The sequence below is a fragment of the Drosophila serrata genome, unplaced genomic scaffold, assembly GCF_035046125.1.
Source record: "Drosophila serrata isolate PLE 108 unplaced genomic scaffold, ASM3504612v1 contig_285, whole genome shotgun sequence".
NCBI lineage: Eukaryota > Metazoa > Arthropoda > Insecta > Diptera > Drosophilidae > Drosophila > Drosophila serrata.
Window position 1 is genome coordinate 120,238 of NW_028257183.1, and position 139,420 is coordinate 259,657.

At 35.1% G+C, this 139,420-nt stretch overlaps 5 protein-coding genes and 1 pseudogene across 13 annotated transcripts; 3 read left to right on the top strand and 3 right to left on the bottom strand.

Moving 5' to 3' along the window:
* Nucleotides 1-263: 263 nt before the first annotated feature.
* Nucleotides 264-40,586, bottom strand: Mnt (transcription factor mnt). 8 transcript variants are annotated; one of them, XM_020952918.2, is made up of 9 exons: nt 19,529-19,856; nt 18,609-18,665; nt 13,614-14,697; nt 6,783-7,686; nt 6,555-6,714; nt 6,332-6,482; nt 6,137-6,252; nt 5,404-6,013; nt 264-5,254 (listed from the first exon to the last, which is right to left on the bottom strand). In XM_020952918.2, exons 3-9 carry the CDS (start codon nt 14,083-14,085, stop codon nt 5,181-5,183), a joined length of 2,487 nt encoding a protein of 828 aa, XP_020808577.2. In that variant the 5' UTR covers nt 14,086-14,697; nt 18,609-18,665; nt 19,529-19,856; the 3' UTR covers nt 264-5,180. The 8 variants fall into 8 exon arrangements, with proteins under 8 accessions (XP_020808577.2, XP_086692722.1, XP_020808576.2 ...); XM_086836596.1 differs by lacking the exons at nt 18,609-18,665; nt 19,529-19,856 and adding an exon at nt 40,208-40,586 and having other exon boundaries at nt 6,783-7,116; XM_020952917.2 differs by lacking the exons at nt 18,609-18,665; nt 19,529-19,856 and adding an exon at nt 40,208-40,586.
* Nucleotides 40,587-41,223: 637 nt separating this feature from the next.
* Nucleotides 41,224-45,830, top strand: Parg (Poly(ADP-ribose) glycohydrolase). Its single transcript, XM_020952883.2, has 2 exons — nt 41,224-42,285; nt 43,163-45,830. The coding sequence occupies exons 1-2, from the start codon at nt 41,471-41,473 to the stop codon at nt 44,649-44,651; spliced, it is 2,304 nt and encodes a 767-aa protein (XP_020808542.2). The 5' UTR covers nt 41,224-41,470; the 3' UTR covers nt 44,652-45,830.
* Nucleotides 45,831-45,880: 50 nt separating this feature from the next.
* Nucleotides 45,881-47,029, bottom strand: Ilp7 (Insulin-like peptide 7). Its single transcript, XM_020952978.2, has 3 exons — nt 46,690-47,029; nt 46,425-46,597; nt 45,881-46,215 (listed from the first exon to the last, which is right to left on the bottom strand). Exons 1-3 carry the CDS (start codon nt 47,004-47,006, stop codon nt 46,052-46,054), a joined length of 654 nt encoding a protein of 217 aa, XP_020808637.2. The 5' UTR covers nt 47,007-47,029; the 3' UTR covers nt 45,881-46,051.
* Nucleotides 47,030-47,104: 75 nt separating this feature from the next.
* On the top strand, nt 47,105-52,535 carry LOC147643157 (uncharacterized). 2 transcript variants are annotated; one of them, XM_086836608.1, is made up of 3 exons: nt 47,105-47,407; nt 52,291-52,369; nt 52,426-52,535. In XM_086836608.1, exons 1-3 carry the CDS (start codon nt 47,105-47,107, stop codon nt 52,494-52,496), a joined length of 453 nt encoding a protein of 150 aa, XP_086692734.1. In that variant the 3' UTR covers nt 52,497-52,535. The 2 variants fall into 2 exon arrangements, 1 of the variants encoding a protein (XP_086692734.1); XR_015272512.1 differs by lacking the exons at nt 47,105-47,407; nt 52,426-52,535 and adding an exon at nt 49,116-49,211 and having other exon boundaries at nt 52,291-52,370.
* Nucleotides 52,536-53,287: 752 nt separating this feature from the next.
* AstA-R1 (allatostatin A receptor 1) lies at nt 53,288-78,820 on the bottom strand. Its single transcript, XM_086836609.1, has 9 exons — nt 78,348-78,820; nt 64,198-64,387; nt 64,032-64,127; nt 63,255-63,405; nt 59,248-59,366; nt 57,868-57,943; nt 56,448-56,603; nt 56,262-56,370; nt 53,288-55,211 (listed from the first exon to the last, which is right to left on the bottom strand). The coding sequence occupies exons 1-8, from the start codon at nt 78,640-78,642 to the stop codon at nt 56,266-56,268; spliced, it is 1,188 nt and encodes a 395-aa protein (XP_086692735.1). The 5' UTR covers nt 78,643-78,820; the 3' UTR covers nt 53,288-55,211; nt 56,262-56,265.
* On the top strand, nt 62,077-63,177 carry LOC110184351 (dihydroorotate dehydrogenase (quinone), mitochondrial pseudogene; annotated as a pseudogene).
* Nucleotides 78,821-139,420: the final 60,600 nt, after the last annotated feature.

Below are 139,420 nucleotides of genomic sequence, written 5' to 3' on the forward strand. Positions count from 1 at the left end.
AGCATGGCGAATCGGTGGACTATATATATACATATATATACATATATATGTATATATATATATATATATATATGAAAAAATTAAAATAAACAGATCGAAGGGCAGAAGAAATTGTTGACAATTGCTAGGAATATGTTGAGCAACACCAAAACAAAGACAAATGGTGCTAGATAGATATTAATATTATTCCCTTAAAAATTTACTAGGATTAAAATATATCCTTTGAACAATTTTTGGGAATATTAAAAATGCTTTTTAAAATATTTTCTTTGAAATCATTTTTTTTATTATTTTGTTTGTTTTTTTTTTGTTTGCATTTTCTGTTTTCTTTACACATTTACATTTATATAATATATATATATATATCATTCCTCATATATAATTTGTATTATTTCTTGCCATACTTTTTAGATTTTGTTGTTGTTTATTTCTTTTTTTGTTCTTTTTTGTATGCATTTCATTTAAAATTAATTTTACATGTTACATTTACAGCTAAAAAGGTTTTCTCTCGTTTTTTTTTTTGTTGTTTTCGTGTTTGAAAATGTTTATTGTTTTTTGTTAAATCTTTTCTTGTTGTGTTTGTTGTCTGCTTCTCCTATAAATATACTTTTTTTGTTGAGTTTTCGCCTTTGTTTTGTTTACTTGATATTATATATATATATTTTAATGATAATTATAATTTGCAATACTCCCGATTTGTTTTCAACTTAAAGAAACAAGTTATTTAAGAACTAATAATTAGTTAAGTTAAGCTTACAAATAATGAAATGAAACGTTTTCTTGTTTCTACTTTGCTGGCTTTAATTACAAATTACACACAAAAAAGTATTATGTTCAATGTTTGCATTACTTGCCTACTTACAAGAGTAATTTAAAAAAAAAAGCGCAAGGAAACACATTTTTCAGTGTTTCGAAATTATTCAAGAGAGAAAAAAAAGACATAAATTACGAAACATAAAACTAATTAAGAGTTAATTTTTAATTCTTCAAAAGTGTGTTTGCTGCTCCTCTCGATTCTCTATTATTATTTTTTTACATTTGCTTTTATAGGTTAGTAGCAGAAGTCAAGAAATCAAGTTAAATATATATATTATATTATATTAAATATTATATCAAAGTTCAATCTTCTCTTTCGGCTTATGTGACTAAAGCATTTAGACATTCAAACACATTTACACGCACAATTCACACAAATATTAACTATATTCTCTAGGTTTTCATTAGATTTTGGACTTTGAAATGATTACATGTTTTGCATTGCATATATTTCCTTTGTTTTTCTTTTCTTTTTGTAAACTTTTCTTGTGTGAAAATAACTTTTGATTTGATGTTCATTTAAAAAAAAACAACTCAAATTTCTTTGCAGCAAAAAATTAAAAAAAAATCGTCTCTTTAAAGTATTTACAAAATATATTAAACATTTTACACTCGCTCTATCTATCTCTCTCTCTCGCTTTCTGTCTCGTTCTTTCTTTAGTTGGTGTATACAAATATATATATATAGATAGATGATATATAGTTTTATATTCATTGTCTCCCCTCCGATGGTAAAAAACTTTGCAAATTTAAGTGGAGAGTGTAAAAGAAAGAAGTCACAAAAATCTCTTTTTTATATCGCCTTCTCTCTCTTTTTCTGATTTGCTGTCTCTGTCTCTGTCCTTCTTTATTGTTCAAGAGATATCGTTTTTCCTAATACTTTTATCAATTCTCCTCCTTCTTTGTTTCCAGATACATATATATATATATATATCTATTCTAACACATACATATTGAAAAAAATGCTCCAAAATATAACATTTAGTTTTGTTTTACTGCTTTTCTAGTTGTTTTTCTTTTTCTTTCTTTCTCTAAATTTTCTTTTCTCTTAAATCGACAATTGTTTGTTGTTTATTTTTTCATGTTCTGTAATTCTAAATCGGTTTTATTTTTATATTGTTTCTAGTATATTAATATTTTTTATTTTTTTGTTTGTTTTGTTTTTATAAGCTGTTTTAAACACTGTTCGTTAATGTGTGTGATTGCTGATTTTTTACTACCGTAAAATGATTCTATTTTCGACTTTGATTCCATTATTCATCGTTAATCGTACAGTACAGTACAGTACAGTACGTTCAATGGCGTTAAGGCAAGAAATAGTTTTACCCACACACACAGAAGTTTATGTTTTGTTTGCCTTATGGCTATGAAACGCACTACTACATATTAATTAAGTGTATGTTTATATGTCTTATACGCATGCATGTCTTTCCCACGGAAAATGGAAACGAATTAAGAACCTAACTTGGAGATCTAAATTTTTAAACAAAAACGAAATTCTGTAACAGATTGGGGTTAATAATAGTTTATGGGGGGTGGGGTGTTGAGAGGCGGTAGGTGGTTATAAGTATTGTTTAGCTTATTGCACTATTACACACACATTGTTTCCTACACAACGTCTACGACGATGTTTTGGTTTATATCTTTTTTTATGTATATATATCGCTAATTGAATTGGGTATTATTAGCCCAATTCCTTATGGGTACACTTTTAATTCACATTTTCAATTCAAATAATTGAATGGCCCAAGTAGCGTGTCGGTAAAAATATAAATATAAATCAAGAAAGAAGGAAAGGGATTTATATATCGAGAGGAAAAGTCTGATATCATATTGATTCATCATTGATATCAGGCGAACATAAAATAAATTTAAAAAAATCAGCGAAACAAGAAAGAAAGCGAGGCTTTGGTGTATATTAAGAAGAATAGTCCAATAATCGAGGGAAAAATAAAATAAACTTAATAAAAATGGTTAAAACAAGAAAAAGTGGAGAGAAAATGTCCAATTTCATATCATATTTGAGGATTTGTTTTCAATTTATATATAAAAAAGAGATAAAACAAAAAAAAAAACATAAATGAAAGGATTAAAAAAAAAATTAAAATAAAAACCGGTATCGAGAAAAAGGTCCGATATCATATCGGTTCGGTATCAATATATCAAGATTTTCTACCTTTTCTATCCTGTAACTAAAACCTGAACTTAAATTTCCTTTCCACATCAAATCTGTGAGTTTATAATTAGATTGTATATAATTTTTAAATAATTTTTTTTCCGTTGATTTAATTTTTGATTTTTTTTAAAGAAATTTGGCATCAGTGTGAAAGCAAAAATGCTTCAACTCGACGGTCTAGAGTTTATAACAACAAATCACATGCGTTTTGCAACGCACATAAAGATTGTTACCTTTGGCTAAAGACTGCATAAATGTTAGCTAAATTTTTTTTGTCTGGCTGCCCTGTTGCTCTTTCCGTTATATCTTATTACTTATGCCTGATTAAAAGTAATTTGTGGTACATTAATTAAATTTAGAACATCGATAAGCTTGGTATTTTATCGATATTCTATAACAAATTGTTTTTAAAGTTGTGTTTACATTTTTTTTCCTTTTCTCTCTCTTAATTCTATTTAATTCGCTTTTTAATGTAAATTTTGTATGTGAATGTAAAAAAAGTGCCCCTGGAATTGGGTTATAATTTAAATTGGTTTCACACACAGATACAACATTCTCCAATCTCTCTCTTGCTCTTAATTTTTTCTAATGGTTAATGTTGTTGTTTTGTTTTTCTTTTTTTGTTGTTGTTGGGCACAGACACATAAATACATACATTAAAACACTGTAATCTGTTATTTAGTGTTATTGATTTGATTTTAGCTATTTGTATAACTTTACAAGTTTGTTTGAGAAGATGTTTGTCCATCATGTAAGCAGGAAGCAACTTTGGTAAATTAAAATTTTAATTATTTCAACATTTGTTAAAGAAAACTTATTGTTGTATTTTCCACAGTTGTCGCAGCTAGCATGATGGACATGAGAATGGAGAAGAACTTGTTGTTTTTTTTTTGCCATTTTGCGGTAGTAAAAAGATATATATTTTGTTTTTGGCTGGTTCTGCTAGCGTTTCTGCTGTTGGTCAAGAAAATATGGCCATATGCAATATTTATATATATATATATTCTCACTAAGAGTTATATATATATATATATATATATATATGTATATATGATGCCACATGTTGTAGATGATAGTAGATAAATCTTTTCATTTTTTTGTTACACATTAATTTTGGAAAATCATTGTTCTTTTACATTTAAAAAATTTAGAATTATATTTTTCTCTTTTTAGAGTTTAGATTTAGGTATACATTTATATATATATATATTTAGATATATATATATATAGTTGTGTATATTTATAAAGCGTTACCCATTGGTGGTTTCTGTTACAACAGCGCATTTTGGTTTTTTTTCTTTCTTCTTTTTATGCTCTTTGTTTTTGCTTACTTTACTGTTTTACAATTAAGTGTGTGCTAATTCCTATATATGATTTACTGTTGATTTTTTGTTGTTTTTGTTGTATTTGTTGCATCTGATAGATCTAGGCTTTTCACTTTAAAGTAATACAATTACAATTACAATACATTCTATATGTACGTTGTGGAGGCGCCTGTGTGTTGTTGTTGAGTTGTAAATTTGCTTTGTTGAAAATGTTGTTGGTTTTTATAACTTGTTGTTGTTGTTGTTATTGAAAGCTGTCTTCTGTTGTTGATATCCGCTGCTTTGATATTACTTCATCATTTGAATGGTTTTCTGTTTTGGTTTATTGTTCTTACATCTTTGCTGCTGTTGTTGAATTTTCTATCGGTGTTGGTTGTTTCTATATAAAATCATTTATTCAAAAAAATAATTTTTCCTTTCCATTTGTGGTTGTTTTTTTTTTATTCATTACTTTTGTTGATTTTCAAAATCGATGCTACGTGTTGGGCGGAACTGTTTTGCTGTTTTTGTTGCTGTTGTTAATTTATGTAAAAAACTACAGCGCTCAATTGTGTTGTTGTTATTTGCTGTTGTTGTTGTTGCAAGTTTTTGTGTTTCATTTTTTCTTTTATTTCTCATTTTTTATTTATTTGTTTTATGTGTGCCAAGTATGAAAAATAGTTGTTTTTGTTGTTGTTGTTAATGTTTTCATTTTAAGAAAAAAAAAAAAACAAATTTAAAGAGTTCGAGAACAGCGAATGTTCTAGGTTCTTCTCGAGGTGGGAGCCGTTGCACACAATTCAGTTTTTTCTTGTTGCTGTTTTTGTTATTGTTTTAGAGGCGCGTTTGTTGCAGTTTGTAATGTTGCTGTTGTTGTTGTTGGTTCACTGCGCCGTTGCGCCAGCACTAATCATGAGGAAATTGTAATTCCGATTGTCCTTGTCCGCCTGATGGAAACCTATTTGAAAAACAAACATATATTGTAATAAAATCGAAAAGATTCTAGAAATATAATATCATAAAATATATCTGCATCATCATATATCTTTGCATCATATATTTTATATTTTAAAATAATTTCTTAAGAATACATAGATTTAAGCTCACCATTCGCCGATCCACCAGTGGGCACAGCAGCGGCCACAATGGAAGCGCCACCATTCAAGCCATTTGCTGATGATCCAACCACACTTGTACCATGGAACTTAAGACCAACGCTTCGAGCTCCAACTAAATGAGCATTGGCCGTGCTTGCCGGTGTATTCTGTTGCGTGGGTGACGACGAATTGGATGACGAGCTGGACGACGACGACGACGATGATGATGAGGATGAGGAGGATGAAGACGATGAGGAGCCCATAAATGAGGCCGATGATGAGACACCGCTGGATGAGGAGCTAGGCGACGGTGATGGTGTCGAAGGTGTGGGTGAGCCACGAATGATTGTGGTTGCACCCACACCAGCTCCAGATGCAACCACTGCAGAGGATGCATTGCTGCTGGGACTGCCCGCGGGGCTGTTGTTGCTATGGTGTTGTGGCTGCTGTTGCTGTTGGATTGCCACAGCAGTGGGTGAGATTGCCAGTATGCTGCTGTTACCATTCTTAATTGTCATGATACCCATGGCCGGAGTAAGTGTGGTTGTGGCTCCTCCTGTATTATGTTTGCTGCTGTTGGCTGCTGGTGGGGCATTGGTTTTGCTTATCACAGTTGTTAGCTAACAGGAAATAAAAGAAAATTATTAATATTTTATTGTTTATCAATTATTATTAATTTAAGGGAATATCAATCATTTCCATAGCTGCTGATATTCCCCCATTGTGTGACCCCATCTTCTTACCCCAGTGACGCCACAGGCGGTGGTGGCATCAAACAGAATTGTGGTTCCATTGCGGCCACTGGCTGATGCTGATGCTGATGCTGCTGGTGTTGCTGTTGCGGATGATGTGCTTGTGGCTGTGCGGGGGAAGAGACAGAAAACCCGAGATTAGCCATCAGATGTATGCACAACTCCAGGTGCCACCTGTTTAGATACCTTTTTCGGCCTGTGGAATGCTATGGTGCTTCTGCTGATCACCGGCCGTCGTGTCCCTCCTCAAATTATTCAATTGCTTTTGCAGCTCAATTTTCTGCTTAGCCAGCTTCTCCACTTCGGCTTCCTGTTCGCTTTCCCGCTGCAACAGTTGCTATTTAAATAAATAATCATATAAATAATTAGCATTTGCTTAAAGGAGAAGTAAAAGAAAGTAAGCACTAACCCTGACATATTCGTTGGCCGAATCGAGTATTGTCAAGTTGGAGGTCTTCTTTTTATCCTCTTCCCTCATGGGCAGCTCCTTCTTGAGTTGGTCGTAGCACTCCTTAAGCTGAGCGCGTCGCTCCTTCTCCAGCTTGTTGTGCACCTCCCGAGTGCCCGCTCTGCAAAAGGAACAATCCAAGTAGATTAAATATATATTTTATAGAGAGAGGGAATTTTCAATACTCACCCGTTGCTGTTGGAACTGGTGGTGCGTCTGCGTCCGCCGTGGCCGGTATGAGTGTGATTATGTGCCTGTATCAGCTGAGATCCTTGCGTCGGTGCAGATGATGCCACATTTAAGGCCATCGCTCCAGCACCTCCTCCCGATGACGCTCCTGGGCCGCCAGCCACGCGTATCGCTGAGGCAGAAGTTAATTCGGTGGCCACCAACATGCTGTTAAGCTGCTGGCGATAGGTGGGATTCAAGGATGCACCACCACCACCACCGCCTCCTGACGCACCCCTCACGATATGGGACTGAATGTTGTGATGGTATTGCTGATGCTCCTGGCTGGGGGGCGCTGTAATTTTATGGGATAGTGAGTACGAGCGGATCCGTTGATTCGTGTCCGTCACTTTGCGCGTGGACATGGGCGGCGGTGTCAGGGGTATCCCAGTTTTGCCACCAAGTGCATCTAAGCAAATTCTTTTGTGATTCAGCAGCAGGACATCCTCGACATCCGATAATAATAGATCATTGCTACGAATCCCCTCGATGGGACCCAATTTGTGCTTGGCAGGTTTGCAGGATGCAGATGTTGTTGCTGCCGCTGCCGCTGCCGCTGCTGCTGCTGTTGCTGTTGCAACTGCTGTTGTTGCAGTTGCAGTTGCAGTTGCTGCTGTTGCCAGCAGCAGAAAGGCAGAGCCAGCTGCGGTTTGGGGTGTGAGGGTAAAGGTGTTGGGTGAATTATTTGAGGGCGCAGAGGATGAGGACGTAGAGGAGGGCGTTGTTGAAATTCCCATCAATTTTGTTGCTGCTGCTGCTGCTGCTGCTACTGATGTTGTTCTGCCATTGGCAATTAACTGCTGTTGCTGTTTTTGTGGGGTGTTGTTGTGGTTGCTGTTGTTGATTGTTGAGGAATTAGTATCCTCTAAAATTAAGCCATAAAGTAAAGAGAATTGGAGAAAAACGAAACATCAAATTAAGAACAAAAATCATAATCGTAGAGAGCAATTTGAACAAAATTATTAAAAAACAATTTTGTATTATTATTACTTGTATTAATTTAGGAAGTGTGAAATGTTATTGATGATTTATATGATGAACCAAGTGTTAATGACAGCTTTTAATATTATTTTACACACAAAATATAAAATGTTTTACAAAATAACAAGTCTAAATATGTTTCAAAAATCTATCTCTTCTACGATTTCAGTGTTTAATTGATTTAAATTTAAAAGAATTGAGTAAAATGTTCCAAAATGAATATTACTTTATTAAAAAATCCCAAAATAATTAAACCAAATGGGAAAATCTTTTATTGTGTCACCTATTGTAATAGGGACTTTATTTCATTTATCAAAATGTAAACCTAATCATTTTCTTCGAGTAATTAATTGGTTTTAACTGGAACAATTACAAATACCAGAAAACACTCATTTACATACAAATGTTAACTAAATAAAGACCCAAACTTAAGGTCAGAAATCAACACAAAGAACACAGAGAAACTAAAAGCAATAGAAATTTAATGAATGCAAATGAATTTGGGTTAAATACAACAGACAACAACAGTAACAACAATCAGTGCGCGATGAAGGTCCTTTAGTGGGTCAATTATATATATATATATATATATATATATATATATTTAATTAATGCGTGAGCGATCGCCGTATGCGTGTGTGTGTGTGTTAGTGGTGAATTAATTACGCGTTCGTGGAAAATCCAATGTGAATTTTCCAAAACCTTTCAAGCAAACGGCACTCGCAACATTAGCAAATAAAGCCAATTGGTTGTTGTTGTTTGTTTCGCCTCCATTTTGCGGTGGATTTGTGTTTCTCAGGTGAAATGGGGGTAGTTTTTCACCGCGGGTGTTGCTGGATGGGTGGCGGTTTTGTGCTGGGTATTGGGTGTTGTGGGTGTATTTTCTTTTGGTATTGGTAAACTGAGACACGTGGCATAGCATTTTGACAGACCAGAAAACCCACAAAGATTGATTGAAATTGTAGCACATACATATAAATTATGTAAATAATAACTAATAACTAGCTTGAGAGACAATTTCCAAGATTTTACAAAACTATTTTTACATCTTAACAATAAATAATAAAACTATTTGCCTTGCAACTATACTGAGCTAGATAACAAAAGCAGTATTGTCGATGATGTTTAAAAGAAAAATAAATAAAATAAAATACAACGGAAAGAGCATGCCCACTTAAGTTATAAATTATAAACATATACCAACTAAAAACTAAGAACATAAATTATCAAAATAAATACTTGAACCTATATCTATTACAGTGTAGTTTTGTAGGGAGAAAATTCATTAGGCACCAACTTAATCAATGTATATATATTGTTTGTCAAAGCCTAGTAATATTATATCTTCATATACACATCGATTTGTATCGTATTGAAGTAGGTCATTTGGCGAAAGAGAATATCGAATGGCAGACTTATCAAAACAGTAAACTTTGTGCATCAAGAATTTCTTGATGTAAGCAAATATTTTATATAGAGAACTAAAGCATTGTATTACATTCGAAATAGGTGTGATTTCAAGGTAACTTTGAGGGTGTTTCAGACTCTTAGGGTTTTAAAACAAATAAATACTAGAAATAATAAAAAATAATAGAGAAATAAATCCAAAAAGAAATACTATAAATAAATAATAATCAAGAAATAAATCCAAAAAGAAAGAAATACTACAAATAATAAATAATAATCGAGAAATAAAACCAGATTCTGATTATACAGGGTTGTCTATTAATTAATTATTAGAAAATAATACAAGCTCTAGTTTTAGATATTTTCAGTTCTCAAAAAGTAGCATAGTTGGTGAAAGTTTTTACATATTATAAAAGGAATAGGATATATAGAATAAAGCAGTCATAGGCATGACATATAAGGGTTAGGGCAACAGGGCAGTCAGAGATAAAAATAATAATACAAATAAAAATAAAAATAAATAAATAGTCAACAAATTAGCAATCATGAGCCAGACAGAGCGAATAATCTTTATGATTTGTTGTGGAAAGCTCAAGATTAAAGCATTGAATCATTTTTGACCTCTATCTAATGCCAAATTTCTGTGGTTTTGTATTTATATGGTTTACCGAATGGCCTACAAAATACTGAAACATGTAAATTTCTTAATAAATAAAAAATAAAGGAGAGGAGCTCAAAGAGCCTCTTATTTATCCATCTAGTATAAAGGTAAAAGATTTTTTTTTGCGAAATGTACTTGTCCTTTCTCACTCGCATTTATATAGCATACTTTTTAGGGGGGATTCTACCTAACACTCCCAGACTTCACTCTTCCCTCTTTTGGTTTCCAGCCACATGTATTTCTCCTCTCTCTCCTCTTTTCTCACCTCATTCTTTCCCTGTTAACGCCCACATTGCTTTCGCCATCGCATCGGTTTGCCACGTGACGAAAGCGCACGTGGCTGCAACAGCAACACAAGACACACGCCCCACCATCTATTCCACGTTATCAGACTCGCACACACATAAACCACATGGTATACAGTTAAAAAAATGAGAATACTTTATAAATATTTATAGCTGTTTATATATATAGGAATATATATAAAAGAAATATATATAAAAGCCCTATATACATTACATATATTTCAAGCCATTTATTTAGCGTTTTCTTATCTGTTGTTTATAAAACAGGTGTATATTTAATTGAAATTGTTCAAAAATGAATACCAATACAGTAGAAAAACTTCTCTTTGATTTTATTTGATTTGAAAGTGTCCTTATTCTTTAGCATGCCTTTCATGTTAATAAACCCACTACATAATTTAATGAATATTTCCCAAGGATATATTAATAATAAAAAAAATAAGAAAATAATAAGACTGGGTTACCACAGTAATGGAGAGGTCCTTCTTTTTTTTTAAAGAAGACAAGAGGTTAAGCAGGACCACAAAATGTTCAAGTATGCTGCAGTAAACTTTGCAATGCACTTAAATGTTTAAGCAAGTCAGCAGCAATGACTTGATGGTAATGATGATGAAGATGGTGAATGTTGATGTTAATATTGCTGCCGTGTGGTTGCGACATCGCCATCGAATAAAAAAAAAAAATGGCGGCAAATTGAAGTTTTCCCCGGGAAATGAGTGCGAGTAGTATGTTGAGGAAGTAGAACAAGATGAAGAGAGATCCGTCCCAGGGAAATGGGGAAAAATCAAAAGAGGAAATTTGCATTTTTGTGATAATGCAAATCTGATGGAAAACAGCGACAGAAAATTGAGTTTTGCATATTACAGTGAAGGGGATGAAGGCAAAAATGAAAGAGATTTAATATATATCTTCAGAGAGTTGCTTTAGGTTTAAATTTTCTTTATAAACTATCTTTATACTCCTAAATTTTTAATGTTATTAAATATATTTGCAATTTTAAAACCTCGTTGCTTTATATATTGAAAACATTTCCAGTAAAACCTTTAAAGTATTCTTGGAGTAATATCTACTTAAATTTTTTAATTGAAACATTCATTCATTCAGCTTTTTATCAGGAAAAAAAATAAACAATATAAATTTCCCGGGACTTTTGGGCCACAAAAATAGAAACCTATCATTTTTTATTTTATTTATTAAGCTCAAAAAAAAAAAATTATCAAGAAATATAGGGAAACCAGGAAAATAAAAGCAACTAGAGGAAACAAAAACAAAGTATATTTTTATACATGTATATGTGCAGCTGTCCAAATAATACACATGCAACATACAATACAACAAAATAAATTACAATTTTTAAGTGCGAAGAAGACAAACATAAAACATAAAAGAAAGGCCAAGTAATATGAAATGGGCACGAAAAATAACAACAACAACAACAACAATAGCAACAAATACAAGAAGGGAAAAAAACAGGCCAACAAAAATGCGTACAAAGTTCATTGACTTTGCTTTACACCAGCGCCGAGTTAAGAGAGCCGCAAGCGGCCGCAAGAGAATTCAGGGAAGAGCGCAACAAGGGAGCGTAACTAAAGAGTGCAAGAAAAGCCCAGTTTTGCTTGGCAAAAAATATGTTAAGAGAGGAAGAGAGAGATTTCTCACTCTCTCTCTCACGTGGGTTGCTACTCTCTCTCACCCTCTCTCTCCCTAGCCAAGTTATGACTAATTTGTGCGAAACAGTAAGAGGGAAAGAGAGGGAGCTCAACATGACGTGACCCCAAACAACAACAACAGCAACAAGTACAAGCGTACGTGCGAAAAAATACGAATGATGCGATGACAAAAGTGAAAAAGAAGCACTCAAAAAAAATAAAATAAAATAAAATAAAAATAAAACAAAATTTAAAGCCACGGTGGAGAAAAAAAAGGTCGTAGTATGTTGACAAAAAAAATAAACGAAAAACCAAACAACCGAAATGAGCACAGCAAAAAGCAAACGAAAACAAAATACAAAATACAGTGGAACCTCTCTAATTACAATTTGGAAAATAAAATATTTAGATTTCTTCAATTCAATTTTAAAAGTATATCAAGCAATTATTTATATTTAATTATTATTGATATAATCCAAATATTTTTTAAAGAATATTTCTTTGAAAATTCCCACAAATGTATTATTTAAATTTAAATTTATATTTATAATTTTCCTAGTGGTTTTTTTGCGTTGCATTTTCTTTATCCAATAGTCAAGGCAACAAAACCAACAACAGAAACAACAACAACAAAAGCCGCATGACAATTTAGCACATGCCAATTGGGCAGCGACGTCAACAGCGCAGCTGACGTCGACGGCAAAGCAAACAGCGCGCTAAAAATATAACAGTACCTGCTGCTTGCCACGCTTGCAACCTGTGCCAAAGAAAGAGATAGCGAGAGACACAGAGACAGGGACAGAGGGAGAGAGGAGACGAGAGAGATTGCTGTTCGTGTTGTTGCTCTTTGAGTCTTTATTTTATTTAATTTTTTCTTGCTATATTTTTTCTTGTTCTTTTTTTTTTTGTACAGTGCGCGCCCACGCAAAGTGCAGTCGACGTCGACGACGGCGTCGCAAACAAGGTCAAAACAAGTTTAAATGCAGCAAAGCAAATGGAAAAGCAAAAGCCAAAGGAGAGCAGCAACAGTTTCGTTTTAGACAAGGCGACAAAAGTGTCAGTTGCAAACTTGAGAAAACAATTGTATAAACTTTAAAATGCAATAACTTTTGTTTATATACTGGATATTAGCAAAAGAATTCAGTGCATCACATTCTGAATATTTATTGATATCCTAAACAAATTGAGAAGCCTAAGCCTTGAGCATTTTTTAAATATTTTCTGTATCTAGTTATCGTAAACAATAAATTTTTAAGCAGCAAGACTTTATCTGCAATATTTGTTTATCAATCAAACTGAAGGAACTTCAGTCAGACTTTATCAGAGTTAAGCAATAATAATAGAGGAATTTAACCCATTCTGGGAAAATGGTTTGGAAAGATAGATCACCTGCACAATCAGCAACTAATGTTTTGCATTACAGCAGCGGGGAGTTGGTTAGCAACAACTTGCCCTGGGTCTTGTATTTCAATGTGATATGGTTGTATGAGTGATGGCAATGTTTAATGGTCTTGTTAGGGGTTTTATGCCAAAGAAGAATATCGATAGAATTGATTTTCCAGGTTTTTCGTAAGATATATAAATATAACTTTTGAAAATATGCAGTTTAAAAGCATTAAACATGGTATAAATATTATTTACGTTAATAAATTATATCAAATCTCTAAAGATCCTGTAGATCATCACTATTTATTTTAAACAAATGAGTTCATACAATGTCCTGGAATATCAACTCTTTGGAGAATGGTTGAAAGTGCGTAGAGGGTTAAAGGATGAAATTTTAACTTACCCGAGATGGGGGCGCGACCTTCGCTGTGTCCGTTGGCGGCAGCGCTGCCGACGTAATCGTAATCGTGGGTTAATTGACTGCGCGGGCTGTTGTTGGTGTTATTGTGCCCATGCCCGTGCCCGTTACCGTTACTCAGGCCGTTGACGTTAACGTTTACGTTGGAGTTCACGTTATGGATTCCGATACCGTTACCATTTCCGTTCGTAAATGGCGGCGATGCAATAATTCCGTTACTGCTATTGTTCCTATTTTGCTGATTGCTATTGTTGTTGTTGGTATTGGTGTTGTTGTTGTTGTTATTGAGGGAGTTGCTCTTATAGTGCTGTTGCAGCTGGTGATGATGGTGCTGGTGGGAGGTGGGAATGGCCACGCCCAGTCCGATGGGACCGCCTCCCGCCTGCGGGAGCTTCTCATTCTGCGCTAGAAATTCAGCCGCCTCGAGGAGCGCATTAATGCCTATACCCCGTGACATAGCATACACAGACAAAAAAACAATGTGCGCTCACTCTTTCTCACACACACGACGCACACACGGATACACACGCGGGACACGGCGGTAACGAACACGTAAACGAAATATTAAAAAAAAAAACAATTAATTTACACCAACGAACAAATCCCGACACACGCAGGATAACGCCTAACCTCACGAATTGTAGAGAGAGAAGAGAGAGTAGCGGTGAGATAATTTAGTTCGCGGCACTTTATTGTTGAAATTGTTGTTGTTGTATTGTTGAAACTGGTCCTTAATATTGAATTCAGTTTTTGTAAAATAGTTTATTTTCTCAAAATTGTTTAATGTTGTTGAAATTTTTGTTGTTGAAAATGGTGGCTGCTTTTACGAGTGTTTTATTGACTGAATTTTGTTGTTGAATATTAAGATGATTTTGTTTTTGAAACAGATGTAGGTTGTGTTGGTTGTTTGATTTATGTTTGACGTTTTGGAGTTTTGTTCTTTTTAATATTATATTTTTCACTATTAATTTCGGTGGTTTCTGCTTTATTATTATTGTTGCATATGTTTTGTGGTGTTTTTTTTTTATATTAGAATGTTTAAATTGTTGCGATTACTTGTGGCTTAAAGCTGAAAGTATAGAAAACAAGACAATGTTAGTTATATTACTTTTTCGATAACTAAGAAAAATTCTATAAAATCGGTATAAACTACATTATTATAATAAAGTTGAATTGTTCCGAAATGCATTTCCAAATAAAATAGTAAACTATATTCGAAACGAACCCAAATAAATCGTTTTGTGCTCATAAATTGTAATCTTTCTAAGAAACAATTTTTTTTGTTATATTTACACGTACATAAATAATATAGTTTGACATCTATAATCGGTAATAAGTTGGAAACTATTTAATTATATTGTTGGCAGAGCAGAGGAAGCATCAGTGGCATAGCAGTTTGCGTCGACGTCGGCAACCAGCAGCTGTTGCGTTTGCGCTAATTGTGCACAGCTGCGTGGCAACAAAAAATAAAGAGCGAAATAAAAAAACAACAACAAAAAAACAAAAACAAAAGGCTAAGGCAAAGAAAAAACAAACAGAAAGAGAGAGAGGAAAAGACTGACTGAGGGCAGGAGCTCCCCAACCAACAAGTTGCACACAAAAGAGAGCGGAAGAAAGAGCAGGGCCAGCAGAGAAATATATATATATAATAAACATAAACTCAAGTGAAAAAGGAAATAATGAAAGATTGGCGCGTGCGCGCAGCCTTGTTCTCCATCCCTCATCTCTGCCTTTCTTCGCCACAGACACCCCCCTCTCTCTCTCTCTCTCTCTCTCTCACAACCTTTCCCCAAGCGGACCACTTGATCGCCTACTCCTGTTTTCCCTCATTTCTTCTTTGCTTTGCCATCAGCTGCTCGTTCCTTATGTGTGTGCGAGTGAGTGTGTGTGTGGGGCATTCAACTGAGCGGCAAGCGGTATTAAGAGAAAAGTAATGTTACATTGTGCCATTGTTGTTGTCATAATTCATATGAAAAGGTCAAGGGTCGCGCTCTCAAAAGAGAGACAAAAAAGTTGCAGCCGGCGTTATTTACCCAACAGCTGCTCTCCTCTCCCACTTCCTCTTTTGCGCTCAACAAAAGTTGTGAGCGAAAAAAAACATAAAAGAGAGTGAGGGAGAGAGTGAAGAGCTTTGGATACGCAAAAGTCCTTCGAATGACGCTGCCTTGACATTAAACACGCTTCTGACGGCCACACTCTCTCCCCTACGCCACCCACACTTCCTTTACACCCTAACAAATAACCAGGACTATACATGTTCGTAAAATTGTTGGGTTATTTAATACCCTTTCATTTTAGTCAGAAGCTTGTAATTATATGAAGGAGTCATTTCCGACCCTATAAATCATATATATTCTTGATCAGCATTAACAGCCGAATCGATCTAGGCATGTTTTGTAGAAAATAAAAATGTCGAAATTTTTTCAAAATTTTATAAGGGGGTTCATCGTTAAAATTGTCAAAAAATGTATCAAAATTTTAAATTTTATTAAATCCTAAATGGAGTATGCAGATTTATTAAACTTATAAAAACTAGCATAGGACAGCTTTCCGAATTAAAATTAATGCTGTTTTGGCCAAGTTATGAGTTTTTAAAATTTTGTTTTTTCGACAAAATTGTCTTATACAAATATTGATAAATATTGATTCACAGAATGCAAATATTTTAAGTTTAGTTATAATGCAAAAAGCAGGGGTTATAAACTTCAGCTTCATTTTAGTTTCATTTTATTTTCATTTCCACAACTAATAGAAAAGTTTTCATAACAAAACATTCCTTGAATTTCGAATTTTTTTAAAAGGGTATTTAAAGTTCTGCTGTCTCTTGTTTCTTGTTATTTGTTTTCCTTTTTTTCACGGGGTGACATGTTCATCGTCAACTAAGATGAGAGCTAAACACGATAAAAGAGAATTTGTGAGAAAAGCAGGATGAGAACTTGGAGAGATGGGTAAGATGGGCAGAGAAAACCTGCGGCGCGTGGCAAATTCTATTAAATATTCAAATCGAAATCGCTTTAAATGGCACGACAAAGCATAAAAAAAATCGCAGTAATTGACTGTGAGACACCCACGAAATCTCACACCAGCTTTATGGAATTTTGGAATCAAGAGAACACACGACTGAAATTTTATATTGTTGTACCTGAAACCTAAAGCAGAAATCGACCCGAAAAAGAATAACAACAAAAGGACCAAGGAGCTGACGAGTGAGAGAGAGAGAGGGGTGGGCTGGGGCAGAGGAAAATCCACCCCACAAGGGTCGAGGGCCGAAAAGTCGACGGCCAAGGGTCGTCATCAAATTTCCCAAAATACCCTATACATCCCATTGTCAATCTTTCCTGGGCAGCGTGTGAATGAAATCACAAACACAAGAATATATTAATATATTTAATGTTTTTGATATTATTTTAATTTTAATCCAGTTTAGAAATGGTTTAAAATAACCATAAAATAGTTACTTCTATGCCTAAAGTCAAATCTTTATGAACACTTATATATGGTATCGAATATCCTTTACTTTTAAGGCATAGTTCCCCTTCTCGAAAGGGACATAAACCGGTACATTATTCCTCAAGGAGGGGTTGCTGTAAGGGATTCCCCGTAAATAATAATTACATAAAACTCTCAGTTCCTCAAACCTAAACTAAAAAGTCAAAATCCAAAAGTTGCGAAGGGTAAAAAGGTAAATGAAAAAGAGAATAAGGATAAGTATGAATGGTCACAAATTAATGGAACATTTTGCGGTTGATTTAATCCATAAGAGAGATGAGAGCATAAGATGGATAACGGGAGAAGCTGGTAAAGAAAAAGAGATTGGTAATCTGAGAAACACTTTGTGCAACTCGATCCCTTATCCTTTCTATACCCTTGCAAATAGGGTATATTGAATTTTGCAATGCAATTTATTTTCTTAATTATCACAATCCAGGCACAAATGTAAATAATCCACACAAAAAGTAAATAAAAAACACTCGAATAATATCTTTAAAAATTTCTAATAATATTTTAAGAAAGTAGAAAGTGAATTTGAGTATTTAAATCAAATCAAAATACACCCTTGCAGGTTAGAATTAGACTATTTGCACAGTAATTTAATAAAAACAAAATTAAAAACGGATTATTTTCAATTTGAAAGAAGGAAATGACTTCTTCACTACGTTGGAAGCTCCTGACATAAATTATAATACCCTTCCAAGGGTATAATAAGCACAAAACAAAAAACAAAAAAAGTTCTGATTCTCTGAAGCTCTTCTGCCTTTTACTCTTTCTCTCTCTCTCACCCTCTCGTTGTCTGAGCATTTCTCTTTGAGTGTTTTATCACGCACTTTCTTTGCATTTCTTTTCCTTTCTGCCCGTTTTCGTCATGTGTTATTGTTGCTAATTTTGAAATGAAGAGTGATGAAGCGTGCAAAATAAAGCAAAAACTCTTTGATTTTTTTATTTTTTGCTGTATAAAAATAGCTAAAAATATGAAACAGGAAAATTTGCTGCGGTGAAAATGAGTGTGAGTGCGTTTTTTCTTAATTTGTTGCAGAGGTTTATTAATTTGTATATTTATGGCACAGTAAAAACAAACTTCATAAACATTTTGCAATTTAAACATAAAAACAAATCAATAAGGAAGACAAATACCTATACTTTTAATTTGCTTGTTATACAAAATCATATTTAAATACATTTAAAAATATATTTAAATACACCTAGAAAAAAGCTCAAACACGCACACATCCATTCAATTCGAATACAAATAAAGCGCTGTCGCGAGAGCACTAATACAAATGCAACATTTTTTGGTTTATTTGGGCTTTTGCTGTTTTTGTTTTTTCGTTTTTTTCTTCACCTACTTTGCTTTAAAACTTTTACCACACACTTTTCGATGCAAAACTTAAACAAAAAACAAACTTGGTTTCGAGTTCCTTTTGACTTTTTCAATTTAATAATGTATATATATATATTTATATTTTTCTTAACTGACGCAACTTTTAGAGTGTGACGTCTACGTCTGCGGCGACGGCGACTGCGACGCGCACGCTACGGCTAAACAAAATGAAATGAGAAAACAATTGGGCAAGCGGAGCGTACAAAGTGGCTAGGCGGCAAAGAGCGGGCACCCTCCACCAAATAAGAGAGTGAAGTATACTAAGAGAAGCGGCGAAGAGAGCCTTGCCTGGTCACGTCGCTTCTTTCATTTCTTCTCGTTTGGCTTTTTCAAGTTTAGGCTGCGTATGTGTGTGTGTGTGAGAGTGTGTGCGAGAGCGAATGGAATGTGATGCGAGACGGTACAAAAAAGCACGCGCTCCGCTGTACATTTTGTTGTTATTTTTGTGTGCATGGCAGATGGTGTGGAGAAAAAATAAAATAAAATAACCACAAACGAAAAAAAAGAAAGAATAAGCAAGACAAACCAAAACCCCACCCTCTCTCTCTCTTTCTTACTCACCACAAAAAGGGGCACATGCTAAAAACAAAGCTAAAAGGCAAGACACCAGAAAAAAACTAAAGAACGGCTTTTTAGGAAAAAGAAAACCACTTAAAACAAGAATACAACAATAAAAATTACTAAAAAGAGTCGAGTTCCAACCGACGTCAGCCAACACAAATGCAATACACTCGCACATATTAAAAGATAATATTGAAAATTGCCCTAATAAAGACATAATGAAATACAGGATTAAAAACCAAACAAAAATAGAAAGAAGGAAGAAAAGGCAAACAAACAGAGCAAACACTTTAAAAGCTATAAATAAAAATGAAAACGAACAAATTAGTTTGCGAAAACACAAACAATTCAATATATGTATGGATGTATGTATGCCGTACATGCGTATGCATGTGTGCAAATGTTGAAGGAAAAGGAAATGCAAAAAAAAAAATATACATATATGTATATATATACACACTGGCAGAAATCTTCGCACTTTGCACTTTTTGCACTTTGAAATTAGCTCACTATTTACCGTTAGAAATTTTTAAGCACTCTGCAGCTGCTTCTTCCTATTCTGCTCTTCATAGGTTGCACTTAAACGTGAAAAAAAATACGGGCAAGCGATTTGGTTGTTTTGTGCCTAGCTTTTCGATTGTTTCCTCTGCGCCTTTATTTTGTTGTCCGTTCGCTCTGTTTCTTATGTTTCTTGTGTGTGTTTCTTGAATGTTTCTTGAATGTTTCTTGTATGTTTCTTATGATGACTCTTTTTCCTACCCGCACAAATGCAATGACAAAAGCAAACTAAACGCCGCTCACTGGCTTTAACTTTGCCTTGCCGCTGTCGCTGCCTCATCGCCGTCGACGCCGCTGCCGCAGCATTTGCAAAGCAACAACACCACAGTGCAGCGGGCGACAGAAGAGAGCGCAGCCAGCAGACATGGAGCAACACAGAGAGAGAGGGAGAGCGGTAGTGAGAGAGCGGCCAGAAGAGAGCACACGTGACGCGCGCGTTGCGTATGCACATACAGCAGCGGTCAGAAATATAAGTTTAACATGGGTCCAAATAGCAGGAAGTTCTTAAATACATATTTTATATGATTGACATTTTTTTGTTTTAATTTTAAATACCTGTTAAAGTATTATTTGTTTGTTTGCTTATAAAATGATTATTAATAAAAGCTGCTATTATTGCAACTTGCATTGTATGCAAGCTTGTTTGTTTGACTTGACAAATGTATGTATGTATGTAGATGTGTTGGTTTGTTGCTGTTGCTTTTCTCGCTTTCTGGCGCTTGTGCATAGCGAAACAGGAAGAAAATAAAAACAATAACAACAAGAGCCTTGTAATTGTTGATATGTCTGCGGATGGCAGTGGGTCCAGCGGGCAGCAGCGCCACGAAGAACTTTAGGGCGGACCCATAAACCGCGGCAAGCTATTTACCGAAAAAAAGCCTCTGCTGCATTGCAGTTTTTAAATACAAATATTATAAATTATAACGTTATTTGTTGGTGTTTTAATAGGAACAATAACAATCCTTAGGAGCTCCTGTTCCGTTGCTGCCTCAGCTGACGTCAATGCTGGCTGCAGAGTCTCTCTCTCTCTCTCCCTCTCTCTTCCGCTTACTCTTTGTCTCCTTCCCCCTTCCATCACATTTCTTTTTTATGCTGGGCTCCATTCTCATTGCCGTTCTCACTTTGATTCTCATTCGCATTTTGCTGCTGTTGCTGCGTCATTGTTTCTTTCACGGCAACTTTTCCGCTGTTTCCTATAACCCCCCCGCCCTCCGCCCCATGACACTGCCACTGCCACACCATCAACCTCTCTCTCTCTCTCTCTCTCTCTCTCTTTCTCTTCCTCTCCATCACTATTTACCACTCCCTTTATACCGCCCAGCACCACCCCCTCCTTGCCAGTGCCACTGTTATGCACTGTTTCGTGCACATGTACAGTAGAACCTGGCATTGAAACATTTATAGTAATATAAAAATTATTACAACAATATTTATAGTTGTACTAGAACCAATGAATTCAATTTAAATTAAGTAAGTTGAGTATATTTTCTCTTTACATTAAAGCCCTTTACTGTTATGTACAGGCAGTACCCACTGTACTCTCTTTGACTTCTCTGGTTGTTGCTGCTTCTGCTGGTGGTGTTGTTGTGTTGTCTGTCTGGGCTTTTGTTATTGTTATGATGCGTCGACTGCGGCAGCGACGTTAGCAGCAATTTCGAAACGTGCTGGCATTTGTGTGGAACGGAACTTGTTTTGATATGCATGGCCTACTCGCTCTGCCGGCGTCGCTGACGGCGCTGCTGTCCAGCAAAATAAAGAAGCTGAGCCCTGGGCAAAAGCTGCAGCAAGGCACGGCAGCAACATTGCAGTAACAGAACGCAGCAGCGAGGCAACGCAGGCAACAGCAACAACAATTGTTTGTTTTCATAATTTCTCGTGCATTTTTGTTCTTAGTCTTTTCTGGAAGACGAAGTTGTGAACCAAGGTGGGAAGTGGAAGCTTGAGGGGGGCGGTTAAAGGTGTGAAGAGAGGGTGACGGGGTCAGAGAAACAATGTTGCTGACGCAGCAGCAGCAGCAGCAGCAGCAGCAGCAGCAGCAACTCCCAACAAGAACAGCAATTGTCGAGGGTTCATTGTACTTTTTTGGGTCTCTGTTTTTTTTTTGTCCCCACTCCTCTCTCAAAATACTCTTTCCCCATCTTGCAATCTTCCACCCTGCTTTATCATCCGCTCTTTGTTCGCATTTCTAGGCCAAAATTTACAATTCTGAATATGGGTTTTGGCAGTTCTAGGTAACAAAAACAATAACAACTTTTCTTTAATCTAATAAACTGTTTACATACCCGGTAGCCATAGGGTAGCAACAGGGTGTTTTAACTTTAAGTTTATTATACAACTTTAGTTTCAAGAGGGAAATAAATATTAATAATTAAATGTATAAAAATGCATCAAATGTCCCATATTTTTGAATATTTCCTAAGACTCCTTGTTATTAATCTATCTTAAAAATAAGAAATAAAATTATAGTAACACATACAACAGATGTGAAGAATTAGGTCACAACAAATTCGATGAATGAATTTATAAATTAGTGTTTAAAGTATTAAATATTTTAGAAAATTCACAAGAAACTTATTTTAATTAATTCATGGAGCCATTCGGGATGATCCAAAGAGATTTAATTGAAAAGGAGTGACTGGAAAGGAGTGACTGGAAAGGAGTGACTGGAAAGGAGTGACTGGAAAGGAGTGACTGGAAAGGAGTGACTGAAAGGAGTAACTGGAAAGGAATAACTGGAAAGGAGTAATTGGGAAGGACTGAAAGACAAGAGAAACAAAACAAGAGAATCACAAAACTTGATATTGAAGAAGTACTCTACAAATTAAAGTCTTCAGGAAAAACGAAAGAATAAATGCATGAAGGAATATGGGAATATGTACATACATACTTGATGTATATACATTATATATACATATGTATAAGTATGCATTAATTTTTAGCATACTGTTTGTTTTAACTTAAGGTCGACACAAAAATAACAACAATTGCCCTAGGACAAGGTAGAGTACTAAAACTTGTTTACCACCAGTTTCCATTGCTCTTCACCACCATCATCACCTTTGTATTCCCCACCCCATGTTCTCCTCGATCTTCTTCTTGCCCCTACTTTTGCATCCTTCTTCACCCTTTGGTTTATCCCTCTGAAGTTTCCTTGCGTTACTTGCTCGGCAAGAAAACACACATAACATACAGGGTGCGAATTTAACGAAAAAAGGAAATAAGGCAGAAGATGATTTCGAGGTGCAAGAAGGGGGAGGTACAGGTGCAGCACCAAAAGGTTAAAAAGAATGACAGAAAAAGTTCAAAGTGCATGACGAGGCAAAACGGAAATCAAGGCAAGAGGAAACAGACAAACTCTAATTGGAGTTCGATACACACAAACACACACACACACATCAGCACGAATAAGACGAATAAGAAGCAGAAGAAGCAGCGTGGGCGACTGACAATTTGCTGTGGAAACACAAGAGCAAAAGGAGTAGACAGAAAGAGGGGCGGCCAACAGGAAGGGAGCGAGCAAGAGCTTGGCGGAAAACCGGGTGAGCGAAAACAAAAACAAACAAGCTCAGCTCTCGTAGGCTCTCTCTCTCTCTCACTCTCTCCCGTGGGGAGAGTAAAAACAGATGGAGAGCTCCAAAACAGGATGACGAACGAGCGTGCAAAGGGACAGCTGAGGAAAATGCGTCGCAAAAATAAGGCGCAGGTGCGATGCTAGGAGGATGCGTGCAATGGCTTCCTCTTACAGAAGCGGAAGACCAAAGAGAAGGCGAAAACCTTCAAATTGTTTAAATATTTAAGTTTAATAAATTGGTTTATATTGGTTTTTATCAATTAAAAGGATGCAAAATTACCTAAATATAAAAGTTAGTACCAGGACTCTTTTTTATACCTTTTCAAGGGTATACTAACTTCAGTCAGAAGCTTGTAACATATTGAAGGAATCATTTCCGACCCTATAAATGATATATATTCTTGATCAGCATTAAAAGCTGAATCGATCTAGACATCTAAGTCAAAAAAAAATTTTTAATTTTTTTTTTTCAATTTTATAAGGGGTTACATCATTAAAATTGTCAAAAAATTTGAAAAAATTTTTCAATTTTAAAAGTTTTTAATGGAGTAAGCAGACTTATTAATTCAATAAAAACTAACATGGGAGTGTTTTCCGAATTAAAATTAATGACATTTTGGCTGAGTTATGAGTTTTTTAAACTTTCATTTGTCGTACAAAATACTCATATAAAAATAAATTTTTTTTCAGTGTAAAGCGCACCAAATGCACTCTCACTTTAGGTTCTCTCTTTGCGATTTTAGAGTTAGGAAAATACAATGTTAAACATGTACACAAATGCTCACATCCATATGAATGCATACACACATATATAAATCAACATTAGGATTAAAGAAATTTATGATATTTAGGAAAAACTTAATTGAATTTAACGGGTATTTGCAAATGAAAAGAGAAGGTAAGAAAGAGAGGGCAGCGTGGCAGAGGCACAGTGGAAAAAACCGGAAGCCAATTGGCCAAGAGCGGCGGCGCAACAAGCAAAGAGAGCATAACGGGTAGAGGCAAAGGGAACGAGAGAAGGAGAGAGAGAGAGCGGTAGGAAAACCGGGCTCGAAAATAAGCCGCAAGAGAGATAGAGAAGGCGAGCAAACAAGTGAATGGAAACAGCAGCCAGAATCCACTAATAGAAACAACAATAACAATGCAACAATTTGTTGCCGCAACATGTTGACATACAAGTCAAAGAGAGAGAGCGGAGAGAGAGAGAGAGAGAGAGAAAAGCAGTCTCTCACATTTTGCCCTTCGTCCTTTGGCATTTCCTTTCCCACCCCAAAAACATCCCACAATCCCACCCCATGTAATCGCAATTGGAAAAGCCATCTATTTGCATTTACATTTGCATGTTGCTAATTAGAAGGATCTGGAAGATGCTGCATGCATGCAGATGCATGTTCTCTTTGGTAAATTAAGAGGGGTGGGGCTTAAATGTGGCCAAAAGGTAATTAGGAAGGATATAAGCCCAGTTTTAGTTATATTATGTACTAATAATACATTTATATTAGTGTTATTATAAACATAACGAAAGGTTTTCCAAGGTTTTCAACTCTTTACAAATTATTTTCCACTGAAACTCTTTGATTTTCTTATAAAATAATACGTATTAGATATAAATAGACCCGTTACGTTCAGTTAGCAACAAATCCGCAAAGAAATGCGTGCCACCAAAGTAAACACAGTGAGCGGCTGCACAACGTGGCGTATGAGTAATGCAACCCCTTTCGCTTTAACCCTACAATGGCACGTCAAATGGTGATCCCATGAAAACCCAAACAAATGCAGGCGAAACTGAAGAAACCAATGCCATGTATGGGTTACATTGCAAGTATATCAACTCCTAAAATACCAAGGAATTTTAATTAACAAAAAGAGGGGGGAAAATACATACGTAGCTAAAAGTTAAATAAATACTCGAATGAAGAGTATCTTAAATTGTTGTTATGTTTCCTGTTATACAAGGAAATGAGAGATTGTTGAGTGAGTGAAAAGTAAAGAGCGAGTGTGCGAGGAATGTGCATATCACATGAAATATGTATAAATATAAACAATGGCACAGGGAATATGTAGGAGTAACCAAACACTTTGATATAACCCCCTTCCCTGCACAAGGTTTAAGGCCTAAACTTAACCCGTCAGCAGCAACCGACCACGAAACGGGAAGCAAAGTTTAAATTGCAGAAGCCAACAAAAATATCCCAAAAAAAAGAAGCGGAAACCCTGCAAATATCCTGGGAGGAAAGAAAAAAAATTCAAGAAAGAAAGGAAGCTTATTTAGGCAAGCCGAAGTCGAAATACCCTTGAAATATGAAATTGAATCTTTAAAAATCTATTTATTTAGGTTAAAAGAAAACAGAACGTAAATAGATCGGAAATCTAACTAATATATAAAACAATGATACATATCATTATTCGATTTTGATTAAAAACAAAATATTATCACTAAAATTTATAAAATATCTATATATCAGAAAAGGTTGAAATATCTAATAGAATATAAATTATAAGTACAAACATGTATAAATATTCTATTTACAGTTTTTCATTATAACCAATTGTTAATGCTGATTAGGAATATATATATGTATATTTTTTTTAAAGTTCAGAAATGATTCATTTATTGCGTTGCAAACTTCTTACTAAAATAAAAATGTCCAGCAAAGGTATAAAAGCCCAACAACCACACAGAAGTATTTATATATTGGCAACTGAAGTGTTAGGATAAATGGAGTTGGGTATGGCTAAAAGGAGGGTCAAAGGGTTAAACATCAATCAGTTGTACGAGATTCGTAATCGCAGCCATCAATCAAACTGAAAGAAAATCAAAATCTCCCTGACAGATGGGAAGATTTAATCTTATTGACAATGTACACATAAAAGATAAGATTTTCCACAATACTGTGAGATTTTATTTCTATAAGTAAGCTATAAATCAATAAAATAAGGACAAAAATCAAGAGCTTTATGTTTAATTCATTGTTTAAAACAATGTGTGTTGAGTAGGCATTAAAAAATATATAATAAAAATCCATTGGGGTATTCCTTAGGCGGATAATATTGAGAATTATGAAGTTGTTGCAAGAAGTGCACCTAAAATTCCCAAGTGGGAATTCTTGTGTATAAAATTGATCAAATAATGATTACTTTTCGTGAAACTAATGCGGCAACTTTAATTTTATTAACTAGAAATATAAAGCGAACTTTAGAAATGAAAATATTATATACTTTATTACATTTAATAAATTTATTTGTAATAAAAATAAATAAAATATATAAATTTGAAAATATTTAAGCATCGTTTTATATACATATGTATACTGAAACCCAGTACTTGCAATAGCTATTCATTTTTCACGGCTTTTCCTCTGAAATTGTTCCAACAATGCAATTTCAATTTAATGCAATGAATATCGCATGAACTTGACAGGTCAACTTATTCGTTGTCTCTTTTCTACTTTGAATTGGTGCCTGTCTCTCTCTCTCTCGGTGTGTGTGAGTGTGTGTAAATGCAGTTTTGCGACTATATATAGCCTCTCTGATTGACGAACTGACTGACTGATTGCCCAGCCAACTAAGCCCTGACTCTGACTCTTCATACATCGCCCGGCTCTGATTATATGGGCTTGCCCCATCATCAGCGTTCGATTGTTGTTGCTCACGATGCAATGCGGGCCTATGTGGCACAGTGGTTGCGAATGACAAAAATATCACTAAAAAAATTTACACAATAATCCAACGCAATTAAATCTTTAACATATTTTCACATTTCATAGGTTTATATTTGAAATATGGTCAAATGGTTTATTTTTCGAGTACTAAAGTCTAAAGAAAATCAGCTAAAAGAACGTCTTCAAAGGTATTGAGTGTCCTTGCTCTAATTCTATCAAATCAAGACCTTGAACTTCAGTTGTATACCCTTACAGGGTATTATAATTTTAGTCAAAAGATTTTTTCACAGTGAAGGAACCATTTCCGACCCTATAAATCATATATATTCTTGATCAGCATCAACAGCCGAGTCGATCTAGCCATGTTTTAAAGAAAGTAAATTTTGATACATTTTTTCCAAAATTTTATAAGGTTACATCGTTAAAATTTTCAATAATTGACAAACTTTTTAAATTTTAAAAATTTTTTAATGGAGTATGCAGATTTATAAACCTACTTAAAATTAGCATTGGAAAGTAATCCGAATTTAAATAAAATCTTTTTTGACTGAGCTATGAATTTTTGAAAATTTAATTTTACGAAAAATTCATATAAATATATCAAAAAATATCAATATTAAGATGGCTTAAATTAGATTAAAACATGACTACTGTAATTATTACATTTTAAACCTTTATCTTTAATTGAAGATAGTGTTGCAGATTAAGATCTTAGGGAAGGTGAGCATTAAAAGCTTTAAGTTTTTATTTTAAAATTTTTAACTTCAATTTTTACGTAATTTTACTATATGTTTTTGGGGTAATTTTATGCGTTTTGCCCCATTGTTTCGTACTTGCATTTTCCATTAACATCGCACGGACATCATCACACGAATGCATATGTACGTGTGAATGCAATCTGGTGTTCTCTGTGTGTGTGTGTGTGTGTGTTTAGGCATGTTTGTTGCATGTCGAGTGTAAGAGAGCAGATAAAGGGAGGAAGCGAGAGAGCAAGGGTGCAATGTTTGCAGCTTTTATGCCACTTTTTATGCATAATTTTCGATTTTCGCTATGTTATATCTCGTGTTTTGTTGTTGCATATAGCACTATATTCTCCTCCCACATCATACCCCCACTTTCAGTCACGGTTCCACCATATTTTGATCCCCCGACTTTTAACATTGAAAACGAACGTTGACATAAATGCAATCAGCACGCGCTGAAATGCGAACAGACAGAGCTGACAAATGACAGATAGAATTGAAGAAAAGCGATAGGCTGTAAAATAGGAGAGATGGAGAGGGAGAAATTGGAGGGGGAAGAGAGGAAAACGAGGAGAAGGAGAAAGAGAAAGAGGAAAAGGCGGAGGTGGAGGAAGAGCCACAAAGAATGACACAGATGGAATTGCAATTGTTTCTAATATCGGTTGTATCTTTATATAAATTTCAACTGCAATCGATAATTTGTGTTTGTTATCGAAACCGATATTTTCAAGTAAGAAATCCAATTTCAAATATAGATAAATTCCTTTAAAATAATCCATAGATAACTTATGATTTTCTAAAATGGAAATCTTAAGAACGAATTTAGTATTTCATAATATAATATTTAATAATAATATAAATAGAATATAGTGTAACTATATAAGAATAACGATATGAATATTATATATTTGATATAAATATTCTATTATTTATGGTTAATAATATCATCTTTTATATTATACATACGTTTTTTTCGTTCAAAAGTTATATTTACACAACTTAGTGTTGCTATTAATATTAATTAATTTATTTACATTTAGATTTGATCCATTTAATGAAAAAATTACCTAAAAAGACGCTATTTATTATAAAGATATATTAATTTATTATTATTACTGCCGTGTTTGCTTAATTAAAGTTCCTTTAAAAAGAGATAAAGTCCAATAAAAAATAAGTTTTCTCTGCTCCTAAGTTTTAGCTGTCTTCCAAAGTGTTTGCTCTTATTATGGTTTTGCTGCTATTGCTTTATTCATCCTTTTGATGCAAAAATCAATCAAGCTGAGTGTTTGCACATATGTGCATATACATATAGCAAGAATAAGTAAGAAAGGCTATAGTTAAATGCCCGACTATAAGATACCCGGCACGCATGCATAAAATTAACAATCATATAAGAAATTATCTTAAAAATGATCACAGTTGATCGCAGATACACCTGAAAAATTCCCTTATTATTTACATAAACATATATATATTTAAGAACTCAATGGGTATGTCAGATATAAAAGGATTGAAGCCAAGCACAACCCCCAGTTTTTTCCTGAATTTCCGCACCTAGAGTACCTACCCACCCACTTGTTCCTCATATCTTTTCCTCCCCCTCTAACACCATGGGACAAAAGCGTTCAAGTGTAAAATGCAGCGCCCACTTTTTGGGTAGCCAAGTGAACCGATGTCTGATGTCGATGGATTCTATGGGATGATGCTGTCGCATCAGAAAACATACACTTACACTTTTCAAAAGATCATTTCAAAAATATACATATATTGCAAAAATAAATCGATATTGTAACACTGTTTGTTGCAAATTTCGATTATTTTCGATACTTATATATTTTATATACCACAGTTTACCATATTTATGATATGATATAGAGTATATATCAAACATTTCCTAAATAATAAAACTAACAAGTAATTTTCAATAAGCGTATTTTAAATTTACTTATTAGACTTTCTGTAAAAGCATTAACATTACTTTTTTTTGTGACGTTAGCCAACTCTATACTCTTTCTTTCTTTATGTTGTCTTTGCGTTTCGCTTTTATCAACAAGGGTAACATGTGTGTAATCAGAGAGTACCGCACTCTAATTAGCAGCAAACAAATTTCCAAAGTGGCGAAACCTTCAAGTGGGGGGTTGGAAAAGCTTGTAATGCATATATAGGGGTTAATGGGGGTGTGTGCTGTCTTGAACTTTTCACTTTCTCCCGATTGCTTTCTTCCTTTTATTCAAAGGACATGATATGGTAGGGTACATCAAAAGTCCATCAATTCTATACACTGAGTAGAGATTTAAGGAAATTCTGTATTTTGTTATAATAGAATGTAAATAATAGTGATACTAGGTACTTAAAATCTATCTAAAGTATTTAATCTGCCTTAGAAAGGGTATGTAGATTTCATAATTGAATAAATCGTGATACACATATATAGCTCATATTTCTAATTTCTATATCAATCTTAGGAAATTGTACTAAATAAAAAGTATTTTCTTTATTTCCATAAAAATGAAGATGATTTCATGGAAACCGATAAGAAACTGTATTTGTAAAGTCACCTTTTTGTCGTTTTCCAATCAGAATGCATTTGGATTTTAGCTTCAGCTGATCCACATACACAAATGCAAAAATAAGGCACACACACACACACACACACAAGGGCAAAGCCAAACAAAGGCAACAACCAACTGCAAACACTTATCAAAAGCAAAAAAAAAGGAGAGATAATAATATAAACAGAGACACAGGGAGAGTGAGATAGAGAGTGCTGAATGAGGGCGTATTTTTATACCTGGTACCCATAAGGTTACGGGGTATTATAATTATGTGACAACCATGAACCATGAATAACCATCATCACCAGGCGAATCGATTTAAATATGTTTCTCTTTGTACTTCCATCGAAACGCGTAAATGGTTTATTCAATTGTATTTATTTCATATTTCAATTGTACATTTATTTTCGATCCTTTTGCTTAAAAATCAGCCAAGAGTTATCATTTTGGCTTAGCCTTGAAAAAGGTCGCTCTAAATGCCCACTCCTTTAAGGTACAGGGTACTTAGCAGGCGAGCACTCTCAAGTGTGGCTTTTTTACTTGTTTTTATTTTCTTGTCTGGTTCATGTTCTTTTCCTTTTTTTTGATTTTGAATAAATTTGCTTTGGTATATAATGTATGTATACGGAAGCATAATCAGCAAATGTGCATAAGATGATATTGTTGTTGTTTTTGTACTTAATAAGCAGGAGACGAAGGAATAAGGGAGGCAGTAAAAGGAAAGGAAAAAAAAAGAAATCCCTTTCTTTCTGCTTACTTAGTTATTTTGATGGGAAAGATAAAGATAGAAAGTGCATCTTATTATTTTAATATTTCATTTAAGCATTTTTTTATAAAATCATAATAATCATAATTAGGAATATTAAAGAAATGTTTATCTGTTTCCTAGTTCAAATATAAAGCTAAATTCAAGTTTTAATTATTTTATTATATAAAAAATTTATATAAACTATACTATCAGTACTTGTATTTCTCTGAATACTAAAAAAGAAATTCATGAGTCTACTTTGCACTTTTACTTCTTATCAATTTTCCTTTGGCCCTTTTTTGAAACCACTTTAGGGATTTCCGATTTAGGTTAATCAGTAATTTTTCTTTAAATGTCACAGGAAATGGAAAATTAGGTAAATGTAAGAAACGAATATAGGGGTTTGATAAAACCCACATCCATTCGACCTTAAAAAATAGATTTAAAATATAATGCAGACGTTTTTAAAAGACCGAAGAAAACAAGTAAGATTAATAGTTTGACATTCAAAATATAGAACTAGATTTTATAAATACAGTATTATTAGAATTATTATAATTTTATGCAGACGATAATAGAGCCCTGGTTTAAAACGCAACTAACTATTTGCAGCAATTGCAAGTGCGAGTGAGATGGAAGGTTGCAACTTTAATGTTTTTATTTTGACATTTTGTTACAATATCCTATTAATCTTTGGGTGGCAGGTGCAACAAATTAATTGAGACAAAAAGAAAATAACAAAATAACACTTGAGCTCCTTGCCCTTCGCATTTTACTCGCCTCTTTCAGTTGCACATTGCGCATACGACACGTTGGTATTTCGCTAATTCTGTGTTTAGGAATTTATTTACCTTTGCATTACTGGCTTGAGCGATAAATAAATATTTACTTTCAATATCGGTATCATTGTTTTTATCCAACTATTTTTTTTTTTAATTCTCAGAAAAAGGCATTCCTTCGTCTGTTTTTATGCACTCTCTCTCTTTCCCTCCTCATGTCTTTCGCCCACTCTCTCAATCGTTCCATCTCATTCTCTCTCTTTCTTTCTCTCCCTCTGCCACATACACAGACAGTGTTAATTACAAAGCATTCGCTGTTGATTCCCTGCAAACATTTTCGGGATTATGCATCGCCCATCGCCAAATGGATTCTTCTGGAAGTCGTGCATGCAAAGATATATATGTATCTGTGTACATATATAATCTAAAAGATACATTTTTGGCAATCACTATTTTAGTTTGCTTATATACTCTTGCAGGGTATTATAATTTTAGTTAGAGGTTTGCAACGCATCAACAGACATATTGATCTAGCCATATCATTTTTTTCAATATTTTAGAATATTAAATTTAAAATAACTTGGTTATTTTTTTTTTTAATTGTATATTATATTAATTATATTTTTTATATTATATTAATTATTAATCTGCAAGGGTATACAAACTTCGGCGTGCCAAAGTATCTTTCTTTCTTGCTTTTTTGCGTACATCTTAGCGCTTTTGGATGCTCCCCCTAAAAATTCTCTAAGAAACCATTATGTTCTTTCGCTTTAGACAAATTTCGTAATAAGAATTATATTCCTCGCTTAAATAAAGAACTATAAATAAGTACATAATTAAATTAAAACTCTGTCAAAAATGTTAGTTAATTTTCAATGATTCATTTAGTTACCGAATTTATGGAGTTTCTGGAAAATAAATTATAGCGAAAAGTAGCGCATTCAAATTGAACACGTCGCCCCAATCCCACACACACACACACGCACACAGAGAGCCTCTCTTGCACTCTCTCTCTCTCTCTCCCACTGTATCCCACACGCCTCCTCCCCCTCGCTCACTAAGTGCAGTCATGTGCATGCATTTATGACCTACAATAATAAGCAGGCAATGCCAGCGAGTGCGAGCTGGTCAGCTCCAACCAGTGAAGAGAGAGAGAGAGAGAGACCTCAAAGGCGAGTGGGTGGTTAAGAGAGAGAGAGAGGGAGCGTGCGTGATTGATGTATCTGTGTGTGTGTCTGTGTTGTTATCGCTGTGTTGTCTTTACCGCTATTTCGGCTTCGCCTCAATCACGCGACACAAAAACAAAAAAGAAAGGGAGTGGGGGGTTGGAGATAGGGAGCGCGCCTGTGTTTGTGTTTGTTTTTGCAGCTTGCGTTTTTGCCTATGCATGAGTGTGTGTGTGTGTGTGTGTGCATTTTGGGGTGTTGTCATTGCAAATGCAATTTAGCTCTCTCTCTCTCTCTCCTGATTCTCTCGTCTTCTCTCTTTTGGCGTGGATTCTGTTTTCCAATGTATTTTAAAGTTAAAAATAAATATTTCATATTTTTGTTTATGTTTTAAAACAAAATAGATACATATTTAATCTTCAAATCTAATTTGTATGCCAAGTTTTTTGTAATAATTTGAATGTTATATGTTTATTAATTTACATTTCTTTTTGCGATTTATGTATATACATTGTTGTTTTTGCCATAAGCATGTAGCATGCATTTAATTTATTTTTATTTTTAATTATTAGCTTTTTTGTCGTGGCTTACTCTTTGCATTATGCTCTTAGCTCTCCAACTCTCTTTACGTTTCTCTTTGTTGTAGCTCACGTGTCAGCTACATTTTGTTTGTTTTTTTTTTTTATTTTGCCAAAAGCTGCCACGCAAACGGGTCTCTCTGCTGTCTCTCTCTCCCTCATACTCTCTGTATTTTTCCCCCATTCTTTGGTAATTGTTTTTACTTGACAATTGGAAAACTACCAGCCGGTTTTCTTTAGTTTCTGGCTCTCCTTTGCTTTTCTCTCAGCCACCTCTGCAGTTCGAGCTCTCTCTCTCTTTCTGGCTCTCTCTCTGTTCAATGACTTGGCTGACGTGTTTACTGGTTTGGCTTTTGTTGTTGTCTTCGGTGGCGTTTCTTTTCTGTTTTTTTTTTTGTTTTCAGCTTTTTCTCGATTTGCGAGCGCACGTTGCTTTGTTATTGTTGTCGCTGATGTCAGATACGAAAAACATACACATCCAAACACAGAGCCATGTGCAATGTGTGAAATAAATAAAAGCAACAAAAACACTCGCTTGCTCCTTCTAACGAACTCTCACGCGCTCTCTCTCTCTCTCTCTCTCTCTCTTACTGACTCTTTCCCTCGGGGACGAACAATGGTTGATAATAATAAAAGCAACAACAAGTTGATGAAAGTAATTGTATAATAAATTTATGGGGAACAAATTGTTACTTTAAATTAAGTAAGCAAAAAAAAAAAAATAGAGAAAAAAATATGTACATATATAAAACAACAATTTACAAGAAATAAAAACAAATTGTTGATAAAATCAAATAACAGCGAAAAAATAATAGTTAACAAATTAAGAAGAACTTGGCAATAAATCAAATATTTCATTATTAATATACAGAAGGTCAAAAAGCAATAAAACCTGTATTAAAACCCAATATTGGCTTGAAATTCCCAACTGGTACTGGTGATACCCCGGAGAATATCCTTTATGGATTGTCTTGATTTATTTATTTTAATTAAGTCAATTTTAAAACTTGATTCAATAATATTTTATATTTTTTAGAATGTTTATTATTATTTTATTAATTTTTGTTGATAAAAATATTAGAAAAATATCTGTCAAACTATCAATATATATTTATATTGGGAACTGGGAAAAAGCTCTTACTATTTTGTAAATCCTTTTAGTATATTTTTTTTTTAAATTCTTCGAAATATTTGAATTTTAAATTATAACTTAATGCCATAAAAATATTAATAATTTTTTTTACAATTTTCTAGATACCTTTCTTTCAAATTATTATTTTGAATATTAAAACCCATAAACATTATTTAGCCTAAAGTCGTTTCAGTTTCATCATGTCTGTTTTTTATTTGTTTGTTTATTTATTTATTTATTGTTTTGTAATCTAACGTCCGTTGGCACAAGCTGCAGCAGAATCAGCTAGCTGACCCATTACAGAATTACAGAAGTGGTCAAGATAATAATATAATAAATATCAGTACTCCAAACTAAGGAAAACATTATATCATTTTTCGTTCATATTTAAATAAAATAGCATATACTTCATTTAGGTAAATCAACACATATGATTTGTTTTTGTAACCCCCAGAGAGCAGGATTAAAATATTTTTCCATAATTTATACGTTCAGAACTATAACTATTAAATTCTATTTTCTATCCAAGCATTTTAAAAATAAAAAAAAAACTGTAAGTAATTATTACTTTTAGTTATTACGTGGTACTATTATTACGTTAACCACTGTAATTACAATTATTTGCCTTTGGTTGGGCAGGGCAAAGGGGGTTGGAAGAAGGGGAGGCATTAGTCACTGGGGACAGTCACAGACTAAATGGCACTTGCTGTTCGTTCTTCAAGGAAATCTGAGTGCCAACGGCGGGGTTGTGGGGTTCTCGGGGGGCCCTATCCCCCTGTCCCACCTTACCCCCCCTCCCTGTGACACAGCAAAGAAAGAAAACTAAAGCAAAGCGAACGGCTGATAAGAAAAAGTGAGTAATAATCGCACAATTCAAAGTGACGAAGTGCAGGTGTCGGAATAAATATACATACATATGTACATCAAATATATATGTAGCAAGCAGCTAGTCAGGTGGGAAACGAAAAAAGGGGTCTTATATGTTCTTGGGAAATAAGCAAAAATACAAAAATAGTGTATATATTGTATATACAAATTGATTGTAATTCAAACTTGGCTCATCTGAAGGTCGAACAATGACTTTGACTAATAAAATATATAGAGAGAGGGGAAGTACATGGCTAGGAAAATATATAAATAAATACTGCAACAATTATAGCAATAAAATATCCCACAACTTTTCCTCACCCCAATTTCCTGCCTCTTTCACATTTTAAATAATTTTCTCAGAATTTGCACAAAATCAAAGAAGAACATTAATAGTTCTCTTCGACGAATGAGAAAAAATTCCTGTCAAGCATATTCTTCAAAGCAAAAATATACAAAATAAGATATTTTCCCACACTCTTGTTAAATATTAATCAACACGAAAACAGAAAACCATTCAACAAATAGTCGAAAATTTCGAAATAATTATTTTTGTCACATTTTCAATGTCAACAACGTTTTTCATACATTTTCAGCACACAAATTATGCTTTCTTTTCAATTTTTTTTGCACTCTTAATTTTATGTATATATTTTAATTCGTATAATTTTAATTTTCCCTTTGGAATATATATTTATTTACTTTTTATTTAACTTTCAGCAATCGTAGTTATTGGTATTTATTTATAATTCAATAAAAATCATAATATTTACCACATAAAAGCATAGTTTGTATATCATTAAAAATAATTAAAAAATAAAACTCTTTAAAGTTTAAGCCCAAAAAAAAACAGAGAGAAAATACTATATATATAGGTATATATATGTATTTACCCATTTATCGAATCGACGGCACACATTATTATCTACTTCCTGGGGACTATAGTAAATATAGCAAAAATCGAACACGGGCCAAAACCCCAAAAAGGTATTCTCACAACAGAGGAAAGAGAGGCACAAAAAAATAACAATAAAAAATTAAGAAAAAAAGGAAGGCCTTATGTGCGCACAAATTAAAAACGAATTAAATTTTGCAGCAGCCGAATGACTTAATGTGGAAATAATTGTAATTGTTTGTCAAAAAATACAACAAAAAATACAATTTGCTTTACTTGTTGTTGCATTTTTAGGTTTTATTGTTTACTTTTATTTTGTATTTATTACGCTGTTAAGTCAAGGCTTTTCTTGTCTTTCAATTGTTATATAATAATTATAACTGTGTATAACTTGTTATAATTTTTATACCCCGAAATAAAGGGTATTTTTTATTTTTATTAGAATTTTGCAAGGTAAAATTCATATATTGACTGGGATTTTGTTTATTAAAACAAAGTTAACAATTAAAATTTGAATCTCCATTCCTCAAGGCTATTTCTATAAAGATTTGGTTACCGGGTATTTCATAGGAAAGCACACTTCCTTTCTTACTTGTTTTAATTTCACTTTTACCTTGAGTGCCATCTCTTTCACACTTATGTAAGGCTTTAAAATAAATAGACAATTTTTTTTTAATTGCGACGCGTGAGTTGTTGTTTTTATTATTGTATGATTTTTTTTTGGCGATTTTGGTGCTGTTGTTTTTACAAATTTATTGGGGTTAAGGCCTTCTTGACTGGCCATCACCTTTTTCTTGTTATTATTGTTATTTTTTTATTGTTGTTATTGCATATTTATTTTTAACTTTGAGCAAATTTTATGAAGCTAGATATGTGCATATATGTATGTACTTTATTTATTTATTTTATATGCATATATACATACTTGGATTTCATTTTAAAAACGTGCAAAAAGCGAAAGAAAAACAGCGATTTCTCTTTGCCAAAAATTAAGCAAAATAATCAAGTATTACTTCGAAAAAAAAAGGTACGTTTTTATGTAGATTTTTTGTGATTTTTTAACTATGAATGACGACAGTTGTAATACTCTACTTGATGGTAGCTTTCTTACTTGTTTTATATGTCATTTTTCTTTATATAATATGATTTATGATTTATAGATATATTTTTATTTACAAATTTAGTCGCTTTTTCTAATTGTTTTATAAATATTTTTTATTTACAGTTGCGCTTTTCTTAGCTTAGCTTTTTTTTAACAAATGTTATTCTTCTTTATTATATAATAATTATGATTTGGCTTTGCATATTATTTTCCATAGTATTTAATTTTTAAATTGTATTATTATTTTTAATATATTTTACTATTTTATGTTTTATTTATATTTAAAGTGGCTTGTTTGTTATTAATCCAAATATTGTATATATATTCTTCTTTTGGCAATTTTCTCATTAAACAAGCGAAATCGCTGCCTTTATTTGTTTTTGTTCTAGACGAAGAAATTCGCTCTTGTTTGTGTGTGATATATTTTTTTTGTTTTTAATTTTTTTTCTGTTCATTTCGCATTGCAATCGCACTGCTAGCGTCGCTGCTGGCGTCGCTGCCGGCGTCCCAGTCAGATGTTCGCTTCTTATAACAAAAATTCAAGGTCATGCGCGCATGCGAATTTTATTTTTGTTTGTTATTTTTTGCACTTTATTTTGGGTTTTATTTTGTTTTTTGAGTGTGTGCGAATTTTTGTTTCTACAAAAATAATAGGAATTGCAAAAGGGGGAAAAGGAGAGGGGTGATAAAGTTTAGCGACCCTCCTTAGCAACTCGTGGGGCGCTCTGCTCCTCTCTCTCTTTCTTTCTTTCCTTTTCTAATTGCCTCCTGCCTCTCGTTCTATGCAAGTGCCGTTTCGTGTATGTAAGCAATAAATATAGCATTATCATTTTAAAATGGTCAAATAAAATTAGTATGTATACTATACTTATACTTCAAGGGAACATGTTTCAAAATTGATAGATTTTTATGCTATTTACTTATTTAAAAATAATTTAATATAATTATATACTATACTTATACTTCAAGGGAACATGTTTCATAATTGATAGATTTTTATGCTATTTATTTATTTAAAAATAATTTAATATAATTATAATATCATTATTTTAGCAAATAAAATAATTCTTGTTCGAGTCTTCAATGAAATTAAATATTTAATAAATTAAATATGTATTATAAATAAATATATTATATAAATAATACCATAAAAATACCACTTGAACTTGGTTATGTGTCATAAAAAAATAATTTACAAAACATAACATGAATTGAAAAATATCAAAATAAAATGCAATAAATATATATAATAAAAATAATGTTTAATAATTATTTATTATAATATATGTATATATTTAAAGTAATAAAATACTAGAAAATATAATACTTGAAGCACTATAATTCAATGAACAATAAAACCGAGAGTATTACCCCTATATTGAAACACAATAAATTAAAGAAAAACACATAAAAACCTATTTGTAAATCAATTTCGTCTCTTAATTTCCACCCTTGCTCTCAGATCCATATCGACAATTGATTCTAGAACACAAACAAAAAAGAATAAAAAAACGAAAAGAAACTGCAGTCGACGTCGCTGCCTCTCTTTTTTCTCCTTCTTCTTCTTCTGGTCGTTGATTAGTATTAGTTCATGTTTTTGAGGTGACCTTGAAAAAGTTTACTAACATTTCCCATTTTTATTATTTTTTTTTTCGGCTATTTTCTTTGCTTGCTTTCTATGCGATTATTTAGCTCTATGCAATTTTGTTGTTGTTTGTTTTCTCCCCCAACCACCCGCCGCTTGACTCTCCCTGTCGCACACTTTACCTGTTTGCAGCTGACGCAAATCAGAAAAGAGGCAGAAATAGCCCAAGTACAGTTTAAACCAAATAAATGCAACGGTTTAATTAAGAAAAATATATACATCCTTTCTAGGCTTTACAAAGCGAATAATTTAAAGCACTTTACTGGAAAATATTCTAAAAATTACCTAGAATTTCAAGTTAATTGTGAGTTCTAACTAGCGATATTCCACTGTATTTATTTTTTCGAGTATTTCTAGGTTATGGTCAAGGCAAAATCTAAGCAGAATTTTGAAGGCTAAATACAATCACAAGAAAAGATACAAATACAAAAATAAAGAGAGTACAAATCGCATGTGTATAGTTTGATTTTGTAGAATTCTTCTAGTTAAGAGGCACTGATAATTCGTGCGTGTATTTTGTTGTTGTTGTTATATTATTTTTTTGCCCCTTTTTGCTGCTTTCATTTGTTTACGCAAATGAACGGCAGGGAGAGAACGAACTAGAGGGGACAAGAGGGGGGGCCTAGAAAGAGAGCGAGCTATTTAGACAAAAATTTCACAGAGATAAAGGTGTGTTGAACTTTCGGCAAAGTACATTCAATAAATTATACATACTTATTTTTGTTTTAGCTGGCTATGAATTTAGTTTCTTTTGTTTGAAGTGTGTGCGTGCTTTTTTTATTGCAATTTTTCATTATTTTTGCGCCGCTTTCAAAACAAACAAAAGCGCGTTATCCCGCTCTCTTTTCGTTCTCTCTCGTCCTCTCACCATTTTTGCACGTGTATGCAACGGGGTTTTCTTCTTTGTTATTACACATAAGCCTAAGCTGTGTGTGCGGGAAAGAGAGGCAAGGCAGGGCCAGAAAGTTGAATGACAGACAGCAAAAGTGTGAGCGAGAGAAAAGCAACGGGGGCAATAGAAAAGAAGCCGCGATTTCGTCACTGACGTCAACCAAAAGTGGTAAAATTAAAGTAAACTAAATGGCCGGCGGCATAGCGTTACTTAAATTAATAAATGTATCTGTATTTGTAAGCTTACCTTTGCCAATTATGATTTCATAAATGTATTTGTCCAGCACTTTTATATTCGATTCGGCGAGTCCACTTCTTTTTTTTTTTTTACCGTAACTAACCGCATTCAGGGTCTTGCTGTCAAAGAGTCTCAGAATTCACTTTTTCACATCGAACGAACTAATTAAACGCGAGCTTACTTCGTTTTCTATTCACGTTAATGTCGGGCTTCTTTGTTTTTTATGCTATGCACTAAAAAAACAGAAAATAGTGGAGCAGTTTGTGCTATGGTTCTTATTGGTTGATTTTTCTTGCGGCCGGTTAGTTTTGTTTTGCCATTCACAGTGAAGTATTAAAATACCGCAATAGCCAGTGTGCCCACGCCTGCGGTTAACTTTCTCACGACTAGAGATGTGCGAATTCAAAACGATGGAGGGAACTAGTTAAAAGCCAAATAATAAAGTATTGTATTTTAGTTTGTAATTAAAATATATCGCTCATCTTTCCAGATTGATTCGTTCATTCAAGTCACACGGATTTAAAATCGTCTATTATAAATTGTTCTATATTGTTGTTTTTAAGTAATTTTATTTTAAATTTGCTTAAAGCAAATCGGTTTACTAGCCTTATTGTATTATATCTGAATGTAACAGAACTCGGGGAAGGACCCAATTTAAATTTGCTTTGAGGAAGGAATATATATTATAATTACAGCAGATGAAACTGAAAATATTAATAATATATTTGTATTTTTATTTAATTAATTCAAGCATAAACAAAATCAAACTACTCCTATTGTTAAAGTTACAAACAATTTGTGACGGCAACTCTTGCAATAAAATCCATATATTCCCTTTACAATATTCTCCCAACTATCGTTTGGTCAAGTGGGCTCATCTCTATCGGCTTGTCGCCGCCTAAGCACGGTGTTGTCACAGTGCTATTTATCGATAAGCGGAGAAGGCGTGAATTGTCGCTGACAGTGTTACCAGATTATAACCTTTCGTAAAAGCTAAATTCTGTGCAAAAAAAGCTAAAACAAGCAACAGAATCATCGATGGTCGAAAAAAACATCGATGTTTTCTAAAATTCGAAGAACATCGATGAATCGTTGTTTTGCCCACCTCTACTTAAAAGTTAAGTTGCCGCACCGAAAACACCAAATAAGAAAGAAAAAAAGCACATAAAAGCCAGCTACACCATTCTGTTCACAATCCGACAGCTCCTCCACTTGCGGCCACCGCGCTGCAAGCTAAGTGCCGCGTTGTCCTACCGGACGGACAAGGGGAATATGGAAAGTAAGGGCGTCATGTCATCGGAGGCAACGGAAGGCGGGATTCGCAAAATGGAAATGGACGAGTCGCCGGCAAAACGGGAGCAAATGGAGATTGTGGACATTGCTGGTGATTCCTCGGAGGACGAGGCGGACCGGAGTAATAGCAGCAGTACCAGCTCACAGGAGAAATCGTGGCGCGGTGTGCCCATTGAGGCCATTCACCGGGGCCGTCCGGTCTTTGAACTGGAGCACCTTAGCCCGGTGGCAGCAAGCAATATGCACCGAGTCTTGTATAAAACTCCTATAAAAGAGTCGCCGGAGCAGCCACCACGGCCGCACAAGGCACCGGGCAAATGGGACTCGGAGCATGTGCGTTTGCCCTGTGCGCCCGAGAGTAAATATCCGCGAGAGAACGAGGATGGTACGACGAGCATCGACTCACGCTGGGAGATGATCGAGCGGGCTCTGTTGCAACCGATAGAAACTGCTGCAGAGCTGCAAACAGCCATTCTGTCGTACAACACCACGTATCGCGACCAATGGAATTTCAGGGCTCTGCATCAGTTGCTGGACGAGGAGTTGGATGAGAGCGAGTCGCGGGTCTTCTTCGAGGATCTGCTGCCGCGGATCATTCGGATGGCGCTGAGGCTACCCGATCTAGTTCAGGCACCAGTGCCGCTGCTGAAGCAACACCACAATTCTGCTCTGTCGTTGAGTCAACAGCAGATTGCCTGCCTGCTGGCAAACGCTTTTCTCTGCACCTTTCCGAGACGGAATACACTGAAACGGAAATCCGAGTACAGCACTTTCCCAGACATCAACTTTAACAGGTGAGCGAGCAGGTGCAGGGGAATCTTTAGCTGAAATTTAAGGAATTGTATAAATACTCGGAATTCATATAGCTGCCATGTATATATTATATTTATATTTATAGAAACCAATCAATATTTAAGAATACTTAATTAAGTTTTACTTTACCAAATAAGAATTCTTGCACTTAATTGGTTTTTTCGGTGTCAATTGGCAATTAACCTGCCAAAATCTGTACATTGAAATGAATACGAAATGAATTGAATTTGTTAGTTGAGGAAAAAGCAAAGAAATGTCAAAATTAACTAGGGAACATTCTAAAATTATGTTTTTTAACATTTTTTTGATTCATCTTGATTTAAAAAATGGTAAAAAAATTGAAATCCATCGACATGTATTAATGTATAATATTGTTACTTGTTTTTCTGTTTAACAAGAATATTTTAGATCTATTTTACAAAGAGTAACAAGCTCTGCTTTTATAAAAAGTTTATTTAATATTGTATATAATATATATTTTGTTATACTTGCATTTTTAATTGTTTGACTTTAAGATAAATTAATATTCTGTTTGATAAATCGGACGAGAACCCATAAAATATACTTTTTATATAATATAGATTATTAATAGCAATGTTAAATGCAATCTTTTTCGATATTTAAAATTTAAAACAGGAAACGGTACACTGTTTTAAACCAAAACTGCTTTAGTTGATGTATGTTTAATATTATTATATATTATATACAATTTTGAATTTTAAATGTTCAATATTTTTCGATATTCTCCTGTATTTTAAATTTTTAATTTAAAAATGGAACCTAAAACGGGTTTATTTAATATATATTCCATATTATTTTATAAAATACTTGAAATTCATATTTCTCAATCTTTCCCAGGTTATATCAATCATCGGGTCCGGCGGTTCTGGAGAAATTGAAATGCATTATGCACTATTTCCGTCGCGTCTGTCCAACGGAACGTGATGCAAGCAATGTGCCCACCGGTGTCGTCACCTTCGTTCGACGCAGCGCCAAACCGGAGAATCAAGTTCGATGGAACGAGAGTGCGGCACCATTGGGTGCAGTGCCCTTACATTTGGATGCAATCGGGACGATCGAGGATGAAGGCGTCGGCCTGCTACAGGTTGACTTTGCCAACAAATATTTAGGCGGCGGTGTACTCGGTCATGGATGCGTCCAGGAGGAGATACGCTTTGTGATCTGTCCGGAACTGTTGGTGGGCAAGCTATTCACGGAATGTCTGCGACCCTATGAAGCTCTGGTCATGTTGGGAGCGGAAAGATATAGCAACTATACAGGATATGCTGGCAGCTTTGAATGGTCGGGCAATCATGAGGATCGCACGCCCAGAGACTCATCGAGACGGCGTCAAACAGCAATTGTAGCCATCGATGCTCTACATTTTGCTCAGGCCACGCATCAATATCGTGTCGATCTGATGGAGAGGGAATTGAACAAGGCACACATCGGATTTGTCCATTGGATGGCCACTCCACCACCCGGTGTGGCAACTGGCAATTGGGGATGCGGCGCCTTTGGTGGTGATCCCTATCTAAAATCTCTGCTACAATTAATGGTTTGTGCCCAATTGGGCAGACCCTTGGCCTATTACACATTTGGTAATATTCAATTGCGTGACGATATCTATGAAATGTGGACACTCTTCCAGACGGAGGGCACAACAGTGCAGCAGCTGTGGAGGATACTCAAGAGCTACAGCGAGCGGATGAAGGGAAAGAGCCAAAGCCAGGGCAAGAGTAAGTCAACGAAAAAGAAGTTATATCAATATATAAGAGAGCAATTGGGAACTGGCGATGATGGAACAGGATCTCCATCTGGAGATTCAGAAGGAAATGCGGAAGTAGTGCCCAAATCAGGAGAAGCAGGAGCCCAGGAAGCACCAGAGGCAGGCGTTTCTTCGGGTATAAAAAAGCCATCGGAAGCAGAAGGATTAAAAACACCACCTGAACCCATTAAAAAGAAACTACAACAAAATTCCCCTGATCTATTTGCCACGCAATCCTCCCTAGACAATTCCAACTCATCACCAGATCCATCAGTTGCTCTCCTCCTATCCGACGATGAGGAGGCCAATGCCATGATGATGGCTGCCAGCTTAGAGGCGAAAACCGAAACCGGAGATACCGCCAGCAACCAGAACAGCACAAGCAACAATGCAACCAAGAGTAGCACCAGTAGCAGCTCCAAGCCCGGTGGAGGACGACAAATGACATTGCTGGAAATGTTAGACACACATTACGAACAGGGACAGGCCACCAAGAGGCCACGATCGACGCCCTCCAGCTCGGCCAGCAAAAGTCGCAAGGAGAACGATGAGAATGTGTTGGATGCAAGCGGCAAATAAAAAAAAGGGTTTATTTAAACCCTTATTAATCTATTAACTAAGTGATATTAGTGTAAAGTATTTGATTTCCAAAGCTACTGTTGAGAGTGGACGATAGCCTCTCTATTGTTTTTAGAAAAATATATACAAGCGGGGTGCCACAGAAGCCACTTCGGATATGAAAGAGAAGAGTTCCGAACCTTTGTCATACAAAATTTTAACCTTTTCTGTATAACTTGCTTTTGTTTTCTATTGTATTCTGTGGCACCTTCAATGTATACATTTACATATATATATATATATCAATATTTTTTTGTTAATTAAGAAATCTTACATAGTAAGCAGAGATGAATCTGATATCTTATAGTTAAAGAAGTCAAAGTACTTGCTTTGAAAATATTAAACTTTGTTAAGGGGTTGCATTCAGTTATACCAAAGACCATATAAGAATTATTGTATGTGTGTACATCTTATAGATTATATTGTCATTGGTTATTTAGCATATATGATTGTTTTGAAAAGTTGTCTATAACCTTTTGATTATCATATTTTTTTTTTAGATAAAGTTTAAGTTTTAATAATTGATTATGTAAACCAATTTCAACTAGAACTTAAAACATTTTTATTCTGATTATTTTAAATATTTTCAGGCTTCTAAATCAAGAAAATCTGCGGTATGTAACCCCTGTATATAATATTATACAATTTAATAATTGTGTTCAAAAACAAAAATATATTATTTTCTAAGTATTATTATTAGTTTTTTTTTAATATTAATTATATTGATGTTAGGGACTTAAATGAAATTAAATTCTTTAAGAGAGCGGTTGGTTGGCGTGGCACATATATTGTAGAAGTATTAATACTCTGTATTTTAAATATTTAATTCAAAATTTGAATTGCGTTAATTACCTTGAATATAACAATCTAATATATTGGAAATATATTTTAAATGTACATATATTGGATTTAATTAATTACAAAACTGTTCAAGTGTTAATAGAACCTTTTATAGTTGAATATTTTAAGCGAAAGTGTGTGGAAATCTTTCAAAGAACGTTATCTTGTACGATTATAAATATACAAATATAAAAAAAATATATAAAAATATAGAACTGTGGGTTATAATACTTACACCCTCTCACTTGGTTATATTATGTATGTTTTTTTTGGAAATAAAAATAGTATATGTTATGTTTATATTTTTCATTGCCTTAATTTTAAATTATTATTGATGGAAACACATTAAATTTACTTTCTTTTCTTTTCTTTTTAATGCCAGCCCAACAGTTGTGACATACAATTTTATTTTAACACAGCAAGAACATCAACAACAACAACAACCACGGGAAAAAAAGCGAATATTTTATATATTTATATATATATATATGTATAAATATTACTATGGAAATTTTGGTAATTCAGTAGTGATTGCGTCGCTTATTGGATGGACAATATTCGGCGTACTCTTCCCAGGTACAACCCGTCTTGGTGCAACATTCATTTGTAATGGACGGAGCATCCGACCGACGACTTCTGAGGAACATATTTGCATAGTTCACATGCAGCCAGGTGGAGCCATTTGCTGCAAATTAAGGAGCAAGGATCGAGGATCAAAATAAAGCAAGTAAGGACGTTACAGTGGAGCGAATCTTCCAACAACACTTCAACAACAACACTCCAACAACAACACTTCAACAACAATACTAAAACTAGTTTGAACTAGTTTGCTTTAAAATTAGGGAGTGTAATAAATAATACTAAAAATAATATATATTATTAGAGATAACTCACGATCCGTGGGGCTCTTTTTGAGCCAGGACTCATCGTTCCCTGTCCTTTTCTTGTTGCGTCGTGTCAGCCGGTAAATATCCTTTTCGCAGGCCCAATATAGCTGACGGACGAGCTTGTCTCGGCAGCGAGAGTGTGCCTCCTGGTGCCACACATTCTCCCAGTCCGATTGGGAGCTACAAGAAAAAAGCAAGTATTTAATTATTTCTCGAAAAATGATTTCCCCATTAAACCTAATCCATATTTTCAGAACAAATTCAAAGCTTACCGCTCACGGAAGAGCATCTCCAGGCCCTCCTCTGTGTGCTGCAGTGCCTCCGGCGTGGGTATCAGCGGCAGGACGAACAAAAGGACAGCTCCGCACAAGGTCCAGCTACGGGCACCGATGCCCACTGATGGTGGCACTAACATACGGGCCATGATGGTGCGTCCTGATCCCTGGAAGATCCTTTTTCTATTTTCTGGTGTGGCTAACACGGCGGACGCGGGCCGACTGAGCGCTGCGTTACCCTGGTTTTGAAATATATCCGGAGCCGGCCTGCGGATAGGGATGGCCACTGGCGGCCCACTGTCGGGCGTCGGCATAATTAAATCGGGGTGGCGGTCACTGTTGCTCTATTTGAAGTAATGAGGCCGGTCCAGGCCCATCCAGTTTGTACGTCCTCGGCCAATCTCCAATCCTAATGAAGAGCAACGGCAGCAATTGTGAATTGCGTATGCGTTTGCGTTTGCGTGTGCGTGTTCTGCGGCCCGTGTCGCTTATTGTCTTATTTATCTGGGACCACAAATTGGTCGAAGACCTGGGTTACCTGCGCCTCTGGCAACATCCTCCAAGCGAAACAACAGGTTGTTTCTGCTGCTGGCTAACAAAACATCATAAAATCCAACATGTTATGGTTCGCCGGCTGGTTTTCTCTCCCCTTTGTTTGCCTCGTAAAAAGATAGCAAAAACGCCCTCACGCTCAACACTTGATTTTATATCGAAAGTAAGCATAAATTTTCCAATATTTGCTTGAATTTCAATACTGCCCACGCTCCATATACTGTGGTTGGAAATTTAGAATAATATAAATAGAATTTTAATTTTGAAATTAGTTTCTTTGTCAAGAGCAAACTCATTCATTTTAATTATTTTGTGTAAAATGAAAAGATAAGAATAAGGAAACATTAAAATACATTTAAAATGTTAGGAGATATAACATATATATATCGACAAAAACATGGCACTTATAATATAGTTACTATTATTTTTAAAATCATATCAAAACTATTGTAAACTTTAATATATTGCATTTTAAAATCTCGAAAAATAACTGAACAAAATATTATATTTAATCAATATTTAATGATATTTTTATATATTTTTTTTTGATAAATCAAATTTTTAAAATCTCATAATTAAGTTAAAAAGGCATTAATTTTAATTGGGAAAGCGTTCCTTTGCTAGTATTTTTGAAGCTTAATAAATCTGCAGACTAAATTTAATAAGTACAACAATTCATTTTTTGTCTTTCGTTTTTAAAATTTTAGCGAAGTAACCCCTTAAATTTTTTGGAAAAAATTAAAATTTTTTTTTTGGTCTGAGATGTCTAGATTGGTTTAGCTTTTGATGCTTATCATGAATATATATGATTTATAGTATCGGAAATGACATCTTCACTAAGTTTTAAGCTTCTGAGTAAAATTATAATACTTTGGAATAGTTTAAAAATAATATATTTATCACCAAAACAATAAACTAAATATCCATAAAAATATTGATTTGCATAACGAATTTAGCCTATAATATATAGATTTCTTGGGATAACCCTTAGCTGGGAGTACGTAAGCTTTTTAACCATAAGTCCTGGCTATGTAAATTTTTTGAACTGCCTGTACACATATCCTTGGAACCCACTGTGCGTGTAGGTAAAAATCTACGCCCACACAATAGCCGGTCATAGGTTAACTTAATAATGTCACTGTTTACACATTTGGTCCCAGTTTATGTTGCAGTTTATATCTGGCTGCTCTGCTCCTTCGATTCCTGGTCGAGTCCTTTTTTCGGGTTGACTTCTTGTTCGAGCTCAGTTCCGTGATGGCATTGCCAGTGGTTGGTTGCCCTTTGGGAAACCCATTTTCCTCAACGGAATTTTTTTTAAGTGGGAATATTATATATATATATATCGTTCTTGAACGCACTGTATTTGTTTTGGTGAAGTAAATGAGTAAAGTGTCAATGCATTTACTGCTTCTATTTTTAAACCCTTGCAGGGTATTCATATTTTTAAAAAAGAAGTGGATCGATTCAAAATGATTAACAAACTTCAGGTTCCTTTCTTGTTGAGTAATTTGAATTTAGCAATTTAAGAGATTTTCAAATTTATAACGTTTTCCCAAGTTTCGATATCTGAAACTAGAAAATCAAATTGAAATCGGGAAAGCCATGACTTTTCTGTCCATCCAAAAAGTATATAAACTCGGATCTCGTACGAAATTCATTCAGTTCTCTGTTCGTGGAGCTACTACAAAGAACTCTCCTTTCTTTATTTTTTAAATAATTGTTTTTATTTATTTCTTTATTTTACTCGAAACTTTTGACCTGTAGGTTTGGACTTTTGAATTGATATATTCGTCTTGCTTTCCTTATGAATTATATAATTATTTTAAAGAATTTGATTGACACGTTTTATTTTGTTTTTTGCTTTCTTAATTGATTATTTAATTTGAAATTTGAAGCAGCACACCAGAGTCCAAGTCTAGTAAAGGCCTCCTCATTAATGATTATTGAGACGTTAGTTCCAAATCCAGGTAAAGTGAGACCTTATTAAATCATTCAGTTGCTATTTTTTTTAATAAATCGATAATTGTTTTGTTTAATCTTGCTTTCCTTATTAGTTAATTATTGAGACGTTGGTTCCAAATCCAGGTAAAGGGAGACCGTATTAAATCATTGAGTTGCTATTTTCTTTTTTTAATTTTTTGAATAAATAATAATTCAATTATTGTTTTGTTTAATCTTGCTTTCCTTATTAGTTAATTATTGAGACGTTGGTTCCAAATCCAGGTAAAGGGAGACCTTATTAAATCATTGAGTTACAATTTTCTTTTTTTAATTTTTTGAATAAATAATAATAATTCGATAATTTTGTTTCCTCTTGATTTCTTCATTAATTAATTGTTGAGACGTTGCTTTTTTATACCCTTGCAGGGTCTTATAATTTTAGTCAGAAGTTTGCTACGCAGTGAAGGAGGCACCTCCGACTATATAAAGTATATATATTCTTGATCAGGATCAACAGCCGAGTCGATCTAGCCATGTCCGTCTGTCCGTCTGTCCTTCTGTCCTTCTGTCCTTCTGTCCTTCTGTCCTTCTGTCCTTCTGTCCGTCTGTCCGTCTGTCCGCTTCTACGCAAACTAGTCTCTCAGTTTTGAAGCTATATGAATGAAACTTTGCAGTTAACCTTCCATATACTCTCACTCGTATATATGTCGGAACGGGCCGGATCGGACGACTATATCATATAGCTGCCATAGGAATGATCGGATAATTTTTACAAAAAAAATTATAAAAATTTCAGTTTTTAACAGAATTTGATCAAATTTAAGATATAGCCGTTTTATATTATTCTACAATTTTGTGTAAAATTTTATGAAAATCGGACTAATATATCGTATAGCTCCCATAGGAAAGATCGAGAAATTTGAGAGGAATAAGAATGGCAGTGGCTGTTGTAGGAAGACTGCAATCGCCGTGGCCATAACATTTTCAGTTTTCAACAGAATCTAATCAAATTTGAGATATAGCCATTTAATATTTTTCTACAATTTTGTGTAAAATTTTATGAAAATCGGACTAATATATCGTATAGCTCCCATAGGAAAGATCGAGAAATTTGAGAGGAATAAGAATGGCAGTGGCTGTTGTAGGAAGACTGCAATCGCCGTGGCCATAACATTTTCAGTTTTCAACAGAATCTAATCAAATTTGAGATATAGTCATTTAATATTTTTCTCCAATTTTGTGTAAAATTTTATTAAAATCGGAGTAATATTTCGTATAGCTCCCATAGGAACGATCGAGAAATTAATACGGTTAAAAATTATAACTTTTTCAGTTTTCAACAGATTTTCATCAAATTTGAGACAGTCATTTAATATTATTCTACAATTTTGTGTAAAGTTATAAAAAAAAACCGTACTGCTATATCATATAGGTGCCATACAAACGATCATTAGATGTGGAGCAAAAATGGAAATCTGTGAATGTAAAACTGAAAATGTAATATGTATGAAAGCAGGTATTACTTCATTGTTTTTTAACACAAATATATATAATTTATATTGTATGGATTCCTAGTCATAGAAGTTCTATCTGCAAGGGTATATAAACTTCGGCGTGCCGAAGTTAGCTTCCTTTCGTGTTTTAATTCATTTATTGTTTATATAAATTAACCAAACAAATTTAAGAGTAAGCTGTTTGAATGAAACTAATTTATAATTTTACTAGTATGTATATGTATATGTCGGAGCATGACGAATCGTAGGACTATATATATACATATATATAGCTACCATAGGAATGATCGAACAATTTTAAGGAAAAATATAACTTTTACAGTTTTCAACAGATTTTTATCAAATTTGTTTTTAAAGTATGTCGCTTTGAGGTGGAGGTGGTGTTGGTTGGTGGTGCTGAAGGTGGTGCTGAAGGTTGTGCTGAAGGTGGTGCTGGTGACACACAAACCACAAGACAATCTAGAATGCCATAACTCACCACCGCCTGAAGGGCAGCGCCTGCAGCATGGCCCTCACTGAAGAACCAGGTGCGGATTTCGGGTGGTATGAGTTTTACGATCTCTCAATAAATATATCCACAATTAGGGGTTATGGTTTTAAGTATATAATTATGTTATAATATATTATGTAATAAATACATTATTTCAATATGAAATACTAACTTGCAATAGCCAAGCCAGTCTAGTCAGGACTTCCTAACTACTTGTTTGCCCTTTCATTTAAAATCTAATAAAAATAATACTAATAAACAAGAAAGTAGGCTAACTTCTTGAAGCTGAAATGTGTTAACAATAGTATCCTATGGGTTCCAATGTGCAATTGATCAGATTTAATCCAAAAGTGCATTAATTTCAATTCCGAAAACTTAAAATATTTGTATTCTGCGTATCGATATATTTATATGCTAATATTTTGGGTACATCAAAATTTTTCAAGTATCATAACTAAGCCAAAAATGCATTTATTTCAATTCGGATAAATTAGCTATGCAAGTTTTTATTAGATTAATAAATCTGCATATTTAGTTTACAAATGGAAAAAAATAAATTTTTTGTCAATTTTTAACAATTTTAACGATGTAACCCCTTATAAAAGTTTAAAAAATTGTAGAAAATTTATTTTTTTGCTAGAGATGGCTAAATCGATTCAGCTTTTTATGCTGATTACGAATATATATGCTTTATAGGGTCGGAAATGACTCCTTCACATAATTAAAAGCTTCTGACTGAAATTATAATACCCTTACAAGTGGTATAATAATATAGCATATATATATATAGTTGGAACCAAAGTCAATTTCCGTTTCGAATCTATTCGTGAAAAATTAATAATTTAGTTAGACTGTTAACTTTGAGTAGAAATTTGTAGATATCATCATTACAAATTGCTTTATCACTTTAAATTATAATTAAGTAATGGGTTCCATGGCAACAAGGGAATTAATGTTTAAACAAATGCATAGCTAGCACAGCTGTATCTAGACCTGATCATTTCTTAAGCATCTATGTACATATATAGATAGTATAATTGTCATGATTCAGACTTACCTGAGTGAAGACCACGTCATTGTTTACTTCCTTCCTTCAATTAGGGTAATCATGGCATCGAAGATCCCTTCCTGGTTATCCAGATGTATTCCATTGGCCAGAGGACACGTCAGCGGTTGAAGGGTAATCATCAGATCACTGCCACTATCACTTTCGATGTTAACACTAGGTACCCCTAGGACAGACTGAGCTCGCGGCGCTCGAAGTGCCTCTATTTATACTTCACGAGTCAAGAGAACAGAGACTGTGAGAGCGAGAGAGTAAGCGAGAGGCAGAGACAGCTACAGAGAAGGAGTTAACATAGCTCTGGAGATGTACAGTGGGAGTTGGACATTCCGAATAACAGAGTGATCGAGAGTGATAGAGAGGGAGGGAGGGGGAGGGAGGGAGAAGGCTGATGAGCTGATGTTAGGAAATGTTGCAAGCTTCTGACTATAATTTTAATATTATATATATTTTATTAATATATAAATAATAAACTTTTCGATTGTGAATATCATCATGTCCTACTGTTGATTCCTTTCCTATTTTTCCTTGCTCTAAGCTTAAATTTTTATAAACAAATGCCAAGCGGGGTTTTAAATTAAATTTTAAATGTTACCTCTTACAAAATGTTAAACAAAATATCCAGTTAAAATTGTTGTCAAATTTTATTTTCATTACTTTATTTTTTATCAATTAAGATTTGAATTGTAAATATAAATATATCATATATGCTTTCTCGCAATCATTGGCCACAAGAAAACCTAAAATAGGTTTATTCCAGGTATATTAAATCAATATTTTTATATGCTTATACTTGGGTAAATCAAAGTTTTTCAAAGATCATAACTTATCCAAAAATGCATTCATTTCAAATGCAAACTGTGAATGTAAACTGTAAATATAATATGTATAAGTGAATGAAATGAAAGCGGGGATTACATAATTGTTTTGAGCTTCCTTTCTTGTTGTGCTTAATGGACACAATTTTATTTCGATAAAAATGATTTCAAATTTTGATAGAATTAAATATTGTGATCCCATAAAAACACGCATTAATTTAGTGTACACAGAGTCATCAATTTTTATTTAACACAATAAACAAAATTTATGGTACATTACATTCATATACAAATACAATATAAATACAATAATGCCAGCTTTTTGCCTTACACTATATATAATTGTAACTATTTGTTGTTGCTTAATGGGAAATGAAATGATTGCATATTCATTTCACATCCCTAGTTTTTGTTTGTTTGTGTGGCTTTGGCGGCTAGTAAATACCCTACATTTAAGCGGGCCATTACAAAAAAAAATTCCCTTATATCCTATATAATATTTAAAATTTTTCTCAACTAGATTTTGTTTCCGTTTAGCTTTGTTCGAAAAAATGTCACTTTCGGTTCATTTCTTTTTCTAAATTCAAATATTGTTCAATTCCACAACTGTGCTAGGAATGCAGTAGGATATATAGTACATTTGCAATTATAATTATATATATAATATATATACATAAGTATATATTTTTATATATGCATATGTATATATATATAATTTATATTAGTTAGTTTCTTATATATAATTATAAGTTTCATTAATTAATCTTAGCTTATACTCAAATTCAAGCAAATTTAGAAAACATTTTCTGTTAAGGCAAATACAAAAAGTGTATGTAAAAATATTTAAAAGGATAATCAAAATATAATTTATAATAATATTTTACTTATATTTAATATGTAAAAATATTAAACGATTTTTGTAAAATTCTTCCATTTTTAATTATCATTAAAAACTTGTGTCATAACTAAAGCTCTTACAATGCGAAACAATTTGCTAACTTAGAATATAATACGCTTTAATACGCTTAAATTAAAGTAATAAATGTTTTTGGTTTTAAAAAAAGATGCTTGAATCCTGGTTGAATAACTTAATTAGCATAAATGAATCGCTCAAAAGGATTAAAGGACTTACATATACATATGCAAATGGGATTCATATTCAATTGAGCTTTGCTAGTACAACAGATTAGCACTATATTATAAATTTCAAATAGAATTACTATTTGAATGTTTACACTTAATGGCTATCAAAAATTTCAGACATCCTTGTGCTACTCCTTTCTTTTTTTCCATGCAATTTATTTGAATTGAAAACAATTAGTTATCAAAAATGTTCAATGTAATTATATGACAGAGAGATAGGGGAATCCCTTCCATTTCCCTGTGGCAAATCTCTTATGTTCAATCAACTCTGGTCATGTAATTTAATTATTTAAATTTTGTGGCTGCCAGCGGGCTTCCTTAATTATAAAATTCTGCTATTAAACGCTTAATTACTAAATGACACGCACATGTACATGCAATACAAAAAAAGGAAGGGTTCTACACATTGTTACAGGAACTACTTTGTCCATTAACGTGAATCCATTTAATCCTACTCATTATTTTAATTTGTATGCATTTTTTTATTGCCAATCATCGATAACTGTCAAAGGGAATACAGAGTATCTTCTTCAGCGCTTTTAATAATAATTACAATCATTTTCGTTTTCAACAATTGGATTGTAAGCTTGACTTTCTTTTTATAAAATTTCATCGTCCATTATTTATATATTTCCAATTTATAATTTAAGTTAACACTGTGTTTTGGTTTAGTTTCAAATGAAAATAATATAAAAAAAATATCTTGTCTATGCATTTACATTAATGTTTGCTTACTATATTAAAAATAAAAATCAACAGAAAAACAACAAATCACATTTTGAAATTCGGAAAATTATATTCTCCTTAATATAGACATAAATTTATGTATAAATTTGAAATATTTAAATATATAGTTAACTTATGAATTTACATGCGCCGCATTTTATCTTTGTTTCACTTAATATTTGTTAGTTTTAAATTCACATTTCCAAGTTTTGTTTTAGGAAATCGCCTTCAAAAATGATGTGACGACCTCCAAAGCAATTCATTTCCAGGAGCTGTAAATAGAAAATAAGATTTTTATAAACAAATTAGAAACAAAAATATATTTAAGATATTTTTATCTAAAATAATATTTAAAACTAGAAAGGTAGCTAACTTCGGCACGTCGAGTTTTGTATAACATTGTAGATTGAAATTCGATCAGTATGAATTACTAGAATTTAAATTATATCTTTATGTTTAATAAAACAATGAAATAATGACTGCTTTCATTATATTCACCGTTTTGCATTTTTCTTTATTTTTAATGATTGTCTGTATGTAGCTATATGATTTATTAGTCCGATTTTCATAAAATTGTACACAAATTTCTAGATTAATATATAATGACTATATATTAAATTTGATGAAAATCTGTTAAAAACTGCAAATATTATAGTTTTTTCTTTAAATTTTCCGATCGGTTCTATGGCAGCTATATATCTATATATATATTTAGTCCACCGATTTGCCATGCTCCGACTAATATACTAGTAAAATTATACAAAAGAATAATCCCTTTGTTTCATTCAAATAGCTTGCTGTTAAATTCATTCCAAATATATCTCGCACATCTGTGCATATGATTCCCAACTGGTTCTAACATCCCCGGAACGAAGTGTCTTCTACCAGCCAAGTTTCGGATACGTGTTGTGATATAAAAGTTGCAAGTCATTGTTTATTAGTGTTTAAAGTTATTCACTGATCATACTGTTCAGAGTTACTTACTGGTTATAGCAACTTACTGATCAAAGATATTTACTGGTCAAAGATACTTACTGGTCATAGATACTTACTAATCAGAGTTAATTACTGCTCATAGTTATTTCTTGATCTTAGTTACTTAATGTTCATTTATACTTACTGATCATTGTTACTTACTGGTCATAGATACTTACTGATCATTGGTACTTAGTGATCATAGCTACTTAATGTTCATATATACTTACTGATCATAGTAAATTACTGATCGTAGTAACTTACTTTTAAAAGATACTTACTGATCCTAAATATATATAAAGAAAATAAAATATTGAGGCACGGTCCACCTAGGATCCCAGACTTACCCTCTTAGAGCATTTCAACATTGGACGTTCCGTTGCCGGTTGCAGTTCGCGTGGTCTTGGTCATCTGCTGATTGGTCATCAGAGGAGGCGGGCTACCACACCAAACCACCTGGATAATTGTTATTTAAAAGATTATTATTTCAAAATTTATTATTTATATAAAGAGTCACGAAGAAGTGCGCTCACCTTTCGGAAAGCCTTGCGGAAGTTGTCGGACAGGAAGGCGTAGAGTATCGGATTGATGCAGGAATTAGTGTAGGCCACCACATGCGAAATGATCTGGATGATGACCGACAGATGACTTGCCCCATAAAGATTTAGGGCCTTCAACACAAGTATAACCTAAAGGAATAATAGACGACAAAACATGAAGTAAAACATGGGAATAATAGTAAAAATGTTTCTCTTAAAGTGCCCCAAAATTGTCTCTGTCCCTCTTTTACTCCAGCTCCCATTTTCTCCCTGTCTCTCTCGCTCCCTCTCTCCCTCTTTACATCTTTACCTCTATCATATTCAGTACGTCTCTCTCTGTGTATCTGGAGAATTTTCTCTTTCTCTCAAACTCTCTCTGCTCATCTCTAGAGATACCTGCTGCTATCTCGCTCTCACTTTCTCTTTTCTCTTTACTTGGAGAGTATAAATAGAGGCACTGCTGTCGCTCTGCCCTTAGTCTGTCCGTGGACTCCCCGCTGTTTACATCTCTAGTGATTAGTGATAGTGATTGTCCTTCGACCCCAAATATATCATCTGAGCAGTGCAATACCTTTCGATAACCAGGAAGATGCTCACTTCATTAAATACCCCTGCAGGGTACTATAATTATTATAAAGTAAAGGATCTTTTTGATATATTGCATATATTAATGTACAAATATATATCAATTAATGTTCCAATAAGATATATATGAATAACAAAATATAGCCTTCTCATTTAAATATACATGTCTTTTGGATGCTTGCCATATACTGGCATTGATAAATGCAATTCTGCTCTTCTTCTGCACATCAAGTAAGTGTCTGATTGTGTAATTGTAATTTCGTTTGTAATTTGCGAGCACATTGATTTTGTGCAAATACTTTTGAAGGATGCAAAAGAAGCAAGGAAGCGATTGCAGCAGCTGCTGTTCGTCCTTTTGCTGGCTTATTAAACATTTCAGAAAATAAATTGCGATTGACCGGAAACGGAAATGTCAATTTATCGCCACTGTTTGCCAGCACATTCAAAGGCAGCTGTTGCTGGCTGCCAAGTGAAGCCTCTTGAAATGTAAGTAAAACTTTAAGTAAATTGAATATATATATTAAAAGTATATATATATCGAATTATCGACTAAAAAACGGTATTATAATTTTAGTCAGAAGCTCGAAACGTAGTGAAGGAGTCATTTCCGACCCCATAAATTATATATATTCTTGATCAGCATAAACCGGCAAATCTTTATAGGTATAAAAAAGAGAAACAAATTTTTGAAAAATTTTTTTTCTATTTTTTTAAGCGGTTTTTTCATTGTCATAGGTAATTATAAATTTATACCTATGACAACCTAAACAACAGTTTAACTCATAACTTTAACATAACTCATAACTTTTAACATTAACTTTATACTTACATGAATTGGCAGCCAACAAATGGCAAAGGCCAGAACGACAACAACAACCATTCGGGTGACGCGTCGCTTTCCTTTGCTGCAAAAAAAAAAGACAAAAGAAAAACAATCCATAAAGTTAGTCAGGAAAATATATAGAGATAGTTCACAGTTGTGGTTATTCAAATATATGTTTGTACTATTTGCATTGAATATAAATTATGCTGCAAATCCTTGCTCTGTGATTTATGAACTTTGCGTGCATATTGCAACTTCATTTCCATTCAAGTTTAAAACGCAGCCTATATCCAATCCCTGTCAAATATTTACATACATAAATATATACTGATATATATAAATATATAGATTCTGGATAGTGTGTGAAATATATGACAGTCATTCTCAGTAAATATGTGCACATTAAAGCTGTTCGAAAACTAAGTTCATACCATTTATTTTATGGCCTCTTCTATTTATTTTCATTTTCAGTTTCGCATTGTATTTATTTGTTTAAAAAGTAAAGTGAAATCTGCAAAAATATTGGCATTTTAGGGGATTGGGATTGGATTGGGATTTTTAAATTGGTTTTATTGCATTTAAAAATAAATTATTCTGAAATTATTCAGCTTAATAATACATTTTAGGAAACTATTTAACATTAACCAAAATGTTTACTTAATTTTACTTCCTTGGCAGTTTATTTAGTTTATTTCTTTAAGAACTAAAACTTCTTCAAAGACTTTAAGGGAAAATGATTAAGTAGAATTTAATAGTACTTCATTTTCGACGAAACCAAAGTTTGCCAAACTAAATTAAAAGTATTCCCAAGCTCAGACTTTAAGCACTGCAATTGAGTTTATGCGAAAGGAGGTTTAAAGTTTAAAGTTAATAAAAGTTTAACTTGAAATTAATGGTCGGTTATCCTAAGCACGTAAGGGAAAGTTTCCTGTTTTCCTAGTTTTCTGTAAAGTTAAATTTAAGGTAGTCAGGATTCGTTTAGCTACAAATTTAAAGATAAAATGTTGCTATAAAATATTTAAAGAAAATTTTAGAAAATATTCATAGAAAATATTAAAAATAATAAAATTGACCTCGTCCCATTTCATTTCCTAGACTGCCTGTCACTGGACTTTACCCGATTCCTTCGATGGAGTATTCCTCAAATTTGTACTGACGATGTCTTTCAGTTTCGTTGACCCCTCGACTACTTAAAAATGCATGAGGAAAACCCCATGAGTTTTCCTTTACCAGCCTAATAAAGAGACATGAATCATTGTCCACACGAGCAGAAACAGAATGAGAATCAGTAGCAGGAGGTGCCAGGAAAATGTTCCTCCCTCGGGTACACAGTGCGTATACTTAATTTCTGTTTCTATATATATTTATTTTTGTTTTTTTACTAACCGTGACTCGGCAGAAGGTTTGCAGCCTGGAGCACTTTTCCACAGACGAGCCAGCATTCCGATGTAAAGGAAGCAAATCAGCGTCAAAGGTGCCACATACGATGACAAAAAGAATGAGACCTGGAAAACAGGAAATATAAATCAGGATAGCTGATTATGAAATCATTTACTTTTGAAAAAGGAATTCTTAAATCATAGAAATTCTTAAAACTAGGGAACATGTTTTAGAATATTTAAAGTTCCAGTGTACAAAGAAAATCTCAGGAAATCGTTTAAAATAAATTAGAGTACAGAAGATTAAGATTATATTTTATATAATATATGATTGTGTTTTTCGAAGGTAGGTTGCCTATTCAGTGGTCTATTTCAGCAAATTAAATTGCTTTGGACAGTATTTATATTCTTTTTAAATTTCAATTAAATATTTCGTATTTTAACCAACTTTAATTGAAATATATTCATACATAGTTAATGCTGGGCACTTATTCCCTTTGCCACCATCATAATAACTTTGCTGCTTATCATTTTCTGTGTCCGGTCGAAGGTCTTTTCCTCTGCCATCTGCTGCCATGTCAGCAGCGGCTTTTGTTTTTTGCATGAAAATTGTGAAAATCGCTGACCCGTAATGCTGACCAGATACCAGAAATGAGTGCCAGACACCTCTCAAGTCCCCTCCCGAAACTATCCTTCCATTTGTATCTATGGAAAAGGGATATCCATTGCATCCTCTTCACTTCAACAGCTGCCGCTCACCCATAGTCCTGAGAGACACGAATGAATATAGTTTGCATATATGTATATATATATAGCCTTGAAATATGTCTGTAAAAAGATAATGAGGAAAAATTCACATGCTTGTGCCAAACTATTTATCCTTTTTTTGGGGAGAGATTTGCTTGGGGTTTATTCATAAAATTAACTAATGAATCCTTGGTCATATTTCTACTAAAAGGATATTGATTGTATTTGTTTGAACTAAAAATAAATTTATATATATTTTAAATATATTTATTATGACATTAAGAACCCACTGCCTAAAGAATTTTGTTTAAAAAGGTAATATAAAATGAATGAAAGCTTCAATCAATTTGTATTTAATGTTTAACTATAGCTTTTAAGCTAATTCACTGGAAAATAAGTTTATAATTCGCAGTAAATTTACGGTTTAAGCCGACCTTCTGCATTGTTAAGACCATTGGCCTTTTTTTAAACTTTCAAGAGCTGCCTGAGTTTTGGTATTTAAAATATTTTTAAACTGAGGAATTGCGGTCCAAGTGGTACCTTCTCGTCCAGCTTCAGGCCTAAAATTCATTTGGTGCCTCAACTTTCGAGGGGATTCGATTTTTCTTTGATTGCGCCTGCGGTTGGGTGGCTGCCATCAGCCAAGTGTAAATGATTAAGGGGATTCCCTCCTGCCGGAAAAGTGGAAAACGTGGAAAAGCGGAAAGCAGGCAATAAAAACAATAAAACACACACACGGCAGATCGAAATATGCACAAAGGTGCAAGTCAAAATAATATATTACATCAGTTGTGAGCCGCCAAATAAAGGCAATGAAACGGAAATCGGGAGGACATTCTGCAATTGTTAATAATCGTTGCCACGTCCTTCGCATTCATATTCTGGGGGCGGAAGAGGTGCTGCGAATGCCTGACAGTCATGGCATCGAAATCACTTTGTTGGGATTATCCGTCCATGGCCAATGAACACGTCGTTTGTTATCGACACCGAACAAGGCAAGGACAACGCGTCGAGAAGGAGTGACATAATCCATCCTGACACATCAACAGATCCATATCTGTATTCGAATACGAAGGGAAGTCCTGGGGCTTCATATTCAGATCTGGGGTTAATATGTATATCTGCTTCAGTTGGAGTTATAAGGGTATATTTCAGCATAACTCATTTAAATGCTTTACAAGTCCAACATTTAAATTATTAAAGAACATTGAATTTTCGATGGATAAACCCTGAAATATTTTATATGATATCTTTAGGCACTTACAACGATCTCAGCTGCTTTTTAGTCGAATTGTCTTCATAATAATTATAAAGAAAATAAAAGTTTAAGCTATTAATGTGTTTCTTTGGTAAATTCCGAATTTTGAAGTGACTTAAAGATACCAATGACCCAAAACGAGGTCAAACTTTAGTATATCCTAATATCTTTAGTTGGGAGACTATAAAGATCCCTTTTTTGGATGGTTATAAAAATAAAAAATATACACAGAAACGATAGATACACATAGTCCATGGACTGGCCATGAAATTTTACAACACAATCGTCATAAATAAAAGTGGCCCAACTTGAGAGAGAAACTTCTTCTTTTCTTTTACATTTTGTTGTTATTTTCACCCCTCCGTTCAAACTTTATGCGGATGCTAATAAAAAGCCATAAACTGAAGTGTGTGCCATGTGATAAATGGTGGGGGAAGGCCTTCCAAGGGCCAAGTACACTTAATACTCCGCCTGACCCAAAAAATTGCTCCTGGGATTTGTCCATAAACGAGGAGTCTCTTCAGACACTCAGCGAAATGAATGAAATTGCCGCAGGAGTTTGAGAACTTAATGAGGAGCCATTACCCTCTCTTCGTGTGAAAATGATTGAAATTATGAATTGACTTGAAATTTTAAGGATTATATAAACAGTTTTAATATATATTATAGTAGGACAGTTGGCACAAAATAAGCTTTCATTTTACATTATAATAGTGTTTTCCTAAATTGTATCTTTTACAAAATATATTCGTCTTTGAGTAAAGTACATTTGTGTATATTTCATAGCGTTCCCTTAGTAGTAGTTGTTATTGATAGGCATCGATAATTATTATGGATCAGGATCACATGAAGAATGCAATCAGTGTTTGTTTTTTTGTGGTAGATTTTGTAGACATTATTCCGGGTGAATTTCCAGCGTTCCCTGTGCATCCTTACAGCCGAAGCAGCTGCCGTAGTGGCTGGCCTTTAAATGTAGAAGGATCAGGATCAGATGTCCTTCAACATTTGTGAAGCCAGCCAGGCATACGGTTGCTGCCACCAGAAATCAGTCTCCATCTGGATTTGCTTGCCTGGAAGAACTGTATGTGTTCGGTGTCCCAGTACCAAGATGACATAAACCTGCACACACCGTTCTTTGGCCAGCTGCTTAGCAACATTTGAGGAGACTTCACGACTCGAGATTCAGCTCCATCAAGGTAGGAACCATCACATCCATCCATCCCAAGGAAGGTAATCCAAAGTGTAGGGTTTTTCGTTTATCCAAGGATCGAGCCATCATCAACCGGTATGGGTTTAACAGAGGAAGTCACCAGGTGGTGCTCCAGGAGCTGCTCAATCACCACAGCAAGGAGATCTTCAATGGCATACTGGGGGTCAATCTGGGTCGAAACAAATCCCCCTAAAACCATATGCAGGGTGTGCGAATGTTCGGTCCCGTGTCTGATATCCTTGCTATCAATGAGAGGAGACCCAATACCAAAGACCTCCTCTAAATACAGAGTAAGTAGAAGCTAAAGGAACTGATTGAAAAGTTTACCTGTTACGCGGTCGAATGTGGAGCAAAAACCAAAATCTTCTTGAAACTCTCACCCGACCTGCCTCTGGACGACATGAAGGACATCGTTTGGGTGATACAAGAGCAAGCTCAGCCAAGTGAATACTCCGATGGTGTCCAACAGGATGGTGTCTAGCATGGAATGTGGAATCCTATGAACTGGCCTCGAAGGAGGGAGGATTGAGAGGTCCCCCAGCTCAAGGCCCGATCAAGGGAGATGATCGCCCAAATGTATGTATTTAGATGTAGAAGTGTTATGTGAATGAATACTTTTGTGTCGCCTACTTTCCTGGTTAAAATACTTTCTCACATTTTTTCTATGACTACTTTTCCAGGTACTTGGGTTTCCTAGTATTTCACATGTCCCTACAAGTTGTCCTCACGTTTCGAAGGGAATGTATAAACTGGGCTGGATTCGCTGGTAAAGTAATATGAAAGTCGACTTGAAACTTACCTGAAAACCGACCAGACTCCACACTTCCTCCTCTGTGGAAAAGACGCAAGCTGTCCCGGCATTTCCATGATACTGATAGATTCGCACCGAATGCGAAAGAGCCACTGGAATGGCGGTGGTGACAATTGTTATCCAGGCACACATGATGGCTCTGCAAATAAATAATATATATCTTTATAAAACTATGTTAAGCAAAGCTTTAATATTTTCCAAGAGTCTTTTTTCTGCTTTTTAAATTTCTTAACCCACGGATAAGTTTTTTAATCAAGAAAGTTTGTACTTGGACAAGAACAAATTCAAAAAGATTGCTCGACAGTTTTTGTGGGTTTTAATTTCTGAAAAGTTATTCTTAGATGACCTTAAAAAATGTGTCATAAAATTTGATGGAAACTTTTTTAAGGCTGCAAGACGAAAAGGCTTTCATTGAGGTTGATTTCCTCAAAGACTTGAGCTATGCAAGATTTTAATGTGCTATCTTTGGCTCAAAGGCAGAGGTCACAGGTTGGTAAGCAAGGCAAACTAATTATAAAGGACAAATTGATGCAATTGCTCTAGATGATATGGAAAGGAGCTGTTCCACTTGCAGAAAAATTGTTGGGTTACAGTTAAAGCTATATTTTTGATATAAAAGAACAAATTTTGATAGTCGAATTCAAAGGCATCTAAGGTATATACTATCTAATATTTTCTCAAATTATTTGCAGCAATCAGACATACTTGTTGAATTATTCTGAATTTTTTCGGGAAGTGTAAGGTATATGTATAGAGAGGACTTACAGTGTGGCATTGCGTTCGGTTCGCAAGGACATGCTCGTCACGGGATGGACCACGGCCAGGAAGCGATCAAAGGACATCAGTACCAGTGTGTAGACACTGCAGGTTCGTAGTGATTAGGTGTGGCTATAATTTAATATACTATATAATGCGATATATCCTAACTTACCTGCAGTGGCAGGTGACCACAATCATGTACTGGACGAACTTGCACCAAACATTGCCGAATGGCCACTCCGGCAGGACATAGTCGGTGGCCGTGAAGGGTACGCAGAAGATGACGAACAGGATGTCCGAGACGGCCAGGTTAATAATCAGCAAGTTGGTGGTTGAACGCATCTGTTGGTTGGCCACAACCACTGGAAGAATATTCAATTTAAATATAATATACTATAAAATATATATTTAATATATATCAATGTATGCTTGAGTGAGCTGGAAACTTTAAGGAATTCCTCATGTTAAGGATCGTGCTGCCATGACAATACTTGTTTTTACTTACTGCTTTGTACTATTTGACCCCCATTTTCTACCTCTATTCTATCAGGCTCCTCCTGCCCTTTTTTAAAGCTTTTCCTTGTCCCCTGGAAAACCTCCATTCTTGGCTTTGGCCCTACAAGTTTTTCTTTTCCCTCAATTACGCGGACAAAAGGCAGAAAACAACGAGGACTTTTCTACTGGTTGTACTAGTGGTGTGTGTGTACTGAGAGAAATTATTGAACAATTACAAAATATCCATAATATTTGGTATAATATAAGAAGGGATATGTAACCTATATTTCTTTATATTTTTATTATGAATAGTTTTATGCTAAGTTTCAAGTATAATTACTTGGAACTCAAATATTTCTTTTCAGTGTTTAAGAGCTGTAAAAAGTCACAAAGCAAGGAAAATACAAGTAAAACAGGAGTCTGGCATTGTTGCCGCTTTCTGCTTTCACTTTTTGACCCCCTGTCTTCGAGCTTTCCCTGACCCTTACCCTTAGACTTATCCACCTTCTCTGTCTTCTTTTTATATATTTTATTTTTCTTGTCCACTTGCAATTAGCCAACAATTTATGTCGCTCCTCACAAAAGAAGCGTGACAAAGGAACAGAGGAAACAAAAATATATGTAGAAAAAAATAGATGAAAGAAGTTGTCCTGCAACAAAATGTTATTTTGGTCCAGAAAAAGATGCCATGAGTTGATGCCAATGGATTGATGTTGGCCACGAAGCCAAAGGAAGTTTCAAACTCTAAAAGTTAGCAATCATTTAAGAAGAAAGTGAAAAATTGAGAGGTGAAATGGGGGAAATTCAGGTGCCACAGTCAACGGAAATAGGAATTGTCCTGAGGCACACTTAAATCAAATATGTTCAAGTTTAAGAAAAAATTAAAAAAAGAAACTATTAGTGTAAAAATAAAACAAGAAAGGAAGTTAATTTCGGTAAAGAATATTTTATATACCCTTGCCAAAAATTGATCATAACTAAGTTAAAAAAGCATTAATTAATGCATTCTTTAAGTCTATTTTTATTGGCAAGGCGACGCTTAAAAATATCATAACTAAGCCAAAAATGAATCAATTTCTATTCGGAAAACGTTTCTATGCTAGTTTTTATTAGATTAACAAGTCTGCATACTCAATTTAGTATTTAAAAAAAATTAAAATTTTTATAATTTTTTTGTGTGAATTTTATAAAAATTTGAAAAAATTTGAAAATGTTTATTTTCTACCGGACATAGCTATATCGATTCAGCTTTTGATGCTGATCAAGAATATATATGATTTATAGGGTCGGAAATGATTCCTTCAACTTTTGACTAAAATTATAACACCCAAAAAGGAGAGAAATATGGACCTTATTTCCCTCATTTGTGAACTTGCTTCTTATTTTCTTTCCCTTTTTTTTAAGAGTGCAAAAGTACTTACAGCCAGGTGAGGCCGCAAATCAATTTCCGTTTCAAATATATATTTAGCACAGGATGTTTCAAGGTAAACAAAAAGAGCAAACCCTAGGAAATAGGCAGAACGAACAAAAAGCAATGGAGTAATAAACAGCAGCAGGAATATGAAAAGGAATATCAATGGGAATGGCAACAATAATAACAATAAATAAATAACAATACATATAAAAAGGATACCTATTTCTGTACATATAGATAGTATATATTCAGAAACAAATATTTGTTTCACCGGCAGCCCATTTTAACCCTTGCCAAAATGTTATCTTGGGGCTTTCAATGTTTATTGCATCAGTCAGCCGGTAGAATAGGTTTTTGGCAACAGATTGTTGGCCAATTGTTGCCACTTTGGCATTTGTTTTCTCTTTCTTGTTTGTCTGGATTACTTAACTTTTGCTTAAATTCATAAAATGCATAATACAAATACTTAAATAAATAATAAAACCATTTAACCTAGGGAACTCATACATTTATGATGATTAGTCTAGGTTTTAAGATATTACTACTACGTCTTTAATTATAAATTTTTTTCCACTTCGTTAGTAATTTAAAGGGTTTCTTTTGTTTTAAATATGGCCCATTTGCCAACATTTAGTCTGGTTTTATTTTATCAATTATAGAAAAATAAAGAAATGCGACTAAAAAATCATTTGTTCCCTGTGGTTAACCAACTTTTTGTGGCCGCAATATTCACACACACAAAGAGTACTGCAAAAAAGGGTTCAAAAAGGAAATCTGCATTTTTGTTGGGACATTAACTTTTTCCCCACCATTAAAGAACAAAGTGTGCCAGTTTTTGTTTTCCCTCCGCCTCTTGTCTAGCTGGCATTTTACAAAATAATAAAGAGTGGCATAATTTATGGGCCAAGGTATACAGTGCCTCTTCCATCCCAACAAAAACGCCTCTTTTTTAATGCTTACAAAAAAATAGGAGTCCTGACTGAGGCAGATTACATATAAACAAATAATCAGGCATGCATATGTTGCCAGTGTGTGGGTGTGTCCTAGACAGGATTTCCTGTTCACTCGCATCTGAGGGGCATAAATTCACTTTTATTGAACTTTAATGTCACTCTAATGCCTGCCCATTTCCTCTGGCATCGTCAGTACTCCTTTGCCTGATCCTGTTTGTCCTCTTCTCGCCTCCTTATTTTAGCCTGTAATTGATGCACTTCACAAGGGTGTGATGGGTTCCACATGGCGTATACGTAATCTGAACCTTATTTAGGAGCAAAAAGTAAAGAGTTTTTGCATAATAACAATGTGTAATTTTTTAAAAAGTGTTTAAGCTCATTGCTATATGCTATTTTAATATATATACTTATATAAATTCATTATATTCTCGTTTTTATATATTTCCACATGGCGTATACGTAATCTGAGCATTGTTCAGTAGCAAAAAGGAAAGAGTTTTTGTATTTAAACACGGCGTTTGTTTTTAATTTCTTTGAAAATGTTTCGGCTCATTTCTATATGTTATTTAAACATATAAATTTATATAACTGCATCATATTTATTCGTCTTTTTATATATTTCCACATGGCGTATACGTAATCTGAACCTAATTTAATACCAAAAAGTAAAGAGTTTTTGAATTTTAATAAGGTGCTTGTTTAAAATTTTTAGAATGTGCTTAAAATCATCATTAATTAACCCTAAATATGTATATGTGATTTTTTGCAATACAAACAAAAATAATTAAAAGTGCCTATAAACATCACAATCTCTTCAACAAGAACTTAACCATTTTTACGACAATTAAAACCATTGCTCATTAACTCAGAAATATCAGTGGCATAATTTTAATTCCATTGAATTTTATTCACAATTAAAATGTACAGTATTACAGACTTAGAGCTACTCCGATATTTGGCAAGGCTTTTGTTTTATGATCCAATTAAAGGCGGCCTTAGGTTCCTTTCCTGCTTAGTCCTTGGGTCATTAAGTGCATAAATGATTGCCATGCAGGAATATAGGAATTTTGGGCCTTGCAGTTGCCAGGAAAATCCCGTACAGTTGCTGCCTCTTAACTATGGCAATTAATTTAAAATTTAATGCACAGCAAACAGAGAGGCGGAGAGGTAGAGAAGCATCCTGTTTTGGCACATGAATATCCGGTTACAAGGGACCGAACCAAACCGGACAGAGCCTTTGTCCACTCTCCATTGTCCTTTTCTCGGCCATCTTCAGACTTCTGCCAGGCTTCATTATATCTGTTTCGCTTTCCTTTCCTTTATTTGCATCATTTGCCAGCCTAAACAAATACAATTTTAATGTCTGCAAGCAGAAATCAGTGGAAAGTCCTGGAAAATCAACGAGAACGAAGGATATTTTCCAGGGTCTAATTGGTTATAAGAAGATTCAGTTCTATTTATAATGTAAAAAAGTTAATTTTGTTTAATATTAATTCGAAAAGATAATTTTTAATATTAATTTTAAGCATCTGTAACTCTGGCATACCCTGTAATAGACCCAAGCAACTTGGCCTCTGAAAGAGATAAACCTGATATTTTATCTTAACAAGGGTACTTTACCCTTTCACAAGGACAACAATAGCGACGGCATCAAAAAATTACCATTTACATTATTTATATTAAATTACATTTAGATATAAATTTGGGACAACATTACCATTGATAAATAAACGCGAATCAATCAATCAGGGAGGCTGTCAGACAATAACACCGTAATAAATAAATAATTTAAATGAATGAATGTAATTGCATTAAATAGTTATTTAAGTTTTAAATCAAATAACCCAATTAAATTATGAACTAAAATATATATAAAGGAATATATAACATACTTTATAAGCTATATTTTTGTAGAGAAAAGTAAATATTTTGTACAGTGCAGTGGAAGTGACAGTTTTTCATAGGTGGAGTAGACAAGAAACTCTTTTTTGGAATCTCTTCCACGCTTTTCATTTCTTTTCGTCTATTTTCTTTCTTTTTTTTTATTATTTTGTGTTCGTTTTATCACCGCTGCATTGTTGGATTATTGATGGGACTTGCATCAGACAGAGGATGAAGATATCTACCTACCAAGGACTATTGGTAAGGGAACTTAAGGATCCGGACTGTGAAGGCGAGGGCGTTGCCACATGGCAATATGGCCATCATGGACGCATATGTGTCACCAAGAGTGTGCCACAAGTGTGTGTGGTGGATGAAGGAGATGTCGAAGGGTTGAAGGAGGAAGGACATCCGTGCCTTCCACCTTTAGGTTTTATTTGCTGGCACTTTTGTGATACTCTCTACCATCTTTTGTCCTTCTTTGGGAGAATAATAAAGAAGGTGGAACGAATAGAATGTTCCAAGGTTTGGAAACATTAAGAGCTACACATATTTTAAAATAGATTATAAAAAATATAATTAGACTCAAAAAGCCTTGCTTTATATTAGTTTTTAAAGTTGTATATTATAAATATTTATTATAGTGTTTCTTAGTCGTTTTTGTTATCCGGAACATAATGGTCTTATGCATATCCTGAAGCTGGAACACAACGGATGTCTGGCATTTTTTGTACCTGTTTCTCTGCCTTTGTTCAGCTAGCGAAGCTGTGTTCGGTTCCTTGGCTACCCGTGTCCTTTGGCCTTCACCCTTTTTCCCACAACATCTCACTTCTTATACAGTGCGATTGAAAAATATATAACCAGAAAATAAGAAAAGAAACTATGATTACCCCAAAGGCAAGCTTACTATTTTATTTGATTTTATTAATAATATTTATAATTTATTTTTTCATTTGTAACATATTTTCTTTCTTTTAAAAGTATGCTTAGTTTTGGATACTAAACTGATGTCAATTTAAATTCGTATTTAAAATCATACATTTCCTGCCACTAAGAACTAGTAGTTTGACTCGAAATGTGACTATATATATTTATATATATACATATTTAGTATAACCATTTCCATGTGTGTTATGTGTGTGTGTTAGCCCCCAACAGACATTGCATTGAAAAGTAAAACAATAAAATTGTACATGGCCCATAAAAAAGCATAAATATGACGAGTTTGCAGAGAGAGAGAGACAGAGAGAGAGAGAACGAGGGGGATGGAGAATGTCCTCTTTGCCCACGCACAATTGCCTGTGTGTGTGTGTACTCGAAGTGTCTGTGTGTGTTTGTGTGTGTGGCCCACTTGGGCATTGTTGTCTGTCCGCGTGTGCGGCCATGTTTGTGTTTGTATTGCCTGCTTTTAGGCGCTGTACCCAATTCAGGTTATAAATTTTATCACTATCAACGCAGGATAATAAATGTGTGTACGCCTTGTGGATTTGTGTGTAAATTTGGCCAACAAATACATATGTAGGTCCTGGCCATATGCTGCTTAAATGCCGTTTCATTGCATATTTCTGTGCGTACGTTTTTACGGAGGTATTTTCCTTCACAAAATACTCGCAAGTGTTGCCGCAAATTGCAACTACGTGCAGCCTGCAACATCCTTCAGCTGTCAGTATGGGAAAAGAAATCATACACTTGAAGGAATTACACAAAATAAGATAAATAAGTTGCTTGAAATGAAAGAGTATGGTACATTACAAGGGCTTCCCTTAATTCCAAGAGTCTTTCTTTGCTTTGTAATTTAAATCTCAAATCAAGGTATTTTTCTCCAATTTATTGTTAATATATATTTTAAAATAGAAATTTTTGGTTCGGTGTGGTGTTATACCGTCAAGGAAAATGACAAAAAACGTAGAAAATATGTGAAGCTCTTGAAAGATTGAAGCTTATCCCAAGGAGTGAAGTGCTCGGCAGTCTCCGATAATAAAGTGTTCAATGCTGGTCTATTAAACACGGTTAGGAGCAGGTGTATCCAGCACACACACACGTGCACACACATAACAGGATTTACAGGTGCAAGGACATACCTCATGCATGTGTGGCTGCTTGAAGGGTTGGTATTTTTCCAGGAATTATCAAACAGAGCAAAAAAATTGAGGAGAAAACTGAAGAAAACCTTGACTAAATTGTAGCAAAAGTCAGGTAAGGGCATAGGAAAGAGAAAAATAGGAAAACAAGAAGTGTTTTTCACATTCCATATACCTTTGTGGCATTATTTGCCTTTCACAATTCCTATTGAATTTTAACTGACTCTTAAGATGCAAAAACAGTTATGAAATATTTACAAATAAATAACAAAATAATTGTTTATGTTTACCTGCAATTCAAGGAAAGATGCTGGAAATGAGAAATGCATTTTCCAGCGAAAACTAATACCAACAATAGGGTGTGAAAACAGCTTATGGACACATTTCCTTGAAAACAGCATCAATGGAAAATATGCAAAGCTTCCACGGCAGCTGGAAAAATATTTTTCACATCTCCATCTGCCTATTTTCAATCCTTCCTTTTCGACATTATGTATCCTTGTAGCAGGAACCTTTGAAATCGTATTACGCTTTCGTTTAAGTTAATTCTGCGGTTCCATCTGTCCGAGTTTTGAATCAAAAGGATGAGGAAAATAGGGAAAAGGCTGTGTCGAATGTGAAACATGTTTGGGGTTTGGGACCAAATCGAATTTGTCAGGCCTGCCAGGACACAGCACAGTAACTGGAAAAAGGACTAGCAATAGGATTAAGTTGGGGTTGTCCAAACTATAAATTACCCTGCAGCCTAATATGCTTTTAAAAATATTATTAAATATTTTGCTGCTTAAATTTAATGCAAATTATTATTAATTTAATTCATTACACCCATTAAACTTAATTATTATTTATTTATACCATTCGAACAAAGGATGTGTTTTATCCTTTGTTACTTCAAATGCTTCTGAATTATTTATATGATAATAATCGGTTTGTTATACTGAAATCAGGCAATTCTCTTCTGCTGAACCTTAGTAAAAGATGAACAAAAGGATTGTGCTTGGGAATTGTGTCACGTTTCTGTTCGTCTGGCAATTACAATTTTATAAGCGAATTTTCCAGGACACTCCACCAAGTTTTCCCGCCGCCTGACGAAGGCTAATGCAAATCAAAGTGACAAGCAACCAAAAATATTGTGGAAACATAAATTATAATTAAGCATTTGGATTCCGGATCTGCGAATTTGTGCTTCTACGGTGGATTTACACAAATTGCTGTTGACAGTTTGTGTTCGAGCTGGGAAAACTTATGCATACATTTGCCAAAAATATCGTGTTGTTTATTTGAGTTCTAGGGAATTGCCTGTCGGATTATTTACACCGAAACAAATAAGGTTTATTCGAGGAAATGCAATCAATTTCCAAATTAATTTGAATTAAATTTATGCATTGAGTTGAATAAATATATTGAGAATAGTTACTCCTTAAGGTTTAGTGGTAATTCTTAAAGGTTTTATATATTAAATACCTTGCTATAAAATAAAAATGTAAACAAGAAGGGAAGCTAACTTTGGCACGCCGAAGTTTGTATACCTTTGCAGATTGAACCAACAGTAGGACCTGATATTCACAATCGAAAAGTTTATTATTTATATATTAATAAAAAAAATATATAATATTAAAATTATCGTCAGAAGCTTGCAACTTTTCCTAACATCAGCATCAACAGCTCCCCCTCCCTCCCTCTCCCTCCATCACTATCACTCTCGATCACTCTGTTATTCGGAATGTCCAACTCCCACTGTACATCTCCAGAGCTATGTTAACTCCTTCTCTGTAGCTGTCTCTGCCTCTCGCTTACTCTCTCGCTCTCACTTTCTCTGTTCTCTTGACTCGGGAAGTATAAATAGAGGCACTTCGATCGCCGCGAGCTCAGTCTGTCCTAGGGGTACCTAGTGTTAACATCGAAAGTGATAGTGGCAGTGATCTGATGATTACCCTTCAACCGCTGACGTGTCCTCTGGCCAATGGAATACATCTGGATAACCAGGAAGGGATCTGCGATGCCATGATTACCCTAATTGAAGGAAGGAAGTAAACAATGACGTGGCCTTCACCGAGGTAAGTCTTAATCATGACTTTTATATTATTTATATATGTAGATCCTGAAGGAGAGATCAGGCCATGGTCTAGATTCATCTGTGCTAGCTATGCATTTAATTTCCAATTAATATTCTTATTGCTCTGGATCCCATTTCTTAATTACATTTTAAAGTGATTCAACAAATTTGTATTCGGGATACCTACAAATGTTTACAGCCTAATTTAATAACATATTGTTCAAAGATATTGATTCCTTGTTCTCTCGATAATTTCAAAACTGACTTTGGCACCAGCTATAGCATTTGTTTATAAACATTTAAGATTAAAGCAAGGAAAAATAAGTGCAATTATTAAAAACAAGACATGTAAGGAATCAACAGTAGGACCTGATATTCACAATCGAAAAGTTTATTATTCATATATTAATAAAATAAATATAATATTAAAATTATAGTCAGAAACTTGCAACATTTCCTAACATCAGCTCATCAGCCTTCTCCCTCCCTCCCCCTCCCTCCCTCTCTATCACTCTCGATCACTCTGTTATTCGGAATGTCCAACTCCCACTGTACATCTCCAGAGCTATGTTAACTCCTTCTCTGTAGCTGTCTCTGCCTCTTGCTTACTCTCTCGCTCTCACTTTCTCTGTTCTCTTGACTCGGGAAGTATAAATAGAGGCACTTCGATCGCCGCGAGCTCAGTCTGTCCTAGGGGTACCTAGTGTTAACATCGAAAGTGATAGTGGCAGTGATCTGATGATTACCCTTCAACCGCTGACGTGTCCTCTGGCCAATGGAATACATCTGGATAACCGGGAAGATGCCATGATTACCCTAATTGAAGGAAGGAAGTAAACAATGACGTGGCCTTCACTGAGGTAAGACTTAATCATGACTATTATATTATTTATATATTTTGATCCTGAAGAAGAGATCAGGCCATGGTCTAGATTCATCTGTGCTAGCTATGCATTTAATTTCCAATTAATATTCTTATTGCTCTGGATCCCATTAGTTAATTAAAATTAAAAGTGATTCAGCAAATTTTAATTCGGGTTACCTACAAATGTTTACAGCCTAATTTAATAATATATTGTTCAAAGATATTGATTCCTTATTCTCTCGATAATTTCAAAACTGACTTTGACACCAGCTATAGCATTTGTTTATAAACATTTAAGATTAAAGCAAGGAAAAATAAGTGCAATTATTAAAAACAAGACATGTAAGGAATCAACAGTAGGACCTGATATTCACAATCGAAAAGTTTATTATTCATATATTAATAAAATAAATATAATATTAAAATTATAGTCAGAAGCTTGCAACATTTCCTAACATCAGCTCATCAGCCTTCTCCCTCCCTCCCCCTCCCTCCCTCTCTATCACTCTCGATCACTCTGTTATTCGGAATGTCCAACTCCCACTGTACATCTCCAGAGCTATGTTAACTCCTTCTCTGTAGCCGTCTCTGCCTCTTGCTTACTCTCTCGCTCTCACTTTCTCTGTTATCTTGACTCGGGAAGTATAAATAGAGGCACTTCGATCGCCGCGAGCTCAGTCTGTCCTAGGGGTACCTAGTGTTAACATCAAAAGTGGTAGTGGCAGTGATCTGATGATTACCCTTCAACCGCTGACGTGTCCTCTGGCCAATGGAATACATCTGGATAACCGGGAAGATGCCATGATTACCCTAATTGAAGGAAGGAAGTAAACAATGACGTGGCCTTCACTGAGGTAAGTCTTAATCATGACTATTATATTATTTATATATTTTGATCCTGAAGAAGAGATCAGGCCATGGTCTAGATTCATCTGTGCTAGCTATGCATTTAATTTCCAATTAATATTCTTATTGATCTGGATCCCATTACTTAATTAAAATTAAAAGTGATTCAGCAAATTTGTTTTCGGGTTACAAATGTTTACAGCCTAATTTAATAATATATTGCTTAAAGATATTGATTCCTTATTCTCTCGATGACTTCAAAACTTACTTTGGCACCAGCTTTAGCATTTGTTTATAAACATTTAAGATTAGAGCAAGGAAAAATAAGTGCAATTATTAAAAAAAATACATGTAAGGAATCAACAGTAGGACCTGATATTCACAATCGAAAAGTTTATTATTCATATATTAATAAAATAAATATAATATTAAAATTATAGTCAGAAACTTGCAACATTTCCTAACATCAGCTCATCAGCCTTCTCCCTCCCTCCCCCTCCCTCCCTCTCTATCACTCTCGATCACTCTGTTATTCGGAATGTCCAACTCCCACTGTACATCTCCAGAGCTATGTTAACTCCTTCTCTGTAGCTGTCTCTGCCTCTTGCTTACTCTCTCGCTCTCACTTTCTCTGTTATCTTGACTCGGGAAGTATAAATAGAGGCACTTCGATCGCCGCGAGCTCAGTCTGTCCTAGGGGTACCTAGTGTTAACATCAAAAGTGATAGTGGCAGTGATCTGATGATTACCCTTCAACCGCTGACGTGTCCTCTGGCCAATGGAATACATCTGGATAACCGGGAAGATGCCATGATTACCCTAATTGAAGGAAGGAAGTAAACAATGACGTGGCCTTCACTGAGGTAAGTCTTAATCATGACTTTTATATTATTTATATATGTAGATGCTTAAGGAATGATTAGGTCTTTGTCTAGACACAGCTGTGCTAGCTATGCATTTATTCAACCATTAATTTCCTTATTGCCATGGAACCCATTACTTATTTATAATTTAAAGTGATACAGCAATTTGTAATGATGATATCCACATCATAGATACTTACTAATCAGAGTAAATTACTGCTCATAGTTAATTACTGATCCTAGTTAATTACTGATCATAGATACTTACTTCTCATAGTTAATTAGAAATCTTATAAACCTTACTATTACTGATCATAGTTACTTACTGGTCATAGATACTTACTAGTCATAAGTACTTACTGATTATAGTTAATTACTGATCATAGATACTTAATGTTGAAAGATACTTACTGATCCTCTACATTTTACAACCGTTTCTCTGGCAGTTATATTATATAGTATTCCGATTAGATTAGATTAGAAGGTAGATTTTGAATCAAACTATACATAAACTTTATATGGTTGGAGATGACTCCTTTACTGCGTTGCAAACTTCTGACTGAAGTTATAATACCCTGCAAGGTTATAACAAATACCAAATAGACTTTGCCAGAACTTTTCTGTTCTAAATAATTGTATTAAAAGCATCACAGCAATTCTCTATTAGAAGTTTAAACAATTTTGATTAAATGATAACAAGAGTATAAAAACGATTTAATTTGAAATGTAATTTCCTGCCTTCATCTATCAATGTGTCGGTTGTGTTTGTGGTGAGAAATTGACTTATCTTCCCATAAAGTGCACACAAAGTGCACAGCATCCCTCAGATAAAATATTGGACAAATATGATTAAACGGGAAGGATAATAATGTCAGATATGATGACAATAATGGGTTTCTTAAAGTTAATATTGGGTTATGCCATTTTGACTTAATATTCTTCCATAAACCATAAGCTACAACTATAATATTAAAAATGCTCTGTGTTTTACCATAAAATTTATAGGTTTTTATTTAGTTAACACAGTGTTGCATTCTACAAACTAGGAAATTTCGCTATCACCACTGTCGTGCCTCTTATATTTGCCTTCATAATTTACCACAGAATCCACACGTTCATTTGCAAATCATTTATCATAATGTCACCAACGAAGCTGACAAAGTGGTTTTCCCACACAGTGCCATCTGAAGGAAAATTGAGAGGGAGGCTCGGGAAAGTGTGGGCAATAGGATGCCACTTGCGACTTTAATAAAAGTTTTCCACAGTCTGTCGGCAAAGAAAATGCTATAGATAGTGACAGAGAAAGAGACAGAGAGACATAGCAGAGGAAACCCACAGGAAAAACACTTTTCTGTGGGTTTGTTATTACCCAACGTCTTTCGCCAACTCATTTGTTTCTTGGATAACTTAAATAGAGTTTGAATATTAGTCTTTGTCTGATATATATTTTATTAAGGATAACATATAAAATATGCACTTTTATTCATTTAATTTTCTTTATTATAGTCATAAATCTAATTTTTATATTTATCTTTTCATTTAAATTTACTGCAAAGAGGTGTCTTATTATTTTATACTGTGATATCGACTTTTATGCCGATGTCTTGGGTTAAATTTTATCTTTACCTTTGTATTTTGTTATTATTTTTAGCCTTTCTCAGAGCTCTTTCACTTTTCTCCTTCATTTTTTGCTGCTCTTGACTTTTATTTTTTCTGCTGCATAGCAAAAAAAGCAACCTAAGGGGGTGTGGGCAGCATTTACACCTCTGAGAATTTTACACCAACACGTTGCAACATTGCAACAAGGAAGAACAACAAAAATTGTTAAAGAAGCAGAAAAAGGTTGCATGCAAAGTGAGTTTGCCTGTTGAGATTTTCTAGGCTTTGCTGATGATAGGACACACACAGATACACCTCTAAGAATACACACACATCCACAGGACCCACATAAGCTTAAGTGCTTCGAGGTAAAATCCTTCAGTTCTCTTAACCGCATTGCACAGTTTTTCATTGCCTACTTTTTGGGGCAGGAAAAAGGTTCGAATTCAATTAAAAAGTGACAAGTTCTACAAGTCTGTGGGAAGAGTCCAGACTTGGAGAAAAACAAGATTGATTAATAAATAAGTGTATTAAATATATAATAATAAATTAAACATGTTAATTTGTTAATACTTAAACTTTGTGATTGATTTTCTATTTTCTTAAAAGTTTTTTCTTGACTTAACTTAATTCATAAATAATTTGGTTTGTTTATTCTTACTTATAACTTAATGTATTTTTTCCAATTGGTTTTTGGTAAGAAAAGTTATTAAATTTGTGCAATTCCTGCATAAGTGCAATCTTAATGATCCCATTAAGCCAGATAAGGACACTTCACCCACTCACACTCATACTCACAGTCACACTTACACCTCTCTCCATTTCCCTCGACGTACCTTAATGGGATATAAAAAATCAATTAGCTTTCAGTTGAATGCTCAGCTCCTTCTGCAGGTTGTTCTTATATTTTTAAGCCCCTTTTTCCACTTCTCCTGCTCCTGTTCAGGCTTCATTTGCAATTATTACGCATTATTTGCAAGAGGTTGCTAATGAAAGTGTTGTGAGTACAGCCCTACACCGAGCGAAAATGGGTTTGTAATTCACAAAAACTGGATAAATTAGGAACCAGGAATTATATTACCATATGCTTTGTTCTATTTTTATTATATTTAAGATGAGTTTTCCCTATAAATTGTAATCCCGTAACTATTCAAGGGTAATTCAGCTCTCAGTCCTCTCCTTCTCAACCCTACTCTAGCCCTGCTTAAATCCCTTTCTGTGTGTGCATTTATAGTAATTATGCTACGGTTTTTCTGTGAGTGCACTTACCTAGTATAACCAGTCCGTTGCCCAGGAGTCCGGCAAATCCGATAATGCCAAAGAATACCGGAACTATTGTGGAGACGATGCGCTCAAGGGCCACACTCTCGGGATCATATTCCATGGAATCGTTGGCATTGTGATCCGAGAATTCCGAGGGAAATGTGAAGCTATTGGTGCTAGTGTTGCCCCCGCTGCTGTAGCTGTAGCTTCCATTGCTGCTGGTGGCCCCCAAAGAGGCTTTTGGCCAGCCACTAATTAGACTGCCCAACAATAGCATCGACATGGTCCGTCGGCTGGCCATCTTTCCCAATATATGTGTGATTATAGAGGCCAGTTATATCAGAGGCAAGCCTCGATTGGTAAGGGTTCTTTTAATGAGCTCTCTCCCCGCTTTCAGTCGAATCTATTGTGTGGCTTCTGGCACGCCCCCTGGGACGCCCGTCGCCTGATTTGCATTTCCGTGAGTTATCTTCCCCTGAAAGAGACAAATTGAAGTGGCGCAATAAATATTTTAGATATGAACTGGCAGATACAGATGGCGATACAGATACGTGGCCATAGAGACGGCAATAAATCTGCATCTATATAGAACCTTATGGATGGATGGGGGAGGGAGCATCCCCCTCTCACATATTATAAAGGGACAGTCAAGGCCGTTGTTGTGTGGGCGATTTGGTGATATGTTTTCCTTTTTTGTTTGCAAAAACTAAACGAAAGTGACAAGTGGAACACAGTGGTTCCAAAGTTAATTTCAACTTTATTTTGTTAATATAATTAATCAAATTTGAGTTAATAAATTATTTATTTTTATGTGCAATTATTTCAACAAAATATAGTTTAAAAATGTCATACCTATGCTAAAAACGCAATAATTTTAATTCGGAAAGCTGTTCGGTGTTAGTTTTTTGAAGGTGAACAAATCTGCATACTCAATTTAAAAATATTACAAAATTATTTTTTTTTGGAAAATTTTTGACAATTTTAACGATGTAACCCCTTATATTTTTTCGAAAAAATATGAAAAAATTAAATTTTTGCCGGAGATAGCTAGATCGATTCCCCTTTTGATGCTGATTAAGAATATATATGATTTTTAGGGTCGGAAATGATTCCTTCACATCGTAACAAGCTTCTGACTAAAATTATAATACCCTTGTAAGGGTATAAAAATGTTAATTTGTATAAAATAACTTCATATGTTCATATTAAATATTTCCAACTTTAGTGAACTGTGTAACCACTGTCCACTGAATCATCATCTGCGTGAATGTGTTAAAATTATGCAAAATTAATTTAATTCCATTACATGAACAGCGGGAAGCAGAAGGCGGGAAACAATACAGGAAATGCTGATGAAGCTGCGGGGGAGTGGACCTTGGCAAACATTCATCACATTTGCATACTTTAATAAATAACTCCGAATGCCCAAATCAGGGACAGAATGATGGAATATTGCGTATACGCCACGTGCCCAGCATCAATTAGTCTCCGAAGGAGGACACTTGTACACATGGACATGTGCACATACATATATAAGTAAGTCTGTGTTGTGTATTGTTTAGGGTCTGTTTTTTGTGCGTATGTGTTTTGGTTTCTGTCTTGTTTTTTTATTTGACCAATGCCAGTGCATTTTAAGTAGTTTCACACTGAAAATAACATATAGTAAATATTTAGTGTGAGAGAGGCTGCAAATGAAGCAAACGTCTACATTTGTTGAGTTGATATTTCAAACTGAATTTTATTTCTTAAAGTCCTAGCTTAGGTAGCTAACTTGAGATTTTCATATCCTTATTTCTAGACCCACGGATCGGTATATCCCCGACCGCGGGAAACATAATCTCGCTCTTATCTCTAACATGTGGTGACCACTCGCAGGAGGTCATATAACCCACCAAGTGTGTACCTAGTCGAGTTAGGTATGCACACATGTGCTAGAGTGCAGGACATCTGCAGGCCAGACGCAACACTTTGGTGTAGCTACGTTTATCTTGCCTATACATAGACAAGCTCTTATCTCTCTAATATACAAATGTGTGTTCTTTCTGAACATTCTGCCAAAGGCCGGCAAAAATAACATAAGATTTGCTTATGGATAATTATTCTTAAATGATTTAGTGGACTGTAATTATATATTTCATTTAATTTTTTAACTTAAATCTTGTTCTAAGTGTTCATTTTTATTTCCTTTTTAAAACATTGATTTTCATATAACTTAAATTAACATTGGCTTGAATTTGTCTTTCTTAATAATAAAACTTATAATTCTTCGTGTTCTGATGAACATTCTGCCAAAGGCCCGGCAAGCTTGTCATTTAGTTAGCAATATTTTGTATTTTTTATTTGTGCAAAACAACGATTTAGTGGACTGTATTTATTTTTATATTTTTTATATATATTTTAATGTTATTTCTTCCTTAAACATCGATATAGTGGACAGTATTTATTACTATATATATATTTTTTAAATTTAGGTATCTGTGTATTTGTATGTTTCAATATGTTTATATCTGTATAAGTATAAGTAGGTATAATGTAATTTTCGCTTATCTGCATCCGATGTTGACGATGTTGATGATGCTGCTTATCTGGATTCGTCTTGACGATGTTGTTAGCAGTTGTTGTTGTTGCTGCTATTCTTGAAGTTGCTGTTGTTGTCGCTGACGCAGTTGTTGTTGCTGCGATCGTCCTTCCTTCTAATGTCGTCTTTTGGTTTCAGGTTTTTTTTTTATTTTTTAGTTTTGGCTTGGAGGTGTCTGTGTTGAATTTAGCACTTTATTTTTTTTATGTTGGCACTAAGTTCCAGTTTAACTTAACGTCAGTTAAGTATTTTTATGCTCTTATGGCATTTATTTATTTATCAATTTTAGGAGCTTTTTTTTTATTTTTTCACATTCACTGCTAATGTTAAAGCCTTAGCACGCTTCCACTTCTTTTATTTTGTATTTTGCCGATTTTTCGACCACAAAAATTAATTTTAACAAAATGGTTTTTTATTAAACCAACCAATTTTTTGCGTTGGAAAAATAATGCATTTATTATTATTTTTTTTTAAACAATAAGGACTCTTGTTTATCCTTTTGCTTTTTATTTAGTCTCTGTTTCTTACCTCGTGGGGGAAAACAAGAGATTTTTATTTTCGCAGCCTTAATATTTTAAGGTGCTAGTTTAAAACTCTGAACCTCTTACCACAGGGGGGAAAGTTGCAGAGCGGCCGAAGGACCAAAATGTGAGAGAGGCTGCAAATGAAGCAAACGTCTACATTTTTTGAGCGGCCGAAGGACCAAAATGTGAGAGAGGCTGCAAATGAAGCAAACGTCTACATTTGGGTTTTTTTTTTTTTTTAAACAATAAGGACTCTTGTTTATCCTTTTGCTTTTTATTTAGTCTCTGTTTCTTACCTCGTGGGGAAAAAAAACAAGAGATTTTTATTTTCGCAGCCTTAATATTTTAAGGTGCTAGTTTAAAACTCTGAACCTCTTACCACAGGGGGGAAAGTTGCAGAGCGGCCGAAGGACCAAAATGTGAGAGAGGCTGCAAATGAAGCAAACGTCTACATTTTTTGAGCGGCCGAAGGACCAAAATGTGAGAGAGGCTGCAAATGAAGCAAACGTCTACATTTGTTGAGTTGATATTTCAAACTGAATTTTATTTCTTAAAGTCCTAGCTTAGGTAGCTAACTTGAGATTTTCATATCCTTATTTCTAGACCCACGGATCGGTATATCCCCGACCGCGGGAAACATAATCTCGCTCTTATCTCTAACATGTGGTGACCACTCGCAGGAGGTCATATAACCCACCAAGTGTGTACCTAGTCGAGTTAGGTATGCACACATGTGCTAGAGTGCAGGACATCTGCAGGCCAGACGCAACACTTTGGTGTAGCTACGTTTATCTTGCCTATACATAGACAAGCTCTTATCTCTCTAATATACAAATGTGTGTTCTTTCTGAACATTTAGAGATGCTTAAAGATGCAATTAACATGAAACCTTTTTGAGAAATATGTTTAATTATAAACTCTTAGATCACTGATAATATTTTAGTATATTCAACTTATTCCTCGACCATCTACTTGCAAATTCAATCGAAGTCAGTGGTGTATAAGTAAAGGCTTCGCTTGATTAAGACTAATTACCTTTTGGGGTTTAGCTAAATCCTTTAATTTTACTGGTAAAATAAGGTATTATTATATATATTATCATTATTTTTCTGAGTGCACCTAACAAAAAGGGGCAGGGTGCTGGGTACAAAAGCGGGCAGCATCTAGACATACTAATCGAGGAGACATATGTGCTGTCATGTCGTGCCTGAAATGGCAGACAACCAACGCTGACAGTTGGCTTAAGCTGTCAATTAACATATTATTAAGCGGGTAAAGGAAAAACGGGGACAAAAGGAGAAAAAAGGAATGAAAATAGGATGAAAAGGGAGCGCAAAAGGGGCAAAAATAGAGCAGAAAGGGGGCGGAATAGGAGGCTGACAACCGATGGCTACTTAGAAAGACAACGCATAATTGAGTGGGCTGAGGATCAAGGAACTGCGCTTCTGCAGGTTCCAAGAAGCTTCTTAACTGCATTTTAGCAGATTCGAAAAGGGAAAATCAATATAATACCTTATGGCTAAATCAAATACATTCATATGCTCTGCAATTAAATTTTCCGGATATTATTATTCATGGCAGACTTCAGCTGGCTTTAATAGATCTTAAATTCGCTTTCCCATTCCGCTTTTAAAATACCAAAAAGTATGCTGTCGCGCAAGCGCATAAAGCCTTTCTAGTATCTAGTATTTTCATCCCTTGTCTCCGCCTCTCTTCCTCTTCTTCGCCGTATTAAAAGCTGAGCTTACGCACAACTGCTGTAAGCGCTCGCTCTCAGTGCATTGAAACGGTGTTTTGTGCTTTCCCTACTCTGCACTCTCCCCTCTCCCAGTTGAAATAATGCCAATCATTTGGCTTCAAGAGTTGAGTTAATGCGCAGGTGAAAAATTACAAGAAGTGAAATAATTAAAATTTGAAGCCATCCGACATTGTATTTAAAAGTGAATAACTTGTGAAGTTTACAGATTACATATCCCAGGTATGTGTTGTTAGCATAGTTTGGGTTCAGGTGTTTTTTCAGGTGCAGCTCAACTTCTTATCAGCAAGATCAGGTTACATACATATATGTGTGCAGCCGTCTTGATATCCAAACTTAGCAGCAAGCGCACATACATACAAGTGCATATATATATATACTGGTGTATGTAGTGCTGCTGGAGCAACAGTTTAATGATCTTCTGATTATGTGAGTATAACTATAAGTATAAGTAGTTAAGATTTGATTTATTTGTTATAATTTTATTGTACTAATGAAATTTGATTAAATATCTTATATTACACTAGCCAAAATATTGATTTGAGCATAGCGTGGGCCCAGGTGTTTTTCGTTTTGCAGCTTAATTTCTTATCAGCAAGATCAAGCTACATACATATATATATATGCAGCCGTCTTGCTATCCAAATTAAACACCTGGAAAGATGCATACATACATACAAGTGTATATATATCAGTGCTGCTGGAGCATCAGTTATACGATTTTATGTGAGTATACGTATAAGTATAAGTAGATTAGATTTGATTTTTTTAATTTGCATATTATCTATATGTATAATTGCAGTTGTCAATATATTATTTGATATTTTGCTTATTTCAAACCATTTACTTATAACTCTTTATTCTAATTTCGATTTAGCATACTCTACCTTAATTAAGCAGCAAGTGCACATACGTACAAATATATATACGAAGATTGGTGTATGTATATACTGAAGCGATGATATAAGTGCTGCTGCAGCGAAAATTATATTTAAGTATAAGTATAAGTATAAGTAGTTTAGATTTGATTTATTTGCTATAATATTTTTATATATATGAATTATGAAATTATTCCTTATATTGCACTAGCCAAAATATTATATTGTTAGCATAGTTTGGGCTCAGGTGTTTTTTTCAGGTGCAGCTTAACTTCTTATCAGCAAGATCAGACTCCATACATATATGTAAGCAGCCGTCTTGATATCCAAATTTAGCAGCAAGTGCACATACATACAAGTGCATAAATATATATATTGGTGTATGTATATATTGATGCGATGATGACTGTGCTGTTGGAGCAAGAGTTTTACGATCTTCTGATTATGTGAGTATAACTATAAGTATAAGTAGTTTAGATTTGATTTATTTGTTATAATTTTATTGTACTAATGAAATTTGATTAAATATCTTATATTACACTAGCCAAAATATTGATTTGAGCATAGCGTGGGGCCAGGTGCTTTTCGTTTTGCAGCTTAAATTCTTATCAGCAAGATCAGACTACATACATATATATATATATGCAGCCGTCTTGCTATCCAAATTGAACACCTGGGAAGATGCATACATACATACAAGTGTATATATATCAGTGCTGCTGGAGCATCAGTTATACGATATTATGTGAGTATACGTATAAGTATAAGTAGATTAGATTTGATTTTTTTAATTTGCATATTATCTATATGTATAATTGCAGTTGTCAATTCATTATTTGATTATTTGCTTATCTTAAACCATTTACTTATAACTCTTTATTCTAATTTCGATTTAGCATACTCTACCTTAATTCAGCAGCAAGTGCACATACGAACAAATTTATATATGAAGATTGGTGTATGTATATACTGAAGCGATGATATCAGTGCTGCTGCAGCGAAAATTAAACGATCTTATGTGAGTATAAGTATATGTATAATTAGATTAGATTTGATTTATTTGTTATAATATTTTTATATATGAATTATGAACTTATTCCTTATATTGCACTATCCAAAATATGGTATTGTTAGCATAGATTGGGCTCAGGTGTTATTTCAGGTGCAGCTTAACTTCTTATCAGCAAGATCAGACTCCATACATATATGTAAGCAGCCGTCTTGATATCCAAATTTAGTAGCACGCGCACATACATACAAGTGCATATACATATATATACTGGTGTATGTATATATTGAAGCGATAATGTCAGTGATGCTGCAGCGAAAGTTATACTTTATGTGAGTATAAGTATAAGCATAAGTAGATTAGGTTTGATTTATTAATTTGTATATTATTATCTATATGAATTATGATCTTATATCTTATATTATACTTGCCAAAATATTAATTGATTATTTTTATGTCTGGTTTCGAACCTTTTACTTATATCTATTTATTCCGATTTTGATTTAGCAACTCTATCTAAATTCAGCAGCAAGTGCACATACATACATGTATATTGGGAGCTGAGCTGCTGCTGCAGCGAAAGTTATACGACTTTATGTGAGTATAAGTATAAGCATAAGTAGATTAGATTTGATTTATTTGCAGTAATTGTATTATACATATGAATTATGATGTTATATCTTATATTGCACTTGGCAATATATTGACTATTTTGATATCTGATTTCGAATCATTTACTTATATCTCTTTTCCGACTTCGATTTAGCATACTCTGTGGGAAATTGTTATATATATACGTATTATATCGAAAGGATGTGCATCTCCTTATCTCAACTGAAGATCTACAGCTACACATCGATGGATTTCATGTAAGTACGGCATAGCCGAGTTTATATTTAATAAGCCAAGTGAATATATAAACAGATACCTGCTAAAACCTAAATATTTATTTGAAAATAGATATAAACAATAGTTCTTATAAACAGTATTCAGTGTGAAGGGGGCATTTGACTTAAATATCATCATAATTAATTTTTGAAACATTAGTTTTAGTCAACAAGAATTGGTTAATGTTGTTTAAATGGGATATAAATGGAGTAATCTGAATTCTTGGGGTGGGTAAGGCATCTTTTATTACAACCCAACAAACGGATATAATTTATTCAGATAATATCTTGAACTTTACTTTTCGTAATTGTTTTTTGCAAATTACCAGTGACAGGCTGAGTTATTTGCTGTTTCCATTTAATTAAATCAAGCAATAATTATGGACCGTTTGACTCTTCTTATCGCTGAAATTACTTATTATTAATTTGCTTTCCGGGGAAATTATGGACTGGTAAACGGGACTTAATGGTTTCAGTCATCTGAATCTAAATCGCGTCGACGATTTATGTTGAGCGTTTTAAGCTGTTTTGATTTACGGCTTCCCCGGCAAACTGTTTATGGATTAAGAGGCGGAAATAAAGGGATCCGGAAGTTGTCCTTCTCCCACCTCTTTTTCTGTCCTGTCTTCGATTTTTTGTACAGCTTTTCCGCAAAGTCACAAGGCCAAGCGGGCATGAAATTGAATTTGTTAGTTTTCCAAGTGAAAAGTGTCTTCTATTCCATTGTGCAAGACCAGCACTTGAGGCCTGACATATTTGTAAAAAATGGGAACTTTTAAGGGGAAGAACTTTATGCTGGGTGCTTAAGAGGGGCTACAAAATATAGCCATAAAACATATAAATTATATGTAATGAAGGTTTATAAATTCTCATTAAATGCTTAATATTATAGATGGAATATTTCCTTAAAATTCAAAAGAAATATATTAAGGAAGCTTCCTGGTTTACTAAAACTTTTATCTGCTGATGTAATAAATATACATCTTGTCTAAGGTCAATCAAAAAATAATGTGGTTGAATTATAGATATTCAGAAATTAAAAGATGCAATTTTTAAATTATTTTTTTTGAGTCTGAAGAGATTAACAATATAAAACTTGCATTGCATGTTTACTGTGATTTTTTTATTTATTGAAGATATGGTCTGCCACTTTGAGTGACTAATTTAGTTAGTAGGCTTCTGGGACTTAATTTATCGATTTAATGTCTGGTTTAGGAAAAGAAACATTCTTTAATTATTTCTGTTCCGAATTGGGGTTTGTATTAATCTACACACAATATACTCAGTCAGTTAATCAATTATTGAATTTCCACAGCTGCCTGCAACGAATATTATGTATACGCCACTTTGTCACCTCAACAAGATGCAAATCACAAACAAGAATGTTTGAAAGAGAATGCCATTATTTCAGTGAATCATTTGTGCTCCTAGATTATTTCAATCATTTCAATTAGAGGCAAAAAAGGGCATTCGTTCCTGTCTTCCTGCTTTTCGCTCATGTGGCTTTTATTACGTACGTTGAATGTTCAATCTAATTGCGTTTTATGGCTCGACTGCAAACCATAAAAGTCAGCCAAGCAGAAGCCAACGAAAGCAACCACAACCTCAGGCAGAAAAACAATAATAAAAGCAACAAAACAGGCATAAAATTAGAAGCCAACTGGCAACATCTGTGGTAAATTAAATTAAATATTAATAATTAATTAAATTTGCGGCAGAGAAGAGCAAAGTGTGTAGCTAGGAAACACACATCAATTGAAATAAAATTTGAAACTGAATGTAAAACAATTTTTAAAATTGAATTTGACTTTGAAGGTTTCTCATTTCAACGAAATTATTTATTGTATTTATCATGTGAAGAAATTTGTGATTTTATGGGTTATACATATAAATATATGTACAATTTGCATATTTTCATTTCAAACGCAGCCAACGTGGCGTATGAGTAATGTGCCAAGGTTATGAGGCGTATGTTTACTTATTAAATAAATTTCCCAAAGTGTTGATTACGTTAAAGGTTAATAAATAAACAACATTAACTAAAACGAGAGCACATATCATACTTATACAAATTAAATGTCATTTTATTAATTAAGGAAGTGTAAATAGTACACATTTTAGTAGTTGAATGTAATGTCTACACATATAAAAATATAATATTAAAAATCATAATACAATTATAAAATACAAGTATATTTAGCATTGAACGATATAAATTATGAGCTAAATATGCATATTATTGATCCATTTTCATAGCTGATGAAAATCAAAGGTGGGCGGAAAAGGCAGTCTCACATGGCGTATACTTGATATATCGATATTATTGAAATTACTATTAATTTCTGAACTCATTATTCGCCATTCCATTGTCAAAAAGCACAACAGAATAAAATAATCCACGAAAAAAATCCATAAAAATGTAATTGTTAATTAGAGTTGCAGCCAAACAAGGAATTCATTGCAAAATATTTAAACAATGCAGGACCATGGACGAATCGGTATTTTCCATTTAACTTAATTAATTGATACAATTACATTAAGGAATTAGGTATAGGTTGTAATAAAGAAATTTCAATCAGGTAGACACAATCAATTATTATTTAGCCACTTGTTAAACCTACAAATTTAATTAATTCCACTTAATTTTACATTTTAGCTTCGAATATCCAACTTAAAGGAAGTTTCCATCAAGTTTATTCTGAAATCCATTGGGAGGAAGATGGAGATCCAAAGTCAAAATCAAAACCAGGGAAATCACCAGCCAACGACCGAGGACCATAGCCAAAGCAGATTAAGTTTTTTAATTAATTCTTTCTTGCCTGGTCGGTGGGCGGTGGTTTCGGGTTTTCCCAGTAGTGGAAAGTGGCAGGGCGGAGCCTCTGTAGTCGCCTTTAAAGTCAATTAGTTTCATAAATCCGCGCTGACACATATTTGATTAAAAAGTTGGAAACCGTCAGCCGAAACCCCAAGTCGATATCAGAAGGAGACAGGACAAGGAAAATATATATTTAAACAAAAAGTTAATTAATTATTTCCATTTAGTTGAAAGTTTTCCCTTTGGCTATTGTTCACTTAAAGAAACATTACAGATTAATGAAACTATTCTATATAAATATCTACTGAGCCATTTTCATAATATTATCTGAATTGATACATATTTTTTATATTTATTTATATTTCTTCTTCAACTGAAGCATTTATTGTGATTTTTACTAGAAATTTGAAAGAGGGATTGGTTAATTGGAGTTCGTCAAACTTTAAGCGAAGGGAACCTTGACTTTTTTACGTTTTGTTGTAGGAAAAAGTTCTGGATTGTATTTGTTGTTGTGGCACACACACTTTACACAAGTAATTTCCTAATTGGTTAAACGCAACGAAAAGTCCACTCGTAATACATGGATAAATGCTGGTGGGTCGGTTGAGTGGCCTCCATTCATAATGGCAGCCACATGCCCCCTTGGCCACCATGGGCAATTGCGCCTCTAAAAGTGCACAAAGTTCTTAAGCACTTTGCCTAATTGTTATGATAAAGAGTCCTTGTAGTCCCTAATCGAGCTCAATAGCTCACATTTTCACGGTATTCATAGGGACATGACAGTCTCGTCATAAAACCATTTTAGGGATCAACTTGATGGTTCTGATGAAGAGCTTCTTTGATATATATCTTTGGGAAAATTATTTAAGGAGGTTAAAAGAATATAAACAAATGACTTTTTCTTATATTTCGTGTTTTAAAAGTATGGAAACAAGTAGAATTGAAATTCTCTCTTCTTAAAACCATTTCAAATTGTTTACCAAATTTAATTTCGAAACTTGTGTATAGATGTATACATAATGTAGATGAACTTGACCTGGAAACTGTTGCCATTGCAATTAAGATCTTGGTCTGTAACCATCTGGGAAGTTAAGGGACTCGTCCGAAAAGTTAGACACTCTGAGGACGTGTTCCTTTCCCGCTTTCACATTTTTTGTTTGGGGGAAAAGTCACTTTGGCTGGCAAATAGCAAATGGGAATGGGAAAATTGGTGAGGGAAAGCGTGGAAATCAAAGTTTCGCTTAGGGTTGCCCCTCCACGGATGGGGTAGTCGTGTGTGCTCAGTCGTGCGTGTTTGGAAGGATGATTGAAGATGATGGTGGACTTCTTCCTTATTCCTTTCATTATTACTCAGCAGACCACAAGGATATACTGTGGTTTGCCCGGTTTTTTTTGTGGCTTATTGAGTTTTTTTTCTTTTGGGCTTATTGTGGTGCATTTCAATTGATTGCATTTCGGTTAATCGATGACTTTTAACCCGACCTAAGGAAGCTGGGTAATTTTGATGGTAAAGAGGATTTTGTCTCAAGTATCAAAAATCCCAGCTTAGGATCAATTATCTAGAGTTTTTTTTGATCTAATGTTATGTTGGATAAAAGTATATAAAATACTAAAAATAAATCCAATTTATTCTGTATATATATATATTTTCACATACTTTTATCTTTGAAATGTCTAAAATATTCATTTAATAAATATTGCCGCAATTAGTTGCCTCTGGTCTTGATAAATACCAAAAATATTTCACAAAGTTCAATATCGATTTGAACTTTTTCAGCTGAATAGACAACTTCGTGTGGGAATTTTTCAATATCTAAATCGTTCAATAAAATTGGCTTTCGAGGAGTGACTTTCCCTCTTCAAATGCATTTCCCATCGTAGAGGATAACTTCTCTAGAAGTTCTCTTGTGGCTGTGATGTGATGATGTCTGGGAGTGGAGTGGAAGTGGACATGTCCCAGCAGCCTTAGTTTGGCTTGCATTTTAATTTAGCTTTTCCATTGTTCCCTGACCTCTTCCTATTTTTGTCCTTTTTTTGGCCAAACAATGGTCTGTCTCGAAATGGCCAAAAAATAGAAAAGCCGTGAACAAAATGTGTTTTCAAAAGGCAAAAACGTGCATAGAGTTTTGATTGATCATAAAATGCCATCATAACAATGTCTTCTTGTGACAATTGTCCTTTTGGTTACTTTTTGGGACAGGAAAATTACTATAATTTTGTTAATAAAATCACAAAATACAGTTAGATATTAAGAAAATACAATGAAAATGCTAATTTTCCTATGACTATTTTGCCTTTAATTAAAGCTACAAGTATAAGTTTATTTACTGAACTTGAAAAGGTTCGTCTGTGAAATGCAAATAACAAATTTAAGGCATTAAAAAAAGCATAGAAAGCTATCTGGGAAATTAGTATTACAAGAAAACGTTAGTCCATAATTAAGTCGTAAGTTACTTTTATGGTTTGAGGGGAGGATACTGAGCAATAAGAAATGCTTTGATTTCTACACTTTAATGCATACTTTTATGTTCCCTGAATGTACTTTTCAGATTCCTTTTTCTCATTCCCTTTTCTACACTTTCCGTACTTTTCTCCTTCTTCTGTTTTTTATGTTTTTTTTCTTTCTTCAGAGGTTGTATCCAGTTCTTCTCCCATGACTTTGGCGCCACACAATTTTGTGGCCACATTGATGTCGCCAAAGAAAGTTTCACTCTCATCGGTCTGCCCTTTTCCCCCCATCTTTATCCTTTTCTCCATTTCATTTCCTCCTTCTTCTATTGCCCAGCCACTCCCCAGTTGCCTTTAGCAATAAACACTTAGCAGCTTTAAAAACTTTGTAGTTTCATGAATATTAACATTACGTATACGACATGTAGTTCATGAGTTTCGAGGAGAAAGATAAGAAGGGAAACATGTGAAGGAAATTTTGGAAAATTAAATAAAAAGAAGCAAAAGAAAGAAGGAAAATTATGAAGGGGTAAAGGTCTCAAGTAGGTGATGTCCAATTAAACTGATTAAAGTTTCGATTATTCTTAAAGAGGTTAAAAATGAGTTGTACTCATTATATTTCCCCTTTCTTCCAGTTAATGCTTGAACTGTATTTAAATGTTAATTAATACATATTTAAGATATAGTTAAAGGTTTGAAAGGATATGCCTCCAGCTGAGTGCTTTCACCTTTCTTCGTGCACTCAACTTGTCAATGTATATAAATGAGTTTCCAAAATGGCGCAGAGGCGAAGGGCAAGGCCGGAAATGGGGGTGAGGCGTGGAAATTACACCCACACACTCGCACACACACAGCAGCTGTAAAAACACAAGTGAAAAGTCGGCCAGAGGGGTTCTTTTCTCTGGCAACTAGGCAACCAGTGAGTATCCAGAGTGTTGCCTCTCAATGGATCCCCTGGAAAATGCCACCCATCCCATCCCATTGCCAACCCTCCTCCACATTTTTGCCAGTTCTCAGAATCATCTGTCTTTTTGGTTCAATGTATCCTAGCAAAAGTGGGTTTAAATATAGGAAATATAGAAGCAAATAAACTTTAGTAATTGTAAAGATATTTGTGCCTTAAAAATATTAAAGTATTGATTATTTGTTACTTTATTATTTATATGTCACTTTTTCTTTGATAAGTATTATGGCATATGCCTAATATTCATTTTCATCCCACTGTGCCTTGAACCTCTGTGTGTTTGTTTTCAATTTCAATTCTTTTACAATAACCAAGCAGAGGTAGACCGAGGCCAAAAGGAGCCGCCTTCCTGGTCTAGGCCAAATGGCCAGCCATGTGGATACATATTACATATATACATCGTTTCGTATACATACGGATATGTATGTATTTCTAAATGAGTGTCTATATAAATGAACATCTCTTTATGTGAATAATGAATGACGGCACAATTTCACACTTGTCTTCATTGGAAAATTGTTAGAGAAGTGGCCAACAAAAATGTTTGTCCATTGTTTCTCGATTGCTAACAGCTACCCCTAAAGGTACCAACTTCCCAACAATACCCACATTTCTCCCTGTACACCATATATCTTTTCTGTCAATATCTTTAAATGTATTATTATGTACTTTTCAAGGATCAATTGGATTTGAGGCTGTTTTCGGAATGTCTTTTTTTCTGGCCTCACTTAAAAAAGAGACTCTTTGGTAGCTTGGTCGCCTTCAATGCTTAATTTTTGGTCCTTGCTTTCACACACAGGACACGTTATCATTATGGCCCTTCCATGACCCATCCATTTCCAACTTTATCCCCACCAAAGTGGACACTGTTGGGGAAAAATGATAGAAGTAAGGAACCAATGACCCATTTGTGTCATCAATAAAAACAAACAGAAACCGAAGGAAAGGACATTAAAGACAGAAGGAAAGTGTACAAAGACACAATCAGAGCTGCCTTATTTACTTTGCTTCCTTCTTTTTCTTTAAATATCTTGTTTGTAGTGCAATTTAATTCCTTAATTAATATATAACCCAAGAACTATATAGTTTAAAAATAAAATGAGTAGCAAGCAGGAAAGAAATTCAATTTAATTCAATTCAAATTTCAGCACTCAGTTGCTTTGAATTCCTTTGAAAATTCATTGAAAAATCAAAGTTTAAAAATCGCATAACTAAGTCAAAAATGAATTAATTTAGATTCATAAAGCTGTCCTGTGTTAGTTTTTAAAAGTTTTATAAATCTGCAAACTCAATTTAGAATTTTAAAAATAATATAAAATTGGCAAATTTGTTGACAATTTTAACGATGTAACCCCTTGTACAATTTTGAAAAAATTGAGTAAATTTTTTTGCGGCCAAATAATAGCCAAATAGATTCGCCTTGATGCTGATCAAGAATATATATGATTTATAGGGTCGAAATTGACTCCTTCACATTTTTACAAGCTTCTGACTAGACTTATAATACCCTTGAAAGGGTATAGAGATTTGGCAGCTTTTAACTCAGAAATAAAGCAAACAAAGCAATTAATACTTCCTTTATACCCAATGTGCTCTTAATTTTATAAAAGAGTGTGTTTTCCAGACTATTAATATATTTTTCTGAAGGATTTTCCTATAATAAGAGTTTTTCAACATACAAGCTATATAAATACAAACCATAATAAATGAAATTTAAAGAATAGAATCTACAAATCAGTTGACCAATATGGACAGAACACTTTTTTAGACTTACCAATAGAAATTTCCTCTTTTTGTGAGTAAACTGGTTTAATTTCCGTTGCTCAAATGCGCCACAATTAAAGCACAAATGTCCAACCTTAGCATGCAGGACCCATGACCTTATGAACCCAAACCCACATCCCTACCCCTAAATCCCTGATAACAGCCCGGGGCCAGACAGGACACAACAGTTTCCGTTTTCCGTTTTCCGTTTCCTGCGCAAATATGCGATCTGAGAGGGAAGTGCGGGGAAAAAGGATTGCGAAGCAATATCGAAACGAATTGCCTGATACTTAATATCAAGAATATAGTTAGAGTATAAGTATATACTAGCTTTCTATATATTATATATACTATAATTACTATAACATACTATACAAAAGCAAACCTTTACAGAATGTTCATAGTAATGTATTTATATCATTATAAACATTTGCTCATATTATGATATCATATTGACTTATATTATTCAAGCTTATTCATATTCAACAACAATTTTTATTAATTACTGGCTGATATACCCCATATTCGAGGGTAGCAGCTGGGCATTGGTGGCCTAAGTTGACATGATTTGATCCGGGTTCAGTTACGGTTGTGTCCCGGCCTAGGCGGCTTATTGGTCAAAAGCTTGTCGATGATGTCGATGGTGTTCATGTGGAATGTCCATGTTCAACTCCTATTCCAGGTTGGGGGGAAACAGGATGTTGTCTCTGTTTTTTTTTTGCTAAATACAAAGGACTCTGCCTGTGCTTTGGGCGAACATTTAAAAGCGGGAAATCTGTTTTCGAGTTCAAGCAATTATTCAGAACATGGCAGGAGGGTCAACTCTGTGGGGCTTTGATTAGGGATTATTTTAGTTATACCACAAATATATAGGATTCTCTCTAAATAGATGTATATGCGATCTCTATTTGTAAACTTTTCTGTTAATTTTTATGAATTAATTACATCCCCAAAAATCATAAAATTGTGCTAAAAATTTGGAAGGATATTCCTGTTCAGGATGCTCCTTTCCACACCCAATTCCCATCCTGTTTGTGCTCTTAGCTCCTTTTATGGCATCGTAAACAGCACATAACACTAAAGAGCCTGCTGAAGGCGGGTCCTGGCAGAAAATATAGAAAAATAAAAACATGTCTTCCAGCTGCAGAATGTGCGTGTGCGAATAATAAAATAGTTTTCCAGCATCCATTTGCATAGCTAAAAGGGGGAAACTTTGTGTTTTCCTCCCGGAAAACTCCTTCCGCATTTCTTCTCGCTCCGTGCTAATGGCTTTCCGTTACAGTCAGTATTTTCCCACTCTTCATGGCCACTTGTCGCACATGCAGAGTATTATTATTTAATTTTTCATGCGCTTTCATTAAATACACGAGATGGTCAAGAGGTTCGCAACAGCTGTTGTCGGAGCAAACAGAAGGACCACGTTGTCCTTCGCCATCAACAAGTCCTGTCCCCTGTCTATTCCCATCGGAGGCCAAGTTTATTTAGGTTGGCAGCAGGACCAAATTCCTTTATCCGCAATCCAAGGAGAGAACGCTCTTTTGGCTTCACTTCGATTGGGGAATTCCAGTCACACTTCCTGCTTTGCATACACTCTGGGTCAAGGAAATAGGAAGTGATTGGTGTGAAAAGTGGTATCATACTTATGAAGGATATATTCATATTTATTTGTATTTTATATGGAGAGTATACAGAACTATTTCTTCAAGTTTTCAAATTAGAGCTTAAGTGGTAACTGATCAGGTTACATAGACAAACTTGTACACATAATCAATAGCTATTCGCATAAAGATTATTAAATAAACTTTATTAAAATAATAGATACTGACTTGCATATCTCAAAATACTTAGCACTAGTATCTTGTAATCAAATTGAGTTTTTAATTAAGCACCAATGTCGACGGGATAAAGTGGGATTTCCGCGAAATCCATTGACGCAAAACTTGCCCGTCTTGGCCACATATGAATTTATTATTTCTTCAGTGAGTTTATATATAGACTGACAGCTTTGTGGTGGGATTTATTTGAATATTTTTAACATTTTGTATTAGTATCCATTCAGAGAATGGAGAGCTGAGTTCTACTCCTCTTCCGTTCAAAGGATATACATATATATTTATATATATTTCCCTTTCAGTTCTTCTATTTATATTCCGTAATCCACGCTGAAAAGCTGTGACCCTGGCATTGGATTTATTATGTGTCTGCTGAACGGAAAATGCGAGAGGGAAAACTGAGTAAAGGTTGGGGTGAAAAGTGTTCTCAAAATACTTTTTAATGATTAATTTTTTGCTGAAAAGAAAAGTACAAAGGTACAACTACGGTTTGTAATATGATCAGAGCAGAATGAGTATTAATTTGATTAAAAACTATCTAGGAAATAGGGAACATTTAAGAATGAAATCCTTATATTTGAATACAAAATTTATCAAGGGAAAGCTTAAGTATTTTCTTAAATTTTCTTCAGTGAATGTTATTCCTAAATATTAAGTATCTAGAAAATACCATTTAATTTAAACTTTAAAGGCATCAAACACCACTCTATTTGCACATTTTTGGCTTATTTAAAATACCCGCACTGGCAAAATAATAAAAATCCAACCACAACATGGGGAAAACTATGGGAAATCTGTTGGTGGGAAAGTGTAAATGGTCAAATGGGAGGTTGGGATGCTGAAAAGCGTGGCGGAAGGCCACCATTTCGTATGCAATTCCAGTGGTGATTGCAATTTCTGTGGTCGGACCAAATGTAATTTGTTTTGATATTTCTATTTGACGGATCTGTGGCTTTTTATGACACTCCACGAAATTACGAATTATTGCCACAAGTGAAGGGGTTTTATCCGGATAATGGGGAAGGGATAGCTTTGCTATAATTACACACTCTTCATTTATTGAATCTTAATTGCATTTGTAGGGATTCCAAATGAGCGGATGTCTGTGTAAGATTCATTCTTCCAGCCTCAAACTCATTCCGAAAAGGTTAACGTCTTTGAGGCATGATTGTATAAAGAAAATATCAGCTTACATCCTTAACTGATAGGGAGGAGTGCAGGGGTCCTTTTGGTCACTGTAATTTGTTTTGATTATATGGTGCAGATGGTGTCCAGGCCATGTGTCTGCCTCTACCTCCATCTTGACCCTCTCTCTGTGACCCTTACCCTGCCACAGGTCACAGGTGTCAATGACAGTCTAGGTTCCCTTTCCTAAGGTTGGGCTTCATCCGTTTCAATATTTATAAATCCGACATTATAGATATCTTATCTTTAATTTATCTATAGAATTTTTAACATATATATATTGATACTACTGTACTGGGTTTTAGAAAATTCTTACACAGATCGAATCATATTTATAAGGAGCCTGTGTAAATGCTATCAACAATTCGCTGCCTGTTTATATTTTTATGATATTTTTTCATGAGCCCTAAAGCCGCTTTATTAGCCAAGTGGAAATGGTGTCAGTTGCTCTGAATTTTCCCCGTCTTTTCTCCCGATTTCTCTATCTCCTAATTTCCCTTATTTTCCCTCATTTCCCTTGTCCTGTTGCCAACTCAGCGTGTCCTTAGTTAGGGACATTAATTTAATCGGCATGTCATTCCGTGTTCAAAGTTTTACACCTTTGCGACAGGAGGCAGGATAACCATAAAATGCCTCATGCGCTTTCATTAAATACACGAGATGGTCAAGAGGTTCGCAACAGCTGTTGTCGGAGCAAACAGAAGGACCACGTTGTCCTTCGCCATCAACAAGTCCTGTCCCCTGTCTATTCCCATCGGAGGCCAAGTTTATTTAGGTTGGCAGCAGGACCAAATTCCTTTATCCGCAATCCAAGGAGAGAACGCTCTTTTGGCTTCACTTCGATTGGGGAATTCCAGTCACACTTCCTGCTTTGCATACACTCTGGGTCAAGGAAATAGGAAGTGATTGGTGTGAAAAGTGGTATCATACTTATGAAGGATATATTCATATTTATTTGTATTTTATATGGAGAGTATACAGAACTATTTCTTCAAGTTTTCAAATTAGAGCTTAAGTGGTAACTGATCAGGTTACATAGACAAACTTGTACACATAATCAATAGCTATTCGCATAAAGATTATTAAATAAACTTTATTAAAATAATAGATACTGACTTGCATATCTCAAAATACTTAGCACTAGTATCTTGTAATCAAATTGAGTTTTTAATTAAGCACCAATGTCGACGGGATAAAGTGGGATTTCCGCGAAATCCATTGACGCAAAACTTGCCCGTCTTGGCCACATATGAATTTATTATTTCTTCAGTGAGTTTATATATAGACTGACAGCTTTGTGGTGGGATTTATTTGAATATTTTTAACATTTTGTATTAGTATCCATTCAGAGAATGGAGAGCTGAGTTCTACTCCTCTTCCGTTCAAAGGATATACATATATATTTATATATATTTCCCTTTCAGTTCTTCTATTTATATTCCGTAATCCACGCTGAAAAGCTGTGACCCTGGCATTGGATTTATTATGTGTCTGCTGAACGGAAAATGCGAGAGGGAAAACTGAGTAAAGGTTGGGGTGAAAAGTGTTCTCAAAATACTTTTTAATGATTAATTTTTTGCTGAAAAGAAAAGTACAAAGGTACAACTACGGTTTGTAATATGATCAGAGCAGAATGAGTATTAATTTGATTAAAAACTATCTAGGAAATAGGGAACATTTAAGAATGAAATCCTTATATTTGAATACAAAATTTATCAAGGGAAAGCTTAAGTATTTTCTTAAATTTTCTTCAGTGAATGTTATTCCTAAATATTAAGTATCTAGAAAATACCATTTAATTTAAACTTTAAAGGCATCAAACACCACTCTATTTGCACATTTTTGGCTTATTTAAAATACCCGCACTGGCAAAATAATAAAAATCCAACCACAACATGGGGAAAACTATGGGAAATCTGTTGGTGGGAAAGTGTAAATGGTCAAATGGGAGGTTGGGATGCTGAAAAGCGTGGCGGAAGGCCACCATTTCGTATGCAATTCCAGTGGTGATTGCAATTTCTGTGGTCGGACCAAATGTAATTTGTTTTGATATTTCTATTTGACGGATCTGTGGCTTTTTATGACACTCCACGAAATTACGAATTATTGCCACAAGTGAAGGGGTTTTATCCGGATAATGGGGAAGGGATAGCTTTGCTATAATTACACACTCTTCATTTATTGAATCTTAATTGCATTTGTAGGGATTCCAAATGAGCGGATGTCTGTGTAAGATTCATTCTTCCAGCCTCAAACTCATTCCGAAAAGGTTAACGTCTTTGAGGCATGATTGTATAAAGAAAATATCAGCTTACATCCTTAACTGATAGGGAGGAGTGCAGGGGTCCTTTTGGTCACTGTAATTTGTTTTGATTATATGGTGCAGATGGTGTCCAGGCCATGTGTCTGCCTCTACCTCCATCTTGACCCTCTCTCTGTGACCCTTACCCTGCCACAGGTCACAGGTGTCAATGACAGTCTAGGTTCCCTTTCCTAAGGTTGGGCTTCATCCGTTTCAATATTTATAAATCCGACATTATAGATATCTTATCTTTAATTTATCTATAGAATTTTTAACATATATATATTGATACTACTGTACTGGGTTTTAGAAAATTCTTACACAGATCGAATCATATTTATAAGGAGCCTGTGTAAATGCTATCAACAATTCGCTGCCTGTTTATATTTTTATGATATTTTTTCATGAGCCCTAAAGCCGCTTTATTAGCCAAGTGGAAATGGTGTCAGTTGCTCTGAATTTTCCCCGTCTTTTCTCCCGATTTCTCTATCTCCTAATTTCCCTTATTTTCCCTCATTTCCCTTGTCCTGTTGCCAACTCAGCGTGTCCTTAGTTAGGGACATTAATTTAATCGGCATGTCATTCCGTGTTCAAAGTTTTACACCTTTGCGACAGGAGGCAGGATAACCATAAAATGCCTCTTGGCTTTGTCCTCATCTCAACTGGTTTTCCCCCTGACTTAATTCCCTTGTTTCAGCCTCGTTAAATGAGCTGCTGAACTTACTGTGGAATTTGCTGGAGGGAAGTTTGCAAGTCATTTGGGTTTAGTTTTGCACATACCAATATGTAGAATATAGTAGATAACTAATGCCTGAATGTGTATATGAAATTTAATATTACAACTCTTTGTTTCCGAGCTCTAGGCTTCGAAATAAAAACCTTTCCTGGGCAGTATCTGTAATCGAAAAATTAAACAATTTGCACAAATTGAGGCAATTTACCTATTTGAAAACTGAATGAAACATTTATTTGGGCATTTACCAAAAAATAATCGATAGACCGAAATGGTTGGAAAATAATGTGCAATTAGGAAAAAGAGGGGGAAATCAGATGGAAAATGCTCGCTAATTTTTTGGCAAATGAGTGATGCATCGAGTGGTGGATTATATTTAGCCACAGATCAATTATTCTGACAGTTTGTTCAATTAGCCTTTGAAATTGATGAGCTAGAAATGATTTGTAGATATTATTAAAATTAAAGTTCCTGTTTAAAATGTAGCATTTAATGTAGAAAATTGAACATTAGGTTGGTTAATTTGTTTTTTTTCTTATATTTAAAAAAAATGCCAAGGAACCTCTCCCCGATGTAAAGCAAATCAGAATTAGGCAGTAAATTTAATATTTATTTTTTATGGTTGTTGACATGAAAATGTGGCTTATCCTCTCAGTTTTATAGCATTCTCCTTATTTTTCCACAGACATATTATCGTTAAAATTTTTCTTTGCCTTTACTTGGTACTTGCTTGATTTTTATGAGTTTTATTATCCAAAAGCAGATGGTTGACATTTTTGTTTTTATTCCCTTTGCAGAGGGTATTATATTTTAGTTAGAAGAATGAAACGATGTAAAGGAGTCATTTCCGACCCTATAGATCATATATATTCTTGATCAGCATCAACAGACAAATCTTTCCAGCTATCTTTGGCGGAGAAAAAAATGGTATACATTTTTTTCAAATTTTATAAGGGGTTTTATCGTTAAAATTGTCAAAAAAATTGCATAAATTTTAATTTTTTTTACAAATTTAAATTGGGTATGCAGATTTGTTACCCTATTAAAAACTAACATAGGGCTGCTTTCGGAATTAAAATTAATGCGTTTTTGGCTAAGCTATGAGTTTTTTAAACTTTGATTTGTATAACAAATTGTCATATAAATATATAAATAATATCGACTAAAAATGGTATTTTAGCTTTAGTCAGAAGCTCGAAACGATGTGAAGGAGTCATTTCCGACCCTATAGATCATATATATTCTTGATCAGCATCGACAGACGAATCTTTCCAGCAAAAAATTAAATTTCCTTTACAAATTTAAATTTGGTATGCAGATTTGTTACCCTATTAGAAACTAACATAGGGCTGCTTTCCGAATTCAAATTAATGCGTTTTTGGCTAAGCTATGAGTTTTTTAGATTTAGATTAGTCAAAAGAATTGTCATAGAAAATAAACCTATAAATATTCTAGTCAAAGAATGCGAATATTCAAATTCGACCTTATAATTCAATTGTAAACTGCAAGAGTATATCAACTTCGTCGTCTCAAAGTTAGTTTCCTTTCTTGATTTTCAATTATATTGTTTCCGCAGGTTGTTGCTCTCGTTAATAATATATTGTTATTGACATTTCCAACAGTCATTTGTTTATGCATTTTACATTGATTTCCTGCTCTCAGCTTTGATACATTTTCTTTTAAATATTTACTCAATACTAGTTCACTTTAGTTTAAGCTCTTAAGTATTTATAGTTCCTTTTAAAGATTGCCTTGTGTGAGTAGCTCTGTGGTTTGTCCTATTAAAACTCTGTCGCAATAATATCTAATTGTATTGTGAAATGCGCCAAACCATTTGCAAATGTTAAGGGGCGGGCTCAAGAGATTGAAAGGGAATTAGGAGGAACTAAGCCACAATTAACTGCGCAAACGTGTCTCTATAACGTATATGTACTTATAAATGGCAGAACTCTTGGCCATGGCAACGAGTGTGCAGCTCATTAGAACAGAAATAGGCAAAGGCAGAGGATGGTGCAACCACAAAATGCCATCAACAAATGCAAATGCAAATGAAATGGCAATTGCCGGAGGCACCAACACAATTGTGTTCAAAGGAATAGTAGCTTCAACACTTTTATGTACTCTCTCGAACTCTATTGGATATTTTCAACATATATAGATAGTATCCTGAACACCTTTGAACTAATACTTTAATAATGGTTCGTATTCTTCTTCGTATGTCTGTAGAGTGCCTGAGATGTTGCTGAACAAGAAGTTACCTCATTTACAAAAGTCCAACTCATAATGCACAATTTTCCATATTATCCAAGCCTCTCAAGACAAATGAAACGAAATGGGAAAATGGGAAAGGTCTTGAATGCGGAAAATTGCCTAAAAATGTGACTCTGGCCATTCACTTAACCCATATGACTTGCACTTGGCACTCGGACGTCACACGTTGTTCTCTGTCGTTCTCTGTGAATTATTCCTGTGTCCTGGCAGGATCCAAATGGGTTCCTTTCTCCCCACCATTATGATTAGAATAAAATGTGGCAGCTGTGAGTTACGAGTGCACGTACCAAGATGGTCAAATGGGTGAAATAAAGAGTCTAAGACAGGCAGCACCCTAATGAATGCCTTAAAGAGGTGTCTTTGCTGTCACAGAAGTGTGGAATTTAATATATTTGCACTTGTATTAAATATTATTTGACATTCTTATTAAACTTATTTTTAGGTTTCAATTGAAATTCAATTCCAATCCAATTACATATCGGATTTTATAGCCCATTCAGAACACGAAGGTAACAACATAATTCTGTCGATGTCATCACAAAAACGTGTAGAGGCCGACAATCAGTTCCCTTCATTGTCTTAGCTTTCATTATTTTTTATGTTCTCACATTTCCTACGGGTTCTGTAGTCTGAACTAATCGAATCTACCCAATGTCTTTATATCTGTATATATATATATATATACATATATCTGAATAATCAAACCGTCTACGGCACTCGTTCCCATATTTTCCTGATGAGTTCGGGGAGATGAAAGTGGCCAAAAGGCTAGTAGAGGTTGAGAAGGGTGGCTTCTGGGCCAAATCGAAGGCTCGACGAGGGTAGATAGAGAGGAGTAATAGTAAAGTCTATTAAATAAGGTCAAATTTCCGATGACCTTCTTGCGATAAACTTAAACTAAATGACACTAAAAAAAAACAGTGGATAAATGTTTGCTTCCAGTTTAGTTCTATAACAATCTAAAAATTTGAGTATGAAAAACCAAATCAAGTATCAAATATGGTAGGCAGAGTAAAAGTTTGTTGGAATATTTTAATTACAGAATCTCTTAGCAAAGGTTTTGCTTTTTAAAAATCTTTACGACTTTAATATTATTCTTACCAAAGTTAATAGTTTTCCAGAAATTCGTAGCTCTTGTTGTTTTATTTATAAATATAGAGTCTCAATTTAATAATTTTACAAGTAAGTAATTAAATCATTTAAATGTCAAGCATTCGCCCCAATAATAATTCTACTATTTAGAACAATTAAACAACCCCTCTCTGATATTTCCATTATTCTCTCCTAGACCATATCCTGCGGGGCATTAAGACAATGTCCTTAAAATAGAAAACATATGACCAATGCTGAGAAATGCCATGAAAGCGATAGTAGAGTAAACGAGACGCCAAGACAGAGAGACAATGTTTTGGTGAGATAAAGGAAAAGAAAAGGGGATTTCCACAGAGGAAAAAGACACAAAAAACTGACCGCAAATAATTACAAAAACAATTGCGATTGCCTTTTCCATTCCACACAGAAAATATATATTTTCTTGGCTTTGTCTGATAAACCCTGAAAATGAACAAACTGCAAGAAAGGGAATAAAATAAAATAAAATAAAATAAAGGCAGATTAACCTAGAAAACTAAATGGAAAATTGCCCAAAGTGTGTGAAAAACAAAAAGAGACTTAGTCAGGGAATAAGAGATTTAAGCAACCCATTTAAAGATAAAGAATTCCAAAAGTAGGTCTGTGAGAACTCAGCTGTTTCTTTATTGTTTCATAATATTTACAGTTGAGTACTCATTAAAATGATTGATAAGAATGAACCATTTAGTTGTGTTCAATTGGCTTTTCCCCTTTCTATACTGTTGAGTCCAGGAATTTGGCCAGCTTCGATTGATTGGCCACTTTGATGGATTGATTGATGAACAACTTGAGCAGGACACGTGCCGACAACACGCAAATATCAATTATGTTTATATACTTCTATATATCTTAAATATAAATATATGTATGATGTTTGACGGAGAAGGACACTACTTCCCTTCTTTAGTAATTTGCCTTCTCTCAGTTTTCTTTTTCATATTTTTATAGTGTCCTTTTCCTTCAGATCTCCAATCTCATATCTTGAGACTGCAGGAAAATTCGATTTCCTCTCTCCTTAAAAAAACTTCTGATTGATATAATCAGTAGCCAGCCAAGAAATCATTTCTGAAATGACTTGCAAACTTTTTATTTTCTTCCCGACGACTGACCTCGCTCTGTCTGCTCTCATTACCATGGTGGGAGTCGTAAAATGCTTGGCCAAAATGGAAAACTTACGGTTGCTTAAACCAACTTAAAGAGTGAAGGACACTCGAAGGGAAGGAGGGGAGTCCTTTAACGAGGCTGAAGAATTACCAAGGAGCTCGGCCCAGAGAGGTGCCGAAGTCAAAGCCAAAGCTCAGTCACAAAGACAAACAGGCAACAAATTAAAATGAATTAAAATTGTGTAGAGCTGTGAGTGAGTGGCTGTCTCTTGAGTGACAAGTGACAAGGGCGGGTTAAGCGATGCCAGCCAGCAGCACAGGCAATAAGGGGTTAAGGTCAGGTGGTGGCAGGAGGTTCACTGAGAAAATAGCTAGAGCACGAGCTGTGGAAATCTGAAATTCCGATAGTTTATTTATGATTTAGGTTTAGGAAATGCTTTAAAGTTATCAGAAAAGTCAGTAGGTATTATTTTGTTATTTATTGAAGAGGTAACATTATTATTTAATAGTTTTTAAGTACCTTAAATATTACAATTTAGCATCAGGTAACTTTTACTTTTCCCTTTCATTACATCTTAAAATTAAATCAAATTTTTGTGAGAAATTTAATAGTAAAAACCGTATTCTGTTAGAGTAATTTTTCTGAAATTGCTCTCCTGATTATAAGTGTAGGATATATGTATATATATATAGAGGATCCTGGGTTGCCAGGCTCAATGGCTAACTAAGATTAATGAGCGCAGACCAGGGCCAATTGCGAAAGATGTCGACAACTTCGGGGCTAATACCAATAAATGTGAGCTGCCCCTTTATTTACTTACCCTCGGCCCTTTTCCCTATTTTCCTCTTTTTTCTTTTTTTAATCCGATGATTTATAAACGTTTCGTGTTGGCCTTTTTAAAGCCAAATTCAATCATGGCTAAATGCGGCTCCTTGTTTCCTTTTGACCATCACTGACCAACGACTGTCAGTAGCAGTTAAACAATTGAAGTCATATTTAGTTAACATTTTGACTAATGTCCTGGGCAAAAGCCAAAACTTTAGCCAACTAACTGAGTAAACAAGCAAGTGACCGATGTACCGATTAAGGATATTTTGATCGATGGTTTTGTAGGGGAAAAAGATTAGAAAATAATGCTAAAATATATATAAGAGAAAGTTCTGGGAAAAACAACAACCAAATCTATTGACAGAAGACTGAAACTTGGCTGGACATGGAAAAGGCAACAGCAATTAACTTGACATTGTGATATTTAATTACATTTAATTGGAAATTTTATGCAGTTGACAGGTTTGTTGTATATAAATAATAAATAGAGTTGGGTGGAGGTTTACTTCCGTTCAAGTACTAGCTGTTTTGTTTATTGTATTTCAAATATTTAAGAATAAATATTATTATTACTATTCATATGGGAGTAATAGTTTCAGAGATTTAATATAACTTTTAGAGCAGCTTTCTTCTTTACTTTTTAAACAAAAATAATCAGATAAAATTATTTGATGGCTGTCCATTTGCCATTCTGCATTTTCTTTATTTCATAGTTGCTTTTGGTCTCTAGATATTTCCCTAGAATTCAGGTAAAAACATTGATGACCATAAAACCATTATTGCAGTGTCACAAAAAAGTGAAAAGAATAATGCATAATAATTTAATGTGCACACTAAGGTAATTTATTCAGAGTTTCCACTGACTTTGTTTAATGGAAAAGCTGGAAAACTTTTCATAGTTGGCCGGGCATTGCCTTTTCCCTTCTCTTTTTTCTTTGCGAGCTATGAATTTTATTGAGGGAATGTGGCGTGGAGGGATTGTCAATTGTTCAGTCACTTTGTTTTTTGACACGATGCAGCCTCTTCTCCCTCCTTCAGCCGCTGTTTCCATTTAAATTGTTTCGTTTGTTAAGAGAGCACGCGCAGCTTTATTTGCGAAAATTCATTGGAATTTCACAACACACAAACACCAGAGAGCGGATCAGAAATAATCGAGGATATACCCGGAGGAGGGGGTGGAAAATTCTGGCAGGAGATGGGAAATTCTGAGTAAATGGAAAAGCTGCAAATGCAACATTTGTATGCAATCCCATTGCCTCTCAAAACTATATATACATATCTGTAAATCCTAAACAGAACTATCCATTTGTGAATTCAAGAGGCAAACGAAGGCAAATTGAGTGAGGATTGTGGGGAAAATTCAAACAAGTTCTGGAAAACTGGTAGGCAGTTTGTTCTGTAGTAAATTCTATTATTGATATTCAGAGTAAAACTAAGACGCCAAGGCATCTTCTTATACAAGTTCCAATAAAAGATGCAATGAAAAATATTAGAGAATTAATTTATTTATCATTTCAATTATCCATTGAAGGACACAAAGTGAAAATTATCGAAGTAGCTCCAAGCAAACGCTCATTGAAAGCGAAAAGCTTTTAGCCTTTGGCACTCAATATATATCCTTTAAAGATATAAACAGAAAAGAAAACAAGGCAGGTGTTTCTGCCCCACTTGGCTAAAGAAGGATCTGCAGGATGCCACTTCGACGCAGTTGTCAGCCGGAGAAGTGAATTTAAGTGACAGCTGTCTGCGGTTAAGGCTCCAGGAGACTCCAAGCTCCAGGATCCAGGATCCAGGCTCCAGGCTGTTGCCTATGGCTTCCACCTGCCATGTCCTTGTGCTGAACACTCTCACCTCTGAGCCTGCACTGTGGAAAACCAATGGGAAATTAAAGAAAATTCTACTTATTACTTTAAGTTAATAAGTAAATGAACCCAATTTTGAATTGGAGTCTAATTATTAGAAATTTGGGCTAAAGAATAACAGCCGGGAGGACTTCTTAAAACAACTAATTGTAATCAAAGCATTACAAGTTCGTAATGGGCTACACTTTGTCTTAATAAATTTCATTCAATCAGTTAATTTTCTCTATATTTTACCTTAATCCTATTCTTACTTAACCAAACTTCAGGGGATTTATTTATGATATTTCGAAAGCAATTGTTTTAAAAAACAGAAAGTTCTTTTCGCCAGTGTCCTGCGACATTCATTCTCATCTATTCCTTCACCGTTGATGCTGCGCGTGTGCAAGTCAAATTACGTGGAAATGAATTATGACCCCCTGGCTCTTTACTGGGTACCACCCCTTCGTTCCTCCCTCCAGGCAAAGCCAAAAGCCACCGAAAATGCCCGGAAAAGCGTTTACGGCGGGAAAAGGAAAAGCAGAGCAAAAGTTGAGCAAAGCCATCACAGCGGGCGATGGATGAACGGAGCTTGCACTTGGTCTCATTAGCCATCAATGATACAGTGGTACGAAATCTGATGAATATTGTGGGAAAAAGAGTTAACTTTTATTTATTTAACAATTTCAAGTGTTGAATTAATGTTTTGGATTAGTAAACTGCCTGAAATTGTATTATAAATTTGTAATATTGAAATATTTCATTAGCTTCGAAGTAGTTTATAGTTTCTAGTTATCCAAATCCTATTTTTGAAATCGAGCCTTTATTGGGATTTCTCCCAACTTTCCTTTTACTCAACATCTTGGTATATATATTCATGAAATTGACTGATACCTTCACCTTAATATTTCCTACATTTACATAAACAGATTGTTGCATATTCACACCACTGTGGCACCCTTTGTGTGTTGTAACAACGAAACCAGATTGCGATACGGCCAACTTCAGACTATTATTAATACTTTGGCCAACTCCATTCCCTCAATTTGTAAGCGGCTTTTTCTTTTTGCTCCGTTTCACTTTCATTTTCATTCTCATTTTCATTTTCATTCACACGTTGCGCATACGCCGCGTGGCCCGCATGATTTAAAGACCAATTATCAGACTCCCTATATATATCCTTTATATACATATATAGATAGAGTTATTGTTCTGCTCCAAAAATGCGAAATCTAATTAACCGGAAAAACATAATGGCAAAACATGGCAAACAGAGAGCAGCAAGCTGCAAAAAATCGACAGAAGGAAAACATTATTCTTTCATAAAATGCAGAGGCTGTTCCCTTGGCAGCAGCAAACAACTTTTGGGTCAGACAGGCAAAAAAGTTGAATATTTTTAAAGAAAAAACGGGGGGAGACTATCAGTGTATAAAAAAAGAGTGTTCAGAGGGAGCCAAATCTGCACATAAAATGTGTAAAAAACAGCATTAACAGCATCAAAGTTTTCCATATCAAAGTTTGCAGTTGAATCTGCCAGAAAATTGGGTTGTTGCCAAAGAGCCAGGGAACACTTTTCCATGTGCTTCTATTTTCCATCCCCTTGCTGTTGTTTTTTCTGGCTAAAAAACATAAACTAAGTTGGTTAGTTACTTGGTCAGCAAAGATTTGCCTTGTTTTGTTACTCGGGATAGCTGGGAATATGTTACTTGTTCTCTAAATATGTTCATTTGGTTTATTTTAAACTATATATTTATATCGAGAATGTGCCAATTAGGGAATAACTAAGGAAATATATTTAAATACATATTCAGAGCAAATATTAAAAGTGTCAACTAAATTACTAAATCAATTTCATTATAATATCACTTATTTATTTAATCTTTCTGTTTCGTTTGCTTACCGAATTCTTGTGTAAATAAATTTACCTTTAACCCATTCGGTTAATTATCCATTTAAAATGCTAAAGAAACACAAATGGCACTCTGGCTTTCAACGCAAAATGTCAATAAAACAATCTTCACCTGAGGAAAGCATAGAAGGTGCGGGGACTGCAAGAGTTTTATTTGTTCAGTCATTTTCTCTCAACTACGTTTGCTGACGAGTTAAGGGAAACCGCAGGTTCTAAAAACTCGAGCAGAAGCGAAGACAAACCTCGGTTGTGAAGCTAATTTGTGACAACAAAATGTGGGTTGAGTTCCTTCCTTTAACAACACCCAACATCCTTCCCTCGCTGCACTGCTTCACACTCGAAGGATTCAGGACGCAGGATTTTTACGCTCGAAGGCAATTCAGGAGTGGCGTTTCAGTCTGTTGTGGTTTTTTTATAGCAAGCAACAAGGTGTAACACATGTCCCGCCACACGATCGAGGTTAGGAAAATAGCTCAGCACTTTAATTAATATTTAGGGATATATGTGAGAAACAGGATTATTTATTAATTACATAATTTAGAAACTTGAATTTAATATGCTGTACATACATATAATTAGTATTCCCCTTTTAAGGTTGCCATCTGTCCGATTGTTTCTGTGCGAACTTTCTTAAAATATTTACAATATATGTCCGAGCATAGTTTATTTTGTATTAATATTATACAATCTATATGAATATAATATAAAATAATAAAGAAAATGTATAGTTACCTTCCTTTCGAAATATATAATAACATTGTTCATAAAATAATAAGATTTATTTTGCAAATTTATTTGCATTAATTTTCTTTATCTACATACACATTTAACAAAACATAATAATCAGTCATCGTCAAAATTAATTATTTTATTTAATATTTCATTTTTGAAATTGTCACTTTAATTTGAACCTTGGCTGTGTGCAAGTTTGTTTGCTTCTCCCGACAACATTTAATGGCAACATACTCCGGTGTCACTCGAGTAACTTTCTCCTCGCTTTTCCCCCATTTCCCTTTGGCTTTTCATTTCCATGTTCCCTTCCCTGCTCCGCCCTGAAAGGCAAAACTTGTTTCATTTTCCACATACTTGGATGCGAGTGTCGTATCTCGTTTCACGGAGCGTGAAAAGTCCCCTTTGCCAGCCAAATATCACCCGTCTTTATCATCAATCTCGACCGCTTTCCCTCCTCCTTGGGGGGAAGCCGAAAAAAGGATCAATAAAATCACACAAAAACATTTTTGCTTGTCGATTTTTGTCTGGCAGCAAATTAAAGTGCCTTGCAAATATTTGTTTCGAAAAATCGAACAGGGGAAAAGAGGAAAGGGGGGAAAGGTGGATCAGGTGGCACTGCCCATCGGCACGTAGCTCAATCAACACGAAATCAGAAACCAGAAACCAAAAAACAGCCAAAGAACTGTCTCCCTTTGGTTTTATTGAACTGCAAAATTAAGTTGGCCAAATGTTGCTAAAAAGAATGCAACTGAAACTGAAGAGAAACCATTGTACTTGTTAAAAATCTGTGAGAATTATTGAAATCGATTCTCATAAAGAATCTTACTTACTTAAGCCAAAGGAAATACAATACAAACAGAATGAAAGTTTTAAAGTATCTGCTTTCTTCTCCGTTGAAATCAATTTTGGATAAGCAAACTCAATTTGGACTTTAATTCAGTTTAATTCAGTTGGACATGTCTGACCTCTTGGCAGCTTTATCTTCTCTCTCCCAGGTGAGGCAGAGGCGTGGCTCAGGGGAGAGATAAAAGAAGGACACGGACAGGTGCAGGCAGGAAAATGGCAGCAAACACAAATATTTGCCGGGTCCAAGTGGGAGCTGGTGGCCAGGACATCGACAGGATTTTCACTACTGGCCATAAAAACATAATCCAAATAAAGCTTTTAATATACACCAAGCATCGGACGCCCACACGTGGACACGTGTTTGGTGACAAAGGGAAGGAAAGAAGGAGTCCAGCAGATCAGGCTTATATAAGGTTAACAAGCTACCAGAAAGAGTCTCCTCCTCCTCCTGGTATTATGTGAGCCAAAAATAATTGAACAAATACACCAGGATCGAGAGTAATTCTATTCTATTATTCTTTTAATTGAAGTCATGTTGAGTAACTTGAAACCGATATTAAAATGCTTAATCAAGTAATCTTGACTTAGATCCATTTTCTTAATAGAAAATATTTACTTTTTAATGATTATTAAATACATTTGCTATCATTACAAATCAAATATTCTTAAAACGTTTGCCTAATTGCTTTTTAAAAGTATTAATCAGTTTTAATGGATTTAAAATGTATTTCAATCTTCCGCAAAAGTTATTTCTTACTTTTCTGGTTTCTCTTTCTACAAATTTCCTTGTTTTGTTTCTTTTATTCTTTTCGAGGATAATTAAGCTTAGTGGAAATTAAATTATTTTGTTATTTATTTCACGTTTTGTCTGTGTGAGGGCCACTCGACCGTAGTTCACTGGCTTCTTTCTGGCCGCCTTTTGTTAACACTTTTTCCTGGCAAATGGAAAAGTGCGGGAAATGGGGGAAAATGAGTGGGAGGGATTAACTTTTGCCTGCCGCAAAACCGGCGAAACCTCAATTATCAACTTACAGCAGACAAAGAGGCGCTTAATTAAGTGAAGCGTCGAACGTGCCCCGCCATTTTCCGCTTTTCCTTCAACCCCCACTTCCCTCCTTAGTCCCATCCCCCCATTCGCGGGAAATTCCTTCGATCAGGAGCCAGTGTCCCCCTTTTTGACTTGCCACTCCTCACTCCGTCCATGTAATCTAAGACGTGTGTCGTTGTCGCAGGATTTCCGCTGAGTCAGCCGGGGGAAAATGGCAACCTAATCTATGCACTGTCCCTGGGAATGGAAGGGGATCCAGTGAGAGCTGAGAACTGTCATTTGCCATTGGGTTTAGTTGTTATTACTGTTATTATAGTTTACACACACACGCACTTTCCGAATGATACATCGTTTTATATTCATGACTCAAGGAGAGAGGGTAGCAGCGGGGCATATATGACGTCCTGAGATGTTGGGAGAACTCTCCTGATTGTAGAAATGTAGATCAGACAAAGGAAGTACCTGAAAAGAAAGAATACATATATAGAATTAATAATTAATTAATGATTTTTTAAGGAGAATTCTTAAGTAATCATTCTTAATATTAATTAGTAATATTTTTAGTTTCTTTATCTGGCAATGTTGATTAAGGCCTTTCAAAGTCACTGGGCCAAGGATCTATCAGATTTAACAAAAATATCAAACAGACTTTGATTGAAATGTATTTTCCTGACATGTTTGCCCTCCAAGTTCTTAAGAGTATGTCCTGCGTCGATTATGAATGCCATGGTGACCATCCAGATATCCTGGCATCCCTGTAACTTGCTCTCCTTTCCATTCATTTATTTGTGTTGCTGTTGTCGCAGTTCCCTTCCTCCTTTTTATCAGAGTTATGAATTTGAACAAGTTGAAAGCACTCTTACCCAGGGGCGGAGATAGGGAGCAGAAAGGGGGTTGGGGTTGGATGTCCCCATAGTTGTCTAAGCTCCACATTTACGCTTGGCAGTGATCTGCCTTAAGTGCCTTCAAGTGGATTAAAAACATGGCACACGGACCTGTTTCCCTCGCTCTCTCTGTAAATGGAAATGTTTTTCACTTGTTTACCGTTTGGGGAAAGTGGGAAAGTGAGTGTCCCTTTTCCCTTTCGTCCCAGTCTGTGTATCTGTTGGTGGAAAAGTGGGGAAAGTTTAGAAGAGTCCGGACTGTGCCCACGGATGAAATAGAGTCCTTTGGCATCCCGACTGAATGTGTGTGGCTGATGTCTAGCCTAGTTTCCAAATGGCTCATTAAGCGGCTTTATACATCGATATTGCACTTCAGGTAATCCAGGCAGCAAATGCATCAGAAACTATATGGAACTATATTTCAATTTTGAATTTAATTGCATAAAGAAAACACTAAACAGTTCAAGAAAAAGGAAAGAGTTATTTTAGAGAAAGTTTGACTATAAAATTTAAAATTGTCTTGATGCTTTCTCTTCGATTTATATTTATATAAGATATATACAACTTGTACATCTTTTTCCCTAAGGGAAGAAAGCCAATTAAACTAAGGCTCTTTCTCAAGGCAAGAAAAACAAAGACAAAGAGTGAAAATGGGAAAATGATGAACTTTTCGCACAGCTGCAAATCCAAACAAATTTATTTTTGGCAATGTTTGCCAAAAGACAACGACTCAGTTCGAGTGGAAGGAACAATAAGCAAGGAGTTTAACTCATTATGCCCAGAAAAGTGCAGGGTATGAAGGGTATGCCCTGCATTATAATCTTGCTTAATATATATATTTACTTATGAACATCCTTTTGAAAGTCTGAATGAATGAATATATATATTTTGAAATATGATAAAGCATCGCTTGCTTAATCCACCTTTTCCTTTAGTTGACATGGAAATGCTTCGATTGCCTGAAGGCTCTAGCTGAGCGCTTTTCCACATTAATTGGCAAAGTTCCTTCAAACAATTCTCGAGGCTATGCCATTATCATCGAAATGCTTTCCTTCGGCCGGCTTTCCGTTTCCGCCTCCGCTTTTGTTGAGCTTTTGTTTTCCGGGCACTGTCTAAACACCTCAATTTTAATTTTCATTTTAATTTCCATTCGCTGTGCGTTCTACTCTCAGGAAAATTGGCTCAGCGGTGGCGTTAAGCAAGTATTATTACATTTAGTTCTTAAGCGTTTATATAGGTTGTATATATATATATAAATATATATAAAATGGGTATAGATCACACACCGCACTTTGGCCTGGAATCCAATCAGTTTTTGCTGTTGACAAATGACTTATGGCACGTGCCTGTGGGGCAGGTTACGGCACTGCCTGCCTCCCCCTGCCAAGGCCACTGACAAAAAGCATTTGCCACTTTTCCAAAAGTTTCAAATACAATTTTTTTGAAACAAGCACAACGGGAAAAACTTTCCACACGGCAAAATGGAACCGAAAAATTCGGGGAAAATGAATAATGAAGAGGAGGAGGAAAACCGCTAAAGAAAGGCAAACGGTAGTCAAGGAGAAAATTATGAAAAATATGAATTTGTGTACAAATTAAGTTGATAAAGTTGGCTTAACTTAAGCAGGTCCCAGAACCCTCGGGGAAAATGCCAGCCCCTCCACTTTTCCACCGCTTTCACACGCAGTTTGTCAGGCGACTCTGAGCTATGTAATTTTTCACCGAAACAAATAAATAAGAAAACTGTCAGGTGTCGCCTTAGGTTCGGGGGATCACCGAAGGCAACAACAACAAGAACAGAAACCTAACAAAGAAAAGCTTAAAATAAATCTAGCATTAGGGAAAATTCTTTTGAAAAACAAAAACAAAAAAAGTGAACTGAAAAACTCAAATAAAACTTGGCGGGGTAAAAATTTGTCGCGACTTTGTCTAGTCAAATTGCAAGCGACTTGGCTCGGGCTCCAGCTGAGAGCAGACTTTCGGAAAATGGCGGAAAATTCCGGTGGAAGGAGTGGAAAATTCGAGTAACACTGACGGCGGGCCATTGACACATGACAATGGAAAATTTACACGTTCAAAGTTCAAGCAAACAAGTCAATTGACGGGAAAAGTAGATGAAAATAGCAAATAAAACTGTCAAAGATACAGTCAAATGTCAAAGGAAAAGTGCGCTTTAAGTTATTTAAAATATACAACTAATTTATTGAAAATCAAAAACAAGGATCTAATTATTTATAAAATATATATAGAATGTTTGACTAGAAGCTTCCTTAGTTACAAATCGGAATTTTGGAATCTGGGGTAAATAGCATTTTGGAAAATTTATAAACATAAATGTTGGAATTGGAGGACTATATACAACTCCCTCAAGAGCAATCTGGGATAGCTGTTAAAATCTCAATGATTCAGAGAATATTTCTACCATATAAAAAGTGTAGAGCTTCGACATCTCACAGAATTATTGTTGCCTGGAGACCTGGTTATTTCCAGCTGAATGTTTTCAGGTGGCACTTTTCCATTTTCCACTCATGGAACCTCTCTCGGGTTTCCATCTGCAGTCTTGTATTGGCCTAATTGCATTTTCTTGTTTGTAGTTGGCTTTTATCTACGGGCAATCTTCCTTCCCTTCCCGCTCTTGTTATTGTCTTTTTGTTACTATTTTAAAGAAACCAACTTTAACTACTGGTATTCCCTTGCTTTAGATGTCTTTTTTCTTAATTTCCAACTGCACAAGTACCTTTCCAGAGGTGTAATAGGAGAAGGATACTATAAAGTATAGGAAATGTTGTTTAGACTCAAGATCCTCTTAGGTTTAAATATATTCCAATTATATTATAAGTATTTTATTATCTAGTAAATCAGCACATACAAAAGACTAAATATACTTTAGTGTCAACATTGAAAAGGTTGTGTTAAATTGAAAAGTGAAATGGTATCTAAGTTTCGGCTTTTTGAAGACACCTTTTTGCATCCTTTTCAGAATATTGTACTTATAGTTAAAAGCTTAAAACAATGTGAAGGAATCATTTTCGACCCTATAAAGTATATATATTCTTGATCAGCATCAACAGATAAATTTTTTTCAGCTATTTTTGGCGGAGAAAAAAATATTTAATTTTTTTCGAAATATTTTTAAGGGGTTTTATCGTTAAAATTGTCAAAAAATTGGCAAAAAAATTAATTTTCTACAAATTTAAATTGAGTATGCAGATTTGTTAACCTAATAAAAAGTAACATAGGGCCGCTTTCCGAATTAAAATTAATGCATTCTTGGCTGAGTTATGATGTTGGAAAAGTTTTAATTTATCCGAAATATTAGCATATCAGAAATATTGTTTTAACGTAATTATAATCGATTGTACTTTCGGACCCATAATCCTATTCTCGAAGTTAGCTTCATTTCTTGTTTTTGTTTCCAATGTTTTGGTTTTCTTTTGAGTAGATGTTAGTTTTGTTGCATGTGTCAAAAAGTCAGTAACCATTTCCTTCTTGCCGCTTTCCTATTTCCCAAGACTCTTCTCTTGCACATTTTTTTTCCACTTCCGCTTTTGGTTTTTGGTTACTCCCCAAAGGGATTGGAGCAGAATGCACGCAACTAGAGATGACAACTTGATATTTAAAAACATATATATATATAATAAAACGTTATATATTAATAATAATAATATATAATACTTGCTAGACTTAATTCAAAAGAAAGGTAAAAGTAAAAAATTAACTGACAGTTAATAAAAGGACGTACGGGTGGTAAGCAAATTCATATTATTACTAATTCTTACGACATAGAAATATCTTAAAATATTGATATTCCATATCAACACCATATAAATATATATTCATATAATAAATGCCATCACTTGGTATCCTTGGACACACACACAACTTGGCTGAGTTGGGCGACAAATTCATTGTTCCCACTTTCGCTCCTTCGAGTGCATTACAACCCCTATCGTCCTTCCCTCGGGTGCAAAATTGCCAGCACTTAAATAAATTTATGAAAATATGCAAGTATTCCGAGTGCAGGCAATTGTGAGTCCTTTTTTCAACCCGCAGCACGCCAATAAAAATGCTAATTTCTAACAAAAGCCAAGAAATGAAACTAGTTGAGGGAAAAGGAAGTTTGCATACTCTTGAAACGATTTTTAAATCAAATAAAAGTCACTATATCTCTGGGAGGAAGCAAATTGGTTAAAAAACAATAAGATTTTATTATATTTATATTAATATTCCGATAGTTTTTATGACTGATTGCAATATTTACTATCTTAAGTTGAGAGGAGACTATCGATAAAGCTATGTTTCTGGTTTTTGTAGAAAAGACATAACCTACATCGACTCGACTGGTTTAAATTAAGAATCTTTATATTTAATAGATTTGGATAATTTTGCAGACCTCTCTTAATGTAGCTATAATACCCTTCGGGAAGGGTGTACAGGAAGGAGTGGAATCACTTACGGTGCCGGATTAGTTGGTCAGCAGTAGTATGAATTTAAATGTTCTTGGAAATAAATGTAATCAAAGGAAACACAATATCTTACAAGGCCACTCACTGCCTGCTGGCTTTAAGCATTCAGAGTAATTTCCGAAATTGCAGGATTGCAAACTACTTTGCTAAAGGGATCAAGGGACTAAGTGTTGCAATTGTTTGTAATGTGTTAAATAGTAGTAAGTCAATATATTACTGTTCTCATGCTTCTGGCTGTTCAAAAAATTGAGTAAATATATTCCTCTCTTAAAGTATTTGAAACTAATAATGGGCTGTCTGGAGTCACAACATTCTCAGTGATTTTATAAAGTTGATCCCGTTCAGCAGACACTTTCAATCAGTTTGTGGTTCATCACAGAACCTAAAGGACACAAAAGCTTTTAAGGACATGCTTCGTAACAGATCCTAGACCAACAAGATAACAACAACGGTAACTAAGATGGCCAAGGCGTGGGTAGGCTGGGAAAAACAGGGAAATCTGGGTGGAAACCACACCGAACTTTAAACTTGTCGCTATGCTGAGGCGGGGAAAGAGGAAAACCCCTTGGGTAATGGCTGCTAATTATCCCTAATTAGTTGTAAAATATTGAAGCAAAAGTATTTCGGTTTTTTTTTCATCCTCAAAAATTCTAGAGAAAAATAGAGGTAGAGAGAGGGAGGCCCATTAGGAAAAACTTTTCCGGGCCCTTTCCTTAATAATGATTGGAATAATAACGACATTTTGCTAGGTTTATACAGAAAATTCCATTACATCTGCGCCCCAACTTTCCATGATGAATTATCGCTGTCCTTTTGAGTTTTCCACACTTGAGTTTCCATATTTCCCCCGCTTAATGCCGTTTTTCACAACTCCAAAATTAATTACCACAGAGAACGCATTACGTATACGCCACCAGGGCCAGGGGGAGATAGTAAATGTCGGCATATTACGCTCCCTATGAATTTTCCGGGAAATTTCCGCCTTCAAACTTTTAGTACCCAGATTAATGAAATTTGTCAGAGACCGGTTCTGCTCTAAAGGAAAATTATAAACTCAATTAATGTTTGGATATATAAATTAGAGCCATTTATTTTGCATTCATTTTAAAGTTTTCTACATTTGAATAAAGCCTAAAGCTTGGATTTGTTTTCGTTGGGTTTAGCTTAAATAAGTCTTCATGAATTATCATCTCCAGTTTATTTATAATTGCAGGTTTTACATTTTCCTGGTTTTGCTTTAATCACAAATGAATTTGATTTTAATAGACACAAATGTTTTAGCTTCGATTCATTCCCTTGTAAAATTCGATCATAAATCTTTTGAGTACGTAAGAAAGTAAATGCTTTTCTTCTTTTCCCATTGCTTGCTCATAAATTTAATTAACGACTATAGCCACGCCCACTAAACGCTAAAGGGCAATGTTTTTTGGTTACAGGACACGCGAGCCACGTGCAACCAGGTGGGTTTCAGGTGGCTTTCCTTGTAGCACTGTGGGTGGGTGAGGTGGGTGTGGGTGTGGGTGTGGTGTGGGTGTGGTGTGCCATAGTCAAGCTGCTTAAGTGACATGCAAAAACAGGAGAAACTGGCAGCGAAGGAAGCGGAGACTGAAGGCTGAAAGGAAATGAAGGGGGATGGTGCCAGAAAGGAAGAAGGTAAAGGATGCTTTTAGGCGAGAGTCACGCGTCGAGTGGGTTGCCTTTCACCCCTTTTGAGGTACACTGAACGAAAGAAAAGCCATAAAATTATATTAAAAATCTTATTTACATGGGTCTAAAGCAGAATGTAACAATAATAATTGCTGAAATTTTACCAATTTCCCAGAATGTCGTATATGGCACCTATATTTCGCAGTAATTGCAAATGTTTCCAATAAACGACAGAGTAGTATATATTAAGAGAAATAAAAATAAAAAAAAGAGAATGCAGATATAAAAGTGTCTCCTTAACCTTCTGCTAAACTATAATTACTTAGAGGTAAGAGAGAAGAATTTTAATAATTATTTATGATTTATTAAAGAATGAGGTATATTTTTGTTGTCTGTGTGTCACCACTCGAAGAGCGTCACTTGTCCAGCTGAACTTTTAGCCCACCAACTGTTTTTCCCGTCAACTTGCCACTTGGTGTGGGAAAAGCCGGGAAAGGGGAAAAGCCGTGCCGTGGTGCAGACAGCTTTCTGGCAGACGACACTTTCCCCCAACACCACCACCAACATCCTTCCCCCTCAGCCTCTTAGCTTTTCTTTTAACGCTTTTTTTGCTTTTCCTCGCAGACAGCAGCGACATCAGCTAATTAAAATAGTATGCAAGCAGCATCAGCTTAAGTGCAGTTTTCCAGGAAAAGTGCTTTTCTTTTCCCACCAAAATGGGCCGCCGCAAGTGAACCGCGTAGCAGGAAGGTCGATAAAAAAGAGTTGAGTGTTTTGTGGGGGGTTTTCTTCGAAACACAATTCAAGGGATGATCAGGAAGGTAAAAAAATGTTGAGATATCATTACCGAAAGAGTATAAAAGAGATTTTATACATATATGTTTTAATTCGTTTTGGAAGAACAGACTCCTCCCTTTCTGAGCCCACTTCTGGAACCACCAAGTGAAAGGAAATCGCTTAGGGAAACCTCTCCGCTAAAGTTTTCCACATTTAATAAGCACTTGCGACGGCAATTAATCACAAACTCACAACACACACTCTTTTGAATAATCCAAATCTGACTTGGAAATTAGCGTGAATGAATTCTTTGAATATATTTTGATGGAGTTTCCCCAAGAAAAACCAAGTCTGTGAAGGTTATGCTGCTTTTCTCTCTCTGATAAATAGTCCAATAACATGCCACAAGTTTTCCATTTTTCTTTCTTTTTCCGCTGAGGTAAAAATGTGAAATAAGTCATTATTTTTTTGCTTGGCTGTCTTTCGGGGGAGAAGCAAGAGCAAAGTGCAAACGGCTGATAAGAAATTGGTTTATAGATGAACATCACTTCTCAGACAAACTGTGACCGCGGCGGTGACCGTGAACCACATAAAAAAGTTGACCCCCCTCAATCCGCTTAAAATTCGTATGGTTTTTACGAGCTGGAAAAAGGAAAATAGGAGGAAAAATACTTAGATGAAGGAAAATTTCCAGTTGATATAAGAGAACTGGGTTCTTGCTCTATAAATTATTTATTTAAATGCAACAAATATTCTAAAATGATTGGGCAAATAGCATTCCTAATTCCTAGAGTAAAAACCATACTCAGACGACTTGATCTAGACATGTCAGTCTCTTTCTGCGTTTTAAGCATATTTCTTTCGACATCAATGAATGAAATTTCATAAAAATCGAAAGCTAAAGAGCATTCAAAGACTGTTGGTTTCTTCCAAAAAGCATCAGTCAGACGGCAGAATATTGTCTATGAGCTGATTTTATTTATTTTAAACCGCTTTCAGTTCCACCTGATACCAAAAATATATGAAAAATTGTATAAAAATCGCTTCTTCCCTCATAAAACACATATATCCCAGAAAGCACGAAAGAAAACAGCATGCAAATAGCAAACACATTTCGTTGTAAGCCAAGAAAATTAAATCAAATTTATTAAATTTCTTATTTAACAACAAGAATGGCGCATGTGAAATGTTGCCCTGTAGGCTTCAGAGGCGCATTTTCCGGCACAAAGAGGGTGGGGAAGGGACTGTGTGTTGCCCGGCCAACGCAACTGGAAAAAAAGCAAATTCAATTAAGACCTTACCTGCCACGCCCACAGACACACACACACACACTCCTCCTAAAAACACAGACAAGAAGCGCGAAAAAATATGGGATGCGTTCAACGTTGCGTATGAGTGATGCGATCCGATGCGATCCACAACAAGGGGCTGTGCGTGGGGCGTGGCACTTCTGGCGACCCTTTGAAGCGTGTGTTCCTGCCCCCAAAAAAATAAAGTATGTGAAATTAAAAATCGCATGAACTGCCAGAGGGGAGAGGGGTGGAGTGGGAGGAAAAAGGATACTAAATAAGGGGAGGATGCGGATGTACTTCTAAACAGAATGTGATTTGCAAAACAAGAGCCAGAGGGGGGATTAAAATATTACAAGTCAAGATTAGGATTTATTAGAATAAACATTAAATTCAAGTTTGTAGAATGATTTATTTTTAAGTCTTCTCAAAGGCATTTATAATCTACAATTGGGATACCTTAATTTTAATACCAAGAACTTTATTACCAAAATAAAACAATGGCCACAAAACCGATACTACTCTTCGTTAGTGTTTAGGCTAGAAACACAACAGATTTTGCACTTTCTTCTGTACACACTCTCTTTCCAAATAGTTCCTTAAATCAAACCATGAATAGTTATCAAGATTTTCCTAATTGTTCAAATTGTTCGATACATAAGGGAAAACAAAAGGCAAATTAATCGAGCACCCCTCGTTTAAAGCCAGTTTACCTGTGGCCACCGTTCCACTTCCACACCACAGGGTTCCCCAGGACTCGATTTGCATCTCTTTCCATCAGAGGACGTCTTGGTCCTGGCCTCCTCCTCGTCGTCGTCGTTGTTGTTGTCGTCCTCCCGTGCACTTAATTTAATGACCAAAGTTCGCCGCTCGGGGCGTTGCCCGGAGAACAGGAGCCGAAGGGGAGAGCGAGTGTCCTGCAGGAGCTGGCGGCAAGCATCCTGAGGCTGCTCTCCTTGGCACTCTCCTTGACTGCTTTACATAAGCAGCGCCATGTTTATTTACATTTGTGCAAATTGTTATTTAATTAAATTTTAATACGCTTCATTAAAACTCGTGTCTGCGTGGGTCCTTTGCTTTTCCTTTTCCATTTTCTTGAGGGGCTTTTCCTACTGGCCACACGGAGATTTAGTCATTCTAGTAATTTTTTTTTGTGCAATGATAATCAGAAATCAATTTATTGTGTACACACACTCGCACACTCGGACAGCAAGGGTCTTGGAAAATGGTCAGCAAACGCGAATCAAGTCAATAAAATTCAATTTGTTGTTCATCAGCTGATGAGAGGGGCGGGGAAAATGCACAGAGATTTAAATGTTGGAAATAATTGTGTGCATCACATTGGGAATACCTTTAAAGTTCAAAGTTTCTATACCTTTTCTGCTGTTTTAACCTTTTTTACCGTCTGTTTCCTCTGTTCTCTATTGAAAAAGAGGGTGCTTTGATAATTAATTTATATATTTTTCATAAATGTTTAATTATACATTATATATATATTATACAGATATCATAAATTTAGGAAACATATTGACTTCGCTGCCCGAGAACAATTTATTTTGTACTTGGATCAGATTTGCAAAGAACATTTCTCTGGCCTTCGTTTCTTTCGTATTGCTTATTTAAAAGCTAACACTTTATGGTTTCCTAAACTTTGCAATTATTCTCAGTGTAAGACGAGAGGGAGACAACATGGAAAGAGAGGGAGACAAGTGAGCGAAAGAGATAGTCAGGCAGAAAAGTGGCCGTTAATGTGACGCTTCGGCAGGACACTCTGAGGAAGGATGTCTGTCGGAACCTCCGGAAAATCGTTTGTGCGCTTAAGTAAATACAAGCACATTAGGCAACATCAACAACAAAAACAATATCAACAATGTTGATAATACTAAAAGGAGAAAAGATAGTTGAAAGCAATTCCCTTCTTAGTGATTTCTCTAGTTTTTTCTCCAAGTGTGTGGCAGTATGTAGCTAAGAGATACTTAAGCTGACAGCAAACAGTTGAACAGTTTAGTTTAAGGACTAAAGGATTTCCTGTAACGCCAATATACAATATATAATTGACAAAAAAAAAAAAAAAAGAAATAGGAGAAATAATAAAGTAAAAATAATGGATTAATTTTCATAAGCAAATTTTGCAATAAAATACGACTTTCAAAATCTCATAACTAAGCCAAAAATGCATTCATTTCAATTCGGAAAGCAGTTCTATGTTAGTTTTTATTGGGATAACAAATCTGCGTACTCAATTTAAAAAGTAAATTTTTTCCAATTTTTGACAATTTTAACGATGTAACCCCTTAAAAAATGTCGAAAAAATTGGCAAAAATTAATTTTCTTCCCTTTATGCCTAGAAAGATTCGCCTGTTGATGCTGATCAAGAATATACATGGAATATAGGGTCGGAAATGGCTCCTTCGCAAAATTACAAGCTTCTGACTGAAGTCATAATACCCTTGTATAAGGGTATAATAAATTAAGCCTCATAAAGTGAGAGAAATAAACAAGTGCCATTGTCAATACTTAAAATGAAGCCAACTCAACAATCAACTTTTCTATGTTTCCCCAGATTTTACTTTGCTTTTATATTTGCTTCTCTTATATTTTTCCCTTCATTCTTTCTCTCCTTCTTCTGTTATTCGTGGTGGAATTAGGACAAAAAATATCAAATTATGTTTATAATTTGCTAAGCTGCTTTTTTTTTGTTTGCAAAGCTGTAAGCACGAAGGGATTGTCAGGACAAATGAGGAAAATAAGGATCAAAATGCGGGAAAAGTGGGAAAAGCCACAAGATAAGTGACCAAAAGTACCCATCGAAATGAGAAAAAAAGTGAACACTTTGCAGCTTTTCTGCACATTTCCCAGGTATAGTTTTCCGCTGGAAAAAATCCATCAACAACGAAAAGTTCAGAGTCAAAGGGAAAAGCTTTAATAGCCATTAAGGAAAATTGTAAAAGGGCGAGGGAAATGTGAATGTTAATATCGGAAAATCCGGAAAACTACAAAAGTTGAGGATGATGAGAGATGGACAGGATCATTTACCTAATTCCAATGTCCCATAAACGACATTTATTTAACGAAATCCTTACTCTTAACTAATAACATAAGTAATATTCTTCTCTTATTACTTCTCTGTTACATGAAACAAACCAATATCAATACAAAGGGAAACTATTTTATTTTCCATTACATATAATTTTAAATTTAGTTTGCTCAGAAGAATTTAATGCTTAAAATGCACATATATCCTTCATAGTTTATAGTTATTTCCGATTGTGTCCATCCCTCTCGCCTCAGCTCAGCAACGAATTAACCTTTGACACATCCAAAATGGCCTCAAGGAGTCGCCAAGGAACTGCGCATTAATAAAGCATTAAAACAAGAAAATGGAAATGGGAATGAGAAGGGAATTGAACATGATCCTGGGTCAGGGTTCGCCCAAGACGGGTATTATTGTCCAGATTTAACGAATTGTGAAAAGGCAATTCCATTGAAAATGAAATATTTATGGCATCAAAATCCCCTCGCTCGCTCTCTCGTCCTTTTCCGATTTGGCAAACCAAATCTTGATCTCAGGCCGAGGCATATTTTATCCAGCATTTACACATGTGGCCACGTGGCGTATACGCAACGTATGAAACACAGGTGGGCAGTTGATTCCAGGGAATGCCGATGGATACGGTTACCAATCACCATCGAAATGCGAGTTATGCGTAGCACATATTTCACAACAAGGCAGAACTAATCTGGGGAATGCTTAATACACAAATTTCCAGGGGATTGGCATTGGGGGAGGGAGAAACCCAATTGTATCAAGGTCACCATTAGATGGAAATTTACAAGCATTGATACCGAAATTAGTATTCTACTCAATTTATAGCTGCATAAATTTAATAGGGATTCAAGTTGAGGCTTCTTCCGAAGAAGAGTTTTCTGTTTAAAACCAAGCTTTCAAGGTCTATTAGTTCCACAAAATACCAAATATTGGAACACATGTTGCCTAGGGTAAACAGTACAACTGTATATATTATTATTTTGAGGCATTCTATGTCTGGATTTGCCAGGGCTTAAATCCAACAATCAATCCCACCAATCAATCCAGCCACATTCCCTGTCAATGGGTAATGGGAATATTGGAGATGCAACTCTAGAGACTTTTTCTCTGGGTTTTCAACCCTTCGGAAGGACCAGAGCCCCCTTAGACCCACTTTCTCAACACTTTCTCCTTCAATCTCTGCTGTGGAACCCTTTTCTGCGGTTTTGTGGCTGGCGTCAGGACGACGCCACACAACAGCTGTCACTCATACCAGCACACACACACACACACACATCATACACTGAAAGTTATTATATCAGCATATTAATAAACATAATAAAGAAATCACCAAGTGATGGGCGTCCCGAGATACATACATATTCCCTGATGAAATAAATATTCTCCACACTTTGTGCATATTAAATTCAGCTAAAGATTTGAAACTTTTGCTCATTTTGCAGTCCAAAGTAAATATCAAAAGTAAAGCCCACACAAAGTACAAACAAACAACAAAAAAGAGAGAAAAATAAGGGGAAAAAATGAACAAGGAGCAAAGACGAAAATGTTTGTAAATGAGTAATAAATGCGGCTGCTAAAAACTCCAATAAGGCCCACAAAAAAACAAAAAACCTTCCCGGGGACCTCACTTATATATTTCCCAGAAAGACCTCGCCATGGAATTTGTTTAGGTCTCCTCTCTCCCCCCAAAGGATGTGTTCGTTTAGACAGAAAACAGAGCGGAACAGGGAACCGGAGAAGGTCCTTTTTCCAATGCCAGCTGTTTGCTTTTTAAAGTAATTTCTCAATTTGCTGGGAAATCGTTCGAAGGTTCGAATCCCACCTTGGCCACGCCCATCTAGTCCACGTTATATGCTAATTGAAAGCATAAATAAATTTGTGTTGGCTCAATTTGGCTGCTGGCCGGAAAATGCGAGGAAAATGCTAGGGAAAAATGTTGATGGGGAGTTATCGACATTGGTGGTAACATCTGAGTTTGCACTTTTCAGGGCAACTATTTTGGAATATAATTATTGAAATTGAATTTAAATCTTTTTTGTAGGGACTTCGTTTATTGAAATTAAATAAAAGGGAAATCAACTTCTTTGGGTTTTTAATTTGTGTGTATAATATTTTGTATTATTAAAGAAACAAGCACAAATCGACAAAGCATATCTTGACTTAATTATAATAATATTTCCATGATTTATATTACTTTTGACAACTTAGAAGGTCCAATAACAGATTAAAGCTAGTATACTGACGGAAAATATCAATCTAGTTTTCGTATCGATTCTTAGGTAGAGAAAATATTTGAAAGGATCTTAGTTGCGCAATTGATAAAAATAAGTCAATGTATTTGGGCTCAGCTGAAAGGCAATCCCATATTTCTATCACCTATCCATCACATTCAAAGTCGGAGTATATCCTGGAAAAGTATTTCCATCTCCTTGTGCTTTATATATATATATATATATATATATATATTGTTTCTCCTTTCCAACTTCCGGTTGCTTTCACCTGGCAGTGTTTACTTTAGGGCCCTTCTCTCATCCTTGCTCCTCTATTGTCACTTTTGGTTGTAAAAAGCGAAAGCGAAACATTCAATGGAATAAAAAAGGTGGAAAAAAGGGGAGAGAAAGGGGCACATGCTAAGTTTTTCGTTCACAAAGTTCAATCAGCAACTGGCACTGGCACAACCCGAACGCTTTCAAAGCAATAAACAGAACAATTTTTACGATTAATGGTGAAATAAAATATCGCTTTGGCGACTGCTCCTCTACAAAGGACCCCGAAAAAAGCCACCTTTGTAACCCAGCCGTGACTCCAAGTCTGATGTATATCCACTGGCAGAAAAATCCATCATAAAATGGGGATATACAATATGATATAATATTATTCATGGTTCATGTTGAAGTTATTTGTAGGCAAAGGTTCCCAACCTCAACATTTTTATATCCTTTTAAGTTGTTCCCCTTTTTTCCCGTGTCCTTGTGTTGCTGCGTGTGGCAACTTGATAGGTGGCATAAAAACATGCCGAAAAGCGAAACCCGAAACCAAAGCAAACGAAATCGCAACATTTGGAACACCACAAGTGGAGAGAGAGCAGGAGCAGGAGGAGGAGCAGGAGCAGGAGCAGGAGCAGGAGCAAGGATTGGGGAATGGGATTAGAAGGATGATGTTGGGTTGGCAAGGACTTCGGCTTGGCTACACTGTGTCGCAGTCAGTCGCTCATAAAAACGCCAAATAAAATTGGGAATTAATCAACTGCGCAACGGTCTGACCTCAGAGATCCTCTTCGAAGTCCTGGAGCGACCCACGAGCTCCTCTGACCCTGACCTTTTGCGATGATTCAGGCTGGGATTTGCGGGCAAAGTTGTTAACCTCTTCGAAGGACCCCTTTCCCCTTCGACTCCCCTTTGTGAGTTATTCGGATGGGACTTTAATGAGCTCAATCCCAAAATCAATTGAAATCGATCCAAAATTATTATAAATCAAAAAGGGCGGTAAAATGTAAAGAGTGGTAATTACAAATGGCACACTTACTTGGGAAAAATATATATTTAGATGCTAAGAACAGGGTGAAATGTTGTTCTATTAAATATATTTCTAAATTAAGAAAAGGAAAAACTAAACTTTGGCTTGCTCTGTTGTTCAATTCAATATATTCCATCCTTCCTTCCATCTTATATATTTATGTGTGAACATCATCCCACAATGTTTTGTTTATAAACTCAGTTCCTCACCTTTCTCAATATATTTATTAATGGATTAATGGAATTATAAAAAGGAAAGACAGCGAAAGGAATTCTTTCTGCTAAAGTATCAAGATTACTTCAAAGTCTGCCACACTCTAACCTAATTTCATCTAGTCCTATATTAGTAGGCCTCACAGGATATATATTTTATTTCATTCTCCTTCTCTTGCCTTATTTTCCCTTAAATTATTTATGATTCGAGTGCTGAGAAGAGTGTTTCTTCATTTTTTGCCACGTTCTCATTATGGAAACAGCATCACAACTCCAATAAAAATTCATAAATTATTGTTGCTGATGCGTATTGAATTAAGCATCTGCCACGCCCCCTTCAATTTACACATGTCACACCTACACACACACACATACAACACACGGCTTCCGGTCTCTCTTTTGGATTTGTAGCAAAAATGGCGGATACGAGAGGGAGAAAAGGAGAAGCAACTTTCCTGTTTCTGTGATTTAAAATTTATGCATAAGAGAGGGGGAGGGACGTGAGGCAGAAACTTTTGCCGCTGTCAATATAATTGAAAGAATCCTCTGGCCACGCCCAGTTCCGCACCCACTCACAAATACACTCACAAAGGGAAAAATGTCAAGTGCAGGGCATAAAGAACAAGGACGAATGCCTATTTGTTATTTATTGTGATTTGTTTACATTTTGTTAATGCTTCGGCACATGATATTTCCTACACGAAGTGTGGCCCTTGGGTCCGCGGGATGGAATGTCCCGGAATGTCCTACATATCCTGTGCCCAGGAAGTGCCAAAGACTCGTGTATTTGTGCTCCTCCTTCATTGAGTGGCAGAAATGTAATATGTGGAGCATTCGCTGTCAATGTGTGGGCGAAGCAAGTTGAGAGGAAGCGTAGGAGGAAGGATAAAGGAAGGGAGGCAGGAAGGGAGCAGAGCAGAATCCATGGAGATAATCCTGCAAGGAAGTGTCCTTGTCCTGAACGAGAATGGTTGTTAAAGGGTTTTATACGTAGATTGCTAATTCTAAATTGAAGTTACAAAGGGTTATTATTATAATTATTATACTAAAGCAACTAGGTTCGAGTTTCGTTAATTAGTAAATGATTTCTTTCCCATAACCAAATTAAAATATAATCAAAACATTTCGATGCCCAAATATTTATACAAATTAATTAAAAATTACAAAGTAATAGTCTATCAATTTCAAATTGATTACAGAACCCTCATTAACCATTCAGGTTAATCTCTTCGTTCAACATGTCGTATGAGTGATATTTCACAAATTGTATCCCTTCAATCAGTTAATGTCTCCCTCACTGAATGCGACATTTTGTGTCTCACACACTTCCCTCTAGGCTTAATGTCCTTTTTTTCTATGTTTTAAGTCCTCCATGAAGAAGAGGAAACAAAGTTAAATATTTAAACTTCATAAGCCACACAAATCCCTCACAAAATTAATTAAAACAGAAAAGCAAAAAACAGCGGCAACGAAATAAAGTTTGGAAAATATAAGAAATAATTTTTTGGGCGGAAGCTGCTGTTATCGTGTGATTGACTTGACGAAGGACAACAAGGACGACGAGCCAAATGGCAGAAGCGGCGGCTTATGCCTCGCATTAATTAACTTAATACACGACAAAATAAAAATGAGAAGGGAAAATAAGTTCAAAAAACCGAAAATGCAATACCCTTGAAGTTTGCAATTATTTTTATTCTCTTGCTGAGTTTATTATAATTTTAATCACTGTATGAATCATTTCCCACCCTATAAATCATATATATTCTTGATCAGAATGAACAGGCGAATATTTCTAGCCGTGTCTGAAACAAAATTAATTTTTTGTAATTTTTTTGAAATTTTATAAGGGGTTACATCGTTAAAATTATCAAAAATAGACAAAAATTTAGATTTCTTTTAATTATTAAATTTGGATGCAGATTTATTATTCTTGAAAAACCTAGCATGGAACAGCTTTCCGATTTGAAATTAAAGCATTTCTGATTTAGTTATGGTGTTTTCAAACTTTGATAGATAAACTAAACTATCAAATAATAATATCAATATCAATAAGTATCTATATATTTCTTTGTTGAATTTCTAGCATCTGACTAAAATTATAGTACCCTTCAAAGGGTATAATGAGGATCCAGAGAACAAGAACAAAAAATTTAATAAATATGCGCATTAAACAAACCGAATTATGTTTCGAATTGCGTGAGAATTGTAGGAGAAGGGGATAAAGCGATGAGTCAGGGACAAATAAAGACATTAGCATACAGATGAGGGGAGTGTGTGTAGAGTGTGTGGTGTGTGCAGGAATGTGTGGGATATGAGACAACATTGGGGAAACTGACAAACACAAGGGTGGCGGAGATGAATGAAGAACCCTCTTAATGACAATGCACTTAAAACATTTATAGGAATTATTTAATCCAGCAAAATCTGTCAAGCAAGCAAGATTTGTTAACCTTATCTCAAAGTTATATTCCATATGAAATTGTGCCAAGTTGTAAGGTTTTTACAGTTCCATAAATAGTTGCATATTTTGAATATATAATTTAAAGAGAATATAGCTGAGTTATACAAATTGAAAGGCACAAAATGTGAATAAAGGAAGTTACATGTTTTATGGGAATACCTTTTATAATACAAAAGACTCTTGATAATATATATTTTGATGATATATGTATCTCTGAGATATCTTAAATACACCCACATTTCGAATATACTTTTAAAACATGACAATATTGAATTTTAAGCGAATTTCCAAATAATTTAAAGAAAAGAACTTTGCCTAGTGAAACGTTGACTAAAGAACCCTGAATTAATGATCATGATTGATGTCCATCCTTGTCCGCACCTTCTCCCACAAGAAATCAGTTCGCTCATCGAACCTAATCCACCCGCAGTTAACCCGACTTTTGGGGTTATCCAGAAGGGTATCGGGTGTCCGGGTGTCCGGGAAATGGCCTTGGCCAACCCTTTCTTTTTTGGCCAAAAACGAGATTCAGGAAATCTGCATATATAAAGGGATATCCAAGCAGACACGCACACACACATCGACAGCGTCGTAATTTATTGCATCGTTTAATTTTTGACAGTCGATGGAAATGGGAATGGGAATGGGAAGCGGTTCACCAGTGCGTATGCTTGATGTGACCAAACATTCTGACTCGGCCTTCCAACTGTTGCCTCTGGGCACTTTTCCTCGGGCCTGTTGGCATAAATTGTTTTGTGCTTTTTCCACTCTCCACTCTCCTATATTTCAGAGTCCCCATTTTCCCTCCAAGCCTCCTTTTTCATCCCGGTTCTTCCATTTTTGCCCCGATTTGTCGCCTTTCTCTCTTCAATGGCCTCTGGGGCCAGCTGTAAGCTGTAAACTGTTTAAACTTTTGCTTTTTATATGCCAAAACTTTCAGGGGATTGCCAAATAAGAAACAGAAAAGAGATCCACAGAAAAGAGTTTCGACCTTAGAATACCCGGGAATGTGTGCATATTTTGCATTTCTGATAAGGTGGGAATATCTCTTGATCCTTTTAATAAATATACCCTTGCAGGGTGCTCTACTTCTTATGTGCCATTTATTACACCATACTTTAGAGAGTATAATTATTAAATGTAATGAGATATATATAATCTTGAGATTAGAATCAGTTCTTAGGATCCTTCGCTAAGTCAAATCCCTTTGCAGGAACATGACTATTTGGCACTGAAAAGTATATAAAAGTGGCATAAAAATAAACACAAATGGAAGGCAGAATCCAAGTTTTGACAACTTTATGAAAATTGCATTACAAGTTTATGGGGAATAAAGGGAAAATAAAGAAAGTGTCACTTGAATCTGGAACGGGTTCATTAGGACTAAAGGGGTGGCTAAAATGGCTTAGAAAAGCGAAAGCGAAGCTTGATTCAATTTAAATGCTCACAACTTACGCACTCAGGGATAAAGTAGGAGGATGTGGAAAAGCCATAAATGTTCGCCTGCCTGCGTCCTTGGGTTCCTATATCCATATATCATTGCCTGAACCAACATATATCTCCCTCCCTGGCGACATATATCTCCCTACTACGTGTCCCTGTGCACTTGCTTATCTCTTGCTTAGGCCTAAAAATGCTGTGGAAAATAGGAGGAACTGGGAAATGGGGCACAGAGAAGAGGTGAAATGGAAAATGAGGCGGAAAAGTAGGTTCAAAATGGGGTAAGGAATGAGGCGGAATGGCACTTGCCTTCGAGGGTAATCATTCGTAAGCAGTGTGAATGTAGAATACATCTTTTAGTTGCAGCTAAACACATTTCAAGTTATTTTTAAAAGAATTATCCTATCTATAGCTATCAATATACTCTTTATATGGAAATGGAATTGGAATTTAATAACCTAAATCAATAACCCATATGAATCATTTACCGAATATTGAATACACCTATTGTCTAGCAATATGATTTATCTGTGAAAGTGGCTATTAAGGCAGCTCTCCATTTTACGGAATGCCAATTCGGAAAACCTAACCAAGAACCTCGCAGATTTATGGCACTTGGAGATCAATCGAGTCTGTGGCCATTTGTCCTTTCATCAAACGGTATCAGTCCAGTGGCAGTGGTCAACGATCGGATCGATGGCTGTGATTAATCGATAGCCATGAATTATCGACGGGGAGCAAGTGGGTGAGGAGGTTGCCAACTTGTTGGCTCCTGCGAATTCCACTTTCCCTTCTGCGGGCATCCCTCTCCTCCGACAAGGACGAATGCTATTTGTCACAAGTCGACAGCCACGGCTCGTCGCTCCCGTCCGACTCCGAGTCCTGGGTTTCCTTTCGGGTGCGAAAAGTGCCGACAGATATGAGTCAGAGCTCGAGGCCGCATTGACACGTATAAAACATTAGCATCGGTTATTGGCTCAGCGGAAGTGCTACACTCGGAGAAATCATTGATACTTCCTTGGAAGTCATGCATACATTGTTTGTGAATCACAGGGCTTAAAATTGATACAATTTCAAGAAAGATACTTAAACCTAGTTTCTTATTTGCAGATACCATATAATTGTTTTGTAAATTCTTCTTCGAACTTAAAAGATAGTTCCTTGGGAAATTCTTAACTTTTAAATTCAGTGATTGAAGATTAATTTTGAATAATTAATCACTTTCTCCTTATATTTTCCCTGCGTGTAAGCTGTCGTCTCAAATATCAAGCAATCAGCATTTAGTGGGTTTTATTGGGAGGCTTTCCATCACCAAAAGATAAAGCTGGCAACGCCTGGCTTCCCGTGTTCCCATTTTTCGATATCTTCATCTAGTTTTTATTCGGGAATGAGGGTTTGAGGGGATCACATTTAGGGGGAAATAAGGACACAAGCGTTTACGCCTCGTCGCGCCTTTGCCACATTTGATTCTGTCTCACATCGCCTCAGCGAGTGACTCCATGGGTGAGTGGTTATAGCCACGCTTAGTTGCGCTCCAGTGGGTCGCAACCGATTTATATAGAACATACATATATATATTCGAACAATAGGTAGAGAGGTCTCATATTCGGGCAATAGATTGTGTTACCTCGTGGAGCAAACATCGAGGAAGAAACACCGCTGGCCAAACTCCAATCTATTTAACACTCTCCTCATGGAGAGGAGTCCGAGGGTTGCATTGGGAAGGTAAACAGGGGACAGTCCTTGAGGCTTTACTGTCCACTCAATGACAACATCAGAAAACAAAAAACCTCATTTAAATGTGTGGCCGGCAGGCTCAATCTGTCGATTCAAAGGAAAAACTGCGCCACAAAATAAAAAGGAAAAGTTCGAAAGCGTCGAGAGATCAAAAGCTTAATCGATTCCACTAAAACCAGAAAATAAAATATACTACTGAATGAGGGGAATCGAATGAATTCAAGTGTATGCCTTGGTAACAAGTGATGGAATTCTTCAATTGAGTCGGTTACTTCAATGGAAAAGTTCTTTAATTAAAGTGTTCGAATTCTGGATTTGTATCTGTATCTGCGTCGTCAAATACTTATCTATATTATAGACCTGATCGGAAAATATTCTTTCTCTATCCTTTCATCTAATTTGATGCAGCTTCCTCTGCTGCAACTAGTTGCAGTTTATATTTGAATCCTTTTCTTGGCTTCCATTTATTAATGTCTCAGAGAAGAATCCTTTCTAACGTGTCCTGAATAAATTTAAGGCTACAACATTGGCAAAAATTGAGGGATCCAGGAAATACAATATTGTGTGGAAATGCTGCCAGCTGTCTATTGTCTGTTTTCATTCGCTTGAACTTTCCGTGTCGAAGGTGGGACTTGAAATTTGCTTCAATTAATGCGTATATGGAATAAAGAATGACGTAGCAACAGGACCCCAAAGGAGGGAAAGAGAAAAAGTGAAAGTGAAAGCCCTTGCTGTCCTAGACTTTGTTGATGTCCTGCGATGACGCTTCACTTACAATAGCGAAGGCAAATATTTAATTTGTGTGAATGACCACATCCGTTGTCGTTGCCCAGACCCATTCTACACTGAAGAAAAAGCATTCTGCTGTGAAATTCACTTTTAATAACCATTTATTTATGAGGAAAACTAATTAACGAAGCATTTCTGCATTTCTTTAATCCGTATCCAATTCAACGTAATAGATGCTCCGATGGTCATTGTGTGCTTTGAACTCTCCTGGAGTTTCTACACTAAAGCCTAAACAATGGTTGTATTTATTTATTCAGTTCCCTTCAAGTATCACTTAATAATATTTCTGTTGAAAATCTCAAAACAAGATACAAAGTATTGTCCCAGTGGCAATGTTTACTGTTCGTTACCTCCTCACTGGTCAACACATGCGGGTCGGAAGGTCAGGCCCCCGGAAAATGAATGAAAATGGCCTACTGTCATGACAAGAAGGAAAAACTAAAGAGAGAAACAGAGAGAGGGGGAAAGGAAGAAGATCCGACACGCAAAACCCTCCGAATGAATAAAACGACAAACCGAAGAAAGTTCGTGGAAAAGCGGAGGGAAAACGATGGGGGAAAGTTACGAGTTATGGACATTCACATGCTACATTAACTTCGGGTGCGGACTTTTCCGTTTGCTTACCTTTGCCCCGCTAATGATTTGATTAACAAAATCAAATTAATCTCCTCCATGGGAAGAACTACTTGGAATTTAAGCAGGAGTTATGTTTTCCGAAGGAAAGAAAAGTAGATTCTTCGTAGGGAAATGTTTGCGAAAATATTATCCTTGGCTTTCTCTTATAAATTGAATTAACTTGAAGGAATTAAAGTTGTATATGGAAAATACAGAATAGTATACATTTAAATAATTACTTGTGCCTCTTTTTAAAATTTGTATTTAATTTATGAAACTAAGTGAGTGATTAAATGCACTCACAGGGCACCTCTTCTGACACTTCAAGGAATAACTTGTATATATTATTCCACAATGAATTCCCTAATTGTTTAATTGGAATTACATGAAATTACCAAAAACTATTTCCACTGAAAACTTAATTCCTTAGTTTCCTGCTCGGACATTTCCAATTGCGAAGCACAAATTTTGGTTAAAATGACCAACTTCGTGGTGCTCGGACACACCCACAATTAGGACTCTTGCCTCTGCCACGCCTCCCTCCCACACGCACGCACACACACACACACACACAGACAGGACACACGCACTGTTGACTTCATAATTTAATGCCAGAACCACGCCCACTTGCCGTGGCATAGAAGGGGCGGCTGCTGCTGCTGCTTAACCCGCTGGGCATATTTTCACATTTCTTTTGTTGAGAGTATTTCCCTTTTCCCCTCCTTCTCGTTGCTCAAGCAACGCAGCAATCCTTTGTGACATTTGACTCGTCACACACCCACACACCATCACCCACACACCCAAACACACACACACCTCGCACAAGGACATGTTTGGCAGTGACTGTAACATGCACACTGCATACATTTTGGTCTAAAAGTTTTATTACTTGGGCTGGCTCCTAGACACAGCCCAGAAATTATAATTTTGAAAAGTTGTAAACTTTTAAGCCGCAAGAGAGAGGGGTTGGTAAGGGGAGGGAGGAACATGAACATTGATCATAAATTTTAATAAGCGAACAGAGAGACGCCACACGCTGATGCCTGACACGATTCTTGTAATTTATGTGTGAGTCCTGCGAGTTCACTTCCGCCTTTTCATTGTCCCCAAAGTTAGTGGGGGTTAAAAATTCAACTTTATATCACAGAAACACATTTGCAGGACGTAAAATAAAGAACTGTCATGGGAAATAATGTGCCAAATATAGTTAATATTATATTTTATACATTTCATTTGTACCCTTACAAGAGTACTATAATTTCAGTCAGAAGCTTGAAACGATGAGAAGGAATCATTTCCGACCCTATAAATCATATATATCCTTGATCAGAATTAGCAGGAGAATCTTTTTAGCTATTTTTGGGCAGAAAAAAAATTGACTAAATTTTTCTAAATTTCATAAGGGGTTAAAATTTAAAATTAAAATTTTTAAAATTTGTCAAATTTGGAATTTGTTTAAATATTATACTGAGTATGCAGATTTGTTAATATACTAAAAACTAACACAGAACAGTTTTCCGAATCGAAATTAATGCATTTTTGGCTTAGTTCTGATAATTTGCATATTCGACACCATGCTCCTTAGGGGAACTGAAAGGGTATACACAATTCTTGGCTTCTCGAAGCAGCCTTTCTTTCTTGGTTTATTCTTTATTTTTTAATCAAGTCATATGGGTTACTTTTAAGGTTTTGCAGAATATAATCCAAGCCATATCAAATATTTTAATCAGTCGAGGTAGAATACTATCAAGATGTAAAGGCATTCATAGTTACTTCTCTATTTGAAGTTTCAATACAACAAGTTTTAAATACAATATTTAATGGGAGCCTAAAGACACAAACGCTTTATCAATTTTAATGCTATTCTAAACAATATTTATAGATATTGGAAAATATGATCAGGTGTTGAGGATACAAGTCTAACACATTTCATTGCCTACTTTTATGGGCTCACACTTATTATTTGATTTGACACTGTTTCTGCTACAAAATATTGTTTCTATAGCCTCTGAAAAATGTAGCAAAAATCTTAAAATGATATTCACGTACTGGGATGTCGCCCAAATATTAAAAACTGTGACATTAATCCACGAAATCCTCTTCAGAATGCTTTCCAAATTCGGGAAATTATGCATTGTACCTTTCTCTTGACTCTTAGCCTTCGAGGAACTCACTCGACCTTTGAACTAAACCAGTTCGCAGGGAAATAAACTGGCCAAGAAGAGCCGCAAAGTTCATTAAGCACGCAAGTGGCTAACTACACATCATGAGCTTCCTGCTGCTGGCCACCCGGAATACCATCTCCGTTCCATTTGTCTCCGTGTTTTCGGGTTTTCGTTTTCGTTTTCATTGTTGGGTTTTCCATTTCCCCAAGGTTCCCACGATCTCTAGTTTTTCTAGTTCCAGTTTCAGCCCGCGCTGTCCCTCGACGGACAGTGGCCGCAGAAAATTCCTAGAATTCCGGAAATGAATGTGCGCAATTTCGCATTGGGAAAACAGAGAGCCGAGGAGAGTGGACAATCTCTATTTTTTGGGTCGCCAATGCCGGGTAAATTCATGGCCACGGAGGAGGAGGAGCAGGGATTGGGTGTAGAGTGCTGGATTGTGTTGAAATTAGAATGAATTGCAGCTAATTGAAATGCGCTGAGATTGAAATGAAATTGAAGCGGATTGAAAGGGATTTTGTTTAGATTTCAACTGTAATAGCTGAGGGTTGAATGAAGTCAGTAAAGTTGAAAGGAATTCAAGTTGAAAGTCTACTCTATATAAAAGTGGTGTAAATTTAAAGTATAGATAGCCCAGTTAAGCCCGTGAGAAAATAGCTAATTTACTAGTAAATTGTAGTAACTGATAGTACAAGTTTCTCTTGACATATTATGTTGCACATATGAGCGAATTATCCTCTAGATTACACAGTTAATTCCACCTTTGTCTTGGAATAGTAAATATGAAGAAACACCTTAAACTTCTAACCGAAATTCAAGTGGCTTCTGGGAACTCAAGCCACACCCACTTACCCTGCGGAATATATACTATCAAGTTCAGCTGCGAGGCAATTGCAGACGCGAAACTGTTTGTAATTTATTAATCAATTATTTACGAGTGCCTGAAGGGAGGCACAGCCACTCGACCCGACCTGTGGCTGAGTGCCAGAACCTCACTCGATTAGCATGCAGCAGCAGCGGCAATCGCCGAAAGCCACAAAGCACCAAAAACACAGACTGAAATACAGAATTACAGATATACAGAAGGACTTAGAGACAGAGGACATAGAGACACGGCACAAGGAGATGTGTGGATGAGCACTTCAAAGCAATTCTGTCTGTCTGTCTTCCACTCGTTCTCCTCGCTTCCAAGAAGCCCAAGAAGGCCCATTCGCTTTCATCTCGATAACTCCGATGAGCAGCCAGGATGAGATGATGCTGACGTGCTAGCAACAACGCGAGTTTAACTTAATTAACTAATTGTGAGGAAGACATTCCTTTGCGTCTCGGCGACATTTCATATTTCATCGGGGACAAGAGACAAGTAGGCCAGACCTATACATCTATATAATTGGAAAACTTTGTCCCTGGCTACCTTCGAAATATGAGAGGGGGCTTTCCCAGAAACCTAGCTCTAGCTCTAGCTCTAGCTCTAGCTCTCCCTCTCTCCCACTAGCGCTAGCTCTATCTCGCTTCCTCCCCTCTTGCTCATTTGGTGTGCCTCTGTGCATCTCTAGAGGTGCCTCTTCCGCTGCCTATCTCTGGAGAAGGCTCTTTCCCTCTCGCTCTCAATTTCTCTGCTCTTCTTGAGGGAGGTATAAATAGAGGTACTAGGGTCGCGCGCGATTCAGTCTGTCCTAGGGGTACCTAGTGTTTACATCTATGGTGAAAGTGATTGTGATTGTGCACTTGGACTCCAAAAGGATGACGTGGCCTATGCAATGGATGTGGATTACCAGGAGGAGGCTCACTTTACTCGAAAGATCCCGTCAAAAACCTACTAGTCTTTTCCATTCGCACAAACTTAATTGTTAGTTAATGCGCTTCTAATCAAATTATTAAAATTTAATGTACCTTAAATTCATGCAGATACTTGAGCGTTGTTAATGGTTTCCTAATTATCTGCATATTTAGGGAAATATATTTTGAATTTTATATGCTAAATATATTATAATGTGTAGTATATTTCATATAGGCTTTATATAAACGATCCAATTTATATTTCACTTAAAGGAGTGAAATTTTTTTAAAGTCCAAACTTGCATTCCAGCAAATCCTTTCTATATCAACACGAATAGTTTGCTTAAAAATACACTTTCTAAACAACTCTTCCCACATTCGTGTATGGTAGTTTCAGGAGGGATACATCTCATCCTTCATCTAAATACCAAGCCCTGAGCCTTGGTAATGGGAATTGCTGAATTTTCGATACATTTTGTTTATTTATTTTGAAATAAATGCTTTGAAAGCCCCTTGATACTCACTCACCAGCTTTCCTTTGATTGCAAAATGCAACTAAGCCAAGTTCACATTGCACGTGATCTGCTTGGCGTTTTCCCGGACAAATCCCTTGACGACATTCTCCGAATGTATCCTTAAAACTGTTTTTGCACACTTAACTTGCCGAGTGACAAGTAATCCGGGCTTAAGTGGGGAATTCATTGAGTGAAACAACAGTAAACAAGGGAAAACGAGTCCTTTCGAAGGATATTTGCATTGAAAACAAATTAAGATGCGCCGTTCTCCTGCTCACATCTATTATCACTTTTGCCTGGCAGGCAGTTCACAAATCATTTGTTTACACGGTGCTCTGCTCTTTGTTTTTACTCTT

Excerpts from the sequence above, each read along its gene's own strand:
- Mnt (XM_020952917.2), bottom strand. The coding sequence starts at position 14,085 with ATGTCACGGGGTATAGGCATTAATGCGCTCCTCGAGGCGGCTGAATTT. Across the intron at positions 6,715-6,782 it reads ACCAGTTCCAACAGCAACGG|AGCGGGCACTCGGGAGGTGC; the intron begins GTGAGTATTGAA and ends TTCCTTTTGCAG. Across the intron at positions 6,253-6,331 it reads CATTCCACAGGCCGAAAAAG|CCACAAGCACATCATCCGCA; the intron begins GTATCTAAACAG and ends TCCCCCGCACAG.
- Parg (XM_020952883.2), top strand. The coding sequence starts at position 41,471 with ATGGAAAGTAAGGGCGTCATGTCATCGGAGGCAACGGAAGGCGGGATT. Across the intron at positions 42,286-43,162 it reads CCAGACATCAACTTTAACAG|GTTATATCAATCATCGGGTC; the intron begins GTGAGCGAGCAG and ends AATCTTTCCCAG.
- Ilp7 (XM_020952978.2), bottom strand. The coding sequence starts at position 47,006 with ATGCCGACGCCCGACAGTGGGCCGCCAGTGGCCATCCCTATCCGCAGG. Across the intron at positions 46,598-46,689 it reads GAGATGCTCTTCCGTGAGCG|CTCCCAATCGGACTGGGAGA; the intron begins GTAAGCTTTGAA and ends TTTTTCTTGTAG. Across the intron at positions 46,216-46,424 it reads CAAAAAGAGCCCCACGGATC|CAAATGGCTCCACCTGGCTG; the intron begins GTGAGTTATCTC and ends CTTAATTTGCAG.
- LOC147643157 (XM_086836608.1), top strand. The coding sequence starts at position 47,105 with ATGAAGAGCAACGGCAGCAATTGTGAATTGCGTATGCGTTTGCGTTTG. Across the intron at positions 47,408-52,290 it reads CACTTGATTTTATATCGAAA|GGTAATCATGGCATCGAAGA; the intron begins GTAAGCATAAAT and ends TCCTTCAATTAG. Across the intron at positions 52,370-52,425 it reads GACACGTCAGCGGTTGAAGG|GACAGACTGAGCTCGCGGCG; the intron begins GTAATCATCAGA and ends AGGTACCCCTAG.
- AstA-R1 (XM_086836609.1), bottom strand. The coding sequence starts at position 78,642 with ATGGCCAGCCGACGGACCATGTCGATGCTATTGTTGGGCAGTCTAATT. Across the intron at positions 63,406-64,031 it reads ACCGAACGCAATGCCACACT|AGCCATCATGTGTGCCTGGA; the intron begins GTAAGTCCTCTC and ends ATTTATTTGCAG. Across the intron at positions 56,604-57,867 it reads TTTGTTGGCTGCCAATTCAT|GTTATACTTGTGTTGAAGGC; the intron begins GTAAGTATAAAG and ends TTATTCCTTTAG.